Raw genomic sequence first — 144,179 nt, forward strand, 5'->3', positions numbered from 1 at the left:
AAGATGCCAAGAGTGAAAGAGTACACCCAGGAAGAGAACAATGCATGCAAAACCCCACATGTGGCAATGGTGTTAGTCCAAGGTCAAAGCCAGGAAGACAAAAGGGGGACTTGGGCAGTGAAACGTGAGGCGAGAAGAGGAAGAAAGAGGCCAGCTAGCTAGTAAGGATAGGGCAGCAGAAGGGCCTTTCATGTGATCAGTAAACACATATGAGCATTTTATATCAAAGATGTGGGTGAATCACAAATACACATGCCCTTAGTGAGCAGGTTGGTCCATTCAAGGCATAAAAAGAATGTTGGCTGCCTGCAGTGCCATGAGCCAGAAGGGGAAGGAATGGTATACGGTGCGACCAGAATTATAAGCAGGTCTGGATAATATAGTCCCTTTAGGCCATAATAAGAATATTTCCAGAAGATTTGCATACACACATACGGTTTTTTAATTTTATGTGCATATATGATGTACCACACGCATACCCTTAGAAGTTAGGAGAGGAGTCAGATTCCCTGGAACTAGATGGTTGTGAGCCAAGTTCTAGAATTCAAACCTGAGTCCTCTGAAAGCAACAAGCGCTCTAAACTGCTGAGCCATCTCTTCAGCCTGTATTTACATTTTTAAAAGGCAGTTATGGCCAGGCATGGGGGCACCTGCTTGCTGTAATCAATCCATCACTCAGGAACAGAGGCAGGAACCTCACTGTAAAGTTGAGATCAGCCTGGGCTACACAGCAAATCCTGGGACATCCAGGGATACAGCATGAGGCTGTGTTTCAGGGAAACAAAGCAAAACAAAACATTAGTTCTGGAGAATTAATTTTAGACAAGAAGCAGTAGTTAAATAAATTATGGGTTGTGTCAGTAGGCCAAAGGAGCTTGAACCGGCATTGTAACCATTTTACAAGTAGAACTGAATTACTGCTTTAGGACATAATATGAGATGTGAAAGGGCGCTTCCTTCTTCCGTGCCTGAGCAAATGGCTGCTATGTGTGGAGATAGAAGTAAAGAGCAAGAAAAAGAACAGCAAGCTTGGATTGTAAAATTAATTTTGAGAGGCCTATTAGATCTCCACGTAGAGATTCTCATCAGGCAGTTGTATGGAAGTTATGCTAAGTAGAAAGACAAGTGAAAAGACGTTAATCTGACAATCTTTGTTCGTGCATTGTAGTTAAAGCCCAGGGTGAAGATAAGCTATCCAAGTCGGTAAACAGAAGAAGCAATGAAGGGGCTGGGGTTGTGGCTCAGCGGTAGACTGCATCCTTAGCATGTGCAGGCATTAAGGTTGATGCCCTGCGAAGAAGCCCGAGAATTTAGGAGTGATAGTAGGAGAGTTAACGCAGAAATAATGAAAGGCCAAAGAGGTTGAGACTGGGCAAGCCGATGAAGCAAACAGGAAACCCAGAAAGAGACATCACAGAAGATAAGGGAAGAGAGGACTCCAAATCCGCACTCATTGACTCCCGAGTGGTTCCATCACACAAGCCCAGCTATAACCACGGTTCCGAGGAAGAAGGGTCTTTTCAGTAGCACTTTGAATGAACGTATGAAACAGAATTTGAGTGTCAAATAAATCATAAAAAATTAGAAAATGTAAGTAGCAATTCTTTAAAGGTGTGTGTGTGTGTGTGTGTGTGTGTGTGTGTGTGTGTGTGTGTGAGTGATACATTTTTGGTGTTTCACTATTTGTAGCTAATCATCTTAAGAAACTGCTTCCCATTCAGTACAGAAAACTTGAAGGGTTCAGAAAGTCCAAGTTCCATTAGGGTTCTTGGAATTAACTATTGCTTCCAATAGCAAGAAAAGCTCTATTGTACTGACAGGTCTAGATGGTTTGGGGGTTGCTGCTTTCAGGAGACACTTTCCGTAACAATGGGACAGCAGCCTTCAGTGACTGGGACAGTAAGAGAGTGGGTATTATTAGCTCTTTCCTTTGTGTGTTATAGTTGCCCCTTGACCTTCTGTTCTTGAAATGGCCAAATTCATACACTTGCTAAGTGCTGACTCAAGGGAAATTTTATTGTTTACTTTTATACGTCATGGCAGTAATCGTCACGGGAAATACTCTGAATTGAAAAGGAGAGTTGGTCGTTTTCAGGTAGGATACCTTTGTCTGAATAACTGTTGTGGAAATGTCGTGCAAGTGAAATTAATTCCTTAGGGTGAGACATTTTAAGCATAGCACAATGTTACCATAAATTAAAAGTTTTAAACTGCTGAGTTTTGAACTTAATTTATGTCAAGAATTTCCACAAAGTTGAAAAGCAAATGAAAGACAGGGAAAAAAGATCTATTGCATACATATGTTCACAAATGTACAAAGATCTACCTGCTGCAACCCCAAAGCAATGAATGGTCCCTAGGCAACACTTTCTCCTTTCTCCTTCGATAGACACCAAGGAATATTGTGGTCCCTGAATCAACAGTATGTATGGGACGGGGGATGTCGTTTGAGACATTAACTCATATGGGATTGTTAACATCTAAATATAATTGTGTTTGCTAAAGAAACCCAAGGGCAGAAGGCTGTCCAGCCCTCAGCGCGTGCTGAACATCACCTCAGCTGCAGCGGGCCAAGGGCTGGATGGTGTGTATGGAGGGACCCGGATGTTTCTGAGCTCCCATTTCATCTACGCATCCATGTCCGTCGCAGTGAATCAACGCTTACTCTTGAGGCTGTTCACTTGCCGTGTCACACCGTAGGCTGGAAGTTGCTTTGTAAACCGTCAACTGACGCTGTTTTAGCTTCTTCTCTTGATAATGCAAGCAACGAAGGCTTGCAGTTGACCATTAATGAACTAGGGCTATGGACACTGTCTGTCTGAGCACATTCCGTGAGCGTGTCTTCTGTGCTCGAGACTGGGGACTGGACCTCAGTGTGTGTCCAGCCTGTCATTTCACTTACTCCTCCCAGCCAACCTATGAGTTTAGTGTCCTGATCTAACTAATGCTGGGTCTATTAGCTAGTCAGAGGCTGCTACGGAAAGCTCAAGGCAATGGCGTTGGCTAAGATGCAGAACCAAGTGTCAGAATTGCGGTTTCCCTCCAAAGCTTGTGCCACTGTCGGACGCTGTTTCCCCCAGTGAAAACTGGGCACTCCAGGAAAGAGGAAAATCATAAAAACTGAGGGAAAGTGAGCTTTCCACCGAAGGGAAATGTCTAAAATAGCTGTCTGGCTTACCGGAAATGATTAGTTTGAAAACACACTGGGCAGGGTGTTATTAAGTTCCACACTTTAAGAACAATAGAAGCCACCTAAGGATAAGCAGAGGTGTGTTGGGCATGCGGGGAAACTGAAAAGGCAAAAAGATCCCAAGAAAAATCTAGGAATGAGAGAGCCTACCTCAAACCACAGTGGGAAACCTGGCAGGGGAAATGTAGTGACCGGAACCCTGGTTCCTATTTGTAGTTTCCATCTTTATAAGTGGCTTTTCTTTCCTGCAAGTTCTCAAATCCTAAAACTATCACACAAATGGAAAAAGCAGGATAATTAGGGATAAAGGTTATTTTTGCTACTTTTTATTTTTCCATCCTCAGCTTTTCTCCATTTCTACCTATTATCTATCTATCTATCTATCTATCTATTTTGAGATCATGATTTAATTGTAACATCTTGCAAGTAAAGAAACAAGGACTCAAGTCATATAACAATCTATATTCAAACTGTTTTCAATATAATACTGAAAAGATATATATTTAAATGTGGGAACTACCAAGTTTCATGTTTGCTTTACTTTATTTGATTCACGGCTAGTACTGGCATTAACTCTCTGTGTTCTGGGCTGGAGCAATGCATGATTGAACTTAAATTTTGTACCCTAAGATGACACAGCAGCAGGCAGAATGGACTATGTCATTCACGAATGAATGCATGATTTCATAAAGAAAGCAAAATATGCTGGGTGTGGTGGCCTAAGCCTTTAATCCTAGCACTTGGGAGGCCGAGGCAGATGGATCGTTGTGAGTTCAAGGCCAGCCTGGTCTACAAAGTGAGTCCAGGACAGCCAAGGCTAACACAGAGAGACTCTGTCTCAAAAAACAAACAAAAACAAACAAACAAAAACCCTCAAAAAAACAAAAGAAAGTAAAATATTTTAAAATAGTTGTGCCAGGTATTTATTGCAATGAGAATTTTTAGAATAATTTTCTTTCTTTGACCAAGATTTAAGAGATATTAATCTGATGACTTTCTTGACAGTGGACATATTGTAGTGTGACAAAACGCATACAAGATTATGATTTACAGCTTTACCTACATAATGGAAGTATTAGTAGCAAAATGAAAGTAACTGAAATAAATCTAATCTCTGAATATGTTTTCAAAAGGGAAGAATTTAGGGTAATTCTATAATTATTTTCTATATACTAAGCTGGTATAATTGTTTTTTCTGGTTTTGTAGTTTGAGCATGTTACTGGCTTCTAGGGAATTCCCTCTGAGCATCAAATGGTTGACTAAGTAAAGTATGAACAAGATTTTATTGTTTAAAAATGGAAGAAAAAAAAACCAGTTATGCCATTGTGCTGAATTAGTATATTCAATATTCTAAGTATCTGAACTCTTGTCAAATCTGTATGTTTAATCTATATATTTAATGAAATGTCAAGCATAGGAAAAGAGCTGCTATAAATTGTCAGGATGATTACAAAGCTTTTCTGGGATGATGGGCAATAAGCCTATTTGTATAGTGACTAACAAAGTCTCCAAAAAGATGTGGAAAGGAAGAAGAGTAAGGAGAATTGTCTGTAAGGTCAGATTTGCCTTAGAGATGTGTGAGGTAAAACCATTTAGTGCCTGTGTGGTGACAGAACAAAGCAATAGGGTAGAAGGACCGAAGCTGCTGCAAATGCGATGCATCAGCCAAGGACGTGTAGGTCTAGAGACAGTTTAGACACCTCCGCAATCCCCGAGGAGGAGAGGAATGGAGTCAGCTGGGGTCCCTCCTCACATTGCACACTAAAATTAATTCTGGATCTATTGGAAAGGAACAACAGAATAAAGGAAATGGGAATTGCAAGTTATCTAATCTTTTAGACAGACATTTTAAAATGTAACACCTTCTTACCATAAACTAAGAGTTTTTAAATTCTGAGGTTTTGGATTTAATTTATGTCAAGAATTTTCATAAGCAAAATGGAACAGCAAATGAAAGAAAACAGGAAAAAAACTTATTACACACATGCATGTGTGTACATACCTATGCACACACATGTACAAAGGCCCTCTCCAAACCCAAAACAATGAATATTTCCCAAGGCAATACAAACTGCCAAAAACTTGATTGCAAATGATAACAAATAAATAGATATATAAATCTGATCCATCCATATACATATGTGAAAAGGTTCAATCCCACACCCAGTTATAGGAACACATCCTGAAAGAGAAAATGGCTCCCTTCCAAAAGAAGCAAAAATATGCTAGCATATCATTCCATAAATGTTTCTGAAAAAATCTTCATACATCAATGTGTGTGCATGTAATTGGTATATATTTGGGGGGAGTAATTTGACAACACAGACAAATGGACAATAGTCTTATACTTATCAGTTTCACTACCATAATAGCACAAAAGCATAAAGGTTAACACATAAGACATCCTACCGTGCAGCTCTTATTACCCAAAAATGGAAGTCAAGTGTGCAGATTGAGCCTGTATGTTATGGTGAAGGCACACAATAAACATCACACAGACACTGATGCCCAGCCCCTCTTCAAACTATGGCTTTCTCTAACAATATCCTGCTACAGCAAGCCAGGCCCATGGTCCAGTTTCACATTACACTCTTTCGCTAAAAACCTGAAATGGTATTCAATTGTCTCAAAAATAAATACGGAAAGCCTTTAGTCCCAGCACTCGGGAAGCAGAGGCAGGCAGATCTCTGTGAGTTCAAGGCCAGTCTGGTCTACAAAGAGAATCCAGGACAGCCAGGGCTCTCTCTGTGTAACAGAGAAACTCCATCTCGAAAAACACCAAACTTACTAAATAAATAAATAAATGTGAAATTCCTTAGTCATTTCTTAAGACATTGTAATTTGATTTAAGTTTCTGTTTTCAGGGGAATTAACCCAACAAGGCTCAGGTGATGCCAGCCCCAACCGGATCCCCTTAGTCCTTCAGTCTTGCCCTGTCAAACCACATTCCTTGCAAAAGTACCTGCAGGACCATTTCCTTTCACCTCCAGTTGGCAGCTGCTACAGCTCAAGGGCAGTGTCGGAGGAGACTCCCCTAAACAGCCAGCTGTGAGCTTTTGCTCCAAAACCCTCAAAACATGAGTCTGTTGTTTGCTATGTTGATAAAGTGCATTTTAGCCTTTGCTACTTACCCGGTAAGATTTGACTGGCATTGGTCAGAAAAAGCGTGTTCAATATTCTTCTGTCAGCCTTGCCCATAGGGACAGAAGCAGTTTGGTAAGTATGCTTGAAGTGTTAATCAATGCTTGGAAATACTCAAAAGTCCACAGAGAGCAGGTATTATGTCTGTTCTCATCAACAATCAAAACCAAGGAAACAGCAACTCTCTCGTACAGGAAAGCACAAAAGTTTGAATAGTGGTATAAAAAAATCCCTCCAGCAGGAGCCAAATGGCTTATCGTCTTGGTGCAAGTCAGAAAATGGCAAAAAGATGGGAAGCACTAATGAGTGGAAATTTGATGGAGAAGGACTTCTTAGGATGGGCTACCAGGACCGAATCACATTTTAAACTCTGTTAGAAGTGCCATACATGCTGGACGCGGTGGTGCGCGCCTTTAATCCCAGCACTTGGAAGGCAAAAGCAGGCAAATCTCTGAGTTCGAGGCCAGTCTACAAAGTGAGTTCCTGGATGATTAAGGCTACACAGAGAAACCCTGCATAAAAACAAACAAAACAAAAAGAAAGTACGTAAGTTGGTGTTGTTTGTTTGTTCATTTTTTTGTTTAGTTGATTGGTTTAGTTTGTTTGGTCGTTATTTTTTGTTATTTTTTTATATTATATTTTATTATTAGTATCGTTGTGGCTGCTGTTGCTGTTGCTGTTGCTGTTGCTGTTGTTATTTGCCTTGAGCAATGCACACAATGTGAGGATCCCAAGTGTTAAGACCACAGATTTGATGGTTTAAAGTTTATTCTTGAGATAACTGCCATAGAAAGCTTTTGGGTAAAATAGTAAATTTTTAAAATGACCTTTTCCTCAGGTATTTCACATTCCCCAACAGTCTCTCATTAAAAGCCTGCTTTGGAGAAGCCACAATACCAAGTAATTAAGTCCTTACCAAAATGTTCCTCAGAAAGTCTTCCACCATGTCTCTACTTGTATAACTGCTTTATGACAACATCAGGAGCCCCTTTCTGTGGATGTGTTCTTGTAGTCCCCGGGTTTTATAAAGACAACCATAGAGGTGGAGTATTATGAGATTGTACTAAACTTATGGTGCATCTTATACCATGGCAGACAAATGAGCCGTTATCATCTTTCATATGTTTTAGACTTTAAAATGCACAAGTGTATGGGCTTGGTATTTTCTTCCTGAATTATAATGAAATGCCCTGTATACTCACTTTGGAGGTTATAGTCTTTGAAAATGGGAAGCTGTTAAACATTTTAATCAGGAAAGAGGTGAGATGTTATTGACATTAGGAACACTGTTATCTTTGATATGGGTTACATGACTGACACTAGGGTGATCGGGGGCAATCCTTGATTAGAGAGAGATAAACAAAGGAAGCAATTGACTAAATATTGGCAGCAGCGGTGTCTAAAATGTTGTTGTAGTCAAATATGGAAACAAAAAGGAAGCATGAATTACAAATAAAGATTTTAAAGGATAGATGTCTATGAAATCTCTTATATTTTTGGTTGTGAGCCTAGCCTTTCATGGCTGAGCCATCCCTCCAGCCCTAAAATCTCAATAACTATGAAATGAATTGGGTAAAATGAATCCACATAGTGTAAAGAGGAAAGTGACTCCTATAAGTTTTTCTCTGACAGCCACACAGTGCCATAGTAGAATAAACAAACAAACAAACAAACAAAGTACTAAGCTGAGATAGATTGTTTAAAAAATAATAATAATAAACACCAAGGCTTAAAAGGCCTGTTCCTGGGGCTGGAGAGATGGCTCAGAGGTTTGGAGCACTGGCTGCTCTTCCAGAGGTCCTGAGTTCAATCCACAGCAACCACATGGTGGCTCACAACCATCTATAATGTGATCTGGTGCCCTCTTCTGGCCTGCTGGCTCACATACAGGCCAACTATTGTATAATAAATAAATAAATCTTTAAAAACAAACAAACAAAACAAAACAAAACAAAATGGCCTGCTCCCTCTGGTGCCCCTAGATAGGCCTGCTCTTTCTGCCTCCACTGGCTCGTCACGACCCTCTGGCACTTCCTTCTCCCATTCCTCCAGCTAGATCAGATCCTTCTCACAGTTAGGGCCACCCAGGCCCTCGGAGGCTCCCTACCCACAACCCCTGAGCGGCCAGCTGGGACTACTTCCTCCAAACCCAAAGGCTTGCCTGAGCTCACCTTAGCTCTTCCACCAGGGAGGCCTGCTTCTTATTTCCATAAACCCCACCAGATTCCGTTGGGATTTCCTTCCCCTGTGACACCAGAGCTATTCTTCTCCAAATGCTGTCTTACTCCTGCAGCTCTCCCTTTCCCCTGAACCACCCACTTGGTCCTCTGATTCCTATCCGAAAGGTCCACCTAATAATTAGGATTATCCTTGCCTGAACCTCCAGTTAGGCCTTCTCCTCCATAACCCTTAGGCCACCCTCTCCCTGCTTGTCTGGGACATCACTCCCTAAATATCAGCTAGGCTCTGCGCTTTGCCACCTGATAGTCAATCCTCTGTGATCTCTTTTCCCTGAGAGGATGCTAGGCATCTCCTGCCCCACACACTACATCTCCTGGCTCCTCCAGGATCTCCCAGCCTGTACCCCAGATTGGTACCATTCCTTTCCACCCTATAGCTTTTGAGAAGTCTCATTCACAAATATCTCAAAATATTTTGCCTCAAAGATATCTTGGAATAAAGTTAACAAAGGAAGCAAAAGACCAGTGCAACAAATATTGGATTGTAAGTAAAAGGCTATACAAGCTCCCAGGCAGGTAGAGCCCGAGGACCGGAACTTCATTTCACCTCACGACCGAAATGGAGACCTAAAAACAAAATGGCTTCTGTTGTGCTAAAGATGAAAGCAGATGTTAACAGAGGAGCTACAGTTTTAAGCAGGTTACAACAATTAAACACTCAGTGAACTAATGAATTAACATGTTCCAGAGGTCAGCACTTCTTCTGCCAGCCAGTCTCTCAATACCTGACCCCTACCCCTGTATCAGTCCGATGAACAGCCAGGCATAAGAACAACCGTTATCTCTAAGATGTCTGCTCGCCCTTGTCTTTTTTAATAATAATAAAAAACATTGCCATTATTTGCTAGTCGCCCTTTTCATGTTAGTCGTTTGTTTGCATCAGGAAATTAGTCATCTTCTCTAATGAAATAAAAGTCTCTGACCTTTGGGGTTGGCAGTGGGATAACGGAAGCCGTAGTTGAGAAAGGAAGAAAGGTATCCACCTAAAATTCCAAGTACGAGATTGAAGAAACCTGTCTTCGGCCTCTGGTTCCTCCCAAAGCAGCCTAGGCTTGATAGAGGCACCTGGCCCCTCACTACTAAACATGGTTTCTGGAAATCCTGAGTCAAATGCAAAAGGGAACGATATCCCCCGCTTTGTAATCAGCTTTCCAGTGTCTTCTGTTTCTGTACAAAAAAAAAAAAATCTACTCACATAGCCATGCCCAAATGATTGACACTGGGCATTGTCTTCCCTTCCCCCTCAAATTTCCTTTCCCCACATGCTGTCGCATGATTTCGCTCTTCAGCTCAACGTGACGGCGCGATCAGAAACGTGCAGAGTATTTTAGTTATGCTTCTTACTGCTGTGACATAACAAGAGGCAAAAGTAACTTAAGGGGGCTGGGGGTGGTTATTTTGGAGCACAGTTTGAGAAGGTTCTGTGCGTCCTGTTGTGGGGAGTATGATGGCGAAGGGGTCTCTAGCGGGGTGGCTGCAACATAAGAAAGCTACTCATATTACACCCAAGCCAGGGAGCAGAAAGATGAGTGGGGACAATCAGTTCTTTTTCTTTTTCTTTCTTCAGTCCAGAACCCCAGCCCATGGGATGGTTCGGCTCACAACCAGTTCTTCCCTCTGGAGCTAATCCTCTTTAGCTGGAATCCTTGCCCACATCCCCAGAAGTGTGTGTCTCAGGTGGGATCTAAATCTAGCCAAGTTGCTCAAAGAGCTCAAATGTTGCATATGATATATGAAACATCCCCTTTAGGTTTCATGGCTGTGATGCCATATCCGACCTAGATATGGATTTGTGTTTCTATCCCAGCTTCAAGCTCCGTGTCTGATACATGGTAAGTTGATACTTAGTAGGTGACTTTTTCTTTAAAAAATTCATGTCTCATTACACACACACACACACACACACACACACACACACACACACACACACAGTACTATGACCGCCACAAGTTTGAGCTAAACTTCCAGAGGATTCCCAGTATATACTTTTACTTTTCAGCCCTGCAAGTCAAGTGCTCCATCAACTGAGCTCTGCCCCCAGCCCGCAGTGCGCTCTTAGAGGGTGACAGAATGTACAACTAGTTGGGACAGCCTAATCTGGGCCTGTCTTGGGCCAACTGGAATGTTGTTCCACTTGGTGGTTCTAGGCATAGAAGTCTAGTTGTATAGGACCATAACCCAAAACTCCCACTGAGATGCTATGCAAGGGGGGCAGCAAGAGTGGACAGTCTGAAGTGCTTCTTAAAGAGGTCTTTCTAAGCCCCTCACTCGATTGTCTCTCCTTGGCAATCTCTTTCATTGGCAATCCCAACCTACTTCTTGTTTAGAGGTTGGACTCTTATGTGAATTCCAGACAACCTCTTGGTTCCGTGATTACTAACTTTTCTACCTTGGGTGAAGCCCAGTATTTACCAGTATTTCCTGCTAGTCTACTCCGTTCATTGTTTGTTTTAAGACAGGGTCTCCTTATTCAGCTCTGGCTGACAACCTGGAGCTCACCACATAGACCAGGCTGGCCTGGAACTCAAAAGTGCTGGGATTAACCACCATGACTGACCCCACTGTAAATTTTAATTAATACAACCCACACCTGTCTCTCTCATCCTCCATCTCTCTCCTTTCCCTTCTGAGTTTCTTTGGTCTTTGGCTCTTTGTGTATCTCTCCTCTTCTGGGGAAGCTGGAGTCCGAAGCTGCCAGGTATCTACTGTTCTGTCTCCCCTTGTTGAGTACGTGGCCCTTATAAAATGGACAGAGCCCCTTGATTAACAAAGGAAATGCACATCTCACAGTAGAACACGACACTCAGAGCACAGATACGACTGAGGGAATGTCTGTTCATTATCCCGCTTTCGGAAAAGGACCAGGAGAAATGCGACAGAGCCGGAAGTGTGCTGACTTAGTATACAACATGACAGCAATCACCTCTTATAAGAAACAAACATCACTGGCCAACATCACTGAGAACGGACACTGTTGGCTCTAAGTACAGGCAGCGCTCACTGAGTTCTCGATAGAATGAGTGTGCATAGATGTCAGAAGCAGCTAGAACCGTTTGGTTACAAAGGGAATAGTACCCAGACCACGTGGCTCCTAGGGTTGAGGGAACTGAACTCTAAAATACTCAAGAAAAATGTAAGCATTATTTAGGTTAGCATATCAGGCCCATTCAGGAACAATTATGAGGAAAAGTATTTAGATTTAGCTTCTTGCATTTGCCTCGTTGTTTAACTTAATGCAACAGACTAAAATTGCTACATGATACTCATAAATGATAGCAAACAAAGTAAAAGAGACAAAACGGTCTAATGATTTTAGATCAGATCCAGTTTCCTCTTTATGTGGAACTACTTTAGGAGTCAGGATAACATTCTGAAGTTTGAGGCAGGGAGGTAATAGAATACGCTATCATCTCCCTTTTAGGGAAAATGAAAAGCAGCTAAGAATGTGGTCATTTTAATGCTTAATACACAACCCCCGGATGCATTTCCTGTTAAAGGAACCGGAATGGAGTTACTTAATAAAACATCTGCACCGCCCTTCCTAGAAAAGTATCCCTCTGTGTTTTCCGGGCCTCAGAAAAATTGTTCTCACTGTGAAAAGCCTGGAGGAGTTTGAGTTTGGCAAAGCAAACAGGAAATAAAGTTCAGTATATGGAAAGCCCAGGAAACAAAAGCGAACTACTGCGTAATGTGTCTCCTGCTGAAGATGCTCAGATAACGGGAATGCCATGTGCCAGTGAGCCAAATGGACTTCTAGATGTGTATAGTATCTGCTCCCCCGCCCCCCAAGTGCTATAGGCTTTTATTCTATGTAAAACAGATCCAAAATCAGTTCATGTGGATTTCTAGAAGCAGAATTCTTTTAGAATGTAGGACCACTTCTCCTCTGAGCTGACTCATCATGGCCCAAGTTATAATGGCAATGCATGTGTTTTTACCCAGGCCTCAAGCCCACAAATACACAGATGCTTTAACAGTTTGAGGTCTGGATATTCTGGGAAAGTATTGGTTTCAGTGTCACACTTCTTTCAGGTGCCTAATAAGCACCTGAATGAAACACTTTAGAAATTACCACAAAGCAAAGACATGCTTGTTCCTCTCCAAGCTCACTCTCTGGTGTAGCAGGTCCTCAGCTGTTCCACTGCCCACAGCACCTGTTGTTACTTAACCAGCACGTGTATTATCAGTTACCCTGGTAAGTGCTGTGATGCCAATGTCCGTCAAAAGCATCTTACGATGATTTACTCTGGTCCATGTTTAAGAGGGAATAATTCACCACTGCAGTGAAAGCATGAGTTCATGGCCATGGCTGTATATGGCTAGGACTCCTTCCATCTTGACAGGGTAGGAAGCAGAGTGCAGAACACTGGCACTCTCCAAGGCACCTTCTCCTTCCTCATCCAGTCTGGGACCACAATGCATGAGGGTAGTTCGCCCAGCCACACTCAAGGTGAGTGCTCCCTTGGTTAATGCTCTCTGGAAATGTTCTCACAGACACCCCTGTGTTTCCTGGGGGTGGGGCAGGTCCCAAATGCAGTTGACAATGAAGATTAAACAGCCGGGACATAGGAAGACATAGCTCTTGGTGAGCACAGAGACAATCCCCAATGCGTGGCTTTTGAATCCCTCACCAAAAGCCATCTAAGCCATCTGGCTTTGGAATGGGTTCATAGAAGAAATGAAGAAGTGACAAAACCACACGTGGGACACATAGTTTAGAAACACACTCATGAGATGCACTCTCCTTTACCTTTAGCCATCCACAACACCAAGTTTCTGAAAAAGAAGTCCTAGGACTGAGGAGGTGAAGAGTAAAGATGGGAACACAACGGATGTGTGATGGGAGAGACTGCTCAGCCTGTGTATAGTCAGTTGATTGCTGGCTTGTGCTACACAGCAAGGTCCTCCCCCCGCCCCTATAAATACAGCATTATGATTTAGGGTTAAAAGTTTGATTAGGACAATTTAATTTTCTGGGTCCCAACTTACCTCTAAAGTAAAGGTAGTTATTATAACCTAATCTATGGTGTTATAAATATTAAATATTATGTAACTCTTATCAGCCATGCATATAATAAGTGCTGCAAAGTGTTAGCTTTTGGAACCGGGTATGACAAATCACTACTAAACACAGGATGACATATAGGATTACAATTATTAAGTAAAACACTATACAAACATGGCACCTAGTTGTCACGGTCCCAATAACTATCACATTAAGTCCGAGGTATAGTCTGATTTAAGGTTCCCTCAAGAAAGAAAAAAGTTTAGGTATCAAGGTAGATCTCAATTTTGGAAGTGATGTGAAAACATTTGTACCAGACTAAACCCCCCCCCCTTTTTTTTCTCTCTCTCTCTCTCTTGAGCTCGTAGCCCAGAATGTGAAGTTTCCCTTCCCTACTTTTCCTACCTAGGTCCTAGGGTCTCAGACTTGGCTTACCGGGGTAAGAGTTAACTTGGAGTATAGATCCTTCCATTACCACCTGAACACTTTTTGTTGTAGTTGAGTGTCTGGGATGGAACCTAGTGTCTCCTGCACACTAGCAAGTGCTCTACCAGAAAGCTGCACCCCCAGCTCCTTCTTACACACTACTCTGTGTCAGATTCTTATCTGTCCGTCTTCAGGCAAATTCAGCTGCTCAGCATCATTCCCGTGCTTTTCTGGAGCGCAAATCAACGAACAAGTCTTCCAAGTCACATAGGCATTCAACCAAATACCGGAGTTCAACAGTACTGAGGGATGCAAGGAGTCCTCCCTGCCGGGCACTTCATGGGAACAAGGAACTGACAAAGACTGCAGAGGGATTCCCAAGCTGGGTAAGAAATGGGCGTATTCTCAGAGGACACAGCATAAAGAGATCGTAGAAAGGTCAAACAGAATGAAGATGGAGAAAGGATTTCCATACAAAGTGATTCAAGAGCTTAACAAATTCTCAGGGAAACTCAAATTTCAAGGCTGATACCATACTTGGCTTATGATTTCGATAAGCAAAAGTCATTCAAACACCATAATTTCAGAAAAAAAAAATAACAGTGAAAAAGAAATGAAATAGTCACAAGTTCTGCGTTAATTCTGTTTATTAACTGGGGTGCTTAAAAGTCATTTCAATTACAAACCTCTTGAGACCTTCATCAATTATGTCAAGTGTTCTAGTCTCAAATACATCCCTTTCTTCTACAAACTTCTGAAAGAGATGAACGCCACCACCAACACCAAAATAATGCGCTTTGCTTGCCAGAAGCACCCGGCCCTTCCTACTCAACAGCCTGAGAAATGTTTCATGCAAAGTGCTGTAATAATCAGGATTATAAATGGTTTCTGAAGTGAGAATGAGGTCGTATTTCACAAACAGTTTTTCACTTAATACAAGCTTACAAAACTCAGACCACTCCCCAGAAAACAACCGGCATTTACATATTTCCCCGGCTATTTTTGACTCACTTTGCCTTTTCACATCTGGCTCATTTGCATCACTGTTGGCATCTTGCAAAGGGAAGTTAGCAACTACGTTAGGTAAGGTCACTTCAACAATCACCAAACTGTTATAATCCTGAAAATGAACTTCCCTAGCTCCACCTTTGCATGCGGTTATTCCAAGCAATCCAGACCCGCAGCCAAGATCCAACACTTTTTGCCCAGCGAATTTCACGTTGGCCTTGGTGAAATAAGTCAGGAGATCAAAGGTGCATTCCCAGATTTTTAAGCCTCCTTCGTACACACCTGGAATCAGATCAGATTGAGAAGAAAAGCTTTTCGAAACTATGTTTTCTCCGGGGAATTTCTCGGCCAACGAGATAGTTTTCACTACTGCTGTGTTCACATGCTGGGGACCTGGCAACATTTCCAGAACCTTATTTTCTAAGGCTTGATTAAAATCTTCAGGCATAGCATGTTCTTGAGCAGCTCTCAAAGAGGGTGGTTTTTCACATGTTTCCGGGTCACCTGACCTGTCAGTTGTACTGCCCGGGCTCTCAGTGTCTTCAGAGGAAGCTGCATTTCCCGCTGAGGAGCACTCCCACAAGGTGTCAGCAGGCAAGTCGGCCAGTCCTGCAGAACGCTTTCTGTCCTGCTTGCTCTTTTGACTTTTTGAGACAGAAGGTTCTTTTGACAAATCCAGGGTCAAAGCTCCACCGTCATCAAGGGGTGTTAATTTCCTTTCCAGGTCTTCTTCTACACTGAAATTGAACTGAAAGGCCATCCTCTTTTATGTGCACACAATCTTTGTCAAAGGATGACGCTTCAACTTCTAGATAGAATTTAATGGCATAACTGATCACACAGCCAATTAGTTCTGCTGGGCTCAGTGTCTGTTAGCTGCTTGTACACCACTGGAAATATTTAGAGGGTCTTCCAAAGACTTTTCAGAGGCCTTTGTTCCTCTTTCAATTCAGCCCTGGAAGAGGAGGGAAAAAAAAAAAGAAAATGATTAAAAAAAAAAAAGCTCTGTATGTGTGTGTGAGTTAGGAAAATATACAGATGCCTCAAGTATTCAAAAGTAGAAGAGAAACATATAAACAACAGAGTAACAGCTATAACAGCAACCATCTTCACCACAATATAAGGCCCAAGATTTTTAGGCAGGACAGCCTACCTGCTTGGTGTCTTTTAACTGTCTTGTGCCCAGGTATATTCGCCCCCTAACTTTCCAACACATCTTCATCTCTGCCTGTTAACCTGCCTCTCAGGACAGTTTAAGGTCTTATTTGGGTAAGTAAGGCATCTATTTCCAAACACGCACAGGTGTGATCTGGTGTGTGCACTCGTAACGGCAAATTTATCTGTAGTTCTAAACGTTGTGGGTTTTTTTTTTTTTTTTTTTTGAGGAATGGGTAAAGATTAGGACTGTAGAAAGTATAATCAATTGTATAGAATCATTTTCGCAATGTGCAAGATGCTTTATAACATCTGCTCTAATTTGCACATTTCTGGAAGGTGGGATCTTTGATCACTTAGCAGGAGCTGTACAGAGGGCAGCTCTCTCGCCAGTAAAATTATTCCTGCTTTCAATAGCACCACACAGTGGGGCTGAGAGTCATTTCCGGCTACAGGTCCAGGTCACCTGGGGTCCTACGCGTAGTCTCAAAGACCCCTGGGACTGAGGGTAACAAACCTGAGGACTTCTGGTCTCAGCACTCTAATGTTCGGTATCAGGGTGAACGAAATCCGCCACGTCCGGAACGCGTGGAGCACACAGTGCACACCAGCGAGATGAGTCCTCCAACGACTAGAGAAGGCTCCGGCCCTGGGGAGGAGGGGCCTCCGCTCTATGGTTTGGTGTGGGCGGAGCACTCTCAAAGCCTGCTGGGACCTCCGTTCTAACTGGTGGCGGGAGTCGTGCGGATTCGTTCGTCTGTGTAGGCGAAAAGAATGTCGCAGGACGATAGGGAGGTCGCGAGCGGAGTCACGCTGGAGGAACTCCGCGGCTGGCCGGAGGAGAAGTGCCGTCGGCAGCTGCCCTCGGTGCTGCCCCAGCTTATCATATCCTTGGGAGGGCGCCTGGGGGGCGTGTCGCGAGCCTTCCGGGGATGCTCCACTGGCGCGGGCGGCCTGTGGCTGCGGTGGAGGGAGCGATGAGGACCGTGGGTTCAGAGCCCGGGCGCGCCTGGCGCCGTGGGGTGATTGCGGGTGGAGCTTTTGAAGATGACTGGTGGCCTCATGCCTTAGTTTGCTTCTCTCAAAGTTTTCCCATAGGCCGCCGCCCTTGCCTAAGTGTGTGTGTGTGGGGGGGGGGGATGCCAGGCCTGAGCTCCGCGGCCACCGCTACTGCTTAGTGTCGGATGAAGTGGGACACCTGAAGGATGAGGCTGTTGTTGGTCGGTGGTGCCGTAACTTCGAAGGGTGGTCTGTAAACAAACGTGCTTCTCCCTTTCGAACCTCCGTTTCCTTTTTAGATAGAAAGCGTTGCTTCGGGTAGTGGCTTTCATCGAGTTGGAATTGGGTGTTGTCAGGTGCAAAAGATAATGAGCTTTTGTGTTTGTAATGGGAAGTCGACCCCCTCCATTTTAAAAGGTGATTTTAATTTTATGTCTTTGATCCCACCTTCTATTCACACACACAACACCCAAGACCATTACTTTCGCGAGAGTTCAAATCCCGTACGAATGTTTCACTGTCAGTATAACTTAAGTTTTTTTTAAAAATCACATTGAAGTCATTCCTTAGACCATAGCAAACTCCAACGTGTCTTTATAGTGATTTTTATACTCCTTGTGTGGATATGGAATTATTTTGCGTCTAAGGTAGGGTCTTGCTATGCAGCCAGGGCTGGCCTGATACTAACTACACAAAGCAGGCCAGTCTTGAGTGTCCAGCGCTGTACTTTTATGAGTGCCACCTGAAAGGGCTGTCTTTATGGAATTTCCTCCTGAAAACAGCTGTTTACCTACTCAGAGATGTTTGTTTATGTAATGTGTGCCTAGTGTAATGCTAGGCTTAGAGGGAAGATACACTTTTTTTTCCCCTCCCTTCCATCTTACAGGCACCTTTACTACGTTCAGAGCACCATCACTACCTCCGGATATAATGAGAAAAGAATCTTATTTTCAGTAATGGGGGCTGCACTACAGACTAGCCAGTAGGCAAATCTTACGGAGACATTTTCTCAATTGAGAATCCCGTCTTCCAAATGATACTAGCTTATGTCAATTTGACATAAACTGGCCAGCATGCTGCCCTATTACATTTTTGGTGGTGCTTACAGTTTTGTTTTTCTTTCTCCTCAGCCCCCTACCCCAGACAGAGTTTCTCTGTGTAGCCTTGACTGTCTAGACTCACTTTATAGACCAGGATGTCTACAAACTCACGGACATCCGCCTGCCTCTCCTCCCTGAGTGCTGGGATTAAAGGTGTTTGCCACCATGCCTGACGTTTAGTGTTTTTTGAAGATGATTTTATTTTATTTTTTTAAAGATGTATTTATATAATGTGTATACATCGTATTGCCTCTATGTACACCTCCCTGCCACAAGAGGGCACCAGATCTCATTATAGGTGGTTGTGAGCCACAATGTGGTTGCTGAGAATTAAACTCAGAACCTTTGGAAGACTAGTCAGTGCTCTTAACCTCTGAGCCATCTCTCCAGCTCAGCCGTTTGATTCTTAAAATAATTTACTTGTCCTCCCCCATTTTTCCTCCCTACATTGTCAAGTACAGAGGCAGGAGTTTGGTTTTGATCACTGTTTTATCCTCACCACTGAGAATAGTAACTGGCACATACGTGTTCCATAAAAATGCCCCAGATGTCTCAAGTAAGTAGCTCTTCAGCATGTTAGTATTTACTTTCATTCCGCACAAATGGAAGTAAAGTGCAGTAGATCACAATCTTACCACTTACCACAACTAGTTTCATATTTTTTTATTTCATATATTGTCCAGTCATTACCTGAATATTTGCATGCTCATAACTTAATATTAATTGTGGAGTAGCAAGCTTTCTAAGTTTAAGCTGGAATGTTCCAGTTGACATAATCTACCCTCCTGAACTGAAAATATTTGGGTTACCTTATTTTGTGATTGTAGTTATAAAGTATACAAAGCAAAAATTCAGACAGAAGAGAGTTTTTTTTTTTGTTTTGTTTTTGTGATAGGTACAGGTACCCACTTTCTTGACATTGTACAGATGTTCTTTTTGGGGGGGAGTCGAGATAGAGTTTCCCTGTGTAGCCTTGGCTGTCCTGGACTCACTGTGTAGACCAGGCTGGCCCAGAACTCACAGTGATCCGCTTGCCTCTGCCTCCTGAGTGCTGGGATGAAAGGAGTGCGCCACCGCACCCAGTGCTGTACAAGTGTTCTTAACTGATTTTACAATAAAATATTAATAACAATTCTTAGTGATATACAAGTATAGTTTATCCTATTTATTATTAACTCTTGTATTGAACATGTAATTTAGTTATATGCAGAAGCTTTTCAATCTGGTAAGGTTGGTCAGATAGGTATGTAGGTAGCATGCAGAGTGAAGGCAGAGAGAAATAGAGTTTAGAAATCCTAAGGAGTGTTTTTTAAACTGGAACTCTGGATTATTGCAGTACTGTCTTCCACTGAGCGTGAAAGTTCCCTATCTTTAAGTAATTTTGAAACTCCTTCTTTAAAATATTTTCACAAAACTTTTGCTCTCTTGATAAATGTTACGTTTTCAAAGGTAAAAGGAAGCCAGGAGTTTGGGTATAATTTCAGTCTCTGGGATTATCAGTAAATTTTAAGCACCCCTTTTGAATTTAGTCCTTAATTATATTTTACGCTATGTATCAGCGTTCTGAAAGATGGATTGAACATATCCGTAAGTAAAATTATTTTGTCTATATGATTTGTATATGTATGTGGGTAGACAAGACTGCAGATTTATGTCACCTTCCGCTTTAATCTTTTCTTCATTGTAACTTAGTAACTTCCTGTTACATAAAATGAGCCAGTTCCTTCCAATCATAGTGTTTTTAAGCTTTAAATTCCATTTTTGATGATGTATAAGCACACTAAAAACTTCAATGTTATGCTGTGATAGGACCAAGATAAAATACCACTTTACTCTGTTACGCCTTTCAGCCTCAAGATTGTTAGTGTCATTTAGAAAATACTCTTGAGTTAGAAGAAGTTCATTGTGTGGAACCTAGATGATAAAGTTGTCACCTAAATGTTTTTACTCCTCTTCATCAGTTTTCATAAGACTTCCTTATAAGAGATCTAAGGTTATTTTTCCTGATGTCCATGCACACAGTGTCACATGTATGCATACAAGCATGTACACAGACAAAATAAATTTTTGAGAAAAGTTATGATGGCAAGTATGTCATTTCATTCCTTATATTTCTGTCAGCCCATCTATGAGCCATTGTTTATACCTGTTTATATAATTGTTAAAATTGAAATTATTACCACTTTGGAATCTTACTTTTTTTAAAAAACAGGTTTAATTCACTTTATTTTCTTGTATAAAAACCCCTACGTGGTTACCACAGCTAGAGCCTAGGTCTGAACAGAGCCTCTAGTGTGGGTTTTTACAAGTTGGTCAGTGATTTCCTGATAAGGAGACTTGGTGAACACAGTTTCTTTCCAGAGGTCAGGTATTAGGTAGCAGTAGGTCGTGAAGATGACATCAAAGGCGACCTCGGCAAAGTTGCTCAGGGTGTCAGTGGAGCCATCAGTACTTGCTATTATCACTAGCTTCTTGGGCACAGGAACAGACTATACCCGTGCCTCTGTTGGCAGTGATGAGATGCACAAAAACAGAGCCACAGCGGCCGGTCACCTTGCATAGAACAGTGTGTGACTTGCCAATCTTGTTCCCCCAGTAGCCTTTCCTCCATACAGGGACATTGGAAAGCTTGGCCATGATGATGACCCCTCGGATGGCAGTGGCTACCTCCTTGGAGCACTTAACACCAGGACCAACGTAGCCATTGTAGTCCCCAATAGCAACAAAAGGCTTGGACCTGGTCAGCTGGCCAGCCCATGTCTGTTTCTGCACTGGCTTGATCTTTGGAACCTCATCCTTTAGGAATGCGCCCAGGAAAAAGTAAAAAAAATCTCAGATTCTTTAATGGGCAGGGAGAACAGATCCTTCAAGGACTTGATCTTCATGTCCTTAACCAGGCAGCCCAGCTTGGTGATGGACAGCTACTCCTTGTCTTCAGCTTTACCTCCAGGAGTTCCTTGGCCTCCACCCAGCCACAGTCTCAGCCACAACCTTGGCCCCTAAGGTGGCGGCTGCTGACTCCTGTTCCTAATCCTGGGCCCCAGGCCTCCCACTGCTGCCCTGGCAGTCACCCACCATTGGGCGGTTTCCGGAGGAAGAAGCAAAAGTTCATTTTTAAAAAATGTATTTTAATGGTGGTAGATCCTGTTGAGTAGGTGCACTCATACCCATCTCACTTATTTAACTTGTCTTTAGTTGCTGTTTTTGTTTCTTTTTTTCCCGATTATACTTTTTTACAATGAAATACATAGTAGTTTTTTGGTGGAATATGGCATTGAAGCCTTCAAAATTTTAGTTTGACATTACTTACATATTCTCATATTTAATAAAGGGCAGTAACTTATTGACTGACATGGTCTGTATGGTGTTTTTACAAAATATTATTTTGCTTTGTAGGAATTTTGAAAATCATTGTTGAAATGTTTTTGCCTCATATGAAACACCTGACATTGGAACAGTCTTTGTTTTCCCAAGTTCTCCCAAAGGTACAGTTTTAATGTTAATTTACATACCGTAGAAGTTATTAACACCTGGCCTCAACTTTATACAATCTATCCCTAATTTTCTTAATTCTCTTATTTTTCTAATATATCAAACATCATACTTGAGTGCAATGAATAGTAAAAATAGTTCACCTTTTTAGACTAAATTGAGATATCCTTCATAGACTAGGGTTCTAATACAACTAAGTTTTTGTATATGAAGCTGTTCTTTAGGATAGTAGTACATTGGGGAGTTTTAGACTGGATAATTGAGTAGTTACATAAATCTAGATGCATGATGTTTTTATGTGTGGGTTCACATAAAACTAGTTAAAATATAAATGAGTATAGCCTGGCAAGGTGGTACACACCTTCATTCCCAGCATTTGGAAGGCAGAGGTAGGCAGTTCTCTGAGTTTGAGGCTAGCCTGGTCTACATAGAGTTTCAGGGCAGCCAAGACTACATAGAGAGACCCTGTCTCAAAAACAAAACCAAATGTATGAATGAGTATTAAATGAAAGATTCAGTATGCCGATAGCCGCTACCAAGAAATGCCCTTGTAAATGCCACAGGAGTGCTGGGGACCAAAGCCTTTCGTTGTACAGAATGGGCCTTGCGGCTGCTACCCCACATTCTTTTTCTTTTTACATTATTAAATACATTCGATACCACAGAAATGAAAAGCAAAGCAAGGCTCAAGGTGTTGTTTAGGGACTCTGTTGTGGAAATACTTTTTATGTGCATTTTAAGTTAGGAGCAGTGAGTGACTGTGGCTAGGCGTTACTAATGAATATTTAGATCATTCTGCCATCTTTATTCTTCTAGTGATTTCTGTGATTCCTGTTTATAAGCTGATTTGTTTTCACAGACCATAAAATTATTTGATGACATGATACATGAGTTAACCAATGAAGCCAAAGAACTCTCAAGCCAAAATTTAGAAATCCAGGTCACCCTACGGAATATTTTACAAGTAAGTGTATTAGAGAGAATGGCGCTAAGTGTCGTGACACGCGTAAAGTAGGAGAAGCTGGAGTTCAAAAGCAGGCTGGGCTATCTCATGAGGCCCTATCTCAAAAAAAAGAAAAGGTGAATATTTTTTCCTGTTTTGTAGCAGGGAATGTTGTATTTGGAGGCTGGAGCTGAAAGATTACTATGATTATTATTTTCTAACCCAGTCAGGGTCAGAAAGTGAAATCTTGCTTTAAGAAAGAAGACAAACCATTTATTCTTGATGAAATAGCATAACGCTGGAATTAACTTATGGGCTTAAATAAATATAGAAAGAAATTCTGAATTTTTTATTTTCCTAGACAGTTTCTGTATGTAGCCCTGCTGTCCTGCACTTGGCTTTGTAGACCAGGCTGGCCTTGAACTCACAGAGATCCACCTGCCTCTCCCTCTCAGTGCTGGGATTACAGGCGTGTGCTACTGAACTTGACACTGAATTTTTAAATATAATTTTGTTTTGTTTTGTTTTTTGAAACAGGGTTTCTCTGTGTAGCCTTTGCTGTTTTCAACTCACTTTGTAGACCAGGCTGGCCTCGAACTCATAGAGATGTGCTTGCCTCTGCCTCCTGAGTGCTGGGATTACAGGTGTGCGCCGCCACCACCCAGCTCTTAAGTACAATTTTATGTTAAGTATCTTAGAAGACATGAAGATGGTGCCCTGAACTGAGTCATGACCCTAAGTGGTGTTCTGATAGAGTGAAGCTCACTGGAGAGAGAGAGCCGCAGAGTGTTTTCTCACTGCTGTAGGTCCAGCACTCAGAGTGCTGTCTGATTGCTTTGCTGCATATACAGATATGTATCTTCAGTAAACCTTCCCTTATTTCCAGACAATGGTGCATATACTAGGAGGCCTTACAGGATGTGTTCATCATGTCTGTGCCACACAGGACTCCGTCATTCTAGAAAATATTCATAGTCTTCCCTCATCCGTCCTGCATGTAATTAAAAGTACATTTGTACACTGTAAGGTGAGTAATGGGTCTGTGCAGAATTTAAATATCCTAGAATCAGAAATCAGTAGGTGAAAGGGGTGAATAAGTATATCTACATAACATTTTAGTTGATGCTACTGGGATGGGGTTTTCTGTGGAGAGAAGACACACAATTGTTTCACAAGTACCAGAAAGTGGCTTTTTGAATTGTATTTCTCCTTCTTAAAGAAAAAAAAATGGTAAAGATTTGTGTAACCATAGGAATCCTGAAATTGTTCTATTAGATTGCAGAGGGAGTTGCTTAACTCAGTTCATCTTAACAGTCCTGAGGCAGCTGTAAAGCATAAAAGATGGCTTAGAATTTGTAGGGCACAGGCAGTTTTGTTATCAGTGTTTTGTTGGGTAAAGGACAAATTGTTCATTAATTTATGCATGGTGATGTGTGCTTTATACATTCTTGCATCTATCAAAGTGCATTTGATAAGTATGATTCTGTCAAAACCTTACATTTTTAACTCAGTCTCTGACAATATGGGTTAAAGCAAACTTGAATTCTGAGCTCTCTGTGATGTACCTGTTTCTCTTTTTGTTGTGATCAGAATAGCGAATCTGTGTATTCTGGGTGCTTACACCTAGTGTCAGACCTTCTCCAGACTGTTTTCAAGGAGGCCTATTCTCTCCAGAAGCAGCTGATGGAACTGCTGGACGTGGTTTGCCTGGGCCCTCCAGTAGATGAGAATAACACTTTGCTGATGGTGGAAGGTGAGCAAAGAATTGTTGATTAGAATAGGATGCAAAATGGCTATAGTTCATTAATCAGTTAAATCATCAAACTAATGTTTTTGTTGAAGCATGCTCTCTTGCTTATGTATAAAAATAATACAAATTGGCTGGGCATGGCGGCGCACATCTGTAATCCCAACACTCGGGAGGCAGAGACAGGCAGATCTCTGTGAGTTTGAGGCCAGCCTGGTCTACAAAGTGAGTCCAGGACAGCCAAGGCTACACAGAGAAACCCTGTCTCGGAAAAAAAAAAATCCAAATCTTCCTAGTAAAATTTCAGGGTTTTTGTTTGTTTGTTTTTTTGTTTTGTTTTTTAAGACCAGGTTTCTCTGTAGCCCTGGGTGCCCTGGACTTGTTTTTGTAGACTAGGTTGGCCTTGAACGCAGAAAGATCCACCTGCCTCTGCCTCCCCGAGTGCTGGGATTCCAGGTGTGCACCACACTGTTCCTGGTGACACTCCCTTTAGATTTTATTCCTTAACCCATAGCAAAAAAGGGGCAGGGGTGTTTAAACTGCTTTCTAGAATTTTATGTGTCTGTGTATGGGCTTATGAATGTGTACATGTACACCCAGACCCATTTATTATAGTGAATACCCATTTTACATGGTTTCTATTATTTTTTGACCACCCCCCCCCCCCGTCCCCATTCCCTGGGACTTAAGCTCAAGGTCTTGCACATACTGCTTCATTGTATAGATTTGTTAATTTAATTATTAGCGAGGTGTGATGGCACAGGCCTGCTCTGTACCTGGGAAGCTGAAGCAGGAGGGAATCAAAATTCTAGGTGAACCTTGAGCCACATAGTAAAGCCCTGTCTCACAAGCACAACACAAGAACTGATTCTAACCAGGGTTGTTGATTTCATCACTCACTAATGCATTATGATCTAGGATTTAAAAAATAATACGCTAACATAGGAAAGCAAAGATTTTATTAACTTACGTGTAAAGAGAATAGCTTTATTTCTGTACACTTATTAAGTACTTTTTGCTCTGCAAGTAACCAACCTAAAAAATCTGCTGGTTTAAAATAATTTTTATTTATATTCACAGTTCCATGTGCTTGCATCTTAGGCTGGCTGTAGTAATTGTCTGTGCTATTGGCACATTCTTGCATTTGCAACTAAGAGGTTCACTCACTGCTGGCTATTTACAGAGCCAGAATGGTGAGAAAGTCATGTGATTTTAGCCCAGGCACAGTCACCATTATGGCATTAGGGTTTCGAAGAATAGCAAGGGAGGGCAAGCCCAAGCACTCCAGATTGGCTGGCTTGCGTTGCCTTGATTATTGTTCCTTTATCACATTAGTTATAGATGTATGCCTGGAGACAGTGTGGCTACAGGAGGGGCATTTGGGGCCATTTTTATAACTTATCTAGCACAACCCAAATAAAAAACTTACATGAATGCAAGTTAGTGTAAATTGATTGCAGTTCTTGTTAGGTTTTCTTAGCAGTATCATTTTTAAAAATTAGAATTGTGTCTATAAAATATTTGAACTATAATAGGACTTAACTTTTATTTCACCGAACATTTTATAATGGGATATAACTTTGATTCCACTGAGCTTTTTTGGCTTTAATTGTCATTGGGTAGCTATAAACTGCAAATTCAATATTTCATTTTATTTGAAACCTCAGAAGTATGTCATTTATTTTCAGTAATTATTTAACCCAGTTATTTTTAAACTAGTACATAATGTTAATTCAGTCAAGTATTGAGATGTTCTCTTGATCCATTTAAATATAAGAGAATGTCATCTCATATAGCATTTAATTATCCTGAGAGTTGTTTTATTCTTCTTTGTAGTTATTCATTCATTATTGGATATCTGCTCTGTTATCTCCAGTATGGACCGAGCATTTCATGCCAATACTTGGAAGTTTATAATTAAGTAAGTTGGTTAGATTTTCTTTTTCATACTGTATTTTCTATATCCCCAATTCTAAATAGTTAGTGGATTTTAGATTACCTTTGAAAACTTATATTGTTGTATAGACTATCATTGACTGTGCTGCACAGTAATCGAGATACTGTACATGTAGCTTCCAAACCAAACTGAGCTCCTCTTTTTTGGTTTTTTGAGACAAGGTTTCATTGTGGAGCCCTTGGCTGTCTTGGACTCACTTTGTGTAGACCAAGCTGGCCTCGAGCTCACAGCGATCCGTCTATCTCAGCCTCCCGAGTGCTGGGATTAAAGGCGTGCACTACCATGCGTGGCCGGTTTGCTTTTTTATATGTAACTTACGCATTTATTTTTATGCGCATTGCTGTTTTGACTGCATATGTTTGTGTGAGGGTGTCAGATCCCCTGGAGCAGAAGTTATAGAAAGCTGCCGTGTGGGTGCTGGGAATTGGACACGGGTCCTCTGGAAGAGCAGCCAGTGCTCTTAACTGCTGAGCCATCTCTGCAGCCCCCTGTACAGTTATCTCTTAAAATCAGACAACCAATCCTGCCATAGAGTTGTAGCTAATTAGCTGGTAGTTCTGAAATAATGGACTATGAGCCAGAGTATGCCTTAATGGTGCTCCCGCTGCTACTGTTGTTAGCTGATTACTGATATCAAATATGGCATTTCTATGCTCAGAATTAGTAACTGTTTGGAGCTAGGATTAATCTCTTTGTTATATACAGTTAAGTTGTTCAACTCAAATTTTATTTATCAAATAATTTGAACTTAAGTTGAAGCATTCTCAGGGTTAATAGGGAGAGTACCTATTCTAGTTATTAGATGCTGAGGAGAGTGAGGATTCCTGACTGTAGGAATAATTAAGAAGCTATTTTGTTAATCATGTGTAATGGACACAAAGTCTGTACCCATTCAAGTTTTAGGTACTTTTCTTACTCCCTCAGGATGTTAGCTTGCAAAGTAATACAGTATCATTTGAGAGCCATTAAGTATACCCGAGTGCTTGGAATCACTCTTCCTAAGGTTTCGGACACTTTGGTTAGTGTTTTTGAACAAAATAGGATAATGATAGTACTGTCTTGATATTGTTGCACTGAACATTGAGTTCACCATTGTGAGCTGCTGAAACTTTACATGAGCCTGGAATGGCCAATGCTCAGTGAATTAGCCACGTGGCCACCCTCACCCCACTAAACCAGTATTGTTGTCATACAGCCCCCACTCCTGCCTCTTTCCAGGTACTCTGTGTTCACAGTGATATATTTAAAACTTAGGTTGGATCATATGACTCAAGTTTTTAAGAGCTCTTCCTATAGAGAGTAACAACTTAAGCCTTTCTGGACGCTTCTTCCTTCACCAGCCCTTCTGTAGCTACTTGCTTTCTGCTCTCAGTTCCTCAAATGCAGGAAGGTCCCTGGTTCCACAGCCTGTCCCTCTGCAAAGGCTGTTTCTCTCCCCCGCTTTACACTGTAAGCTCCTGCTTATCCTTAGCTCCAAGATGCAGCATTAATAGTCTTGTAACATTTTTTCATAGTACATAGGATTTTTCTCAGCATTTATCACAACTAATTATTCTGTTCTTACAGTTATTTAACATTCTTATATTAGACCATATATTCCTTATAGACAGGAAAAAAATTATGTTCATTTGATTTTTTTTTTTTATCTTCAAGACCTAGCATATTGCTTGCCAAATAGAGAAGACCAATTAATATTTTACAAAGACAAAAATTTAGCCACTAACTTCAAAGGTAAAGTTGACACATCTTAATTGTACCATGTCTAATATAACATTATGTTGTTGAAAATGTTTTATAAAGTTCTATGGGCCTGAGTTGATTAATCTGCTCACTCGTCATTTCTGGTGATTTTATTCATCTGCTTTTATTCGTTTAGGCAGAGCCTCAAACACCAGTCGGTCATAAAGAAACAGTTGAAGCACAAAGAGATAATTTCCAGCTTGTGTGAAGACATTCTTTTCTCCTTTCATTCTTGTTTGCAGTTAGCTGAGCAGATGACACAGCCAGTTGCACAGGTAAAATGTAGTCCTAACGACACTGCAAAGGGGAATTTTTATTATTTTGACAGTTAATTGAATCTTATTTGAGTATATAAAGTAAAGTTTAGGGTTTTAATTATTTTCTTTTTAAAAATCTGTAGAATTATTTACAGCTCAGATTCTGTAACCAGAACACAGTATTATAATATTAAGTCCTTTCATTTACTATGGCATTTACCTACCTATCACCTCCACATTCTTAGTTGGCCAGAGCATTCTCCTCAGAATCTTTTGTTCTTTTCTTCCCTAGAACAGTTACTGTTCTGTGTTTTACATTTATTTAAGGTCTTCCTAATGCATACATTGTCAGCCTTTCTGTCACCAATGTATTACAACTTCTGGCAGTATGTATGTGTGTGCTTATTTTAAAATTGGTAGATACATTTCTGGTGATTTCAATAAATTACAGTGGATGTGGTGTCTTTATGAATTCGTATGTTCTAAACATGTAGAGCAGGGTTGTTGGAACTTACAGCTCATCTTCCTATAAACACATTATGCACAGTGACTTTTAGACTAACAAAATTTATTTGAATATCCCTGAGTTACATGGTCAGTAGACCCAGGAACTATTATAGGAAGTGAGTTGATCATTTCTTCCCAGGCGGCAGTATTACAGCTCCTTCTCCTGTAGACCTACAGCTGACAGAAGAGTTCTTGCGTGTGTGTGCTTCCCCATCCCAGCCTTGGGGATAAAGGGTAGAGTTTAGTTCAAGTTCCCAGACTAGTGGCAACTGCTGCTAGAACAGGGATCATCTGGAAGTGCAGATTAGCGCAGTGTAGAACATTGGAAAGGAGTTCTGAGACACACAAAGGGAAGGAGAGTTGTAAGAAGAGGGTCACATTTTGTTTTGTTTTGTTTTGTTGTTTATCTTCTGTTTTTCTTTCTCCTTTTAGATGCCTTTGTTCCTCCTTTTTGTTTTCACACTTCCTGGTTCCCTTTCTGCTTCCCAGGACCTTGGTGATAGGAGAGATTACTTGTTGAATATCTGCATTAATGCCAGAGAACTTGTCGTCCCCCCGCCTTGCACCTTAGCATATAGACCAGTGTTTCTCAACCTGTGGGTTAAACAACCCTTTCACAGAGGTCACCTAAGACCACTGGAAAACAGATATTTACATTTCGATTCATAACAGTAGCAAAATCACAGTTATAAAGTAGCATCAAAGTATATTTTTATGGTTGGGGTCACTTTGCAGCAGGAGGAACTGTATTAAAGGATCTCTGTGTTAGGAAGGTTGAGAATCACTGATGCACACCAATCTTCAGTCTCAGACTTTGCAGCTTCCTTTTTGCTTGATGCCACAGACTCACTAACTGGTAGTTCAGGAGTAAAATTAGGTTCCTGGTCAGGGGACAGGAAGAACCCAAAGATTAGTATAGCCTGTAGTATTAGCAAGCTGAAAGAAAGTCTGGTTCCTAGCTGGAGTAGCTATTTGCTTGTATGAAAATGAGGGCATTAAATAGAAAGTTTCTCAACCAAATTCTCATGTTGTGACTTAGCTGTGCAAATTTTAGGCTAATATTGTGACCAGCTCCATTCACTAACTAAATGAAAGGGAGTTGTGCGATAGTTTGTATGTCTCCAGTGTTTCACTCTCTACAGTCTGCAGTGCCCTCTGCTGTTCACTATTGATATTTAGGAGGTTTTCCTTCTGCAACAGAATACCTAGAACATAGTCATTTGGAGATAACAACAATCCATTTCTCACAGTTCTCAACTCGGAAGTCCAAGATCAAATCATACGCAGATGTATGGTGAGGATCTGTTCTCAGCTCAAAAGATATTACCTTGTTGCATTCTCATGTGGTAAAAGAGCTAAGACCTCCCCCCCCCACCGCAACCACCCCTCCCACTCCTTCTCCTTCCCCCTCCAGCCTCTATTTATAAGGACACTCAGCTCAGTTAGGAGGTAACCACTTCCTCAAAGGCCCAAGCTCTTAATACTAGGTATGTACTGAGCATGCAGTTCCAGCATAGGTTGGCCTGGCACCAACGTTTAGACCAGTACCTTGCTTTCTGAAGTGTTGCAGTAAAGCCAGTGAATTTAATTCTTAAGTGTAGGATGCAGATATATTAGTCTCTGTTTTCCTGGGCCTGCTATTAACAAACCAAACCAAACCGAGTAGCTTAAAACAGCAGAAAATTAATCTCTTCACAATATTAAGGTCGAGTGGCAATAGGGACATGTTCTATCCAGGGAAAATCTATACTGTGCCTTTCTCTTAGCTTCTGGTGTTGCTGGCAAACTTGGCATTCCTCAGTGTACATATCTAGATTCCAGTCTCTGTACTGCCTTCATATGATATTCTTCTCCATGTCTCCCCACCTAAGTCACCAGTCTCAAAAAGCCAAAAGAAAAATACACCAATTATATGACAGTGGTAAGGGTGGCCCTAGGTCTGGTGTGGATTAGATTTACCTAATTATGCCTAAAAGGACCCTATCTCCAAAAGACTGAAGTTCATTTTAAAAGTTACAAAAATTGGAATACACATAAAAGTGGAAGAGAGAATTAACCCCTCCTGGTTGTGCTCCGACCTCCTCACACTCACTGTGCATTATGCATACCCCACTACTCCCCCAGAGTAAATTTTTTTAAAGAACAGATAAAAGATGAATCTACACTAATGTCAACTTTTATCAGCAGTACATATTTTCTTAGCAACTTGGCACCACCAAGAAAGCTGGGTAAAGTGCTTGCTTTACCCAGTCTCCATGATTTTTCTTGTACTCACAGATAAGCACTAGGGGGACTTGGAATATTAAACACATGAGTGGTTCCTTAAACAAAGGGATGAATAACCTGCTACCTGCCCAGAAGGCTGGGAGGGCACTTGGCTGGGTTAATAGCCTGGTGACCTTTGTGCTATCTATGTGGTCCAGATCCTCCCCCAGACCCTTATAAGCTTGCTTTTCTTGGCCAATCTCTAGAACCCACCTTTATAGAAGGTGTCACATGAACTTTACAAAGAGATTTAATGTGGTCACATGGATCTTTATTTAGCTTACTTTGTTCCTCAAGGAGATTTGTATAAGTTTTGTGTAAGTCTCATTGTACACACAGTATTGAGTTAAGTATCACCAGGAACAATTCCCCCAAATTGTGCTGTGCTTAAATGTCCCTAAAATAAATTACTTAGGAGACTCCCAATGTTTGAATATATACACGTTATTTAGCTGTGTTGACTGAACTACCATTTTGCCTCCTGCAGTTTCAGAAACCCCCCCCCCCCCCCGGAGAAAACAGTCTGTGTGTGTTCTATTTCCCTCTTCTTGATGATGCCAAGTTGCTAAGGGAATCTGTACTGATGCTAAAAGCTGACATTAGTGTATATCATCTTTAATCTCTGTCCTTTAAAAAAACAAAACAAAACACTCTCCTAGAATATGGCCTGTAATAAAATCCTATCTCCTACTTCCCTTGGGGACCTTTCAGTGAGAATTATCCTCAAATCCTTCTCCTTTCCTTATGATCTCTACTGCTTACCCATATTGCCAGGAGCATTTATTTGTTTATTATGTATCTTTATTCTTCTCCCATACAATATACTGACTGTAGTTTTGCCTCCTTCCCTTTCTCCCAGTCCCTTCCCCTCCCCAGACCCACTCCTCTTCTATTTCCCTTCAAAATATTTTTGAGGATTAAAAGGATCTCTCTCCTCAAGAGGGTAGACACGATCAAATCATAGAAATATCACTCAGAAATCTATGAATATAAATAAAATATTGATAACTTAAACATGAGCAAAACAGATTAGATACATAGGTGACTAATAAGCATAGGAAAAGATTCACAACACTATAAATTAATCTATAGCTCCACTTTATCAAGATTCCAAGAACTTTAAAAATAGTATTCAAGCACCTAGGGAGATGGTAAAGAGTTAGCCATGCAAGCATTAGGACCTGTGGCTGAATCCTTGGGCTCCACATTAAAAGCAATCAGGAACAGAAATTATCTCTGTTCTTTAAAAAAAAAATTACTCTGGGGAGAGTAGTGGGCATGCATCAAGCAAAGCATGTGTGTGGAGGTCAGAGGATCTCTCAGACTCAGAACTCAGGGTTGTGTGGCCAGTACCTCTATCTGCTGAGTCTCTTCAGTCTTATTCTCTGTGTTTACTTTCAAAGCACCGTGTAACAAAGTTCATGCTCGTAGTATAAAAGAAAGGTGAGCTTCTTTACACAGATTCCACTACAGAAAACTGTTTCCATTAATGGATAGCTTATATTTTGATTAGATTAAATTAGGATTTAGCCATATTAGGAAAAGAACCAAACATAGTGAGTTAACATTAACGTTAAAGTAGGTTATTATCATGTGAAATAATTCTCAACATTAAAGATAATTTGCTTGACTGTACTACAGAGCAACAGTAATTAAAACAGCATGGTACTGGCACAGCAATAGGCTGGTGGATCAGTGGAATCAAATTGAAGCCCCTGAGATGAATCCATACACATTTGGTCACTTGAATTTTCATAAAGAAGCCAAATCTATTCAGTGGAAAAATGATAGCATCTTCAACAAATGGTGCTGGTCTAACTGGATATCTACATGTAGAAAAATGCTATAGACCCATATTTGTCACCTTGCACAAAACTCAAGTCCAAATGGATTAAAGACCTCAACATAAAACCAGAGACATTAAATCGGTTAGAGGAAATAGTGGGGAAGAGCTTGGAACACATTGGCACAGGAGACAACTTCCTGAACAGAATACCAACAGCCCAGGCCTTAAGGTCAACAATTAATAAATGGGACCTCATGAGGCTGAGAAGCTTCTGTAAAGCAGGAGACACAGTCAACAGAACAAAACGACAGCCTACAGACTGGGAAAAGACTTTCACCAACCCTTCATCTGACAAAAGGTCTAATATCCAAAATATACAAAGAACTCAAGAAATTAAACACCACCAAACCAAATAACCCAATTAAGAAATGGGGCTCAGAACTAAACAGAGAATTCTCAACAGAGGAATATCAAATGGCTGAGAAACATTGAAAGAAATGCTCAATGTCTTTAGTTATCAGAGAAATGCAAATCAAAACGACTCTGAGATTCCATCTTACACCCATCAGAATGGCTAAAATCAAAAACTCAAATGACACCACATGTTGGCGAGGATGTGGAGAGAGAGGAACACTCCTTCACTGCTGGTGGGAATGCAAACTGGTACAACCACTTTGGAAAGCAATCTGACGTTTTCTCAGAAAAATGGGAATAGGACTTCCTCAAGACCCAGCTATCCCACTCCTTGGAATATACCCAGAAAATGCCCTAACACACAACAGGGACATATGCTCAACCATGTTCATAGCTGCTTTATACATAATAGCCAGAGCATGGAAACAGCCTAAGTGTCCCTCAGTAGAAGAATGGACTAAGAAACTGTGGTACATTTACACTGTGGAGTACTACTCAGCTATTAAAAACAAGGAATTCCTGAAATTTGTGGACAAATGGATTGACCTAGAAATTATCATAATGAGTGAGTTCACCCAGAAGCAAAAAGAGACAAACGGTATATACTCACTTATATCAAAACACTAGTCCAAGGGATACGTCCCATGAAAAACTTTACTTACCAAGAAAGTGGGTCAGAGGAGAGAACATCCTATTGAGACTTTAGGCGAGAGTAGCATGGAAGAATGGGGAAATAGTAGGACCCACAGGGTGCTGGAAACCTACAAGAAGAACTTTATGACAGGCAGATCTGGGTCCTGGGGTCCTCCTCAAACTAAGGCACCAGCCAAGGAGAAATAGGCAGTAAACTTCGAACTCCTACCAAGACCTAGCCGACGAACACGATATTCTCCACCGTTGAGTGGAGAGTGAGATCTGACTCTAACATGAACTCTAGTGCCCCTTTTCTGACCACGTCCCCTGGGTGGGGAGGCCTGGTGGCACTCAGAGGAAGGATAGCAAGTTACCAAGAAGAGACTCGATAATCTTAGAGCATATATAGGAGGTGGAAGTCTCCCTCAATCACAGACATAGGGGAGGGGAGAAGGGGGGAAGTGGGAGGGAGGGAAGAATGGGAGGAAACAGGGGAAGGGCTAACAATCAAGATGTAATATGAATAAATTAATAAAAAAATGGTAAAAAAAAAAAAAAAAGAAAGGAAAAAAAAGATAATTTGCTTGATTTAACTTAATGGTGCTAAATTAAAACTATCCATGCTTGAGATTTTTTGTGTCACAGTATATTTGCCCTGTTCTTCATACTTATGGGATTACAGTATATTAATATGCCATTAATATTTTTAATCACTGCGTGATGGATGCTTGGCTCACTTCAGTTCAAAACCATTGCATAGTGTGTAGATCTAGAAAAAAGTTGCTAGCCAAAGAATTTTTAACAGCGTAACTCCTGAGATAAAAAGAACAGTATTTTATGCTTCCATCAGCCATTAGAGAAAGTACTTATTAACCCACTTTCCCCCCAGCTCACGAATACTGTATATCATGTCCCTTTAAGCTTTGCTAGTCAAATAGCCATCAATCCTTCTCTTTCCCAAGATACATAACTAGGTTGTAGTTTCTCAGTGTTATTCATTGGCTGTTTGCATCCTCTTTTCTCCCTGTTGCTTCTTCTTTTACCTTTTACATATCAGTCACTTTCTTCTTGTGATTAATTTGATCTCTGTATAGCAAGGAACTATAATAAATTAGTTACATTTCACTTTCAAATCAATACGATTATAAGAATGCAGAATATAATTTATAAAATATCACTTGTTAACTGGTAGGAACAAAACAATACAAAGAGTAATATGTTTTCATGAAAAATTCTATAATCACTTTGTTTTTTAAGTTGTTTTAGAAAATTTGTCTCATTTACAGGTTCAACTAATTTTACATTATTATACTATTTCTTTGTGGAACAGGATAATGCTGACTACAGATTATTTCTGAAAACACTCAAAGTGTGTCGTTTCTTTGCTAACTCCCTTTTACGCTACACTAAGGTAAGGCTCTTTTAAAAAAATACTTAAATGCAGAACAAACATAAATTTTAAATTGTCCTTCTGTGTATGGGTAGGTGGGCTTGGATGTATGTGTATACGTGAGGCCAGTGGTGTGTCTTCTGTTTCTCTCCACACTGTTTAATGAAGCAAGGTCTCTCATGGAATCTGTAGCTCACCATTTTTGGTATACTTGCCAGTGAGCTTCTGGAATTTGCTTAGCTATACCTCCCAGTGCTGGGGATACAGTATGGTGTGCTGTAACTGGCTTTTATGTGGGTGCTATACGTTCAAACTTGTCCCTTTGCTTTCATAGCAAGTACTTTTACCCACTGAGCCATCTCCCTGTTTGGCTTGCGAATTTTCATCATGCATGCCCAGACCAGTTCATTTGAATATATTTCTGAAGTTCATTTAGAAGATCTTATGGTTTAATACTATGTATTGTTTCTGTTATATTATTTGTATTGTTATGTCATTATTGGTATGTTCCTTTACTTTTCTGAAAATTATTTCCATAAATTAAATAATTTTTATAAGCATAATTCAATTTGAAGAAAATAACTTAGTTTGTGTTTAAATCTATTTACAAGTTATTTCTACCACATTTCTTATTTGCTTCAACTTTAAATGTTCAAATCCTTCACATTCAACACACACACACACACACACACACACACACACACACTTATAATTGGTATTTTCAGAATAACTTATATTTGAAATTATAAGAATAGGATAAATAAGTTATCAAAGATTGGAAAGATGGACAGTGAAAGGGACATTTATTAATAGATATTAATGATTTTTTAAAAAACTATTACCTATTAAAAATTTTAATTCAGCTCACTTTCACTCTGCAGTAATTTTTCCTATCCTCCTCCCACTTTTGTGGAACTTCTTCCCAAGTCCCTTATGACTTTGACGTCTTTCATTTTGTCTTTGTTTTTAAACAGAGCCTTTTTTAGGTTTTGAAATTTTGTTTTGTTTTGTTTTTTGTTTTTTTCTTCTACCATCTCCCTCTTCCCAGGTCCTCTTACCTCCCTGGCCACCCAACTTTGTTTATTCTCTCTCTTAACAACAAATAAACAAAACCAAACCAACCTCCTCCCCAAAAATCAAACAAACAAGTGAAAGATCAGTAATACAAAAAAATAACAAAACTAGACAGAAGAGTGGTCCTCAGTAAGTGACAGGTGCTAATTGTGGGTGATGGGTAGCTCTAACAGTTAGAAGCTTGGATGCTTAGCTCCTACTCTACTCCCATGTAAGCTTTCTTTTTGTATTTGATTATGGCAGGTCCAAGTTTTATTCTGTATGTTATGGGAGGGGGTGAATAGAAAGTCATGTCACATACAAAGAATAAATAGAATTTCTTTATTTTTAGGAATTTTTTCATTTCCTGCCTGATTCTTGCTATGTTTTGCACCAGCTTTATCTTCAGATACACAGGTAAAAGGAGTACCTTATGGTTAGTAAAATGTGATGGTTCTACTTCTTTCAGATAAATATAAATGTTTATCTTAATGTTCAGTAAAGTTTTACCTACTTGCTTAAAATGCTGGCAGATAGAAGCTTTTGAAGGATACAGTCCATGTTAGCTTTACTTAGTTAACTCATTCCTTACAATGACCAATAAATAATTGATACAGTGATAAATACCAAAGCACTTATTTGTATATAGTTGTGTTATTATATATTATATATAACAGGTGTAATAGATATACATATACAAATTATTATATATATAAAATGTGTGTTTGCTTTGTTTTTATTTTTTGTATAGGTTAATGCCATGAAATGAAATGACTTTGTGTGTGTGTGCGCGCATGTAGTGTATTTCAGTAATGAGTAAGACTCGTGCTAAGATGTGGTATTTTAAACTTTATCCTCTAATGTTTTACTAGGAACATCCCTAAGGAAGAAGTACAAAAGCAGATAGACATTGATAGGTGAAAAAAAAAAGTGCTGAGATTCAGGAAGGTTTACTAGGACACGGGATAGTAGAAGAGCCTGTCCTTGTGATATTTAAGTTAATTTTATGTGCTTGTGTGTGGTATGTACATGCCATGGTGTGTGTGTGTGTGTGTGTGTGTGTGTGTGTGTGTGTGTGTGTGTGTGTGTGTGTGTTAGGGTTCAGAGTGTAACTTTCAGAGGAGTTGTCTCTTCCACCATATGGTCTTAGGGATCAAATTCAAGTACTTGGGCTCAGCTTCAGGTGCCCTTATCCACTGAGCCATATTGCTGGCCATAAAATTTTATTTTTGCTTCAGTATAAAAGTAAGCATAATTCTGTATGTGCTGAAGAAATTTTTCAGCTGTCAGTTTTCTCATCTGGAAATTGAGATAATAGTAGCACCTGCTTCAGGGGCTTTGTTTTGATTATGGTAACTTGTATAGAGTGCCTGATGAGCTACACTTACTTTCTTGCCTCTCTGGCAAGAGCTAAATTTAATACCAAAGCCTGACATCTGTCAGTTCATTGTCCAACAGTCCTAAGCTTCTGTCCCCAACACTTTTTTGTTCCCTGATGTTAATTAATAATTCTTTTTGTCACCAAGAAAAATGTAAGCAGTTAGAAGAGAGCCTATATATACTCTCCGCATACATGTATTTAGGCCCTTAGTAATTCCCTTACTGCATGAATTAATTCTGCATGTGCTCTGGATGTTGTTTTATATGCTAAGGCAACTCCTGAAGGTAGTCTCTTTCTCTTTTGTAACATCAGCCTGCCCTCTCTATTGGATCAATTTCATGTGTATGTACCACATGGTACTATTTTCCCCATTTCAGTACAGAGCAATCTCTGGATTCTACATCCTTTTCCAGATATGCTCTCACTTCTCATTACGTTCCAATCCTCACATGACTTCAGTGAACTTCCTGTTCATTTTCCTTGATTATTTTTTCTTTATAGCACTTAATTAACATCTGTTATAGTAGACCCTACAATTCATGAGGAATATATTTAAAGACATACAGTTGTTACTGGAAAGATAAGAAGTATTAAATTGTCTACTATGTTTTCTTATACATACATATGTAAATACATACCTTAATACAGTTTGTATGTAATAAGAAAAGAGAACCACTCTAATAATGTATTGTAAGAATTGTGTGAATTGATCTGTCTCTCCCAAAATATTTTACTTTACTATATATAGTTACCCTTTTGATATGAGATGACTGAATGTCTTGTATATTAGTGAATTGAGGTGAATGACAGAATCATTGTGGTATGGTATTCGGTTACTGTGTAAAAGTTACTTGAAAACTAGTACTGCCATACATCAGCAGTGGAGTTGATGATGGAGAAGCTGCCAAGTAAACCAAGGATGGCTAATGTGTGCAGCAAAGCCACACTGGACAAGGGGGTGCTGCATCACAGGCGGTGGGAGCAGGGTGGTACGAAATCTCGTGTCTCTAAGAACCGCACACAACTAAGGAATTTTTTCTCTGCATTTTAGTGTTTTTATGTAGTTGGAATCAGGAAATTAAAATCTTAGTAAGACTGCTGTACAAGTTTACTTTTTGCTTCACTGCCCCCTCTCATTAAACAGTAAACTACGTAAAGGACAGTGTTTCTATATTCTGTTTCGTACTACAAAAGTACCTTCTCCTCAGACAATGCATCCTGATACATAGACTTGTGAAATCATATATAAATACGTCGTGTGATTTAAAAAGAAAATATTTAACCCAGCAGTTGTTGTGGAGTTCCATTATACCTGTATTTTATTTTATTCATCTTAACGATCACACATCTTGTTACTCAAGGAGAGTCAGATAAATGAACAATATGACACCGATAACTGGCTGTATGTGAAATAGTGCTTTTCTTTGTCACACTAGGTATTTCTTAGATGCATTCTCTTAAATGTTATGTGTTAGGCAGTTTGCTTGTAATTGTTACACTTACCATAATTAAATATCAAGTAACTGCTAAACTGTTGAGTACACATTTTATTTTATATAGGTTTTAATTGAAGTTTAAACTCCATTACTGAGACATTTCTATGAAAGTCTTTTTAACACCCTTTAGTGTTTCTATATTGTTTATTTCTTTAAAAGCTTTAGTTTCTAGGAAACATTAGCTTGTAGTAATTCAGCATTTACCTATCTTTCTTTGTTCTTATTGTTGGTTTTTGGTTTTTTCAAAACAGGGTTTCTCTGTGTAGCCTTGGCTCTCCTGGACTCACTTTGTAGACCAGGCTGGCCTCAAACTCACAGAGATTTACCTGCTTCTGCCTCTCTTAAGTGATGGGATTAAAGGTATATGCCACCATGCCTGGCTCAGACCTGTCTTTTAGCGTAGTTTTTACTAGTTGATTTAATATTTATATGCTTATATATATATACTTAAGGACACCACCACAAGAAGGTATTGAAATACCTCAAAGTAGTACTATATTTCTCTAGAAATATTTTATCTATAGAATTATAGCTGTGTTATTTACTTTATAAATCTTCATATATGTCTGCTGTCAATTCAGTACTTTGAGCTTTTTTCCTATAACATATGTCCTTCACTTTATGCTTTTTCACTGTGACATGAGCTTGTAATACATATATATCTATCTAAATCTACAAAGTGGCTATTTAATGAATGAGGTTTTTCACCTTTGCAGCGAGTTTCTTTCAAGCCTATATGCTGCTAGGATTCCCGAAGCACAGCAGGAGGAAATAGCAAGTGCTTTCCTTGTGATACTGGATGCACTCATCAGTCAGCTGCTCAAATCCCAGCCTTTTGTGCAGGCAGTTTTGGCTAGTAAACTCGGTAAGCTTCGAAACATCTAAACCATCTACTTTATTATGGCATGTCAGATAGGATTGTTTGCCTTTTAGCAATCACTATTTTGTGTTAAAAGTTTTTATTTATAATTTATTGTACTTTATTGAGATATTATCTATTAAGTCATAACTCTACTTCCTTTGTATAAAATTATCAAGTTCTTGCTGAACACACTGGATATGTTGTTTACCAATTGTTTTAACTTAATGTATGACTTTATTACTGAAAAGACCTGCCCAGTGAACTGCAGCTCCCACAAGTCCTGCTTCTGGTTGTCATCATGGATAAGCTGCCCTCCCAGCCTGAGGATGTACAGACCCTGTGGTGCACAAAAGATACAACTAGGTGACATTTTGTTTATATCTAATCATATTGCCAGTGGCTTAGGTGTCCCTATTATTTGAAATGGCCTCCCATTTATCAAGCAGCCTTGGCCTATCAAGTTGCAGTAAGACTAGGCGCATCGTCTTTTGAGGCTAGATGAGGCATCCCAGTAGGAAGAAACGTCCCAAAGGCAGGCAACGGCCCCTGCCACCATTGTTGTGAGTCCCACATGAAGACCAAACTTCACAGCTGTTAGATATGTGCAGAGTGCCTAAGTCAGTCCCATGCATGCTACCTGTTTGGAGGTTCAGTCACTGAGCTCCTGTGGGCCCAGGTTAGTTGATTCTGTAGGTTTTCTTGTGGTATCCTTGACCTACAGTCCTTCCTCCTTCTCTTCTGCAGGATCCCCCAAGCTCTGCCTAATATTTGGCTGTGAGTCTCTGCATCTGTTTCATCAGTTGCTTAATGAAGCCTCTCTGATGACACTTATGCTAGGCTCCTCTCTGCACATATAACACAGTATCATTAATAGTGTCAGGGTGAGCTCCTTTTCATGGCATGGGTCTCAGGCTGGCCTAGTCACTGCTCTATCTTTACCCCTGTACATCTTGTAGGCAGGACAAATAGTAGGTTGAAGGTTTTGTGGCTGGGTTGGTAGCCTAGTCCCTTCATTGAAAGTCTTGCCTGGTTAGAGAGAATGGCTGGTTCAGTCTCCATTTTCCCCGTTGCTAGGAGTTTTAGCTAGGATCTCCCTCATAGATTCCTGGGAGTTTCCCTTGTCCTAGGTTTCTAGCTTGTCCCAAAGATTTGCCCCCTGTCCCCTACCCGCTACTTCCTGTTCCAATCCCTACACTCACCCTCACCCTCACAGTCTCATTCTCCTGGCCACCCAGAGTGTCTGTTCTATTTCTCTTACTTAGTAAGATTCACACATTCCCTCCTTGAGGCCACCTCCTTTCTTCTTTGGGTATATAAACTGTAGCATGGTTTTCCTTTATAGTTAATATCCACTTATAAGTGAGTACATACCATGTTTATCATTCTGGGTCAGAGTTATCTCAGTCAGGATGATCTTTTCTAGTTCCATCCACTTGTCTGCAAATTTCATGATGTCAGTTATTTTTAATAGTTGAGTAAAATAGAATTTTAATTCAGAACATGGGTGCTCTGGAAAGAGATCACATCCAAAGACCTTCTAGGTCTGTGTGATCCAGCTAGAATATAAACACACCTTTAATCCAGGAGACAGAGGCAAGCAGATCTGCGTTCAAGGCCAGCCTGGTATAGAGCAAGTTTCAGGTAAAGAAAAGCTTAGATCCAGGCATGGTGGTACATGCCTTTAATCCCAAACTATGAGAGTAAAGTTAGTTTGTAGAAGGAAGCACTCATGTTTGAAAGTGATGTCTAATTGAGTGGCAGAAAAAGTGACAAAATCAGAGAAAGATTTGACAGAACAGGATACGCCCAACTCTCATGAGAAGAGAGAGGGAAGGGAAGCTACTTCAGGGGCAGTGCAGAGGGAGGAGGCAGTTTTGCCAGGACAGCAATCGAGAGAGGGGTTGCAGAGAGAGAGAACTCAGGCGCAGACCGAATGAGCCAGAGAATGAGAAGGATTGCAACAGTTATCTTGAGGCCAGGCAGAGCAATTCAGGGGCCTGAGAGAGAAGCCAGATTGAATAAGTCACCTGGGAGAGGAGTTTGAGCCAGAACAGCTGAGTTGAACCCCCCCAGCTTAGAGCTAAGTAAGAACAAGAAAGGGTGAGCTCATTAAGCAGTAAGTCTCAGAGGCTGAATACATTCTAGGCTTAGGTTAGCAGACAGAGGCAGTAAGCCTCCAAGACAACAGTTGAAACAAATGAGTAAAAATTCCTTTTACACTCCATTATATAATCTTTATCCATTCTTCAGTTGAGGGACATCTAGGTTGCTTCCAGCTTCTGGCTATTACGAATAAAGCTTCTATGAATATAGTTGAGCAAGATGGTGGAGCATCCTTTGGGTATATATATGCCCAGGAGTGGTATAACTGGCTCTTGAAGTAGATTTATTCCCAATTTTTTGAGAAACCACCAAATTGATTTCCTAAGTTCCTTACAAATCTTCACTCCCACCAGCAATAGAGGAATGTTCATCCTGGTTCACATCCTTTACAGCATAAGCTTTCACTTGAATTTTTGATTTTAGCCATTGTGATGGGTGTAAAATGGAATCTCGGAGTTGTTTTGATTTGCATTTCCCTGATGGCTAAGGATGTTGAGCATTTCTGTAAGTGGTTCTCAGCCGTTAGAGATTCTTCTATTGAAAATTTTCTATTTAGCTCTGTATCCCAATTTTTAATTGGGTTATTTGGTTTGTTGATGTCTAGTTTCTTCAGTTCTTTAGTTCTGTGTATATTTGGATATCAGCCTTCTGTCGGTGGGGTTGGTAAAGATTTTTCCCATTCTGCATCCGCTGCTTTGTCCTTTTGATGGTATCCTTTGCCTTACTGAAGCTTTTCAGTTTGATGAGGTTCCATTTATTAATTGTTGATCTTAGTGTCTGAGCTATTGGTGTTCTTCTGTTCAGGAAGTGTCTTATGTTGAGGTCTTTGATCCACTCAGACTTGGAAAGGTGATCTATATGGGTCTATTTGTATTCTTCTACATGTAGATATCTAGTTAGACTAGCACCATTTGTTGAAGATGCTTTCTTTTTTCCATTGTATGGTTTTGGCGTCTCTGTCAAAAATCAAGTATCATAGGTGTGTGGGTTTATTTCTGGGTCTTCAATTCTCTTTCTTCCTCAGATTATATGCACATTTTGAAAAAATTTTGTTCAGGAATAGTTTTTTTAAGTTTTTTTTGACAGTAAGTATATTTTATTTTTTATGTCTATTGATATACATTTCAGATACTGGTTTTTATCTTTTGACATTTTGATTGTCTAAAGTAGCCCTGTACATGATATTATTCTAAGTGCTGTTTGTTATCTTCCATTAATGCTGGGCTCAATGTTTTTTATTTTCCTGCAGGATGTCCCTGCTCCAAGCCATTTTCTACAATTTTGGGCGTTGTTCTGGTGAACTCTCTGTGCCTGTTCATTCACAGGGAGTAAAGAGTAAAGGACAAGCTGAGGTGCCTGTCACTTTGTATCAGCACGTGTGTGTTCATGTTTGTGCACTCGTTGCTTCTTTTCATCCCTCACTGTTTCCTGAGCTGGTAAGTGCACTATAAACGTGATACAGTGGAGTTGACACTTTGCTTTCTTTTCACTGAAATTATATTTCATATGTAGAAGAATGTATGAGAATTAATGACAATTGTAAACCCCAATCACCTCAACCTCAAGTTGCACATCTTATTTTTTTCTCATTTGTGTCTTAAGATACAGTAGTTCTTGATACATATAATACTAGATATACTTTTTAGCTAAAATATTTGATAAAACATTTTGCATTGTGCTCAGGGAAGTCTTAAAAAATCCTGTGAGAAGTGGAAAACATGAGAAAGGAATGCTTTATAATGTACTAGTTATGTTTTTGTTGCTAAGATAAAAAAGCAGCTTAAGAAAAGAAGAATTTGTTTTGGTTTAAAGTCCACAAAGGGAGCCCACACAATGGTGCCAGGCATCAGGTGGTGAGAGCAGGCAGCTGAGAGGCCACATCTCAACACAGGAAGCCAAGGTCTTTGGAAGTAGAGCAAGTCTGTATTCCCCCAATGTCTGCCCCAGTGATGGGCTTTCGCCAGCAAGGCCTAAAAGTGTTATAACATCCCTTGACAGTGTTGCCAGCTGGGGACAAATACTTGAACCTGTGGGGGGACATTTTTCATTCAAACCACTATACTTTTTCATAAAAAGTAAATAGTAATACATAATGTTTGGTCCATTATAGATGGTTTTATTTTTAATGTCATTAGATTGGTAAAAAGGTTGAAAATATTTTAGGAAATATTGCCATGTTGCTTGAAAGCTTTTAGAGATGGTGGCTTGCAGGGATTGAGTTAGCACACATAAAATTGGTTTCTCTTCCCCTCGACTCAACACAATGAGTGCATATAGTAGGTGCTCAAGAGAAAGGAATGGCACTGTAGTTCTTTTACATACTAGCATGTAGAGGTTTCCCACTGAGGATCTCTTATTTTGGTTTTTAGTGCTTCTGATTTAGTGTGAGAAATGTAATGTTTGTATTCATGAGCATCTGCCTGGTAATAAATGGAACTTTATGTTTTTCATTAGGATGCTGTTCTGTTGAACGCTGTGCTTAGTACTCATATGACTACCTCATTGTTAGCGATGGATGTGTGGTGCTTCCTTGCTCGGTAAAAAGTGCCATTTCTGTGTTTGGATTGGGTTGCAGTAGTGACCAACAGCAAATAATTTTAAGTTTATAGGAAAGTTCTGTTTCTATAGTCTTTTAACAACACTTCAAAAATGCTTAGATTTCATGTCATTACTCTTAAGCTTGAAAACAAGTATCCTCATTTTTTTTTTTAAATATACAAAGTGAATGTTGAGGCAGTCTATGATGTTCCTTGGTGATGGGTGAAGGTATATTATCTTTAACTTATATGTATATTCAATTATGAAAGATAATTGTGTTTAATGTTTAGATTTGGGCCCATCTCTAAGTCTTATTACATATATGCAAACATTCTAAATTCTGATGAAAATCTAAAGCTTAAAACACTTTTGGTATAAGACATTGGATAAAGGATGCTCAGCTTGTACTAGTTCACATGTCCTCTGCCTAATTGGAAACTAAGTGCCTTTTTTAATATCACAGATATGGGACTGCTGAACTAGGTGCACACCATGTCACCTTAGTGGCTCATCTGGTAAGTACATTCAATAACCTAAAACATCTACTTTCTGTTTTCTTTGAATATGTGTTGTTTTTTGTATGTTAATAAAAATTGAAGAATAATAGCTAAATTTCATGCTATTTATTATCAATAGTTAATTTAATGCTGGTATAAAAAACTAGTAAAACATCCAGTGTATAAAGTGGAGAAATGCTCTCGTTTTGAGAATTTTAGAGTTCCACTGTTTGTTGTGGTGAAAGAAAAGTCTAGGTCAATTGAGAGTGTGTTTAAAATGGAATGGAAGGTGAAAGTGAAAATGTTGTGATATTGGTCTCTAAGTGCTCATCTCTAATATACCTTTAGGTCTCCTATGATTTTGTTATGTTTTAATCAGGATGGTGTGAAAGGGCTTCATTGATTGTGATCTCTGTTCTTAGGGAATGATTTGTCATTGAGTACAAGCATACATGGATTTAATGGTTTCTTTAATGGTGATTTTTTTTTTTAAATATGAGATGTGTTCTATATGAAGCACTTTTGACATTTTTGTCACTGCCTTTATCCCTAGCCTTTGACATGATCATATCTGAGCCCGGTCACCCTTGGCTTCTTAGTGGTTACTGTGTACTATATCTCTGCCTTTTCTTTAATGGCTGTATACTCCAATGAAGAGTAGCATACCCTAAACAGCCGGCATCATACCTCTGTAGCTCACAGCCTGGCACTTACTGTTGGAGAGAGTGATCCCTTACATGTCTTCACTCTTTGTTACTTATTTTTTTAAATAAAAAAATTCATCATTTTTGAATAATAAAAACTTTTTTTTTTTTTAAGATTATATGTGCCTGTGTGTATATGGGCAGGTAAATGCAGATTTCCACAGAGGCCAGGTGTCACAGGTGTCAGATCCATGGGAGCTGGATTACAGGCAGTTTATTAGTGGCTTGATCTGGGTGCTGGAAACCAAATTCAGGCTCTCTCCAAGTTTGTACTTCAGGGCTCTCTCTCCAGTTCCTCTTAGTTTGTAGTTTTTTAAAACAAGCTATCTTATTTAGTCTAGGCTGGCTTTTAACTCAAGGTGTTCTTGCCTCAGCCTTCTGAGGGTTAGGGTTCTCTTAAAATGCTAACTCAATCTTCAGTGTACATTACTGTGCTTACATTTTTTTAAAATGACATAAATTATTTTGAGTAGTAACATTAACATACATAGTTACCAGAGTGGTAATTACAGTGTTTTTAAATGTAGCCTAAGAGTTCCTTCTCATTATCAAAGCAACCAAGTTTCTTTGAAGCAAAGAAATTTACAATAGCTTTGAATTAAAAATTAATGATAGCTACAGTCTTGTGTCTCAGAAAGTCTCATTAGTATTTTTGGCATATAATTATGTCTTACAATCTGACTGGTTTTAAATCTTTCTCTTCTCTCCTGTCTTCCAGATAAAATCTTGCCCTGGAGAGTGTATCCAGCTTAGCAACCTATCAGCACTGTTGAAGCGTCTCTTTTTCTTCATGGCCCCACTCTATCAGGCAAGGGTATCTTCTGTGTCAGTGTCTTTAATGGAACTCAGATCTCCTCCCCTTTATTCTGTATTTAAGTGTAGTATAACTGAAACACAAATGAACATTGATGTTTTGGCAGTTGGTTTTAGGTCTGTAGATTTTGATATCCTGTTTCAGGTTACAGATGATCTGACTTAGTCTTCCTGAGCTACCCTTCTCTCTCTCTCTCTCTCTCTCTCTCTCTCTCTCTCTCTCTCTCCCTCCCTCCCTCCCTCCCTCTCTCTCTCTCTCTCTCTCTCTTTTTCTGTACCTTTAAGATACTGTGGGCTATGAGCTAGCTTTGTGTCTTTGTATTCCATTTATTAATTTTATTATGCTTTGAATGATACATCTTAGTTTTTCAGAGTAAATAAAATTGACTTTTACGGGAAAATTCCAAGTATGACAGCCTCAGTTGCCCACTGTTGTGAAGTCACCCAGCTTTGTCATGATTGAGATTCCTATCTCATGGGCCTGTGTAGTCTTCTGCAGTCTGCGAGATTGGAACTGAACTTTCACTATGGCAACTCCAGTAGCAGGGTGTTTGTTTGCTTGTGTTTTGGACTCTGACCAAATGCAGTGGTGGGTGTGAATAAGGCTCAGCAGTTTGCTTGTATTATTAAGCACTTAACATGACCCACTAGGTTCAGGAAAGAAATTTGCCTGTAAAGCCCTTTGGCCTTGGCTTGGATCCCTGACTTACATCAGTGATACAGCATTGACCCACATCGGATTGGATATGTTTTACTACAGCTGACACATGTTTCTGTTTCCATGGGGAGAATAACAGAATACTGAGCTATAATACATATTCAACTTATTTTAGTTGTTAACCTGGTTGAGGGAAAAGTAATGTACCTTATTTAAACATAATAACAATTGTGTTTTACTTCTGTTGCTATGATAAGACACTGACAAAAAAGCAACTTTACGGAAGAGAATTGATTTGGCTGAAAATCCAGGTGTAAGTTCGTCATTGCAGGGCGGTCAAGGCAGGAAATTGAGTCAGTCATTTCACATCTGAAGTTAAGATGGGAGAGAAATGAGTGCATACATGCTAGCTTGTGCTGAGCTCAGTTTTCCACTCTCCTCACCGGTCAGGACTCCCTGCCTAGGGAATGGTAACTTCCACAGCAGGCTGGATCTAAAGGAGCAATCTTAGTTTTCTACATAATGTTTTCTTGTACTTCACTCTTCTTGTTTGAACTGTCAGTCCCAGCAGTTTAAAGTATTTAAAGTGATGTTTCAACCTCAGCATAGAGTCATGAACTTTTTTGTTGTTTTGTTTTTCCAAGATAGCGTTTCTTTGTGTAGCTCTGATTGTCCTGGACCGAGCTCTGTAGACCAGGCTGGCCTGCCTTTGCCTCTGGGATTAAAATGTGCCCCACCACTGCCCATCAGTCTTGAAGTCTTAAGTGATCAGTCTTGGTAACACCTTTTTAAAAACAATTTTATTGTGTAGGACATTGTATGTCATTTGTTTTTTAAAAGGGAACTTATTCATTGATTGATTTGACTGTATTCTAAGGAAGAATGGTTCTTGAGCTGATTTTCCCAGTCAACCAAATCATGGCTTTCTTGATGCAGTTCAACTATTTACTGCTAAAGTTATTATAATTGACACTTGGCTCCTGAAGGATCCATTTTTCCACCTGTAGCCTCTGTCACAGATGACCACACAATCTCTTGCTTGTCATCTTGTCAGCTAAATATTTTCTGCAAATAAAATAGAATTCATATGTAATATATAATACAAAGGTCCAACTACCGAGTTTAATGTATTGCTTTGGTCTTAGAAGGGATTTTGTTCATTTTTGTTGAGATTTTGTTTCGTTAGTGAAGTATAGAAACTTTAAATTGAATTCTTAATTTTTGTAAATACACTAGTGTACTTCTTAATTAGGTTCTACAGATTTAGCAATTAAATAGACTATCATTTATTTTTTCAACCAAAATCTAATTAACATTTGTATTACTGTTTTGAACTTTCAGTTCCTATATTTATTAAGTCTTCTTGACATTTGCATTTTAACGACTAGTATTGTTTTTCTGTTAACATGGTAAGCATTTTGGATTGTATTTTAATGGAAGGACAGATTTACTAATCACAATCATTTTTGTTGAGGTTGTTGTTTGTTTTGTTTTGTAACTTCCTTTTGGAAAACTAATTTAGTATGTCCTTTAAGGCATAGCATAGCCACCTAGTCCATTTGAAAACTGGACCTATGATCTTTGGCTTAATATTCTCAAATGCAGTAAAATAAGATAAAAGCCAGGAGAGGGGTGAATTAATTTTGTCATCTGGAATATTAGTTTGAGCCAGTTATATAAAGTGATAAGTACTTGTAAGATGCAGATCTAATGGGTAGAAAGAAGATAAAATATCTGGTATGAATAATAATGAAGTAAACATTATTTAATACTCCTTAGTGCATTTTGTATCATGCTTTATAAGTGTGATTTTTTTTCATTTTGGAAACAAATACAGCAGCAATAAAAATAATCATTCTGGTTTATGTCATGTTGGTCTGATACTCAGTGATCTTACTGTGCATTTAAAAAGCAGATAGATTAAAGAAAATTGTTTGTTAACACAGGATCTGAATATGTGGCCCTGGCTGCCCTGGAATACACTATGTTGACTAGAGCTATCTTAAACTTGTAGAGATCCTTATGCCTCTGCCTCCTGAATGCTGAGTTGTGGCATGTACCACCATACCTGGCATAAGTGTTGAAATAAACCTTAGTTCTTATGTATCCAGTCATCCATTAGTCTGAAGTTTCTCATTTCATTGTCAACTTATTTCAGGTGGAATTTATCCAGAGATTTCCTCCAAAAGAAGTAGACAACTTGCCTCTGTGGCAGCATATCTCCTTCCAGGCATTATCTGCTGATCTCAGGAAACGAGCTGCATATGAAGTGTTCAGAGTATGCACAGCACAGTGCAGGAAGTGGTTGAGCAGTGATCACACTTTGGCAGAACTTGGCTTTCTGGTGAGATGTTTAGTAAGCACTGTTTTAGGTAATAGGTACTCTCTGTGCATGTGCTCTCCTTCAAAACCTAGCAATATTTTTAGATCTGTATATTATAAAAGGATCTTTGAGAAAATTACATTGATCAATGTAAATTGTCTTGTTGAGCAGGAAGGGTTCTGTTGGTTCAGACACATTTGGAAAGCATGGCAACACCTCATTCACTATTTTTACCAGCACTTGACTGGATGAAGCAGATATGATTCCCTTCTCCCTTACCACGCTGCCCTGGATAGCTTTGAACTCATAACTTTAACTTAGCTACCTTAGTGCTTGGTGATCGGTGTGTGCCGTTATGACCAGCTTAAACATGATTCTTTTATACATTTTATAGAAACCTGTTCTGAGCCTTTATGTTACTTACTTGCTTCCTCATAAAACAAGAGATTCACCTATAAGTAGAAAATACATGCATTTAAAAATGACCAGATACAGTACATGCAGTTGACTGTCCCTCTTCAGTCTTCATTTGCTTATTCATTTGTTCAACAAGTGTACTTTGAGTGCTCTTATGAAGCAAATTTTGTTTTAGCCATTGGGCAATAGATATCACAGGAAACAATTAGAACCCTATCCTTTCAGATATATATTCTTGAAAAGCAGTACACAATATAAATGCCTCTTCATGGTAAGTATGCAAAGCTTAGCAGGGATAAAGTATACATTCAGTGACTTGAAGACTCTTTTAGTTTTTAGTTAGAAGTTGCTCAGGGCATACATTTTCACACTGAGTTGTCCTTCTGTTCTGTTGTAAAATGGCAGTTGACCATAATTATTAAGGTAGTTTAAAACGTTTACATAAAACCAAAGAAAATTTTTATCATAGCCAGTCATGAGTAGGTTAATGTGTCATTTATATTTAATGTGTACTAGTTTCTAATTGTTCAGCAGTCAGTCAGACTCTCAATATGCATTATACTTTTATAATAAAAAATATTTTGGTTATATTAGGTAAAAGCCTTAATCTTCTAAAATTGTGTGATTTTAAAAACTCATACTAAAATGTATTCATTTGTAAAAGGAAATAGATTAATGTTGAATGAGATGTTATAGAGCAATTCCAACGTGAGTGTGGGTATTGAAGTACGGCCTTCACCACCCCCAGACCTTAGTACAAGCCAGAAAGAAATCTGAGTAGTTATATGTAGATGCAAAACTCAATCCAGAAGGGTTTTTTGTTGGTTTGTTTTCTTGAGACAAGATTTCTTTGTGTGCCCTTGGCTGTCCTGGACTTGCTTGTAGACCAGGATGGCCTTGAACTCACAGCAGTCCACCAGCCTCTGCCTCCCTGAGTACTGGGAGACAGTGTGTTTTTTAAGTGCAGTATTTGCTTATAAAATGGGGTGTTTCTGTAGCATCTCATGGTAAAACACCAGAACTCATAAAAATCTAGTAACCTACACAGATTGCTGGGTGCACAGTGTTTGTGTGTGTATATATATAATTTTTTTAGTGATGGGTATTTTAAAGTAGGCTACCCTTGCTCACTGTGTTTTAGGTTTTTATTACCATGACAAACGCAATGACCATAAGCAACTCAGGAGGAAAGAGGTTATTTCAGCTTAGAGTCCCCATTATCAAGGGACAGCGGGGCAGGCACTCAAGGCAGGAACTGAAGCAGAATTCTGGAGGAATCCCACTTCTGAGCTCTCTCCCCATCACATTCTCAGCCTGCTCTTGTCGACAGTTAGAACCTGCTTATGGCGGGGGAGGGGGCAGGTGGCACAACCTTCCACACCAATCAATAACCAATCAAGAAAATGCCCTACACACTTGCTTACAGATACTTTGATGGAGGTATATTTTTAACTGAGGTTCCTCTTCCCAGATAATTCTAGCTTATGTCAAGTTGTGAAAAACAAAACATAAACAAACAAACCGAGCCAACCAACCAGAGTAACAACAGAAAGTCACAGCATCATATGCACAAAACATAGTAAAATTCAATACTATTGCTATTTTAAATGAAAATTTCAAAATGTCTATGTGAATTTTTATAAAAAGTAATGAGTAATTCATACAGTGTTTGTCATTGGGCCTCTGGTCCTTTAGACTAGATTTATCTATCAACTCAGACTTCCCTTTCCTCTCCTTTTAGAACACAGCACTCTCTGCATTGTTTACTGTATGTAATTCTGCTGGCGACACTTTGGATACTAGACAACTAACTGTGGTCACTGAAGTTGTGGGTCAGCTGTGGGCTTCTCTAAACACTGAACAAGTAAGGAAAACTACTCATTTCTGTAAAAACTACAGAATATTGACAAGAGGATATTGGAGTTCCCCTGTAGATTAAAATTTCTAATTTCTTGAGGGGATGGATAAAAGTTATGATTAGAATTCACTGAACTGTGTTTTCTCCCAGGCAGTTGTTGCATATGCGTGTATGGGTGAAGGAGTGTTGTCATGTGTTCTGTGCATATGTGGAGGCCAGAGGCTAACACTGGGTGTCTTCTTGACTGTGCTTGACCTTAGTTTTTGAGCTAGCATCTCTCATTGAACCTGGAGCTGCAGGGATCTGATTGTGTGTGCTGCCCTTCTTCCCATCACTGTGGGCACAGATGAGCCGTGCTCACATTCAGCTTGTGTGGGGGTTCTGGGACTCAGGAACTTGGGTCCTCATACGTGTACATTAGGCACTTCACTATAGCCAACCTCCTTAGGCCCTTTCAGGCAGGGTTTTTTGTTTTTGTTTTTGTTTTTTAAATGTGATAAAAGATTAATCTTAGACCCTACCAAACTGGCAGTCACAGCCCATCTACCTATGTTTATGAACTTGTTGGACCCTTTTTAAAGGTAAGTTTTATTTTTTTCCCTGTGTTGGATTAATATCTACTTGTCATTTTGAGGTTTTTTAATAAAACAATTTAGATGACAACAGTGAGTTAACTTAAAAGTGAAAGGGACTAGTAATTTGTATTACTAGCTAATTTGTATTCCTCTTCCCAGCAAAGCTAGGAAGTCAAGTGATTATTAGGCTAAAGTTAGAACATATGCCCTACATACTGTTGTAAACTTATATTTCTTATTTTAAAGATCAAAATCCAACGTTTGTTTTCTCTGACTGAACAAGTGACCTCTGGCAACCAGAGGAACCTAAGAGCAAAACCCAAACTTTGGGAAAGTATTAGAAATTATTTTGCAGATAATGGCTTGGGGGGGGAAAGTATTAGAAATTATTTTGCAGATAATGGCTTGGGGGAGGGCAGGGATTTGGGTTTCCTAGAGATCAAATTTAGGGTATCATGTATGCTCTACTACTGAGCTACACCCTAAGCCCTGCAGAAAGACCAGGTTTTATGATCCATTTTTATGGTCACGTTACCACCTGCAGTGGTGTCCCTTCAGCAAGAGGCTGCTACTGATAATTATATGTCACACAGCCATTCAGCATACCTGTGCTGGGATGTGGCATCACAGCAGTGTGACATATCACTAACTGTGACAAGAGTAATTAGACCCCCTTTAAATCACCTGGATTTGAATGATGGCTCTCCATTTCCTAGCCACGTGATTCCTCAGTTTGTTAATACTAAGGTGGGGATGCTATTATCTACCACTCATAGCTGACATAAAGCATATATATAGGTGAGGTCAATTCTAAACCACATGTATTGACTGGTATATAATGAATGCTTGGTAAAATCCTGCTATTGTAGCTATTATTGTGTGTGTCTTAGTTAGGCTTTCTGTTTTGATGCAATACCATGACCAAAAGCAACTCGAAGAGGAAAGATTTCATTTTACATCTTATAACCCTCCACCCAGGAAAGTCAAGGCAGGAGCCCAGTGATAGAACAAGTGCAGATGCTTGGAGGAGTGATGTTTACTGACTCGCTCCTTATGACTTGCCCTATCTGCTTTCTTACAGCACTCAGGACCACCTGCCCAGGGGTGGCACCACCCACAGAGACTCTACAGTTTATCTACAAGCAGTCTATTGGAGGAATTCTCATAATTGAGGTTCTTCCCTAATAACTGGCTTGTGTAGTTGAGGAAAAACTCTTACATCATGTAGTTCTAAATTCTCACAAAAATTATTTTTGTTTCTTGTTCAAGGTAATCAGCCAACCTTACGTTCAACAGACATGTAGCCTTTTACTTCAGCTACTGGCATTCTGCATCCAAACTGTAGATCTGCAGCTGATAAGTCAGGTAATAAGAAAGGTCAAGTTGGCTCTTGCCTTATTGTTTGTGAACTGCAATGATCTTTAGCCCATTCTCCCTTTTCTCCTTTGTCTCCGCCCTCCCCCTTAAGTTTTATGGAGCCCAGACTGGCCTCAAGCTCATTAGGTAGCAGAGAATGAATGCCTTTGAACTTCGTTTCCTCCTGCCTTTATCGCTAGAATAAATTTTTATGCAGTGCTGGGAAACTGAATCTAGGGCTTGGCGCATACTAGGCAAGCATTCTACCATCTGAGCTACATCTCCAGCCCCTGTAAATGTTTCCTCATAAACTGAATGTATCATTTTACTTGTTTTCATCAAGATTGTTACCTAATGTCTTTCTTCCTTCTATTCGTGTTCTTGCCACTTGGCTATATACTGGGTTCTTTTCTGACTGGTTTAGTAGCAAAGCACACATGAGTTGGAGGCAAGAGACTGTGGTGGGAAGCTACATTAACAACTCTGATCTGATGTTAGTTCTTACTCAGTTTCCACAATTGAGGCTTGTAGACCAGCCATTGGCTGTTCTGGATTTTGTCTCTTCCCCTACAAGCACACCTTGACAGTAAGGAGCGCGCGCGCACACACACACACACACACACACACACGCCTTTTAACTGCTCTTTGTTTTCACCTCTTTAGGTTGTAACTGTACTGACCCCGCTAATTAAACTAGAGCTTCCCGACCACGTCTCTTTAGCAGTGCTGGATTTTATATCTTCTCTGGGCAAACTTTTTATACCTAAAGATATCCAGGTAATACACTTTTAACAAAAATACAAAATGTCTATAATGACTAGGGGAATTTTAAGCTTTTGATTGCTTTGTTTGGTTTTGAGACAGGGCCTCATGTTGTAGCCTAGCCTGACCTAGAACCTGAGGCAGTTGTATTGCTTCGGCCTTCTTAAGTGCTGGGCTGTGGTGTGAGCCACACTGGGTATAGGTTTTTGATTTCTAAAGATGTGTAAGTTTACTAGCCAAAAGTTGTGGAAAAGATACTTTCAAATAAGGGTAGTTGTCAAAATGGAGCACATTTTAAGTTATTCTTTTAAAAAATATGAATTGGCATACAAAATTGATCAAGTTACCTAGTTTTTGAGGACTTTTAATCCAGCAGCATGGCTGTTCAAGACCTTGTAGGTCTATGTAATCTGGCTGAGGCAGACATGCCCTGGATTACAGTATGATACAGTTGGACTACCGATACACTCTTAGTAAACACCTTTAATCCCAAACAATAAAAGTAAGATTAGTTTATAGCTGAAGCATCGATGTTTGAAGTGATGTCTAATTGAGGGGCAGACAAAGTGATGGATCAGAGAAAGATTTGACAGAATGAGTCAGAGATAGGATATGCTCAGCTCTCAAGTGAGCATGACAGGAAAGAGGCTTCTTAAGAGCAGTGCAAGGAGAAGGAGTCAGAGGGTTTTTTTAACGGAGTTTTACTGGACAGTTTTACAGGGAAAGGTTGCAGAGAAAACATGCTTAGACACAGGTGAAGACAGAATGAGCCAGAGAATGAGAAGGAGCCAGAAGATTAAAAGCATACTGCTAGAGTTAGTTTGAGGCCAAGCAGAGCAATTCAGTCAGAAGCCAAGAGAAGCCAGTTTGAATCAATCATCTTGGAGAGGAGTTTGGCCCAGAACAGCTGAATTGAACCAGCCAGTGGGAGTTCAGAAAGGATGAATTTATTCAGTAGTAACTCTCAAGAGGATGAACATTCTAGGCCTAGGTTAGAGGCTGGAAGCTGAAATGTTCAAGGTTCAGGTTTACAAAAGATTAGATTGTACAGAGATTAGAAACTTCTAGGCCTAAGCCTAGGAATATATAGGAATGCTCTGTGCTCAGCCTAAGCGGTGTATTCGTACAGCTTGGGTACAACTCTCAACGCATCCCATCATCTGAGGAAGTAATACTTAGAGCACTCTGAGATAGTCTGTTCCAAGAATCTAAAGAAGACACGTGTCTTACAGGCAATGTCCTAGGAGGAAATTCAGTGAGCACAGCTACTGTGTTGGTAAATTCAAGAAACAGCATTTATTTTTAGAGACAGTTCTTTAAGGATATTATAAAATATAAGTAGCTCACAAATATGTATTTTACTTCCAAAATTATATTCTAGAGGCCTAGGGAAAGACTCCTGCCAAATTTTAAGACCTTACTATTAGATTCTCTTAAACTGGGAGCTTTGTCTTACTGTTCTAATAAAGTCTCAGTATTTCTAGATTCTTGGCTTTGCTTTACCTTCAAAGGGGGACTATAAAAAGCTCTGATAAGAACCTTTTCTATAATCAGAAAGTATGAAATACAGTATTTTAGTATGTAGTGATAAAAATCCTTGAATGTCAAAAGGTTCCTTTTACTTGTTCACAAGAAAATGACATCAAATCATCCGTTTCCATCATGTAAACTTGTGGTTCATTAGATAAACATAGATGGTGGCAGCTTTCTTTTCCTTTCTTTTCTTTTCCTTTTAGACAGAAATACCAACTTGCATTTGAGTTGTCATCCTTCTTTTGGGAAAGGGTCTCAACATGTAGCCTATGCTGGTTTCAAATTTACATTCCTATTTCAGCCTTCAGAGTACTTGGCTTGCAGACGTGTGTTCTTTATTATAAAATAACTATTCTAGAGCGCTGTTTTGTTCCTGCAGAGTTATAGATGATACATGGCTGCAGAACCCATGTGACAAATGCTTTGTCATCAGAAATAGCAGTGCCTTACAGATTTGGCCAGGGTAAGGGCAAGTCTTGAAAAAATAGTTGAGATTCATGAGCATTTGCCACACTCAAAGCCATAAGACAGGTCAAATAAGTACCTTCTGTAGGTGCTGGTTTACCTCTTGGTGGTGTAATGACCTAAACTCCCAGTCTTAGCCCCATGAAGCAGCTGACACGTCATAGTAAGTGGTGGTGAGTGCTATGGAAAAATAAAGCAGAGGAGGGGGAAGATGAGGAGATAATTCCAAATGGGGTAAAATCAAGGGAGCCCTTACTAGAGCAGTAGGGGGGTAAAATCAAGGGAAGGGGAAGAAAGCCATGCAGTCTCTGCAAGTGTTCTGAACAGGGGATAGATAAACAGTGGAAAGCCTCGGAGACAGGAGCATGCCTGACTACTCGGTATCTAGTATAGCAATGGTGGTGATGCTTTACAGCTCATTGTAAACCTCTGGTTATACCCTGAAGGGAACTGGAAATTATTAGAAGGATTTGAGCAAGGACATAGGGACAGTGTGTCCCAAAAGTTGACAATATCCTGCAGTTGTTTTTTTCTCCAGCAAGGTTTGGTTCTCTTCATAGGACAAGGTGCTGCCCAACCTGTCTTCTGTTCTTGCTTTATTGATGGCCAACAAGAATTGGCTACTAGAGCAACATACTTTGGAGGCATTTACTCAGTTTGCTGAGGTAAGACTAGCTTATAATATTAACCTTATTTTTAACATTCTAAAACATTTAAAAATGCTGAGATCCTTATGTAACTCAGTTGTGAAATTTCCTGCTGAGGAGATATTAATAATATGCTTATGAGGAGCAATGAAGTGATTTTCCCAATGTTCTCTGATCAGAGAGGATCAAGTATCCTGCCTGACTTGGATCCTGGCTTAGGCAGCACTAGGGATTAGTTCTTGAAGTGAAGCTCTTACTTAGCACATTCCTAGAGAGGAGAGCTCCCTTTGTTGTGAGATGAATGCTTCTGCTCTGACCCATTAGTGTGCAGTCATGTGTTTGGTTTAAGAGTGACTCAAGTAATCAAACCTTGCAGCACTGTGTGTACAGAAGCCAGAATTACACTGTATCTCAAGGCTCTGTAGAACTCTGATTGTACTGCCTTTGAGAAGTCTTGGTTACTACTTTCTTTTAAAATGAGTTTTCAGTTAAGATAGTGTTTTGTTGTTTCGTTTTTGTTTTTTGTTTTTTTGTTTTGTTTTTTTCGAGACAGGGTTTCTCTGTGTAGCCTTGGCTGTCCTGGACTTGCTTTGTAGACCAGGCTGGCCCTGAACTCACAGCAATCTGCCTGCTTTTGCCTCCTGTGTGCTGGGATTAAAGGCGTGTGCCACCACATCTGGCAAGGTAGTTTTTAAAACTAGCAAAATTTTAAAATATACTAAGTTGCTGAACTATAATTGACCTGTCTTGTTTACTGTTTTTTAATAGGGAACAAATCATGAGGAGATAGTTCCACAGTGTCTTGGTTCTGAGGAAATCAAGAACAAAGTTGTAGCCTTTTTGGAAAAGGTATTTATTATTTATATATAAGGTCCATGTTTTATTTTTTATCATATATTTTTAAATTATATATTTCTAAGCACCTTAGCTTAAACATTTTCTTCTTGGTACTTGGGGTTTGAACCAGGGCTTTGCATATGATAGTAAATGCTTTGCTACTAAGCTATCACCCCAGCCTAAACAAACTATAGGGTGTTTCTGCACAGTGCTAATACAGATAGGCTAAACATCTCTAAGCCAAAGTACTCCAAAATCTGACATTGGTGAGCCACCAATGTGAGGAAAAAATAGAAAATACTTTGCAGTGAAATCTTATTTCATGCATAAAATTACTAAAAACAGTGTATAAGATTACCTCGGGGATGGTGTGTGAATTTCATGCTCATACTTGGGTCCTGATTGTCTGTAAAAGAAATCTGAGGCATTTTGTATAAACGTAAAGGGAAAAACAACTTGTATGACTCAGTTAAGAGCATGCATCAGAGAAGTAAATCACTTTAAGTCACTGTACCTGTAAGACTGAGATATAATAACATTGATAACCTGGGCAATAAGATGAAAACATATGCTAATCCTAATTGACTCCAATGTACAAGGCCTATGATTATGGTTTCTACTATACTTTAGTATGATTTTCTAAAACACAGAGTCAGATTTTGTTTTTGTAGATTGGGTCTCCTGGGTGCTGAAATTAAGGTGTACTATCATACCCAGCTCAAGTGGTGCTTCTACAGTTGTTCAGTAAAATCAAAAATTTCAAGTATAGAGATATCATATGTACTCTGAAAATTTAGACATACTAGTATTATGATAGAGAGGCAACTGAAAAACTAATATGCAGACCTGTCAAACCTAGTGACTTAATACCAGGAAAATTACACATAAGCATGTACTTAACTGGGTTCTGTGTATACAACTTACATATATGCATTGTCACTAAACATGTATGTATATGTATTATATTTAAGAGTACTTTATAACAGTAGTAAAAGTACAATTATGAAGTTGAAATTTTATGGTTGGTGTGAGCACAACACAAATTGTATTAAGGGGTTGCAGCATTAGGAGGGTTGAGAACCACTGCATTCAGGGGGACTGTATTCAAGTTACACTAAGAGGAGTCTGTCTAACCTATGACCAGGAAAATTCTAGGTTAAACAAGGATGGTTTTCACAAACTCTCAGCACTTACATTCACATAAACTAGTCAGTCCTTTCATCTTCTGTGTCTCATACCACTTGGTATCTAGTAGACAACACTGGTGTGTCAGTGGGTTTTGGTGATCTTTGACAGACAGGACTTGCAGATGAAACTGAGACTGCCAGCATGGACAGCGTGCAGCAGGAGAAAGGCGCTGACTGGGAGCCCGTTGCTAAGGTGACTGTCGAAGAAGCAAAGGGGTCGGCTTTACAGGTACAGGCTGCTTTTTAGCAGTATGGTTATCAGCCAAACAAGAAATCCTCATGTTGGATTTCAAGGAAAATCTAGGCACGTAAAATTCTCATTTTATGAAAGTTGCACATCAAAAACAAAAAACAAAACTATATACTTTTCCTGAAATGTTACCAACACAGACAAGAACTACAAAAAATAGTTGTAATCATTATACCAAATATACTTTTTATTATTGGTGGTTACATATTGTACCGATGACGACATGATTGTTTCTGACCCACAGATGCCAGTCAGCATGTCCAGCTCACCTCATCTCAAGCCAGCCTCATAAGCACATTTTCTAAACATCACATGTACCTATTGGTAGAAATTTGACACTGTTATGTCCATTCAGAATTGTGTTTTGAACATAGGTAATATAATTTGGAATTGTAGGGCTATAAGAAAACAATGTTCTATACTTATAGTGCAGTAATAATTTTTTTTAGATGTAGCTGCAGGCCTGAATAATATAAATCAGTTATGTTCATAAGTCCTGTGAATTTAAATTGTGACTCCCCTTTAGGAAACCAACTATTAGATCTGGGTCTCCTATCAGTCCCTCTTCCCCTCCCTGTGCAAGATGTCTTGGCTCCAAAAGCATGTTGAAAACTATAGTTTTCATCATTTACAAACTTAGTATTAGGAAATTCACATTTTGTTTTCCGTAATGGTATTTTAAAAGAATACTCATTGATGGTTGTTGGGCAAGACAGCGTTTGTCATTGGGGACCCTAGCACAGGATGTTTCTCGTTCTCCTCTGCCACACACAAATGAGGACACAGAGTAGAAGCACACTTAGGTGTTTTATAACTGGGAAAGGTGCCCTTCTCTGTGATCCTCTACCTACATAACTGTTAAATTATCTTTAGAATGAGTATTGCTGCATTACTTGTTTCATGTTTTCATCATTCTCCAGCCTTGCACTAAGAGAGCACGTCATGAGCTCCCCGGGGAAGAAGAGTACAGGTCAGCATTTCAAGCAGCAGCAGGGGCTTTAGAGACAACTGAGCTGTTACTGGAACACTCTCCTGCTCCAGCCTGGCTGCTAGGGGAGCTGGAGGTACTGCAGGAAAGAATTGAGAAGCTAAAATGCTGTGTGCTTGAGGGCAAAATATAAAATATGGATGTACTATGTCAGATGGAACTAGATTTGATTCTTCAAATGCCTTGTCTGGATGTTTTGTAAATGAAGTAAGTGTAAATTGTGTTTGTATATTTTCATATCATATATAAAAGCTTTGTGTAAATGAAAATAATCTTTATTCGACATAGAGAACAAAATGGGAGGATATTCTCATTGAGAACTTTGGTACAGTGTAATACAGGTGGAACAGTAACTGCCCAGGTCCAAAGAAGAGGGAGGGACCTTTCTTTTAACTCAGATGATAAACTGTAAACAAATAAATAAACTGCCTAAGTAATCTTAGCAGTTCGGAGTTATAATTTTTACAGCTAGATTTTTTTTTTCAGTAAGTTATTTTTCACAATAGAGTTTACTCTTAAAGAAATGGCACAAAGTTAAGCTTACCAGCTTCAATTTTTTTATTTTCTTTACTTCCAGAATTATCCTGGAAGAAAGCACTTCTGTAGCTATTTGCTTTGCATGGAAACTGGCCTCAGTCAGGGGCACACAGGCTCTCTCCTAGAATGCGGGCCGAGAGCCTTCTGCCACCCAGGGCTTAGCCAGCACTCTGAGGGTGGGCTCTGCTTGAATTGGCACAGACTGCAGAAGGAGCTCCTGCTACAGGGAACACAGGCTGCTTTGGGGTTTTACATCCATGCAGCTTGCTTTGAGGTATTCTTTGAGAATTCTTCCTGAAGTTTAAGCTCCTCCTCATCGTCACCAGTTGTTATCTTCCCAGGTTAGCTCTTCTCCTTCTTCCCAGCCTTCTGCCTCTCCCTGCAACAGAACAAACCAACACCTGAAGCACCTATTGTCATTGAGAAAACTACTTGTTTATTGTTAGCTAGGATCTCTGAGAGAAACCCTGACATTAGCACATTTAATGCAAAGAAGGAACTCACCTCAGTCATTTCTGTTGCAGCAAATTTTGAGGAAAACTGCATTACTGGTGTGATGTTATCCTTGTCAGGGACCATCACTTCTGTCCTCAGTTCAGGTAAAATAAGAAAAGTGCCTGAAGGCTTAATTTCTGGGATCATATCAGCAAACCAATCCAACTCGGGATCTTGTACTGGCTTCTTTTTCACTTGTATGGTAAACTCTTCTCCTAAACCGAGTTCTGACCGAACCTTAAGGGGTCTGTCTTGTGACACTTCCAGTGGTTTGACTTCCCCATGCTGTCTATGGTTGGTCTTTGAGGAGGGACTGCATTTCAAAGCCTTTGACTCTTCAGTGAGAGGAAGCAAAGCTGCAGCGGGCATCTGTTCCCCCGAGGTAAGAGGCATGGCAGCAGAGGCTCCAGCTGCTGTGTTTCCTTCGGTACCAAAGCTGGACTCACAGTCATCCCAGGACTCCTCTGTGTTCAGATCCGTGTGCTGGGACTCTGCTACAACACACGGTTCTTGGGGCCATATCTGAACATTGGCAGTTTTGTGCTCAGACTCCTCAGGCTCACTCCAATCAGGCCACTCCTCGGGCCTATTAGAACTTGCTGGAAAGTTTCCATTGTCCTCTGAAGTGTTTTTCACATCTGAGATTCCATTCATAGGGAATTTAATAGCATGAGAAAACTGATCACCTATGGGTATATGTAAGAATTAGTCTCACAAAACGTTAAGAGCAAGCAAATAAGTATAGGTCTAATTACTTGGAAATACCCATGTATACTAGCTAGTCAGAACATAGCAAAGATGCCACTTAAGTTCTCCAATGCACATGGCATTTTAAGGCGTACCATGTCTGTCACAATTAACTGATCTTTAAATCTTTGAGTAAATATCCAAATACCTGTTGGCATAAGTCTCTGTAAATAAATACAGATGCAGTCTTACCCTTGGTAGTAATTTTATCTAAAAATGTGTGCTCAAGTAAGTTTGCTTTTTTTTTTTTTTAATTGCTCACTGTGTGGGAAAGTATGGGGACATGCATGCCGCAGTGCAGGCAAAGGACAGCTGCATAGCTGGTTCTACTCTATATGGGTTCCAGACATTGAACTTGGGTTATTAGCCTTTTGCCACAAGTGCTTTTACCTCCTGAGCCGTCTCCCCAGCCCACGCTATTTTTCAGAAATTCATTTTTAACTATGTTTATCTCCGTATGGGTACGCACATGTGATTACTGTGCTTACGGAAGCTAGAAGCATTGGGTACTCTGGAGCTGCAGTTAGAACCTTGTGTCCCCCGTAAGAGTAATTTGTTCTTTGAACTGCTGAACCATCTTTCTGGCCCCCAAAAACGTTTGAAACAGATTTTCTCAAATGTCATCAGGTGCTAATAGATCTAGGCTTACTCTGCTAGCACTTTCTCAACTTATTTACATAACATTTTTCAGTACACATCTTTATTAACATATTTCGCACTCTACATTTTTAGTACATTATGATGCAGAAGTCAAAATATCTGATATAAAAATGAGCACAAGTAATGTTAATTCCCTGCGTGGAAAACTCAGGTAAATAGCCAACAGTTTGGATAGGTAAGACCAAACAGAGGAATTCCAAGGTGCATGTGAATTTTCAAAACTTAATATCCTCAGGAATAGGTTGAAGCAATGGGAAAAACAGTTAAAAATTCTTACCTGTCTGTAAAAGAGTATTGTAATATTCTTCCTGTCTGTGTTCACTGCTGCTGGGCACATTGCCAGAAAAGAGCCATTTAGGGAGTACGTTAGAGGAGGGGTTCTCCAAAAGGTGTGCGGTCTGACTCTGCCTGCTGCAGACAACATGCATGGGAGAACCTGACCACAGTGAAGAAGAGGGCTGTGCTTACTGATCTGTCACACGGCTGTTGAGCAGCAGTCAAGGCAAGTGGGCACAGGAGCACAGACAGAGGAACATCACTAAACAGTTGACTAGAAACCATTATTAAATGGGTTGCCTGTAACAAGCGGTTAGAGACAGGTTATGTCTACCGGTCCTGTCCACATGGTAGTGATGGGACGGAAGGAAACCTTGGTATGTTACATTCCTTAAAATTGTTTTGGTAGCAATGTAAGATTGTGATTCTAATTTCCTTTTAAGAATAAAAGGCTAGTAAGAGTAGCTTAACAGGTCATGCAGAAGTAGCAAAAAGATGACTGCACTTTTGGTACAAAATTCTTGTGCTACCTCCCACATAGAATACATTGGGAACAAACCAAAATGAAAGATTTCCAGAAGTACTCAAAATATCTTTTACCCAATAATCCATCTAGTGTTAAAAGGAACAAGTCTTTAATAGTCCCTACTAAAACTGAAATATATCCTCTGACCTACTAAGTGACTATTCTATGGCAGTGGAGCCCCACATAATAAAGATGCACATGTATTTATAGTACTACTATTTATACACTGATCTGAGATCTATAGTAGATACAACATCCATCGCTATAAATCATTGGATTGGATTCAGTGAAATATTAGGCAGGTGTAAAAGTGAGGTAGGCTTTTATGTATTGAGCTGGAAACACATCTTTAATATGTAATACCTGAAAATAAGGTATAGACTATTAAGAATAATCCTATAAAAACCACATATATCTCAAATATATATAAAATCATTTGTGTTCCTTTGTGGGCTTGCAAAAAAGGATTCTCACTAAGCCACTAAAGGTTACTTTGTATCCATTACGAGTTTGAAAAGGGAAATATAACTTTCCTCGGGCTTCTTGACCATTAACCTCAACACAAACCTGTATTATGTAATACTAAAAAGCTAGTAAGCTCATTTTTAATCTTACCTTCAGGGGAAAGGTCACTAGTTTTGGTAAAACTTGGAGCAGTGCGCTTAAAGATCTTAGTTCTTTCTCCTCCCACAACCACTTCTGGTCCAAGTAGAGACACCAGCACTGCCAGGCTACGAAGAGTAATTGCCACGATGGAATTGCTGGTATCACGAAGGCCCAGTAATACCTAGGAGCAAAATCGGGAATGAGTGTAGACAACCACTATCTTTCCTGGAAAGGAAATCATGCTTCTTCAAATGAACGACACTTTCCTAAATGCTTCTAACCTGGTGGCTCTCCAATGATCTAAGGGAAAGAAACAATATTTTGCCCTCCCAATCTATGATAGATTGCTGCTTAGGAACACAAAATGTGAGTGTGGTAGGACACTCTCCCCGAGAGTTCAGTGACAAAATACTTGAGTATCCCCAAGTCTCTACTAAGTCTAGCCTAGCAGCCATCCTTTCCAAGGTATCAGGAAGTCTGTTTAGATGCCAGCCCTGGTGAGGCTCTGAGGGCTGAAGCTTTAGCTAACACCCCGTGACATGTAGGAATCCTTGACCCTAGTCAATACGAAGACTCATGAAAGTTAAGGAAATGCTTGACACCCTAAGGCATCACCTAAAGGAAATACCTGCTTGAATTTACATGTACAAGCTGCTTGAATACAAGGGAAGTATTAATCTCACAGAAAGTAAACTGAAGGATACCATGTGGCTAGTAGCTTTTAAAACACTTTTTAATAAGACCACCTTTAGAGGAGGTTATCCTGGGTTAGATGAGCCCTAACATTAATGATGGGTGTCTTGTGCCAAGTCAGACATGGTAACACCTGAAAATCCCACAGTATACAGTAAGGCCACCATCTCGTTCCACTGCTCCAACTCCCCAAAGCCAAATTATGAGGCAGCCCTGAGCCAAGGCTCCATGGTGATGGGAGGCTGCCTCATGAGACACAGCACAGAGCACAGAGCAGCGAGGCCTACAGCATGCAGGCCTGCTTCAGGTCTTCAGATACATGTCTCCTGTTTTGACTTATGCCACTGTAATAACTTTATAGCATAAAAAGTGATTGCAAGTGTAAAACTCCTAGGAGAGTGAATACTACCATCCCTGATGGTAGATAAACAGGTTGGAAATCACTGATAACAAAAATCTCTCCATGGCCGTTACCATAATGTAATTATGGACAATCGTATTTCATATTCATAAAACATTCCACAGATGCTGGTGAGGAGCCATGGGCCTGCTTAGGCCTGCTTAGGCCTGCTTTCGGTCTTCTCATGCATTTACCTCCAAGAATTAGCAAACAGAAGCCTAACTGCTCACCTTAAATTAAGGCTAAACATGTTAATTACTTTGCCAAGAAGACTGGGCTGAAAATACAATTTCAGCCCTTTTATATTCTAATAACGTTTAAATTTAGCTGCTGCCTCAAGTCCTTGTGAGCTGCTATCTGAAAACCCTCTCCCTCCTTTCACTCCCTGAAGTGGCAGCACCCTTCGCCTCTTCTCATCACCCCGCTTTAGATCTGACACAACCCCACTGCCAACTTGGTCCTGACCTGCGGCAAGATGACCTTCTTCAGCTGTTCCTGAGTAAAGTGCTCCACGTAGGCCTCGATGTGGGACAGCAGCACCATCCGCACATGCTCCTCGTGGACCTCGAACAGCTGCAGAAGCACAGGGATCACTCGTGACTGGAACAGTGCTGGCGAGAGCAAGCAAGGAGTTTCTCCCGGTGTATTCTCTACCCCAAATCAGAGGGTACAGACAGAGCAGCCGTTCAGTGAAAAGAGGAAAGAACATAACTCATCAACTGAGTCCAGAACTTCACATGTATTTTACGTATGTGTCTAAACCTTAAGCCGCAATCTAAAGATATTTCTTATGAGGATTCAGAATGACTTAAAGGCTTTACTGTCTCAAGTGCTATCTGCATCCTGTTCTTCTATTCTTGGTTAGTGGCTGTGGCACAAGGCTCATCTTTAATGAGCACTGAGGTGACTCAAGGGCTCTCCTCTAAAGTCCACTGTGAGAGGACGGAAAGCTACAAGGAAAATTCATGACTGAAGTAAAAACACTCAATCCAGAGACAAAATGCAATTTGAAACTGAAATAACTACCCATACATTTGCTGAAGTGACATCACTTAAGACAGTGAACTCTGGTGGAGGCAGGAGATGGCTCACTGGTTACAGTACTGTGCAGACTACAGACGACCCTGGTTGGGGTCCCAGTATTGCTTACACCATCCCTAACTCCAGTCCCAGGAGATCCAGTGCCCTCTTGAGACCTCCATGGGGAAAAGGCATACATGTAAGGCAAATTCATAAGAGGGGGAAAACATTCACACGCATAAAACGGAATCTTTTTAAAGTTTTCATAATTAAGAAAAAAATGATTTCTCAGTACAGGATCCAACCTAACTCTGAATTCCTTAGTATATTAATAATACATTCTCTAATCTGATGTGTTGCCATGTAAAGACTATAATCTTATAAAGTTTTAAAGCAACCATTTTACAGTCAAGAAAAAACAAAAGGCAACATATAGTTAGTTCCAAGACATAAAGTGATCTTGGAGAAGTTCAACCTTCCTACTAAGAACAATGTGGGTTGCTTTCAGTAACTTAGGAAGCACAGGCCTAAGGATTCACTGAAAAGATAACATGAAGGTGTATGCATTAACCTAGCAAAAGCTCATGTATGCACCACACTGCATCTGTGGGGTCTGTCTCTCCTCTCTCCCCTCCTACCCCCCCCCCCCTCTCTCTCTCTCTCTCTCTCTCTCTCTCTCTCTCTCTCTCTCTGTGATAGATATATAACCACTTACTGCAGGAAATAGGGCTCTCCAGGAAGATGGAAGATGTCCTTATTTATCTGTGGGTTTTGGTACCTGAGTTAAGCTACCATATCAGGGAAGAATAACTGTTCTGTGCCTTTAGAGCCAAACAAACTTTAGAAAACTAATATTACCCCACTCAAAAAATAGAGTAATAATCGCCAAACTCCTTAATAAGCAGTACACTGGAAAAAAAAATTCACCTTTTTTTGGGCCAAGTAGATAGGGAAGAAAACTTTTAACAGCTACTGGCTCAGCAAACACCAGCTGGTTAAGCAGAAGAGGCACCAATCTTGAAGCTATTAATTCTTCTGACAGACAGCTCACTCGATCCAGCAGAAATCTAAGGACAAATGAGGAAAAGATGCCACTAGCCTCCGATTTGGTGATGCTACCCATTAGCTTTCTCAATCGGTGTGTGGTAGATGTGGTAGGCACCTGATGTGATGGTGGTCTGCTGTCCATCTGCTGCTTGTCTGCTACTTGCTATTGCTCTTTTCCTTTTGCTTGCTACATGCTTACTGTTAATACACAGCCTTTCCCAGCCACTGCTCTGACATTCTCTCTCGCCTATTTGCACAGGCTCCAGCCTTACTGCAACTCCAAGTCTGCCTCCCTCTCCTACTGGCTCTTTCCCCCAGCCTTTAATGCCCCCCACCTCCGCCATTTATATCTTTCTTATCTCAGTGTCTCTGTCACTGGTCCACCATCACTCTTACATCACCCTCTTTCTTATCTGGTGACTACTATATACTAACCAATCGAAGCCTCAAGTGATCTAAGTCTGCCTCCATTAACAGCAGAATGACCATAAAGACAGGGCTAGCCACTTCACAGTTACAGTCATGCTCTCAATGGCTTCAAGGCAAGAAGTCCATTATCTACAAATGCCATCAGTGCTCTGCCTTGTCACACAAGACCACTCTTACCTGCCCTTGCTTTGAGAAATGCCTACCAGCAAGATTCACACTTGCTACACAAATCACAGTAGGGCTTATCTTGCTGTGTTCACTCCTGTCATTTCTATCCAGAAGTGCTTTTTTCTGTTCATCTCCCTCCCAGCAAAGCAAGACTTGTACCCATCTCTGCATTTAAAAGTTACTAGCGAAGGCACATCTGTGTTACTAGGACAGTTGATCCCGGGGCACAGTAGAAAATGTGACATGGAGGAAAGCTCAATGGCCACAGTCAAGTCAGAAGTCTGGCTCTTCCCTAGATCACTACATGATTACATAGGTTTAATTCAAGGTAGTGAATTTAAGGGTTTTTTTCTGGACTTACTTGAAAAACTCAGTCTTTTCATCTTCACTCTTTAATGTCAAACTTTTCAAGAAATTTACAACTTCTAGGAAATCATTTCTAAATGTAAAAAAAGAAAAAGAGCAAGACAACAGATTAAAGGCATGTTAAGTACCGAAGCCATCATCACAAACTATACCAAGCCTTTTTTTGGGCTTCTGTATTCCTGGCTGTCCTGGGCTCACTTGGTAGATCAGGCTGGCCTCCAGCCTCTCCTGTGCTGGGATTACCGGTGTGCGCCACGGGGCCTGGCCCTAGAACAAGACTTAGTGAAGAAGTGTGCATTATGCCATATGAAAGACTGAAAGTACTTTATGAGATGAATACAAGAGAGCAAACATAGAAAAGCCTACTGTTTAAAATTCCTATACCTTCTGCAAGGTACAGAAGTGTGCATGTTTGCATACTTTAGGCCTCAGGAGTGACGATACTTTTCCAAATTTTTCACTGTAACAGGACACTGGTAAATAAATGGGCACTGGGAGAAATGGCATTACCATTTCAAAGAAGCTGCTGATTTCCAAGTCTCCTTTGGTGAAGCAAAAACATTAAAGAGGACCTAGGAAGTGGAATTTCTATAACAGTCACAGGTATTTTCTCATCTGACTGACTTTTGCACCTAAGCAAGGCTATTTTCTGAAGAGTCCAGACAGACCCAAACCTGTAAACTGCTGTGTTCAAGAGCATGGCTCCCATCCTACCACATGAGGTACTGCCTGGCAGTTGAGCACACACGCTTGTGGCCTGCAGAGCATGCACAGATTCTACTTTGGTTCCCTTGTTAATGCCTACGTGTGATGTTTGGACACCTCATCATTAGGGCACTGACTTCCATGACTTTCTCCACATAAAAATTCACAGTACTTTTAACTTTTCCAAAACTTAAATTTCCTTTAACCTGGTGTTGACAGCAGCTTCACTGAAAGCAGTCTATTAACACTTTTCTATGGTCGATGAAATAAAACACAGTGGAAAATACACAGAAACTCAAGAAATGACTTTGTACTGCATTGGCCACTTTTCTGCTTCTGTGGAGAAGATTCCTATCACATGCTGTTTCAGGATGATCCCTGCAGTGCTGCAGCATGCCAGCAATACATGCACCAATGAATCATTTGCAATTATGGTTTAATACTACATCTTTATATCTAGATACCTATGTCCGTTTATCTAAATATACATATATGCTTACATTTCTCACTGCAAATGATAGCATATATGGTCTGTAAATGTATGTGTTCAAAAACTTCAACCTCTTAAGAGACAAGTTGTGTATATTTCATGGTCCTAAATGATAAATAGATCTCCTACATTTATTTTATGTGCCCATCACACATCTTTTTCTTCCTTTGATATTTCTAGGCTATAAAATTTGTCTCAGACTTTCAATTTTGTAAATATAAAACAAAGCCAAAAACTTTATAAAGATTCATGTCAAATCTAAGTAGTGCATTCCAAAACTATGTCATTCAAGAGTCAGCAGTATCTCCCTATTCTCCTGCAGCTGAGCTAATGCACAGAGGGAGGCTGGCCTTCTTCATCCTGCTGCCTCTGGTGTTTCGTCTGCATGCCACAGTGGGCTGTCTGAGGTGTCTCTGTTTTTTTTTTCTTCCCTCTATACCCAAACATATTTCTTAAATAACCTGCATTATACGCAGTGATAATGATTTACTATATGAATTGTCTTTGTAAAAACTATTACATAATGAAAAATAAATTATTTATAAAAGTCATATACAAATAGAAGAAAATACATGATAATAGTAACAACACTGATAATTGTTGAAAGACTTATAAACATACACAATTGTGTTTGTCGATTTAAGAAATATATTGGGGGGGGGCTGCTACACTGGGAAAAGTTCAAAACATTTTCTCAGAGGCATAAATGACAACTCTATCCTGGTGACACAGGCACCTCTCTAAAGATGGCCATCTTTCTTAGGGGTGTCAGTAGCCTTCCTTTTTGCTCTGATTCCTTCCAAGCTCCCTAAGTAGAAACACATAAAGGTATTTGTTTTTAAAACATCAGGTTAACTTTGCTAATAAAATCCACAAATATGGAACTAACCTGGGTACTAGGTCTGTGGTTATAGAAATGAAAAACAATAAAACTAACCTCGAAGGTTCACAACCGTCTGTGAACTAAGGAAATATTTACACTGTGCCCTCCCTCTGACCAACATCTACATCCTATGAAAAAGAACAGCCTACTGCCAAGACAAACACAAGTCTGCCCTGTTCTAACAACATTCAGAGAACACAGAGCCATAATGCAGTGGGGGCAGAAAGGTGAGGCCATGTTTATCTGCTTTCTTACAACTGGAGACTGCTCGACACAGACTCGCTCCTTTATCATCAAAACTCCTAATGAATCTGGATATAATTCCTTCATGACAGCTAAGAATTTTTAAAACTTTGAGAATCCAGAGAGGCACCAATCTCTCTCTGTCTCTCCCTCCTTACCTCTCCCTCCCTTCCACCCTCTTCTCTCTAACATGTCACATGGTGCCCTCACCTGAAGAAATCATGGGACAGTAAGGTGCTGAGTGCTGGCCGACAGTTGGGCATGGGATTCAGCAGAGCTGAGTGCAAAGTCTGTAGAAAGCTGGAGAGAACGTCCGCTGAAACTGAAATCCAGAGCTACAGTTAGTTCCAGTGCCTTCTCCCTCTTTTCGGACCTCTCTAGCTGGAGACCGATGAGAGCAAAAACCAACCTGTAAAAGCCCAAGCAAACAGAGCCCTGGCTGATGCTACATGACTTCTGCTCGTTTAGGCCAGATGCTTTGGCAGGTATACAAAGTTGTCCTGCCAGTTCACACAGCCCACACTACCCCAGGTTCCTCCCCTACATCCTCCCATTTCCTGATTGGTAACCTACCTCTGATCCAAAAAATGGTTCAAAAGGGAACACATTTGAAGGTTCTGTTTGGGTAGGCTTTTCTCAACAGAGCGGACTGAATAGCTATGTTTTCAATTCTTCTACACATTTCCCACCATTATAGGTGCATGGGAGAGTAGTTACTTTAAACAAAGCCAGCAATGCTTTAGGGTCTTGGTGTTTAATTCTCAAACATTTAGGAGGGACAACTCAAGTTGACAGCCAAAAGGTACTCCTTAACACCAGAACACGGAACATCCTGGCACCACACAGTGTCAGCAGGATGAGACAGGCCACTGCAGGACCAAACATGGACACACCTCAGTAACTGTCACACGTGAGGAACTAATGTCCTGGAGTCCATCCCAAGATATTGATACAGGCTGCCCAGCATGCAATTAGAGAACACTGAAGGGACCAGAGACCTATCTTTAAGTAGCCTGGGCATTAAGAGGACATGTAAGAAAAAAAAAAACCCACTAAATTATAACAAAAAAAATTAGTGGTATTGAAAGAATAAAGAAAATAAAAACTTGATTTTGAGATTGATTTAACAGAAACACTTGAGTCTTACTCTACTATTCAGGCTACTTATTACATTTCAGTCACTAAGGGCATTTTTCACCTCAAGACAACTCAATAATGAAGTCAGAAGACAGTCACAAATAATGGGCAGCCACTGTTCCAAATGCTGTCTACTTAAAATTTATTATTCATACTTCTAGAATCCCAAGCTTCTCCCCTTCCTGCTGCTGCTGTTTGTCTAAACTGTGGTAAGCAGCAGGTTCCCCACTATACTGAAAACTGCAGTCCTTGGGTCTCCATGCAGGGTGGCTCAGGGATGCCTTACTCTGTGAATGCGCAGTGCAGCTCCAACTCACCCTGCTCATTCAAGATGGGGAGCAAGCTGTCCACCAAAGTGCCAAAGGAATAGGCATCCCGGGCGTGCCCATGGGACTCCGGCAGAGCTGCGAATTCTGGAGACTAAATGCAGTAAAGACTATTAGAACCAGAGTTCCTGCTTTCCACGCTTTCCTCAGCATTCCCCCATGGCTGAAATTATTATAGTTACGTCTAACGTCACAGAACCATATGCCACAGGCTTAAGAATTGTTAGTTCACAGTATATGACAAATAAGTGCAATTGTATGTCAACTAACATAGCAGATATCTCTCAAAAATAGAAAAACTCTGAACTATTAGTTGAAGGAGGCTTATCTAAGATTTTAAAATGTTATATATGAACAAAAAGAAAAATAGGAATATAATGCACATAATGTATATACGCACACAATGAAAAAATTTCATAAAACAATGTTTTTCCTTATAATATGACATGCCCAGTGATATTTTTCTCTTTTTTTCAACTTTTTCAAAATGCTGATCAACTGTCTTTAAATCCATAAATCATCAGTTTTAAAGATCCCTAGTCTATGTATATGAAACATATTTGGCTAAACCTGAGACTCAAATCTTAAGTTTCTAGTTGGGCTTGCATTTCCTATGGCACGCTAAGATCGTCTCTGGAGGCTGGTGCTCATGGCATTAACCACCGTAATACATGTCATGGAAGCCCAGCTGGAAGCTAGCTAGGAAGAACAGTGGCTGGAGGATGAAAAGGAAAAGACAAGGTCACCGCTTCTCCATTAATCACAGCCTCCAGGACAGGAATGATGGCTTATCATGAAATAACCACCATCTCTCACCACACTGGGCAGCCCTAAGCTGGTTCCCTAGCTGTGACAGTAAAATTAATCTCAGGCATTTTCAAGGTCAGAGGCATCTATAATTTGCTAAGGAATGGGCAGAGGAAATGGTGATGGTTCTGCTCCTCTTTAAGTTTTACACTCTGTTGCACAACAGAGTCTGACCTGCAGTTGCACTAAGGGTCCTTTACTCACCATCTCCTCAGGAGGAATAGATGCTGGGTCTCTTACTGACTGGATACTCCTGAGAAACTAGAGAAAGAGAGAAAACAACTCATATACATAGTTGGGAAATTAGTCTCTTAGCTGAATTTACAAAAGCAATAAGCAGTGAAAGCCAAGGCCATAAATGAAACCTTTAAATCATTGCCACACATTCAATACATAATACCTTAATTCAATACATGTAAAACCTTCCTAACTCACTGTGAATTCAGCACAGCACAAGACCTAGGAATAAAATAAAGGCCGGCTCCACCAGTTGGTCTAAGAGACACCCTTGATTGTCCGAGGCCCTGGAACGATCTATTTTCTTGCACATGTGTTAATGACTACTAGGTGTTCTGGTCAGATGTGGCGTGCACCTGTAGTGCCCACTGGTCAGATGTGGCGTGCGCCTGTAGTGCCCACTGGTCAGATGTGGCGTGCGCCTGTAGTGCCCACTGGTCAGATGTGGCGTGCGCCAGTAGTGCCCACTGGCAAGGAAACTGAAGCAGGACAGCTATGTGAGCCTGTAAATTCAAAACCAGCCTGGAGGACACAGTGAGAGCCTATTTTTTAAAAAGGGCAAGCAAACTAACTGTTCAGCACAGAACAAACATTTATCACACATCTTACTACTAAATCATCATGAGTTTTGCTGTCACAAGACATAAAAGTAAGGCTCCTGTGGGCTGCACACATACACCAACACCATGGAATAGGCACACCTATTCACCTCTTCAAATATTATTTCTGAAAAGCTAACATGAACAAAATGCCATTTAGGGCACCAGGAATACAATGTGATAGATGTCCTGTCTCCAAGCAGTGTTCATCACTAACAACTCTAATAAATGGGCTGAGTGCCACGGAGGCCGTGAGTAGTGATTGATGCTTTCAGAAAGCGAAGTACTCAGAGATGGAACTGAGCCCTGACCTTCCACAAGTTTCCATTTTTTAGGGGCAACGAAAGGAAGCAGAGCATCCAGCAGCAGAACCACATCAGAGAGCAGAGGGGAGCACAGAGATGCTCATGTAAGCAACCGCTCAGGGGCTGTGGAGCTAAACAAAGCTGAGGCAGACTCATGCTATGGACTACATACTAACTAGATCTGAGGAGAGCTAGAGGAGAAAGTGTGCAACACAGACAGAAATGAGAGAATATTTACAAAACTGGCAGCACTGGTTTGGAGTACCAGCTCATGAAGGTGTCTGTTACCAAGCCTGAGGGTATAAAGAGCCCAAGAAGACAGATCGAGCCCATACATCAAGGCGAGTGCAGTTACGAGGGCTTCCTGATCTTCCAGAGACCCCAAGTTTAGCTCCCAGCACCCATGCAAGATGACTCACAACTGCCTACAACGCCAGGTGCAGGGGATCTGACATCCTCTTCCTACCTCCCTGAGCACCTGCCAGATGTGCTTTCTCCTCTCTCTCTCTCTCTCTCTCTCTCTCTCTCTCTCTCTCTCTCTCTCTCTCTCTCTCTCTCTCTCTCTAAAGACAGAGAGCCAATACTTTCATTGAGACATTATAAGGGGAGTGGTTTTTTAACTTCTTTTAGAAAAAGTGCAAATGGTGAAAAGAAACAAACTAGAAAATAGAGCAGCGTGTCTACTAGGAGCAAAGATGTATACACTTGTCAGACAAGATTCTAAGACATTCCACAGCAGCAACAACTCGGCCCACAATTCCACAGCATACAGTGTACTGACACTGGAGCACCTTAGACACTGCTCAGAAAATGCTTCTGGCCTTATAACAGACAGTGCTGTTCCAGGAAGAGATATAAAAACAAGGCACTCAACTGCTGGGACACAGGAGACACGTAAGGCTGACCTCAGGATTAAGCACCAGTCCATGGAGGCACAAGGACTTATGAGGACCTGAGAGGCAGGCAACTGGTTTAAGTGTCTGGATAAACCGTTTACCTCTCTGTCTTAGGCTCCTTACCTACTAAATGAGAAGGGATACTTCTTTGAGGAATAAACATTACTATTTTCTGATTTTGAGCATTAACAAAAAGTTCAATTCTTCAACTCTAAAATCATAGTAACTGTGAAGGAAAGTGCCTAGGGAAGACCCCCATCTCAAGTCACCATCATGTCCTCCACGAGGAAGAAGGCTGCCGCCCGGCTCACCTCTGCTGTGGCCTGAGGAACTTTGCAAACTGTCTCCATGCCTCCAAGTTTCCAGTGCCCATCTTCACTCACAAAAATGGATGATAAGCAGACATTGTTGTGTGTCAGATGCCCCTAAGGGGAAGAAACAAAATCAGAATCCAATATTTGAAGGGTTGGAAACAATTAAATACTAGGTACCATAAACAGATCCATGTGATCCCTGACACCTTTGGCAAAACTAGCGGAGCTGTGCTTAAAGAGCAAGCCAGATGTGGGCAAGCCACAGCTAGTGTTTGTTCAGAGAAAGGCTTGGCAGCAGTGTTGCTCCTGTTTGTCTTCAGAAGTTCTGCTCCATTTTAGATTTCAAAGAAAGACATAACCACTGTAGCTATAGTTAGATGAAGGGTTGCCTAAAACAAGAGGAAGAGGACAGTAAACTGAAATAGAAGTGTATAAAGAACTGCTCAGGGACAGAGAACTAGTTGCTGATTTCGCAAACGCTCTGTGCCATCTCTTGTTGCCTCTGACTTCTCAGTTTCTCTGTATCAGTTTTATCTAAGCACCACCACCCAGATAGTCACTTCAGTCCCCATCCATGCCTGTGAGGGAGACTGTCAACTCACTTACTCTGTCATGAAGGAAGACAAGAGCCAGCAATATGTCATAGATTCCAGCACAGACTTCTGCAGGAGATAGGGTTTCCAAGGCCACTTCCAGAGGCTGCACTCTCTCAGTGACAAGATGAATGCCATCTGCTTCCACAGTACAAGATAAAAATCTTAGCAAGCAAGGGTGACGAAGTGTCTTTAAGTGCTTTAAAATACAAATAGAAGAGTTGATGAAGTTAATGACTCCAATCAGATTAATAACAGTTTCATACACATTGTAAAAAGTCATGCTTTCACTGAAGGTTTTTTCCCCTCCCTATGTTCCCCCAGATTTCAAGGAGGACAAAAAGGAATCTACAACTTGTTGTGACTTTATTCAACGTACTAATATTTAAGTAATTCTACAGACATTTCTTATTCCCTTATCGGCTCCTGAGATCTCAGGCTTTCCAGCTATCACTGCCAAAAAAATCAATGTCAGAAAAGATCTGAGAATTCCCCAAAGCACATAGATTATGGAGCAGGTCAAGTAGCTGTGAGAACGAAGCTCAGTTTTCTCTTCGTATAACTGCACATTAACAGCAGGTCTCAGCTGTGAAGCAACACAGCAAGGGTGCTAAAACGGCACCAAGAATCTCATTATCTTTCTGGCCAGAATCAGAAAAGAACCCAGGAAGGGCAGAGTATGAGGACATTATCCCAGAGGGTAGAGAGTTGGGGAAGGGAAGGATCTAATTTTCTGCAAAGCCACAAATCCTCAAACTCTGGAATCAGCAGGCAGCCACAGCAGGGACCTAAACCAGGACGGCAAAGGTTTAAGAAAGCAATGGAAATGTGAACTGCCTTTCATGGAAATCTGCAGTCCGAACCTATGGAAGGCTAACTGCCTACTACATCAAGCTCATAAAGATCCTTTCGAGCAACAGTTCTCAACCTGTGGGTCGTATCTCCTTTTATGGTCAAATGACCCTTTAACAGGGGTCACCTAAGACCATTAGAAAACACAGATATTGGGCTGGAGAGATGGCTCAGAGGTTAAGAGCACTGAGAGCTCTTCCAGAGTTTCTGAGTTCAATTCCCAGCAACCACATGGTGACTCACAACTATCTATAATGTAATCTGATGCCCTCTTCTGGCCTGCAGGTGTACATGCAGATAGAGCACTCATACAAATAAATAAATATTTTTTAAAAAAGAAAAAGAAAACAGATATTTACATTACATATTCATTATACATTATGATTCATAACAGCAACAAAATTACAGTTATGAAGTATAAATGAAAATAATTTTATGACTGGGGGGTCACCAGAACATGACGAACTGTTAAAAAGGTCACAAGCATGAGGAAGGTTGAGAACCACTTCTTTAAAGATTATAGCATAATCAATAATCTCTGCCACATGGCATTCAAAGTATCCGAAATGGACTTCAAAATTTGTATTCAGCCTAAAAATGTGATCCTTTTTTATTGGAAAATTACTGGAAATTTTTAAAAATCAAGGTATGAATTCATTAACTGTATGAGTATGACATGGTATAGCCAGGAAATCTTGGTTATTAACCAATCCAAGGAATAGAATGATCAAAGCACCCTTTAATGATCAGAGGACCCTGTGTGACAATAACAAAAGTTAGAAAGCCGGGCATGGTGGCGCACGCCTTTAATCCCAGCACTCGGGAGGCAGAGGCAGGCGGATCGCTGTGAGTTCGAGGCCAGCCTGGACTACAAAGCGAGTCTAGGACAGCCAAGACTACACAGGGAAACCTTGTCTCGAAAAACCAAAAAAAAAAAAAAAAAAGTTAGAGTGCAGGCAATAAAGTTGCCAAAATAGAGGAAAATAGGCGCAAAAAGAAAATGTAATTACTGAAAACATAAACTGGGCCCAAATCTCCAACTCACAAATTTAAGAACTTCAGTTAACACAGGGCGAGATAAACATTTTAGGTTTAAGGACCATGGCTCCTGGAGCCAAATGCAAAAGTCCTTTTTAAAAACATAAACACAAAAAACTTCCTTAGCTCATCCTGGACTGAACTTTGCTGACCCTGTTACTGGTATATATTCATTCTTATTCATCTTTATTTTATTTTCTTAACTTCTACCTAGTTATCAAATATTTAATCTCTTAAAATATTTTAGGATTTTAAAAACTTCTCTTATCTAAAACATGATTGTCATGCTTTTTTTGGTTCCACATCTCACCAGCAAAAATGCCTTATATGTTATATGTATGCCTACATTTAACACACAGAATATTTGAAAAATCCAGGCATGGTGGCATGTGCCTTTCATCAGCACTCAAGAGGCCAAGTGAGACAGATGGTTGTGAGTTTGAGGCCAGTCTGGTCTATACAGTGAATCCCAGGACAGGCAGGGCTACATGGTAAACACCAAAATATTAAAAGGTAAGAGTGAGTTTAAATAGCTATACTACTTTTTTTTTTAAAGATTTATTTATCATATATACACAGTATTTTGCCTGCATATTCACCAGAAGAGGGCACTAGATCTCATTATAGATGGTTGTGAGGCACCATGTGGTTGCTGGGAACTGAACTCAGAACCTTTGGAAGAGCAGGCAGCGCTCTTAACCGCTGAGCCACCTCTCCAGCCCGAGCTATACCACTTTTTTATCCCCCTCAAACTACAGTGAATTATGATGCATATGCCCCTGAATACAAATAATTCAGGTTTAGAAACCCCTAATATAACATATCCCCCTCTATCAATGTTAATGTTCTTAGCATACAAACAATATACACAAATGGAGGACAAGTACGAGCCTGTTTGGGTTGAATACACAGGTTAAAATTACAGCAGTTCTTCCCTTTCTGGTTTTGAAAAATAAACTGAGATTGTAACTAGCAGCTGGAAACCTGATATCCGATTAGGGGGTTATGTCAGAACCACTAGGGCTGGCTCTGCTGCAGCCTTACCAGCTCTGGATTCCCAGTGCATGCTTCATAGTGTACACTGCATTTGAATCTACTGGCTAAGTGTGGTAGCACGCCCACACCCCTGCGGTGGCCGACGGGAGGCTCAGCGCAAGTTCTGCAGAGTGACTTCCATGCCAGACTCTGCCTCAATAAAACAAACTAAAATAAACAAAAGCCCAAAACAACAAAAAGGGAAGCTAATTACTCTAAACAACAACAACAAAGTGAAGAAAATTTTATTTAACTAGTAAGTATAAACTATTATTGGGACTGAAAACAATTCATGCCAAGAAAACACAGCAAAGACCCCAAGGAGCCAAAACCTCTGCCAGCAGGTTGGTCAGAGTTTGGTTAATTGGAGAGAATTTCTTACAAATATGCTTTAAACTACAGTTTCTGTAGAATTATGTGTCCTTCTTCATACTTCCATTTTAAAAAATATTTCAAATAATTTTCAAACTGAACATCAAATATTTCGCTTGTCTTTTCAAGAAAAATTCTTCATTCCACTTTTGTGTGTTAGGGCTGTAATTAATTACCTCTCATCTTTAATTTTTCTGAACATTTATTTATATACCTGTAATGTGCAGGCCATGGTATGGACGGAGTCAGAGGACAACTTACAGGAGTGGATCCTCTCCTGCAAGCATCTGGGTCCTGAGTATTGAACTTAGCCATGGCAGCGAACACTGTTACCTACTAAGCCGCACGGCCAACCCTCTGGTACTTGTGTACTGTTTCTCACTCTCTTACTACTTAGGAAAACACCTAGTTCAATGCTGGCAGGAAATTACAAAGTCAGTAAGTAGTCACCTGATTAAGATAAATTTCAGTTTTGTGCCACCCACCCCTACCTACACACACACATTTCTGACAGAAGACCGCACCTTTAAGCTGTGACAGAAATATAATAAAATAACCAAGATGGCCTATTTCTTCCTCCTTAAAGGTGTGAGTCTAGGACAAAGATGCAGATATGCTGCTTTTAGATATTGATGGCTTAAGAATTGGATCACAGGGCTGGGGAGATGGCTCAGAGATTAAAGGCACTGACTGCTCTTCCACAGGTTCTGAGTTCAATTCCCAGCAACCACATGGTGGCTCACAACCATCTGTAATGAGATCTGGTGCCCTCTTCTGGTGTGCATGAAGACAGAGCACTCATATACATACAATAAATAAATAAATCTTAGAAAAAAGAATTAAGGGGAAAAAAAAAGAATTGGATCACAAACTAGGAGAAAAACAGCAGAAAAGGAATGAAGACGCCTTTGCTGACTACCAATGGCACCCAGGCTCACGTAATGGACTGGCAGGTGGAAATGCAGGTCAGAGTGCAGACATGAGTCTGGGCAGATAGTAAGTGCAGGATATGCTCCCCCATAAGAACAATTATGGTCTATCTGCGAGGTCTCAGCCAGAACTGAACAGGTGCCTCAGAATGCACCCCCCCAAAAAAGCAGTTAAGAGTAGCTTTGCAGCTAAGCTGAGTCCAGGAGCCTCTGGGAATCCTTCCCATAAGCTTGTGATTACTAAAGCCTGCCTGCATTTGGACTGTAGCAAATTACAGTAACCAAGCCCATTTTTAGACTGTGTCATTTCTTACAGGCTAGAGACAAGAACTGAACTTGAGTCCCAGGGAGAAGATAACGCTCTTAGTCACAGTTGGTGGCTTTAAGATAAATGTGACCTGAGAGGCCCGCTACTTTTTATATCATTCTACGGCAAACCACATAGCTGCCTTTCTTCTTTCAGGGGCCCACAGTGTTGTACAACTGCTGTTTTTATAAGTAGAGGAAGAGTATGACTGTTTCCTAGTAATGACTGAAACTCTCAGAGGTCCAAGAACCACACTGTAGAGACAGAGGCTGCTAACGACAGCTACTTTAGTACTTACACAAATAGGACATTACATCCCTCAAGGCAGCAAGTTTTATACATACCACAACCAGTTCTTGAGACTCACAGACAACCTGAGAACAGCATTTGTTGTCACTGCAGGTTTCTTATGTAATGTCTGAGGATTTCAAAGGTCAGTATGGCTGAAGAGACAAGTATAGGTTATCTGCAAGGTCTTAGCCAGGACTTCACAGGGCGTTTATGGATCTGAATGTGGGAGAATTCTTTAGTCTTAAGCTTTAAAATTCTTACAGTTCAAAAATCCTCATCGCAAACAGCACATCTTTGGGATTGTTTTCCTTAAAAAAAATTTTTTTTGAGCTGGGTTATTTTTACTTCTGCATTTATTGACTTTTAAAAAGGAACTCACAGTGATACAGAAGATGGTTCAAATGCAGCAGCTATCAGTTCCAGATGAAAACCTCCCGCTCCCACTGCAGTAAACAGTTCATGAAGAATTAATTCATGAACAGAACTATACTTTTCTCTCTAGAAACTTTTTGAAGATGATGTAAATTAGAAAATATGAAAAGTTGGTTACTCGAGAAACTACCAGCACAGGACTCTGTTTTCTTTAAGAAAACTGGCTATTTTATGGAATACTATTCTAAGATATGATCTTTTTTTTTTCTTTTCAGTGGTAGTTTTCCTTTTCTCTTTTTTTTCTCTTTCTTTCTCTCTCTCTCTCTCTTTTTTTTTTTTTTTTTGGATGTGTGTAGGCTGAGGATCGATCATGTGTTAACCATGTATGTTGAGTACTATATAACTGAGCTCTCTCGCCAGCCCAAGAGTCATTTTCTTTTAAGCCGTCGTCAACATGCTGTGACATCGAATCAGACAGGAGACTGACCACACTGATATGTTCAGCGAAGGGCAGCAGTGACCAAGACCCAAGAAGAACTTTGGTCCTGGGGTCAAACTAAAAACCTCCAGAAGTGAATGATCCTGTAGTGTCTCTCAGCAAGAACCAGAGGCAGGCTAAACATCCCTTCTGTGGCATCCACCCTAACATGCAAATTAAAATGTTGGGACACGGGCTGGAGGGAAAGATGGCTCAGCAGCTAAGAGTCCTGGCTGCTCCTGCAGAGGACCCAGGTATGACTCCCAGCACCCACATGGCAGCTCACAAGCACCTGTAACTCCAGTCCCAAGGATCTGGTGCCCTCTCTGACCCTGGGCACCAAGTGAATGGGCAATGCACATAGACATGCATGCAGGCAAAGCATTTATACATAAAAAACAAGAATTAAAAATTTTTTAAATGCTATGACATACAATGTTTCAGGCAAGAAAGATAATATAAAATTCATACAATACTTTATTTTCAAGCATATCAACACACTAAAGTATCAACACTAAGCAGCATTTCTGTTAAACTATGTTAATCCCATCTCTTAGATTAGCCACATGAAGTCACCTGTCTACCTCTCTCATCGAAAGCACTGTGATTAAAGTCATCACAGTGGGTTTTGTGGTGAAGGCTACAGCTGTTAGAGACAGGACAACTGTTTTTAAGGAATATCAAGTCATAAACCACTACTGCCTGTGACCACATCTCCTCTGACCTTTATGAAGATTGTTCCAGAGGAAACCAGGTGACTGAAGTCCTACTAAGCCATCCCCTACCACAGTACCTTGGCAGCTTTGTTAACCTTGTCTTCGTTTTCTCTCTTATAGACAAACACTGAAGCACATTTCCCATCCTGCAGTACGGCGGGATAAACAGCAAGTCCAGAGGGTAAGGTGAAGGGCGATTCTCTCAGTGTGTAGCTCTTTAAAGCACTGTTCTCCGATCCCATCCCTTTTGTATTGAGGCAGTTCTGCAGTTCCTCCTCACAGCCAAAGAGATCTAAAAACAAAGCAGAAACATTCAATCTCTTCTTGCCACAGAAGCCAGGGGCGCTAATCCAAGTTACCGCAAGAGAGCATTCAAATTCACTCCTGCAGTGCTCACAATTGCATCTGATAACACAAACTGTCAAAGAACAGCAAGTTACAGAAATGCCTGGTAATTAGCAACTAACAACTCCATGGAAAATATGTTACCAAACAGTCACACGTAGTTCCTTCCACAATCCCATCACACACAAATTTCTATAAAGGCTTGTGAAATGTTTCAGTTAAAATAACTAGTCTGTGGGTCGAAACAAATCCAGTAATCATGACAAATTTCTCAAGTTGGATTTTCCTTCCACTTGAATGAAGAACACAGAATAATTTAGCTATGTAATGCTGCTGAAATACATATCTATCGTTGGATTTAAAGTATGCACAGATGCATACATGTTATTATGCAAGGAAGGAAGTATAAGGGTGAAAAGCTATAGAAAATTAGTTTTTCAAACTCTAAGAATATATGCAGGTAAGAATTTTACTCTTCAGCTAACACAGTGAACTCAATTTCTCTTTCTTACGAGTAACTGTGACAGAGTCAAATGCAGAGAACATGGACCTGTGCAGTGCCCAGGCCCAATCCATACATCTGCAACACACACTCTGCACCTAAGGCTCAGAGATCAGGAAGGAAGTCTGCTGTGAAACTGTATGTCCTACAAAGTCACAGAGACTGTACTCATGACAGTCCCATAAATGTGGCTGCCTGAATAAGACCCAAACTCCGAGGACACCAATGAACATGCTAACACAAGTGGGTGAGATCTCATACAACCTTGACTACCCCCCCACCCCACCCCACCCCACCCCCGCCAAGAACCACAGGCTCCTGGGGAATGCAGAGAGGCAGAGATGTGGTCTTCCAAAGGGAAGTGCTCCCAGTTGGTTTTCTAACACCAAGTGGGCAGCCCTGAGATCACATACAAACAGGTAACATTTTACAGACTGAGCAGGTATGTATTTAAGTTATTATGTTACACACACACACACACACACACACACACACACACGAAGGAAAAGAGATCATGAATTTGAGAGAGCAAGAGGGAGGGAGGTGCATATAAGTGTAATTTCAAAAGTTAAAAGAAATATATAAAAATGAAGTGGCATTAAGAACAATACCAAAAACTCCAACAGCCCCAGTTATTAGAAACACCTACTTTTTACTGGAACAACAGATAAAAGCAGTTCATGCAGGGTAACAGAGAGGAGCAACTCTGCCCATCGGGGACGCAGTGCTGCCTGCTCATGGGGGCCTTCCGCCTGCTTCCTGGCCACAGAGCAGTCAACTCACACACTACCAATCTTCAGAACCCATCGATGAAAGGAAGGGACACACTGATCAGATCACTGTCTCCTTCACGAATCTCAACTGGACAAAGTTTGTCTCTGATACATCTGAAGCCAGGGACACCACGAAGTGGAGCCGGGGCTACGGCAAAGGGAGCAAAACCTTGGCAGGCACCAAGAAAGTGACTGGTGGACGGGATAATGACACACACAGTCGGGGGGTGGGGTGGGGGGGGGGAAGACGGCTCTTTTCTAGAAGCACACCTCCCTCTCAGACCTGTCTCAAGCCTGTAGGATGAGCAGCTAGTTTCAAATCCAGTTTCCCCACTGCCTCACTGACTAACCCTCTTAGCGTCTGCAGCCTACACTCTGTGAAACCAACTGGCATTTCTAGTCTAACCCCTGTGTGAAAAACCAGTGAGGCCACAGGCATGCGTTGGGGAAGGGTTGCTTTGAAAAGCATGTGAAGCTAGTCTGCAATCTTGGTTCACTACAAAATAAAAATTTTCAAAAATAACAAACAATAAAGGAAACACAGAACAAGGATCTACAAACACATGAGTATCTTCTTGGCTGAAAATCATACTAGTTAGCATCATCGTTAGCCCAGGAGAGATATTGTGGTCACTGAGGCAGAGGCAACGGACATTTTATTTACTTATTTCCAATAGTAGGCCATGTCCTTGTTGAAGTATTAGGCCTTAGAGTATCTACTAGCCTTTAATACAGTGTTGTAAGTACAAACAACAGATATTAATAACTTTAGATTTACAAAAATATTAGAAAGGTATTAAAACCAGTCATTTTTCACGGCAGTGTACTGCCTATGGCCCTAAGAAAAATCACTTGAAAACAGGCAATGACTCAATTTCTACTTTAGCGGATGGAATGCCTTGTGCAGAGTTCTATGCCCAATGCGGCAAGAAAAGGGTGCTGATGAGTGAATCTGAGAACAACCCACAGCAGTCACCGATTCTTCCCACAACTGCACCTGAGACGCAGGAATGCTGCTGACGTGAACAGGGCTTTAAAACTTAGACCTGAGCCGAACAGAATTCACTGAAACGCAAGACATAAGCAACACGCAGAGCTCCAAATACTCTCCCTTGGTTTGGGGAGTAAGGAGGAAAATATGACATAGTGCCAGGTAGCTTTGAAAGCCACACGGAAGGTAGAAATATTGTAAAATAGCACTGACATTTTAAAGAATACACCACTTACAATTTCTATAATGAAACGTACAGTCGACAGTCCCAGATGTGAACCTACACCACAGCTGTCTTTACAAAGGAAATTATTTACCTATTTTCCTCCATCTTTTTTCTTCTTTGGCTTCAGGTGAGGCTTCTGAAGGGATCCCCCCCCCCCTTTTCCCTGGGTTCTCAACCATAAACCCCGTGTCCTCTTGAGAGAAATAAGCCCTCCCCCTCCAGTTCTTCTCCCCACAATTAGTTAAGAGATTCTCTTGGCTCTAATTCTCTTAGCCTCAAAGTGCCAACGCTTAAGACGTACCCCGAGAGTCCTAAGGACATTTATTCCTTGGCACTTAGCTATTGGGTGACAAACCTTACTAGCATCCCTTTGCTTCGATCTGTTTCAGCCGGGTATGTTCCCTGTCAAGAGCTCAACCGCACTTGCTGACAGGCAAAACATGTAGTTTCTGTGGACTCAAAGTACTCCGTCTGACCTCAACTCAGGATACACACCAGTCCCTAAAACCAGCCGTAACTGCGATCCCAAAATTCAGCAGAAACGACCTTGGGAGATATGCTATCTTTATTCTACACATGAAGCCCCGGGGGTGCTGGCGCCGGCTGGGACCCGGCACCGCGCGGCCTTCCCGCTGGACTCCAGGCCCGGGCATCTTCGCCCTCCACTGGGCTCGGCCGCGGCCGGCGGGGGTCACCCGAGACGCCAAGTGGAGGTGCACCCCGAACAAGCCGGGGCTGCACTGAACGGGCTGCCCCGGGCTGTCCCCGCGCCCGCTCCCTCCCTGCCCCGCCACCCAGGCCGCACGGCTCCGGGTTACCTGCGGGCGGCGGGAGGAGGCTGGCGGCTCCGCTCCCTCTTCGCCCGCGGCTGGCTCCGACGCCCACAGTCTCCCAGGACCCGGCTCAGACCGCACAGGAAGGGCCCGGAAACGGGTCGACGGACCGGCCTTCCGTTCTTCCGACGCCACCACCGAGGCGCGCGAACCCGGAACCAAGCTAGAGCGGCCGTGCAGGGGGATGCTTCGGCCTGTGCCGCCTTTAGGCGTGGGCGCCGGGGAAGCCTGCGCCTCGCGCCGGCTCCCAGCCGCCTACTCCGGCTGCAAGGAAACCTCTCTGCGTGTGCCTGCCGCTTGACAACACAGGTGTCCCAACTTTAATGTTTGGGTTTTTAACCGGCCAGTTTGGAGTTCATTTCCGCCCGAATCCAAAATGGCCACCTCTGGCTTCAGCCAACTACTCAGTCAAGTAAGGGGGCGGGGCAAAAGGCGAAGTCAGGGAGGGGGGCGGCGGGGGGGGGGCGATGCGGGGGGGGGGGGCGAGGAGGAGCCAGAACTTTTCAGGTAGTGGCTCCTCTCCCCGTTTAGATCATCCTGTTTGGCTGCGCCACCTGGGGAGGTTTTGGTTTTTTCTTTTTTGTTTTTCAAACTACTGGTGAAGTCAGAAATCATGGTGATTCACGCTTAAAACTTCATTAAGGCTTAAGGTTTCAGTTGGAAAACCTGAAATCATAATTCAGCGGAAAAGCAAAATTAGAGGGAATATCACTCCTCAAGACCAAGAAGGAGGGGAAGAAAGAGAAGGGGAGAAAGGAGGAAGGGAGGGAAGGAGAGGAGGGAGAAAGGGAGAGAAGAGAGGAGTTGAGGAAGAGGAGGAAAGACGAGGAAAATACACATGTTATGGGAGTACCAGCTTCAGTGTCCGCTGACCTCTCCTCGCTTGTTCACTTCAGTGTAATAGCCTAAGACCAAAAGCTCACCCCCATTTGCTTGTGGGTGGTCGTAGGTTCTGGCCAGTGAGGGGACAGCAAAGTTGTGTAGGGGTTAAGTAGGTCAGTGCGTCACAGAAAACCTCTGCCTTCCTGGTATAAAGAGTGTGGACGCGAATGAAGTAATAGCGGCTACCACGTATGTACGTGCGTAAGGCAAGTCAGCAGGAGAACAGGGTTCTCTTCATCGGTTTGTTTTGTTCCTTTTTCCTGAAGGAGTAGAACTGAGTCACTTCAACCAGCACATGGAATCTGCCGCAAACACGGTTACCTTCCCGACGCTGCGGTGCCCTTGGCCCCGAGTGCTTGCCGGCCTTCGCGTCCGTTCTCTGATCACTAGTCCAAGTCCACATGTAGATGGGATCGTGGGATGTTTTCCCAAACATGATGCTCACCTACTCCTCTAAAATTAACAGTAAAAGAAAGTTTCCTGCTAACCGAGTGAGTGGATTGGTAGAGACACACACTCCAGATAGTTTGAGGCCGTAGGCTTGTGTGTACACTTCCCCCTAAAAGGGATGCCAACCATTCTGTTCTGTGGACATTTGATTCTGTAAGAAAAGGGGACAGTATTGTCCTGGCACATAGAGATCCAGCTATCCTAACTGGAGTTAGGTGACAAAGCTTTGTTAGTGTGTTGAGGACAGAGGCAGGTGATATTCCTCAGGTGGCCCATGGACGTGTTCTGGAGTCAGGCTCTTTCACTGGCCTGTAACTCACTGGTAAAGACCGGCTTCCTGTCTGCAGGAGCCTCAACAATCCACCTGCCTTTGCTTCCCCAGTGCTGGGATTCTGAGTTCCTGCCAAGGCTGCAGTTAAAAACTCAGGTTCTCGGGTCCCAAGCTCTTTACTGATGCCCTCTCCCCACCCAAATTACAGATTGTTTGCATGTGAGCCTGGATTGAAATCCTAAAACTGCGTGTAGATTTTGGGCTCACTAGAGTCTTATACTCGAAACAGAAGGCTGGTAACTAACTGACAACCTTTCAGCCTATTTGACCGATCTTGAAGTTACTCATTTTGGCAACATCCTTTTTAACCTCCTTAAATGCACTGTCAGTCTACATTAGACATGCTTGTCGTAGCTATCTCTGTAGTATAGATTTCTGACTTAAATCCTTCTGATGCCAGTCCCAAACGTGAAATGCTTTTTAGCCTCCAGGTGCACCTGAATCATCTCAGACTCTTGTTTAAGTGAAGAGAAAGATTAGGGAAACTAAAAGATGCCCTTGAGGTTTCTAGGTCTTATAACAGGGCCCGAGACCTTAGCACAACTGACTCCATGATTGAAAGACCATCCAGGCTGTAAAACTCAGCACGTAGACAGCCACTACATGACAAAACTAAAACAAAAGTATAATCCATCAAAGTCTGCAGTTCTGGGGAAATCTGAAAATCTACTGACCTTGCTTTTTAGCTTCTGTAGTTATGCTTATGGCTGACTATTCTTATTAACTGAAGTATACGTCAACTCAAAACATGGTTTTTCTGCTGAAAATCCTACATTGAGGCCAGAGTGAGCCCAATCGGACCGCTGCTCTTCAGCTCATGGTGTTAAAATCCCAGTATCAGCCCGTAAGCCCCACTCAGGGATTTGAGATGGAACAGCACTCAAGGGGGAATGAGAAGACAGGGCATTGCTGAAAGGCTCCCCACATAAGGCTATGTGTCACTAGCACTGGCCCACCTCCACAGACACTGGCCATTCCCAGTCAGAGTCAGAGTCCGAATCAGGATTACCCTAGAAGCCTTTAAAGGAGCCTGCAAGCTCCTCCTCAGGGGTCCCTGCCATTTTGTATGGATGGTTGACCCCTGCATGCAGGCTGTTTCTGCAGAATAAACCTTTGTTTTTATATGCTATTTGACTCTGGGGCTTTCCTTCAGTGATTTTCGTACCCTCACATTGAGAAAGGCTACACTAGGGTCCATTTCTATAGGCCTCAGGAGATCCCAGAGACCACACCTTGAGATATGGGGGTGTCTCAGAGCCCCTTGGACCAAGGATGAATGTGGTCAGTGGTCAAGGGACTCCTCCGTGGTCTGCAACCTGAGGTGTTCCAGGTCTCAGGATCATTTACTGTCTAACTCTGTTTGTGGGGGTTGGGGGTGGGAATCTGACACCTCCACCCCAAAAGGAAACAAACTAGAAAGTCACCTGGTCTGTCACCTCCGGAGGTATGTCTGGTTAAGGTGCCTGATATCTGGACACATAAGAGAGCTCAGACATGGCTGCTGATCCAATATCCTGAATCCAAGTAAGCCATCACTCGATGTGTGGTGACCACCTCAAGCTGTCTCCTTCTCCCTCCCTCTCTCTTTGGTGTGTGTGTGTGTGTGTGTGTGTGTGTGTGTGTGTGTGTGTGTGTGTGTTTCTGAGCAGTGGCTTTCTCTGGTGTGAGAACCCCCTGGCTTAAGATCTGTGCTCCATCCCATTGGGGACCCAAATCCTTTTAGCTCTGCCAGGTCACCCAGAGAAACCAAAGGGGAAAAAGTCCACATGTCCTGGTCGAGAAGCAGGGGCTCACGCCTGTTTTGTTGCTAAGCTCCTGCTCTTGGTCAGGGTTGGCCCCTGTCTGGAGCTGGGGAGAGGCCAGGCCTCACATCCAGGGTGCCCTATTCTCTAAGCAGAATGCAAACAGGGAGGGGGAAATAGTTCTCCCAGGTGAGCATTCCCTCTGTGCCAGCCACTCCGGGCCTACTCTAAGCAGCCCCAGGGAAGGGGGAAAGTGTCCCCCCACCCCCCACCCCAGGCTGAGCCAGAAGGAAAAGAGAAAGCTCCACTGCTTATGTTGCCTTTTTAATCAGTGATCCATAAAATGCACCATCCTCGGTGGGGGTGGGTGGGGGGAGGTAGCAAACTGCCCTGGGCAGGGGAATCACTGCCAGACAACACAGCCTGGACAAAATGGATTTTCTCTTCTGCTCAACACTGACCAAGAACACGTTAAGCAATTCTCACTAGATAAAGACAGCTGCTAATAAGATTTCCTTTGTCACCCAGTTGGCCCTAGATATCAGAAAAAAAGTTTAAAATTAGAAAAAAAAAATGTAAAGTATTAGCAGGTCCCAGTTGTTGTAGGTAGCTCAAAGGGTGTTTAACAACAGAGAACTGATTGGGATGAGCCCTTGTGCATAAACTGAAAACCACTGTCACCTTCTCTCATGACGAGACACAGTAGACTTGCAGATACCCAGCAAAATTTTGGTTTCTTGCCCTCTGTCAGAAGAAACCAACACACCAGGACTGGCCTGACACCAAGCTCCTATAATTGTTCAACTAACCAGTTCAGCTACCTCCGTCCAGATTAAACAATACCCTATGACCTGGAAACAAAAGGGGAAATTTATAGTCCATATTGCTTGGCTTGAAGAGACAGGCATCCTGGTGCCCTGCCAGTCACCCTGGAATATACATACCTCTCCTGCCTGGGAAGAAACCTGGGACCTCTGATTCTCAGGAGTCTGGTTCTTCCAGAGAAACAGGCACACACTGTCTTGGTCCTGAAAGATGTGTTCTTCTGCCTCCCATTGGCAAAGATGAGTCAATCCATCTTTTCTTTTAAATGGTCAGAGCAGAGCGAGTAGGAAATACACCCAAACCAAGTTGCCCCAGGATTTAAAGACACTAAATGCAGACTTCCTGCTTTGCCATCAGAGGTTTCCTCGGAAATAGATGATTAAAGGGCCACTGAGGGACTGCTGCAAGAGTTACACGTCCTGATAGCCGGGCGTGGTGGCACACGCCTTTAATCCCAGCACTCGGGAGGCAGAGGTGGGCGGATCGCTGTGAGTTCGAGGCCAGCCTGGTCTACAAAGTGAGTCCAGGACAGCCAAGGCTAACACAGACCCTGTCTCGAAAAAACAAAACAACAACAAAAAAAAAGAGTTACATGTCCTGGGCTACAAAATGCTGGCTAAAAAAGCCCAGCTTTGTAGAAGATCACCTATCTTGGCCACAAGCTGAGGGGAGACAAAAGGAGCCTGTCTCAGAGTAGGATTGCTGCGATCCTTCAGCTCTCAGACCAAACACTAAGGACAGGTCTGAGAGTTTGAGATTCGAGAGACAGGTGCTGCAGGATATCGCAGCCTCTGAATACCAGAGTCTGTGGAAACAGCCTCTACACACCAGCAAAAGAGCACTAGGCCCTTAATCTGGACTGAGACCAAACAAAACACAAAAGGGGGGGGGGAGGTTAAACCAAAACTTTGGGGTTATGTGTCATAGGCCCTGTGACATACCTGGTTAAATGATTGGATCCTGTGGCCACAGGATGGCACACCTATGAGCTGTGGCAGCTACCGGTAGTTTAAGAAAAGAAAGCAAAGAAGTCAACTCTAGGCCAAGATCTTAAACTCACAGCACCTTATGCCATTGTTGAGGCTCTTCTCTGAGATGCACCCAAATGCTGGCTGTGTGATGACTGTGTGACCCAGTACCATGCCCTACTCCTGGCTCACCCTCAATTCAAGTGTGAGAAACCACCACCATTAGTCCTGCTACTCTCTTGTCAGGTGATGAGCCACAGGTGCACATCAGAGATAAAAGATGAGACTAGGTATGTGGGAGCTACAGTAGGTTAACTTCAATGAAAATGGTTTGTGCTTAAACCAGGTACAGCAGGCCTGGAAAGCACAAGTGATTGATTTGATTCAGGCTCTCAGATGGGGAAAGAAAAGTCCACTACCATATACACAGACCATCTGTCGGTATGATTTTACTACCTGGCATGTTCATGACATGGTCTATAAAAGAAGAGGGCTTCTCTTTTTCTTTCTTTCTGCCGTTCTTTCTGTCTTTTTTTCTTTTTAAAAGAGGACTTCTTATCTCTGGAAAAAATATTAAAATGATATTTAAAAATTTTAGTCCTCCTAGAGACTATTTGGCTTCCCCTATAAGTTGTTGTCCCCCACTGCTGGGCTTGATCTGGCTGCCCAACAAACAGCCCTAAGACCCCATGGGACTTATTGATATTCTGATGGCATACCCTGGTGTCCCCTGAGACTCCATGATAAAAAAAAAAATGGACACCTCAAACCCACAGGTTGAAGAAGGACATCAGAGGGAAGGCTCATCCTCCCAGACTCTGGGACTCTGATAACTAACCTCCACTGGCCACAAAAATCTTCTGAGTTGCTTAGACCAAGGCATGTTATACCTAGACTGGACAGCCTGAGTGCGTTATCTGAGCCAGATGCCAGCTTTATGCTTAAGTGAATCCAAAACAGAGAGCTCTTACCCAGGAAGGGATCCAAATGGGAGAACAACACCCCCTGCCCCAAACCCTGGGGGAAAAAACTGACTTCACCAAGATCCAGCCTGCTGTGGGAGGATAAAAGTACTTGCTAGATTTTGAATATACCTTTTCCTAGTGGGTAGAAGCATTCCCCACCTAGACTGAAACTGCTCAAATAGTAGTTAAAGAGCTTCTCCAGAAACTGGTCCCCTGATTTGGCCTCCTCCTAGCACTGGGGTCCAACAGTGACCTAGCTTTCATAGCTAAAAACCTCTCAATTACTAGCTAAAGCTTTAGACATAGATTGAAAAAATGATTGTGTATATAGACCTCAGAGTTCTGGCTAGGTTAAAAAAATAATAAACAATATATTAAAAGAAACTAACAAAAGTCTCATTAGAGTCCAGTAAAAGATAGTTAGGCTTTTGTCCTCTGCTTTGCTTCAGCCCATAGGATTTACCCCCTATGAGATTATGTTTGCAAGTCCTCCCGCACTGCTTCCCAGGCTCAGAGACCAGCAATTGGCAGAACTCTCTAACCATTACTTTCTCAAGTCACTACAGGCATCACACCATGGACCCACCACACCCAGGTCAAGAAAGTGGAAGTCACAGAGGCTGCCCCCAAATGAACTATCTCCAGACTATGGTCCCATTGAAGTTAAGGTCTTACTGGGCCCCTTCCACTCCCTGACCCATCTTTGGTATGAGTACAAGGTTATGGTCCAACCCCCATGGGCCTCAGGTCTGGATTTGGGAACTGAAGAAGACAGATGCAGGGAAGGTAGTAGATAATACGACTACAAACCAGCAACCCACATCCCACCTTGACCTTTACTTGCTGCCCACTTTAATGTCTGATTGTACTGTAAAAAGGAAAGATATAGGGGTTTATCTTTTTAGGTAAGAATACAGAGTTTACAGTTCTGTGAATGCCCTGTGTCTGGGCCTCCTAATTGCCAGGGAGTTTCCACTGCAAAAATTGGATTTGTAAGACCAAGGCTCCTAAAAAATTCCTTTAAAAAGATTCTGGCCTTTGGGAAAAAGGAAAAACCCAGGAATCAGACTCTATGGCACAGGAAGGGTCCCTGGGGACCAAGTTAATCATTCCCAGCCCAAAACTCAGCCAGGATCACTGGTTGTGCTTAGACACTTAGCCCCTACATAAGGACGGGAGATAATCAAACTGTCAGCCCAGTGAGTGACAAAACTCAGTGTGACTGGGTGCAGCCCAAAGTCACATTAGAGGACGTGCAAGGGCTAAAACTTGTCTAATATCCAAAACCTTTAACCTAGTCACTTCCCTGTTGTTATCAAGAAAGAAAATCCCAAACATTCGAGTTTACACAGGAGCCAGATGCTGGGCTGAAAACCCTCTAGGTCAGAGAGGCAGAGAAAACACTCAGCTGACCTTCCTACTCAGCTCACACCCCAGAGGAAAACCCAAAAAGCCCAAAGCCCAAGGCTTGCTAGCTCAGCTGACAATCCAGGAGGAAAAGCCAAAAAACTAAAAGCCAAAGAGCTTGCTAGTTCAAAAGCCCCTTCTTCTCCTTCTCCTTCTTCTTTTTAAGATTTATTTATTTATTATTTTATATACAATGCTCTGGCTACATGGACACCTGCAGGCCAGAGGAGGACATCAGATCATGTTATAGATGGTTGTGTGTGAACCACCATGTGGTTGCTGGGAATTGAACCAGGACTGCTGAAAGAGCTCTTAACCTCTGAGCCGTCCCTTCAGCCCCAAGTCCCATCTTTTTTTATCTACATCGTCTTAAATGCCTCTCAACTCAATGTCCCTCCTACTCTTCAACCCCTGTCAGCTGGTTTCTTCTTCTGTCTCTTGACCTATGGTTAACTTTATTAAATCCTGTGTACAGATAGCACTTGGATTAAAGGTGTGTGCTGGGGCTAGCTGAACCACACCATAACCACCTGTTTACAATAAACAGAAAGTTCTCAGATTAAAGGTGTGTGTTAGGGATCAACCACACTAAACAAGAAACAGGGTTTTACAGGTCACAACAGGTCTTATAGGTTAAGGCATATAGATAACAACAATACTACTGGGCCTCTGAGACTACCTTGTGGCTATGTATTAATGGTTTGACTACAGATGCTTTCTAAACTAAGTAAATAGGTTGATCAGGACCTAGAGTTATCAAACGTTTCAATTTCTAGATTCAGCTTAGAGCCTCTGCTGTCTATTCTGTATTTGCCTGATTCACCTGGGTCATAGCCACCAGAGCCAGCAGAGGTGAGCTTTATGCTTTCCAACTCCCCATCACCCGTCATCCCAAGGATGCCTGTGGGGAGCCCCAGCAACATTCAGTGTAGACCTCCTCTCTGCTACCCTTTACCAGCCAGATCCACCTGGGGCACAGCTAGCAGAGCAGAGGCCTGCAGGACCCCAGGATCACTCAGGTCCACCGGGGGTACAGCTACCAGAGGGGAGCAGCAGGCTCTTCCCTTACCTCCACTGTCAGACCCAAGGCTCTGCCTGAATCCCTGAGGAATCCTTCCTGCATTGGGAACATTTGGTCAACACCAAAGACAGCCATATGGCTAAAGGCAAACCGATGACTGGCCCAATTTGAGATCCACCCCATGGGAGAGAGCCAACCCCTGTCACTATTAATGATACTCTGCTATGCTTGCAGACAGGAGCCTAGCATAACTGTCTTCTGAGAAGCTTCATCCAGCAGCTGATGGAGACAGATGCAAAGACCCACAGCCAAAGAGTAGGCTGAGCTCTGGGAGCTCTGTGGAAGAGTGGGAAGAAGGATAGAGGCAGCCGGAAAAACCAAGGAGTCCACAAGAAGACTTACATAGTCAGCTAACCTGGGCCCAGGGGGCCTCAAAGAGACTGAACGGCCAACCAAAGAGTGTGCATGGGCTGGACCTAGACCCCTTACACATATGTTGTCGATGTGCAGCCTGGTCAACATGTGTGTCCCCTAACAATGGGAGTAGAGGCTGTCTCTGACTCTGTTGACTGCCATTGGATCCCTTCTCCCTAGCTGAGCTGCCCTGTCAGGCCCCAGCGGCCGAGGATAGGCTTTAGTCCTGCTCTGACTTGAGGTGCCTGGGTGGGTTGATACTCTTTGGGGGTTTCCCCTTCTCTGAGAAAAAAGGAGAGGAGGGGATGGGGTGAGGGGAGCCTGAGGGCAGGGCCGGGAGGTGAGAAGGGAGGGTGCTGGGATCAGGCTGTAAAGAGATTAAAGTAAATAAATGGGAAAAACATTTCAATTTCTGAGTTAAAAGAACAGATTTCATTATAGAAACGGTCCTACAAAACTGAAAAGGCTTAGATAAAACTATGTATGGCTTTGGGAAAAAGCCTGTTGTTTCTATGCTAGTTGATCAGGAGCCAATTGGGAAAAAAAAAAAAATCTTGCCATGGTACCAGTCTCTGTTTTCTTGATCCCCTTGGCTAACTGCTCTGCTATGGGCACTGGCTGGGCCTTTAATTCTCATTCTGATTGGATTAACAGTGAGGCCCTACATCTTAAACTAAAACAAAATAAGTCGATGATTTGACTCATTCACTAACACCAGCGGGGAATGAACACTGAAGAAAGAACTCCATATGCTGATTTTGATGTGTTCCTTATGGATGGTTAGTGCTTCACCTGGAAGCATGCTAAAGTTGCAAAGACTGGGACCCTGAAGCTGGAGACACCGCTCAAAGTTTAAGAGCGCTTGCTGGTTGTGCATAGGACCCAGGTCCATTTCCCAGCACCTATGTCAGGTAGCTTACCTGTAACTCCAATTCCAGGAAATCTGATGTCCTCTTTTGGCCTCCAAGAACAATAGCACATGTGTGAGTTAGCACTTCCTTGTTTGACTTCATCATCTTTTTTTTTTTTTTTTTTTAGTTTTTTTGAGACAGGGTCCCTCTGTGTACCCTTGGCTGTCCTGGACTCATTTTGTAGACCAGGCTGGCCTTGAACTCACATCGATCCACCAGCCTCTGCCTCCCAAGTGCTGGGATTAAAGGCATGCGCCACCACGCCCGGCTGACTTCATCTTTTTTGTGTCCTTCACTCACTTAACCTGTCCACTCACACCATACTCCTTGGTGTCCCTCCAACTCAGATGGACATTTATTTGTCTCAGGACTTTTGTTCTAGCTCTTCCTTCAGTCTGCCATCCCCCACCCCGACCTCATGTCCGCCTACTATATCTCTGTTCAAATTACCCTGCTCAGTGTATGCTGTCTAATATCACAGCCTTTTCTTTCTTTCTTTTTTTTGTGTTTTTTTTTTATTAATTTATTCTTGTTACATCTCATTGGTTATCCCATCCCTTGTATCCTCCCATTCTTCCCTCCCTCCCATTTTCCCCTTATTCCCCTCCCCTATGACTGTTCCTGAGGGGGATTACCTCCCCCTGTATATGCTCATAGGGTATCAAGTCTCTTCTTCATAACCTGCTGTCCTTCCTCTGAGTGCCACCAGGTCTCCCCCTCCAGGGGACATGGTCAAAGGTGAGGCACCAGAGTATGAATCACAGCATTTTCTGTTCGTCAATAGCATTACCAAAATTTCTTAAAATGTTTACTTTTACATTTTTCTTTAAAAAATTTTAAGTATGTTTCTTTTTAATGTATACATTTATATTATTAAACATGAATAAAATAAACTACATACAGCAGGAAGAACCATGAGACAATTAGGAGTTATATAAATGTTACATTCAGAGTGATTTGCCTATTTGTATTTAGCAGCTTTGAAGCAAACATCTTTCCTATCTTGTTGGCTCTAAATTTCTAGATGAAGATCAATATCTATCATATCTCATCTCTATTAACTTAAAATATCTTGATATAAAAACATCTTAACCCCTAACCTACTAAGCTTAATTGAAAGAATAAACTATCTGGTCTTCAACCCCATCAGAGATTTGAGAAGGAATAAAACTTAAATATCTGAGTGAACCAGAAAGGCAAGTTAGCAGCCTCCAAAATGAAAAAATGACTGAGACAGTTTCTGCCTGAACAGTCACCCACCACTCTCTATAATGCTGGAGCATCATCTTCAGCCTTCAGGCCCAATATATCTGACAGACTTATTTGCATTTTTCTACTGCCTCCAACTTCTAACATCTATGTCTCATGAAGTGTAAAAACTACAGGTTTTCTTAATGTTCCTAGAATTTGGAAGCATTTTACCACAAATAGCATCTCATAGTTTAAACATTAATATTTTTTTCTTAGTGTTATCATTGTATTGATGGTCCTTGTGTGTGACTGCTTCATAGACTGATCAAGCACAGGAATTTCTAGCGACTATGACTCTTGCTCATTTCTGGGGGCAAAGGTTAACTTTAGAGTTTTTATTCAACAGATAAGATCCAGACCTAACTAATAATGCTAATGGTTACTTGTATCCTGACCTGTAGGATATTGACCCAGCATTGGTCAGCAAACATGGGAAAACAAGAAAATCCCAAAGGTTCTAGAGGTTTCTTAATTTTGCTCTCAGTTTTGGCAGTTAAGATTATTTTCAACTATTTTCTTAAAAGATGTTGAAAATCCTTTCACTTCTTTTCCCCAACTTTGTCACCTTCTCCCCCTGAATGGTATGTAGGCCATTATGCAAAGAACTCACCCATCCAGTGAACTGCTACGTGTTGGTGTGCATAGCCAAACATCAAGAGTCACCTGTATCAGAAAAACAGGCACGCTGGCTTGGATTTGGTCAGGAAGAAAGGTAGAAGAAGCCCTTGCTTGCTTTTCTTGTCTTCTCCAAGAAACAGAAAACTAAAGAACTACAGGAATGCAGTGGGAACGTGCTCAAGGCACTGTACCCATCCATCAAATACACAAATGGCATCTTAGCAACAGGATGTCAGACCAAAATGGGTCATGTGGAGGAAATGCAGGAGCTTTAGCAAAAACAAATGTAAGCAAGCTCAGTGTGGTGGCCTGTGCTCATAGGTCAGGCATGCGAAGGCTGAGGCAGGGGCATCATTGTACATCTGAGGCCAGCCTGGATGACATGGTGAGACCCTGTCTCAAGACCCAATAAAACACAAAATAAACATTAAAAATGTTGAGTGGTTTGGAAGGGAGGGTTCTTAAATGATGCCTGAAAGAAAACAGAAACATTCTCAGAGGTCACTGCAATCCTATATAAAAATGTGTCTTCAAGGACATCTGCCCAGCAACGGACCCTTCAACCTTGGGATGCATGTCTCTCTCTCTCTCTCTCTCTCTCTCTCTCTCTCTCTCTCTCTCTCTCTCTCTCTCACTGTTTTTCAAGACACGATTTCTTTGTGTAGCCTTGGCTGTCCCAGACTCACTTTGTAGACCAGGCTGGCCTCTCACTCACATCTCTGTCTCTGCCTCTTGAGTGCTGGGATTAAAGGCGTGAGCCACTGTGCCTGGCACATCTCTTATTTATCATTGTGACCAAGGATTATTGTTCCTAAGAGTATATGATGATCCTTCTCATGTTTGTCTTTGAAAACGGTTCCTTGCTCCATCATGTTGAATATGCCCATGGTTTAATCTGACATGCACATCCCTCTTACAATGCTATGCTGTTTCCAAATAAACATTCTATTGGTTTTTATTTAGGTTCAAGGTAATTAGGAATTACGTGATAATTTGATTCTATCAATGGAGTTTTTCAGAAGGAATCACCAGGAAGGAATAGCAAACCACTGAGAAGTAAAGTCAGTTAAGTTTCAGAAGGGAGCTGGGCTTGCTGGTGGCTCCCCTGCTCCCTCTGGTGGCAAATGTACCATGTCACCCACTTCTCTGGGTAGGTAAGGCCATTTGGAACCAGGTTGGCTTGCAGCCTGGAGGCTGACATTCTTTGTGAGCTGTCTTAACTTTGAGAACTTTTACGGCTGCCTAAAAAAGTGGTTACTTACAAGAAAAACATGGGACACACAATAGAATATTACTCCACTGTAGGAAGCGACAAAGTCTTCATGCAGTTTGCAATACAGATGAACTATGAGAACAATTGCGCACCTGCTCCTGACATAATCACACTATGTCACATTTAAGGATGACCGGCCCCTCCTCTGGAAGCCTGGTGCTATTAAGGCATCAGACTCTGGCTGCTAGCGCACAATCTTGTCATCAAAATCATATCACGAGTGAGGCTGCTTTGGCGGGGTCTCTTCTAGTGTGGCTTCTCTGGATCCAAATACCCGGCAGCTTCAAGAAATTATCCGTCCACACTCCTCACCCCTGTTTAACAATCACTAGTGAGAACTAGACCAGATAACCACAAAGGGCACTCCTGTTCACAAGAGATGTCAAACACATCCACTCCTCTGTACTTGTGTCAAGCTGCATTCCCTAATCAGAGCCCTGGAAGGGAATGGCTTCCTGTTCAATTTCCAACAGCTAGCCGAGCTGGCCTATAGCAACTTCAAAACAAAGAAAACCTGGCTCTTTGTAGACTCCACCAGTCCAAGCTGTAAGAGCTGATCCTATAACAAACTGCACATACTGTACGTACAGTGGTTCTGGTTTTGATACAGTTCTGACTGATACAAGATCAATTGAAAATAGCTGACCTCATAACCACACAACATAAACAGTTTGTCTCACTGGAGTTTGGAACTTACAGTTGTGGTGATCCCCATTGGGTAAGGATAGGTACAGCAGCCAGCTCTGAGGTTTTGATGCGAGCAATTCCAAGGGGTCACAGACAAGTTTATACCCTTAGAAAACCACACTTTTCTATCTGCTGGGGTGCTCTAATTTGGAAAGTCTCAGAGGCGTGGTGCTTGTCACCACAACAACGAAGCTCCTGGTGCACATGAGAACAGATTAATGTTTGAACAGTCCAGAGACTAGCCCAGGTGCTGATGCAATTAAAACAGTAGTTGTATTGGAAAGAGCCGAGGTATTCAACTCACAGTGACACAACAAAACAAACACTGCTCCTCCAGGACTCTAAGAGATGGTTATGCCAACTCAGATCAAAGGGAAGCCTTTGCTCACAGGAAACAAGTCTGATATGATTTTCAGTGGGAACACAAAAGGCCTACTGTGGGTCAAGGGTAGCAATGACACAATTACCTGAAAATGAGGTTAAATATTAGGCTCTACCTTGCCCTATAATCATTTAGAGAAGGAACAAGCTACTTGATATAATGTGCTTAGGTATGGATTTCACTGAAGACGGTACAAGAAGCCAAGTGATTGGTGGGTGGTGGCAAATTTACTGACTATACTATGGTCAAGTAGATGGAAACGAAGTGGTGAGAAAAATTAACCCTCAGCTAGATGGGAAAAGTCATCAAAGCATTGGCACACAGGATGATGCCAAGCTGATGGGTGATATGATGTGTGCTCTAACTTGAACCAAAATACTATATAAAGGAGCATCATCTTCAGCCTTCTGGCCCAGTATATCTGACAGACATATTTGCGAGGCAGGAACTATTGAGGACTTGCTTACCCTGTCTTGGCAGAGTTTGGCCATCAACTCTGCCTGCATCAACGCTTGCTTGTTTTTAGGCAGAATTCTCTCTGTGGCCAAAAACGAGGACATTTTGCCCAGTGGCTGGTTTGCCACATTTGAGCCATCTCCATAAGATTATTTGATGCTCATCATCTTCTTTGAGGTAGTATGGATGTTGCCAGGAGTTGACCTGTCTTATTGTCAAATAATCTTTTAAAAATAATAAAAACATCTTAAAATGCCATATTCTGTAGGTCTCTGAGGTTTTTGAAGACCTTATTTAACTATTTTACCTTATCTATCTATAGAAACATACCTGTATGTTAAACCTTGGATGTAGCTCCAACATTATAGAGAGTTTTGGGTGACTGTTCAGGCAGTAAACTGTCTCTAATTTTTTTCATCTTGGAAGCTACTAACCTGCAGTTCCTGTTTACTCAGATAATTAATTTTATTCCTTCTCAAGTCTCTGATGGGGCTGAAGACCAGATAGTTTAGTTTTACAATTAAGCTTAGTTGTTTAGGGGTTAAGATGTTTTTAAGTCTAGATAGATGTTTTAAGTTGATAGAGATGAGATATGATAGATATTGATGTACATTCAGAATTTTAGGCTCACCAAGACAGAAAAGATGTTTTCTTCAAGGTTGCCAAATACAAACAGCCAAAACATTATGAATGTAATGTTAATATAATTCCTGATTGTTTTGTGGTTCTTTTTGTTGTATGTAGTTTATTGTATATATGTGTAATAATATAAATGTATATTTAAAAAAGAAAAAAATGAATTAAAAAGAGAAAAAAAGACTATTAAAGGAAGGTCAAGATGGTGGGAGTGAGTCATCACATAATGCTTGCCTTCAAGTGTTATTTAGGTCAGCTTGTGCATCACCTTCAGTGTTGAGCACTCTGCATTTGTAGCTGATATGTCTGTTCAGTTTTACTATGTCAAAATGATATTTTTAACCTTCATATTTCAAAGATATTTCTCTGGCCCTATCTGTCAGTGATCTCTGGAGAAACACAATATAGTTCCCCATGGGAGCTTCCCATGAGAATCTGCTTATGAGACTATGTAGATCATGAAGCCACAGGACACACTACTTGCCAGATGCACAACCGGGAAAGCTGGCCATGTAATTCAGTGTGAGTCCTAAGTTCTAAGGAGCATGGGAATCAGTGCAGTAAGCCCAGTTTGAGCTGAAAGGCCAGAGGCTTGGGAAGGTGGGGGCAGGGGAGCCAGTGGTGTAACACCCAGTGTTCAGAGGCCCAGGAATTGGAAGCAGCAAGGCGCTGGCTGTAGAAAGAAAAGAGAAAATTCATGTTGCTTTTGCTTGTTCACGTGAGGTATCTGCACATTGGAAGATGGTGCCCACGTTGGTGAGGGTGGATCTTCTGTATTCAGTCTATTCATTCACATGCCAACCTCTTCCAGAAACACACCACAGACTCCTCCAGAAAAAAAAAATACTATTTTATCAGATACATGTGCGTTTTTTTTTTTTTAAGGGCAAACAGATACATGAAAAAACTACTACGCTAGTATAAAATTCTAGGCTGACAGTTTATTCTTTTTCTGTTTCTTATAAGACACTTACCTTTATTTTGTCCTCTGTATATGACAAAGTTTTTTAAAAAAGTTTTTTAGTTCTTGAGAATTGCATACAATGTATTTTGATCATGTTCTCCAGCCATCCCCAATCAAATCCGCCTTCTTCCCCACACACCCAACTCTGTCCTTTGGTTTTATGTCTCTTGGAAACTCAGAAAAACCAATTTGTGTTATTCCACTAGTATCTTAGAGTCCTTGAGATATTAAGGATTTGTATGAACAGATAAGTAAACTTATCTCCATACTACTATATACATTGTTGTAGATTGAATTATGTCTCCCAAATTTATGTTGAAGTCTTACACCAGAGTACCTCCAAAGATGACCTCATTTGGAAATGGTCTTTACAAAGGCAATCAAGTTAAGGAGGTCAGTAGAGTGGGCCTAAGCCATTGACTGTGGTCCTGGTGATGACACAGTTGGATATAGAGCCAGGCAGGGAGGAGAAGCAGAAGCCAGCCACAGTGTAGGAGTACCCCATCTATCAAACAGGGATGCTGGTGACTGTCAGCAAACACTGGAAGCTACAAACCTTCCAAAAGTCCGAGGAAACACGGCACTGCTGGCATTATGATTTTGGACTGATAGTTTACACAGATGTAGAACAGTCTATTTCTAATGTCTGACACCACCCAGCTTTTTAATGCACGTTTACTGCAGCCCTAGGAAACTGACATGCTCCACACAAGTGGCTGATCTGGAGCATTAGCCAATCCCTACTTTTACCCTCCCCTCCATTAAAGCCGGGATTTCTGGCTCACATCTGCAATTACAGCACTCAAGAATTTAAGGCAGGAAGATCCTTGTTTGAAGAAAGCCTGTTACCTAGTAAATTCCAGGTTAGCCTGTACTACAGTGTGAAATTTTATTTCAGTATCATAGTATAGTAATGATAACAATGATGATAATTATAATGATGGTAACATAACTCCACACCAGCAGCACAGAATTTCAGGTCTAAGGCCCTCTTGGCCTCTGGTGCAATGTCTGGTCCAATTGATAGCATGCTACAGAGACCACTGGAAAATGGTGGCTGCTGCCATGGGAACAAGCAAATTGGGCCAAATAGCCACTGTTTCAAAGTTTATTACAAAAGATAGGAAAGTAAAAGTCAACAGACCAGCCTAATAATGGTCTTACCTTTTATATATTAGAATATTAAATCTGCTTTTTTTAAAAAAGAAAAAACTAGGGTGCTTTTGGTATTTATGCAGTTATAGTTTGACATTTTTTTCTGTCAATTCACTGGTTATATTCTATTGGTTAATTGCATTCATCACTGTTGAGATGGTTCATACAGTTTTTATGTTTGCTAGCTATTTGTATTTCTTCTTTTGAAAACTGCTTATTTTGACACTGTATTTTTAAGAACCAACCAAAATACATCAGAGAAAATTAATTGATACTATACGTACTTAGACTATGTATTGTCAGTGGTGGGGTGACCGTGCCTGGGGCTTGGATGCTTCCTGTGGGCACAGGCACAAAGTACTGAGAGGTCCTGGCCCTTGGTGGTTGTCTGTGCTCTGGCCAGTGTAGAAGAGGGAAACTTGCTGCTCTGGCTCCAGTGGGTCACATTGATGTGATGTACAAGGCCCTGGGACTCCTCTTGAATCTTAGGACTACAGCCTGCACTCTCTGGCAGAGAGGTTAGAACAAAGTCGCTGGACAAAAAAAAAAAAAAAAAAAAGGGCTAGACCTGCGGGCCATGACCCTTTTGTGGGGTCAAACAAACCTTTCACAGGATCAGATAACAGATATCCTATGTATCAGATATTTACATTTCATAACAGTAAAATTACAGTTATGAAGTAGCAATGAAAATGGCTTTAAGGTCAGTGGTTACCGTAACATGAGGACCTGTGTTACAGTCACAGTGTTAGGAAGGTTGAGAGCTACTGGGCTAGGGCTATGGTTAGGGCTCGGGCTTGGGCTCGACTCTGATGCTCCCTGGCCACTCAGGAGTGATTCTCACCTATGATGCTTCTGGCCAGCTACTCCCAGGGGAAAGGAGACTTCAGTAAAGCCTTTCACAGAGTTCCACAGTCACTGCAAGCCAAAGAGCTTTGCTGAGGACAAGTTGAGATGCAAGCCGTGTTCCTTCCTATAGCAGCTATGATAAATCTATGAACCTTCCTTAGGTTAATCTAGCCACTTCAGCTTTAATCAAGTTGGCACTGTGAATAATCTCACTGTAGTGTGGTAGAATTGACAGGAGCGGGAGTTAAACCTTTTAAAGCTGAGAGAGTGGGGGATGGGGGAGAAAAGACAAACACATCTACAAAGGAAGGGAATGTCTGATACAGGGAACACACAGCACGTAATACTAGGATATAAAAGCACAAGGCCACAACACACCAGAAAGCAATGGCCAGAAAAGCATGCTTTAAGCCATTAGGCTCTCTCTATAAAGACAGTGCAAATACTGTACATCTGAACTCTAAATTCATATGTAAGATAAAAGGATATTCAGTGTTGCATCTGACTTCTCAAGGGAGGTGTTCCCATTTTTACTAAAAATCCAGGTTGCGTGGATGCCTCTAAAACGTCACAAGAAGCATTATCTCTTCAGTTACTTGTAAACTGTTAAAACTATGTCACCCCTCAGTGAGTTAGTTTCCCATGCATTTAATTTGCATTTGGCTTTGTAGTTAGTATTTATACCTGCCAACCAGCTCTCAAAGTCTATCAAATCACTTTGTGGCTTCTTCTTCCTGAAGCTAACTTTTCATTATTTAAAAAGTGACACTTTTGTTATGAAAGTGAATGGGCCCAGTCAGAAGACGGATCAATGCTTTATCCAGTCATCATCAGAGAGGCTTCCTCCTGCAGCAGATACAGGGCCACAGACCCACAGCCAGACGTTACATGGAGAGTCTAAATGGAATGTCTCCATCAGATCCCTCCCTGCAGAGCTCAGGAAACCCCACAGAAGAGACGGTGGTGGGAGAGTAAGAGCCGGAGGGGATGGAGGACACCAGGAGAACAAGGCCCTCTGGATCAACTCCATATGAACTCATGACTGCAGCAGCAAGTGCAGGGCCCCACAGGTCTGCACAAGGTCCTCTGCATGTATTAGTTTTCAGTTTAGTGTTTTAATGGGACTCCTGAGTGTATGAATGAGCAGGTATCTGATTCCTGTGCCTGCTCTTAGGATTCTTTTCCTTCTGTTGGCCTGAAGGCATTTTGTTCTTTGAAGTATTTTATGTTTTTCTTTCAAGCTAATTTAAAATGTAATTAAGTTTTTAAAAAAGATTTATTTATTTATTATGTATATAGTATTCTGACTGCTTATATGTCTTCAGGCCAGAAGAGGGCACCAGATCTCATTATAGATGGTTGTGAGCCACCAGGTGGTTGCTGGGAATTGAATCAGGACCTCTGGAAGAGCAGGTCTTAACTTGCTCTTAACCTCTGATCCATCTCTCCAGCTCCCATAATTAAGTTTTTTAAATTTGAGGTGCTGGGGATACAGCCTAGGTGCATATATACTAAGCAAATGCTGAACCACTCAGGTATAGGCCCAGCTCAACTTTCCAAGATGCTTGTGGAATTTTAATTTTTATACGCTAAGAAAATGTCTAGAATATGTCATTAAATTAAATGTGACTTTAATTTGTAAGCAACATTTAGTGTGGCCAAGATATGACTTACATTATGAATGGCATTTCTAGAAGTACCAAGTGCCAACCCTTTTTGTTCTCTCTCTCTCTCTCATACACACACACACACGAATTTAGATATTCTTCATTATTAATCACATTGGCAAACTTCCATAAATTCAAGCCTGAGTAGGAAGCTTACAGTTTCTAAATATGTGAAGTCCTAGAACCATGTAAACATGTCAGATTCAGCAATGCGGCGAGTTTCAGGAATGCTCTTCTGAGTCAGGGTGCAAGCATTACCGTTTTTCTAGTAACAACACCTTTGTATCCTTAACAGCCTGCGCATGTGACAGGCAACAGGGAAGCATTTGCACACAGACTGCGATACTGAAAACAAAAAGATAGGTGATACCACTGACTAAATACAGAAACACGAGTAAGTCATTCAATCTCAAGTTTTAAAAGAAATACATGTTTTATACTTATTTGTGAATGGTGCACACACACATATCATGGTGTAAAAGGTGGAGGTGAAGGTCAGAGGACACACTTGCAGGAACTGTCTCTGTCCTTCAAACACGTGGCTCCAGGCACTTGAACTCAGGTCTTCTTCAGGCTTGACAAGCAAGTGACTTTACTTACTCCGCCATCTCACTGGCTTTCACCTCAGATATTTTTCTTTTTAATTGTAAAAATGAGAGTTGGACAGTACTGATTCAAACCCTTCTGGCTTTAATATTTTGTGGGCAAAAGGGAAATAAGGACAATAATCACATGCTTTCAGAAAGATCAATCAGGTTGTGAATTCAGAAACAAACAACACCCCAGATCACACACTATCACACACGTACCAGGTAAGAACATATGTTGGTTATGTTTACACTTTTAAGTGTGTGGTTTCTTAGGCAGATGGACTGAACTGTTAAAGGGCCCTCCCAGCTCTAGCACTCTGTGCTAACTGCGGGAATTAAAGTGAGCAGCATGGTCAGGGGCTGAGGCAGAAAGCTCACCCTGTTATTTCCTCTAGCAGGAGGTAATCAAAACAATCTATGCTTATATTTATTTCACTTGCTTGGTTTCTCAAGTAAAATGTCAATGTTTTAAAATCAATGAATTACTTTCAAAACTCATAATTAATCACTGTGTTCCTCTCCAGTTCCGATTGTCCACTTAAGTGAGCAAAGAGAGAAAGAGTCCTTTCCTTAATTTTCTCAGGTAAGGCAAGGAATAACTAGCTTGTTCACACCTCCTACTGTACATTTCAGGAAGAATGGAGCTTAGAAGGCCAGTGGTGCCCCTGCTCCATTTACGGAGGTTGCCCCAGGATTCTGCTACAGTTAACAGGGCACGAGCCTGAGCTACTCAGTAGACTATACTAACATATAACATCACGTACAGTGTATGTTCACTGTTAGTTAAAAAACTCATACAGTTACTAACTTTGTGAAAGAAGCTTCCAGAAACAGTATGGAATAAAAGGATGGGGTTCATTTAAAATAAAATTTACAGTTAGCAAAACTCACATGAAACATTAAGGGGTTTATAAGTAGAAAGAAAAAGAAAAAAAGAGTATGCATATCCCATGTATGTGAGTGGTTCCTATGAAATACAGTAAATATGAACACATGAGTTTGGCTCATTACTTTGTATGTATGCCACTTTTTAATAGAAATTAGTCACTTAATGTACATAATGTAATATTTTTTTTTCCAGACTAGTAGTTTCACAACAGTCTCATGGGAAATGTTATTCACCTTAAGATGTGGCCGGATGAGTGAACACTAGAGCATCAATTGTATTTAACAGATGTGAGGGTTAGAGTCACCCTAGAGCAAGAACATGGAGAAATAAGCAACACAGCCCCACAGGAGTACAACATGCATTATTGAGTCAAGATTCAAAGTTAACACGCAGCACACAGATTTCTCCTAAGCTGAGTGTACACATGGAAGGGCTCTAGACCCAAAGCTGTAGTAGTAAGGTTCGTCAGGGCGGAATCCATATGCGGTAGCAGGACGTCCAAGGATTCCTACTGGTTGTCCAAAGCCATCCATTCCAAGGCTGGAAAGAGAAAGGCAGGTGATGAGCTGTTCTGTTTTAACCACACACCCACAGCACAAGTCACTGTCAGGGCCCCAGAATGTCCCACTTCAAAGATTCCCTGACAGTAATATGATTGTCAGAGACATTCTTATCCTTTTCTGTTCTCATTGAAATGGAGGTAAGAAGATATCTTTCTCTGACAATCTATGTCCAAAATGAGAAACCTGTCAGGAGGGTCTATTCCAAATAATGTTGAAGACTCACCTGAAATAGTTGCATTTAACAAATTATCCACATATATGGCTCTAATGAAATAATTTGAACAAATTCACATTCTAGTAATGGTCAACACTACTCCAGTGGGAAAGGATAACACTGGCAAGAGTCGGCTGACTATTACAAGGTCTCTTTGTCTTGTGGAGATAGAGATTAGCCTCCTATTAACAGGATCTGCAATCTGAGTGTTAGCAGTGAACTCCCAACACATGTAAGTCATGTGTGCCTGAAGAACAGGAGAGAACTTCACATGCCTGCAAACCAGCCAAATTGTGTATCTTTTTTTTTTTTTTTTTTTTTTTTTAGTAAAAGAAGACATTTGTAAGAGCTGACTTATTCTATGCAAACAGAATCCCAAGAGTTGCAAAGATAGCCTACAGCATAGATAAAGATTACTATAAATTTGTATTCTTCTTTTGTCTAGGAATAAACTCTATTAGAAGAAAACTGTTTTGCAAAGCATTTTAGCAAAGAATTATTCAACACTGGAGAAAAGGATAAAATGTTAATTTGCCAGGCAGATATAGCAGCTCAACATGCTCATGCTTAGCTCATGCAGAGAATGCTAGTGAGCTCAATTTAAAGCAGAAAGAAATCATTTATAATGTGGAAATTAAGCTCTGAAAATAAAATGTACATTTAAATGACAAGGTTGAGATTCTACGAAGCAGAAGGAAAGTTTCACCACAAAATGTCAGTCTGATTAAAAACACACTCACATTTGCATAACTTCCTCTCACAAGGTGAGAAGGATTATATTGAAGTGCACTAGTAAGCATCAAGTGCTGAGAGCATGTTCATTCAAGTGAGTGCACATGTTTCAGATTGTATCTAAAGAGTTAAGTGCCAAGATACTAAGGATTGCATATATGACGTATACTTCAAGTGACTCTACCTCTTGGGGAAATACAATTTGTATGCCTTTCAGGCTAAAGTTTATACTGAGTGATCCTGGGCAAGTAAAACTTCTTCATGAAAAACCTTGGATCAATAATTTTTCAAAGCTAGCTGCAAATTTTAAGTTTGTATTTTATTTTGAAATGGTAAAAATATAAATACCCCTTTGTATTTTGCCCCATGGAAGACACTAAACTTTGAGATGAAGGGAAAATATTTTAGAGGCAGCTTCAGAGAGGGTGAGGATTGAGAGTAATCAGAATATATTATATACATATATGAAATTGTCAGGAATTTAATTAATAAAAAGATGTTTAGAAATTTGTGATTCAACACACTTCTAGCTTTTCACAGGATCCGGCTGTTCAACACTAAGGAGCAGTTGGCCTATGGTGACTGCTAAGCACTGGCTCGCCCTCACCATGTAAGGGCACTAACAGCTTACCGACATCTGCCTGCCCCTCCAGACATCCCTCAGCCCTCTTCATTTTGTTGTCATTTCTCAGTCTCAAACCTTTGAGATTTGTAAGTCAAAGGCTTGTAACAGATCATTGAGCAAATAGAAGGGACCTTCAAAATCCACTGTCTCATTAGAGGGGTTTTGGGAAATTCTCCATGAAAGCTGATGGGCAGGGAGTTTGTGAGGCTGGCAGGAACAGGGACGTTCTCACCACCATGTGGGTAGCAGAAGCCTATGCAGTTCACTTGCTGTCACTAGCCTGGACTAACACCACGAGCATCTGACCTTTGCACGCCAGTGGTCCTCAGGGAGGGAGGGACTTAGCAGGTTCTCAGAGGCTGAGACTACTACATTCAAGCTGGATGACTCCTTTTCTGTATTTCTATGATGGACAGTTAAACTCCTCACCACTGTTTTCCGATGTGACTTGTCAACTTAATAAATATATTTAATGTGCCTATCTACTACACTTCTCACCATAAATGACAAATTCTCACTTTCTCCTTTTCTGTCTACACCAATTACACTATCTATAAGATTCTATATCCCCAGGTAAGTGAAGGTAAGATGTACCCTACTCTTAGGCATGGAATCTTTTAGTCTCCCTGTGTTTAGGGCATTGTGGCAGGTTCTGTGTCTGCAGCCAACAGTTGTGGCACTATGAGTATATGCTACAATGTGTAGGGCAGTACTTGGGCTTCTTGATATGTATGCATGTATGTGTGTGTGTGTATGTATGTATGTATGTATGTATGTATGTGTATGTATGCGTGTGTGTGTGTGTATATATGTATGTATGTATGTATGCATCCCTCCCCAAGGAAGAAAACTTGAAACTAACTCGTAGAAAGCAGTTCTTTTTGATTTATCGTTCATATACCATGGATTGCACATTTAAAGGCTGTAAATATCCTAACTAGCTTGGAGAATAGTGTGATTCTGTACATCCTTTCGTAGCTATGGCTGTCTTTTAGAAGTAAGTAGTTGTGAAGCTATAGTTTTACTCTTTTACTTGGGTTGCTCTGACGCAGTGGAGCACAGGGCTTTCCATGACGTTAGAGCCTGGAGACCGGTACCTTTGGGTCACATGGACATTAATTCTACTGTTTTCTTGACATGAAGATATAGCACTATTATGTGGAGCCTGGCTTAAAGCTAGGAGACTCTAACCACTGGTACCACTTTATATTGCTTTGAATGGGAGGAGACAGATATTTGGGTAAATTCTAGAAGGGACAGAAACCACAAATACAAAGGTATAGTGATGCAGAAAAACTCATGCCTTGTAGACCCAGGAAGACCTGACTTAGCATTAGCAGGATCAGGGACACTTGTGTGCCCTTACCAGGGACCTAGAAACCCAACGAAAAGGCTGAGATGTGCGGCATCTGTTCTAGCTTTGTGTGGTCACCACTTTAGATAATATTTTGTAACTTGTGGTTATACACATTGGTATTCAGCCATATCCTGCTTAGTGTGCCTGTCTATACAAATTCACTTTCTGCTTCCTTGAACCTATGTAAAAGCCATAAATCCTACATTAGTGCATGCAGCCACCATACTACTTTTTCTTCACATGACTGTTGAGTGATATTTAACTTTTGAATTTAGTGTTCAGATACAATATTTTAAATCCTTGAACTACCTAAACACAGTATATTTTCTAGATGATAGATAATTCTAGGTCAATGAAAAAGGCTCTCTCTGGTAAAAAGATAACAAAGGATGGAAATCTTCTATTAAGTTTTATACCCAGGAACAATGACCTTTGTGATTTCTGGAGAAGATGGAATAAAAAATCCTTTAAAGTAAAAAAACTTATAATTCAACAATATATAATATTAAAACATTCAGAATGTTTTTTATAAGCCAACAGATTTAATGGACACAGGACTTGAAACAAGTCCTCAAGAAACATTCACTAAGATTTTAAGCTGGTGATGATTAGAGGGAAACAGAAATCTGAAAATGACAGGTGACGCTTTACATGCAGCACATTGCAGGGAAATGGCAGTCAGCAGGGAGCCTTGGCACAGTGGCTCTGACATTCTGGAGGGAGGGAGGAGGCACCTACCTCGGCTGCTTGTGAGGCTTAACTAGTGCACATTTGTAAAGCACTTTGAGATCCTTGGGTGGAAAGTGCTGCGTAAGTGAAAAGCATCATCGTTATTTTACTATAATTAGAGCAAAGCAACCCTGTCTTTTCTTCTCTTATATTACTAAGTCAGCAATATGAGCATGTAGTAAATTTATTAGTGGATGTTACCATGAAAGAGAGAATACTTTTGATGCATTTTTCTTTCATAAGCTCATAGCACCTAGAATCTGGAAAAAATGGAAACAATCTTGTTTGTATTTCAATTCACAATATTTTTCACAGAGCTCATCTTGTCAGAACTCCTAGCAACGGGGTACTGGGACTCTGAGAAGGCAGTTTGCATTCATGCATATGTCAGACTGCTAGAAAGTTCTTTATTACAGTCTTCAGAAACTCTCCCCAAGCAACCATACAGAGTCTACTTCTTTATAGTGCACTGTCTCACCACCTTGTGCGGAGTCTACTTCATAGTGCACTGTCTCACCACCCTGTGCGGAGTCTACTTCATAGTGTACTGCCTCACCACCCTGTGCGGAGTCTACTTCATAGTGCACTGTCTCACCACCCTGTGCGGAGTCTACTTCATAGTGCACTGCCTCACCACCTTGTGCGGAGTCTACTTCATAGTGCACTGTCTCACCACCCTGTGTGGAGTCTACTTCATAGTGCACTGCCTCACCACCCTGTGCGGAGTCTACTTCATAGTGCACTGCCTCAGTCATCAGGACAGAATCTCCAGTCTCTGCTTATTTGTTTTCCAAAATAACTTTGATTTTCATTTTTTACCTCAAAATGAAGATTCTGAAGATTCAATATTATGATGTGGTCTGAAATCACTACATCAGCCGGAGCCACACCACCTCCAATGTGCCCAGTCTCACCTGATCCAAGTACAATACAGTGGGAACCTATCTCTGACATTATTAATGTAATTTAAACTCCACTCTTAAAAAAATTTAAGGAGCCATTATGACGAAGCACTATAAGCCTAAGTATATAAGTTTATGTATATGTACACACACTATAAGCCTAAGTATATAAGTATATAAGTATATAAGTATATAAGTATATAGGCACTATAAGCCTAAGTATATAAGTTTATGTACATGTACACACACTGAGTTCTCACCTGCTACTAAATTGGATTTTTTTTTCTAGTCTGAGATTGTCTTTAGGTATTCTACACTTCCATTTCATAGAATCTTCTGTATCAATATACTTATAATCAGGGAATAGTGACTTTTGTAATCACTCATTAAAGGCTTGAGTTAATTTGTGACTGTTAAGTAAAAGGACTTAAACAGGAATTTCCTGACTCCATGGAACTGTATGACATGGTCTGTTAACCTTCTGGAATATTTCATTTTTATCAATTAATTTAATATCAATTGATCACTGACTAAAGAAATCAGCATTTTATATTTTTTAATTAAGCAATATACTGACCATCAAAAATTTTGACTTAACTCTGATTTGTTTTGGTAATTCCAATCTTGGTAACTGTGATTCTTTGTACAAACATCTGTTCATTCACACAGGACACACCTGCTGAGCTCCTACCGTGTGTAAAGCACAGCTTTGGAGCTAGCACATAAGGAAATACATGGACCTGGAAGACAACAATCACACATGGTCTTAGCTTGTACGCTGCAGAGGCAGGGAAGACTGGGAAAATAGCTTGTACTGCATGGCGGTGCTCTAAGGCATGGACAGTAGGACACTAAGTGTCTAATATGCATGCGTGCACTTGTAATGCATGGTGCTGCCCTAAAGCATGGACAGTAGGACACTAAGTGTCTAATATGCATGCGTGCACTTGTAATGCATGGCGCTGCTCTAAAGCATGGACAGTAGGACACACTAAGTGTCTAATATGCATGCGTGCACTTGTAATGCATGGCGCTGCTCTAAAGCATGGACAGTAGGACACACTAAGTGTCTAATATGCATGTGTGCACTTGTAATGCATGGCGCTGCTCTAAAGCATGGACAGTAGGACACTAAGAGTCTAATATGCATGTGTGCACTTGTAATGCATGGCGCTGTTCTAAGGCATGGACAGTAGGACACTAAGAGTCTAATATGCATGCGTGCACTTGTAATGCATGGCGCTGCTCTAAGGCCTGGACAGTAGGACACTAAGAGTCTAATATGCATGCGTGCACTTGTAATGCATGGCGCTGCTCTAAGGCATGGACAGTAGGACACTAAGTGTCTAATATGCATGCGTGCACTTGTAATGCATGGTGCTGCTCTAAAGCATGGACAGTAGGACACTAAGAGTCTAATATGCATGCATGCACTTGTAATGCATGGCGCTGCTCTAAGGCATGGACAGTAGGACACTAAGTGTCTAATATGCATGCGTGCACTTGTAATGCATGGCGCTGCTCTAAGGCATGGACAGTAGGACACTAAGTGTCTAATATGCATGTGTGCACCTATAATGCATGGCGCTGCTCTAAGGCATGGACAGTAGGACACTAAGTGTCTAATATGCATGCGTGCACTTGTAATGCATGGCGCTGCTCTAAGGCATGGACAGTAGGACACTAAGTGTCTAATATGCATGTGTGCACTTGTAATGCATGGCGCTGCTCTAAGGCATGGACAGTAGGACACTAAGAGTCTAATATGCATGCGTGCACTTGTAATGCATGGCGCTGCTCTAAAGCATGGACAGTAGGACACACTAAGTGTCTAATATGCATGCGTGCACTTGTAATGCATGGCGCTGCTCTAAGGCATGGACAGTAGGACACTAAGTGTCTAATATGCATGCGTGCACTTGTAATGCATGGCGCTGCTCTAAGGCCTGGACAGTAGGACACTAAGTGTCTAATATGCATGCGTGCACCTATAATGCATGGTGCTGTACAGCTTTAACACCTGTCTATCAGGACACTAAGTAATACAATGTGAGTGTGTCAGAGATAGTGCAATTTCCACAGCTGATTCATTCAGGCTGGAAGGTCCAACTTTAAGGCATTTGCTGTTATATTTCTGGCCTTATATATTTTGGTTTCTTGATTAGAATGTGAGTACTAGGGAAGACTAAGGTTGCAATACTCTTTGATGTGTATGAAGCATCCAGCATAGACTCTGACATGGAATGGAGGAGTATCAATGTATGAATGGATGAGTCTGGAGAGACAGGGAGGTTGCACAGGTTAAAAGAGAGATGCAGATAGCAGGGAGGTCTGAGCAAGACACAGTAGCAGCTAAGGAGGAGCAAGCAGTGTGCTCTGTCAAAGTCTTAAATGTGTGACATGATCAAGCAGCAGGAGCGCAGGTTAAAGTGTGAATAGGACTAGATAGCAGCACTCTTCATACGCCATACTAAGAGCTGCATGGATTTGGAGAACTCAAGAGTTTTAGACTTACAGTCTAACAGTGTTGTAGAAAGTTGTCTGTGGTAGGAAAAGGTGTCGGCTGAGCACAAAGAAGTGGAAAACATTTAGGATGTAGTACAGCTGTCCTACCTGAGGAAGAGCCTTTATGCCAGCACCCTTGTAAACAACAGTGAGCAGATTGTTAAGAGTTCACAACCAAGGTGTGTGTGTGTGTGTGTGTGTGTGTTCGCGTGCACACATGCACATGCACACCCACACGTGTGGAGGTCAGAAAACTACTTGTGGGACTGGTTCAGCTCTCTCCTTCCATCTGTGGTCCTGAGACTGAGCACAGGTTGTTAGGGTTGGCAGTAAGTGCCTTTAGTCACGGAGGCATCTTGTTGGCCGATCTTTTCTATTCTGAAATGGACTTTTAGCTACAAAACTTATCTAGATTAAAATTTAGAGCTAAGGGGGTGAATTGAAAAAAACTGGCTGAAAACTTTAATAACTACAGATAATCAGAATGATGCAATCTTGTCCCATTAGTTGGAAATGCTTGATGACATAGCTAAAAGGTTGCAGTCTTCCATGTGATGAAGTTGAACAGTTTAGGAAGCCAGTTAGTTTAACAGCAAGAAAATGCCATGTTTGTGAAATTACTGTTGTAGGAAGAGAAATGTGGGACAAGTAAATAGCACCCTAACAAAGTGATTTCTTACAACTGGAATCTGAATGTAATTTACAAACTCATCACTAGATGGCGAGCTTGTCTAACCACTGTACTCTGAATGTGCCACTAAGTTTTAAAAGCAAAGCTAATCGAATTTAAACTGTATTTAACACTGATGGAGTGCGGTTTTGTTTCCTCAGATAATTAATGTCTTAATTTTATAATGGTGAAATAATCTAGCTCACACAAAATAGGAAACACCTGTTGTTGAATGTAAAATTTGGGCCTAAAACCTAAGTTATAAGAACTGAAGTCAATTGTCTTTGGCACTGAAGTTTTTTCCCTCCTTCGAGACAGACTCTCACTATGTAGCTCTGGCTGTCCTGGGGATCCACTATGTAGATCAGGCTGGTCTTGAACTCACAGAGATACACCTTTCTCTGCCTCCCAAGTGCTAGAATTACAGGGGTGAGCCACTATGACCAACTGGCACTGGTAATTTAACCTGCATATTAAAGTGCTGCTACTTTTACAACATAGTTTGAAAAAATGTCATGAAAAGAACAGTAAAAACACATTTTTTAAAGTTTACCTATAATACACATATATTTTAGATTTCCCTAAGGTATTAAGTATTATTTTGATATTGAATCATTGAGAAAATAAAATCCAAGAGCATAATTATGTAGTCTTTTAATGAGTCTGGCATATGTATACACACACACACACATACACACAAACACACTCCCAAAGTTTAGCTGTAATTTTACATTTACTTTTGTGTGTTGTGTGTAGGTGTGTATATATATATATATATATATATATATATATATATATATATATATATATATATATATATATAATATTTGTTACTAATAAAATAAAGCATTATAGATAATACTTGCAGGATTTCATTGTTTTCTTTATGAGTGTGTCTGAATGTTTCGTGTATGTGAAAGTACCTTCAGTGACCAGAAGAAGGTGTTGCATTCCCTGGCGCTAGAGTTAAATGCAACTGTGAGCTGCTTGACATGGGTGCTGGGAACTGAACTTGGGTCCTTTGGAAGAGCAGACATTGGTCTTAATCACTTAGCCCGCTCTCCAGCCCTGTAAATAATATTTTAAAAAGAAATCTCATTAAAAAAAATAAAGGGCAAATTATGTAAATATTAGGAAGCTGTATTTAAATCATTCATGTGGGATTCATTAAAACTTTTGTTATTGACATCTGTCATTTGAAAGAGGAAAAACACTGTGGGGACAGATTCAGTCAGTTTAGTGACTGCGGATGCTTCAGATAAAAACTAATTTGTACTAATAATGGAAGGGGAATATGTAAAAATTGTCTATTGGTAATGACATTCCACTTCTCTGATTTGCCTCTAATCTCAATTAATACTTGTCTTCATACACATCTCAAGTTGCTGTTTCATTTTGCAGTATCTTGACCAGGTTTATAAGGACGATAAAGAATAGCTCAATGACCCATCAGCAACACACCCACTTCTGGGAATACTGACTGCACACCACACAGCGAGGGAGGGAGAGATGAAGGAACTTAGAGACTTTTCTTTTTATCATCAACTGAGAGAAAATTAGATGCTTTTGTTTTACTAGCCCAGGGTAATGGCTACCACTTGTCTGGGTAAAACTGGACAGTCAATCATGAAGAAAGTCACAAGCATTCCATCCATGGAAGTGGTTTTGAATTTCAACCTTTTTTTTTCCTCTACATGGGAAGAGCCCTTCCTCACTGGCCTCCTGTCTACCATCTTACCAGAAATTCTATTCTTGCTTTATCTATTCTGCACATTCAAGGAAAATATTTATAATATTTTTTTTTCTTGTAACTTAAGACTGGCTGTCCAAAGAGAACAATAGCTTGAGATAAAAGACCTGCAGCTATTAAATAGTACTTTGCTTCTTATTTGCAGTGTTGGTGCCTAATACAACTTGTCAAATATGATTATCAAGCTGAAGTAAGAATTAATTTAAGTCTGTAATGGTCTCTGACTTCTAGAGCAGTCTTTAAGTTAGGGTCTACCATCTAACTACATGTCTTAAATTAAGCATGCGAACTGCCTGAAACTAGCAGGTTCTATCATGGCAAGCGATGGCTCGAATCCCCACACTTATGGAGTGGCTTAAGTAACCTCTGCGTCTATAAGCTGAGTCATTAGCACCTCTCTTAAGTAACTGTCCATCTGTTACTGATTCCAAGTGTATACAGTCTGTCCTAATGCCTTTGTTCTTTTTAAGGTACAAAAATGACTGTTCTAGGTTTCAGGTAGAGAGCAATGTTTTCTCCCTGACAGATTAACCATGCTGTCTGGTACTGAGTGAGTTAAATGTGAACACCCAAACTAATTACAATGTAATGCTAACCTTAGTTGCTGGTTCATTTTGAGACTCTTTAAAATATGAACTGTGTATTTTACCCCTATGCACTCTCTTAATGATTTGTTTTTTTAGACTGAAATCACTTCCAGCCATCAGTTATACCCTTGGTCTCTACATATGCACTTTTCCAAGCACAAATATTTCTTTTTCCTATTGGTCTGCCAGCCCTGTCAGAGCAAATTTCACTTTAAACTAAATGCTATGATACTTAAACCCTCTTGGATTACGTGGGCTGCTAGTGTGATCTATGACCTTCCAAGAATGACAGCTGAACTTTCCAATCTGCTTATACCGCTTGGGGAGCTAAGGCACATGCCAGAAAGGAAACCGTTTCTGATGTTGAGCAGAGAGGAGAGTTCTTGTCGGAGGTGGGGGAAGGAGACTATTAGGTACTGAAAAATACTAATAAGAAATGAAAAGAAACTAAACACGCTGTGAAGTCAAATATCTCAAACATAATTCCAAAGCTAACAGGATAGCACCACATTCTCTAGCTGGACTAACTGGTTAAGATGTAAACCACCATCTTAGTTCCTGTAATTTAAGCACCAAGCAGACTCCTAGTTAGCCTCCACTATGGTAAGACTAAGTACTAGAGATGGAAAAGGATAGAAAATCTTCCTGGTTGTTAAAAAACATTTCTCCCTTTTCTTTATAAGATAGAAATTTGTCATCTGAAAACATTCAGAAGCAATACACCCGTCTAACATGCTGCTGTCCCTACAGAAATACCACCGGAGTTTCTCTCAAGTGAAAAACATTGTTAACTGTCTGTGAAAACTCTTGTGTCCAAAGTCCTTACAGTAATCAATATAGTTTGGGAAAAATTTCAATATAGTTTAAAACTTTCCCCAGGCAAATAAGGTGCAGACAAGAAATGTGTAAGCACAGGATTCCAGCAACTGTCGTTCTGACCGACACCCTGTGACGGTCCTCAAGTTATCCTCAAGGGCTTATGGAGACACTGCAGACCTTTTTCTTTTACCAGCGGTGCACACGGTATTTTCTTTAGTTAAGGACTGGTAATTGAATTTATTGAGTTCAGCAAAACTAAATTACAAATGAGCTGACAATCCCTTAGCTTTATTAAAGCTAGTGAGGGATAGGAACTTCAAAGCAAGAGTGTCTGGGTGGGATTTCTGCCTTTTTTTTTTTTTTGACAAATTTGTTTTAGTTTTTTCTGTAACTTTGTAATTTCTTTCTTTGCAGAATAATAACTATCACTTTTATTCAGATTGCAACATTTTCAAGTCTCTTCCAAGTATAATCCATTCTTAAGTATATATTTAGTACTGTTTATAACTAGATTTTGTCATATGAAATGATGAAGATGCTCTCAAAAATGCTTTGGAATTGTGGCTTCTACATACAATGTAGTAACAGCAAAGAGATACTCCATCACATGTGACATGCCTCTTGTTTGCCTTTACAAGGCTTCTACATAAGTCATGGAGATTTATGCCTATGCAGAGGTATGCTAATTATTGTTGCAGTAAAATAATGTCATGGCCAATCAGACTTCCTTTTGCCATAGTGAGAGTGGACTGTTTGTATAAACTGGGTAATTCAACCAAACACTCAGATTCTCTGTCGTGATAAATGCAAATGCAGAAGACCTTTAGGAAAGTGAGGGCAATGTCCTACTTTATATCCCATGGGCTCATGTTAAAGGAGCAAATCAAGGGAAGGGGTTTTAAAGCTATTTTATGCAAATTACTCCCCACACTGTATACCTACTTGTGCTGGTAGTCTCTTTATTCAGGAGCACAGGATATGAAAAATGCTTAGGGTATGGTATTTTTATTTTGTGTATTTAAAGTCTTTGAGGTTGTAGAAAAGACTGACAATCTGGTACTTACATGTAAGTTGGGAAAATGAGAATTTCTCAGGGTGATGGGAATGTTCTCTATAGCTCTGTACTGTTGTTCAGGTTACAGTCAGTGTCTCAATTGCACATGTCTACATTGACATTAGTTGTTCCAAGTCTCAGGGCCCAAAACAGAGTGATTGCATTTAAAATAACTCAGGTCCCTCCTTGCTGGTGATAAACAGTGCTTCATGTTCTCAAATGTTGGAAGAAAAAAGCAAACAGTGATAGTTTCTTTTTCTCCATACAGAGACTGGGGTAAATGTATAATTGCATACTATTTGTGAAAGCCCTGAAATCTAGAAACACACACACTCCTGAAAACATGGGATATGCCAATTTTACATACAATTTCTTGCAAATCTAAACAAAGAAACTGTGTGATTATCATTCCTTATTTAAGATAGAATATGGAATATGCTCACAAAATTATTGATATGCTTCTACTTAAGAGTACTGAAATCTTAAAAACTATTTAAGATATTTAAACTTAGAGTATAAGAAAGCATTTGTTATGTCTTATAGTCTGAAATAAAACCACACACACAAAACTTTTATTTATTTAAAACTCAGCATATGCATGTATATATATTCATAATTAGCTTTAATGGAAGCATGTTTAGAAATTTGCTAAATTACTCACCTCAAGCAAAACCACAATGCAGTATTTGTAATACTATTAGTATGCCAAATCTGTCCCTCTGAAGCAGTTCTGAATTCTACCCTACTCATGGATGCCCAGAGCATGCTACTACCTACTGCTCCTCCTGCTAAACTGCACAAGGATGTTGACGTCAGTTCATCCTTCTAACTGCAGACATCCTCATCTTAAATGAACAACCACTATAGTGTATTCCGATGCTTTAAAAAAATGAGACTGACATATTTCACAAATCCTTTGTAATCTAAAATTCTCTAAATGAAAAGTTTAAAGTAAATAATAGTTTCAAAAGATGTTCAACTTTCTAACTGGGCATGACATCCCAGGAGGCAGGAGGCTGCAGGACAAGGGCCAGCGAAGCAGGAGATCAGCCATCCTGTCTGCTGAATTCCATTCAAGCCATCCAGGACTATACAGTGAGACTTTTTCTCTCTGCAAACAATTTTTTTTTGTCATTTGTTTCCTTGGGAATGAAATCATATGTGTGTGTGTGTGTGTGTGTGTGTGTGTGTGTGTGTGTGTCTACCTATCTAAAGTAAAAAGTAGGCTTCTATTGACTAAACCTTTGCCCATGAGATGGGAGGCATTAAAATCAGCTTTTACATTAATCTCCTTGATACCTTGATAGAATAGCTTTCCCTAAACCTCATCATTTTCCAAATTACACTAAGACATTGATGTGTTCTTAAAGAAGGAAGTATCTCTATTACAAAACCACAGGCTGAAATATGGTCAGATCTTTTTTTGTTGTAAGAAACCATCTAAAAACCATGAATTATTAGAACATAAAAGTATAAGGTTTTCTTAAGCCTATAAAATTTAGGAGACTCGACTTGAAAAAGAATAAGAATCTTTGCCAAATATTGCACTTGCACTTCTTATTCATATTAGGTAACTGATTCCTTTTCCATGAGAGAATACTAAGCTGTTACTTCTGTAATAGAAGTTAAAAGAAAAGGCGACACTGCAATAACATGCTTTTCAAAAGGAGGAGGAGCCTCATGATTTCTCAGATGACCTAGCCTTCTTTTCCAGACAACTCTAATTCTATTTCTAAGAAAATACAGTGAAATTTAAAACATTCAATGTGTTTATTCTACTAGATATATGCACACATACATACTTTACTCAAGAGATGAGAGTAAGAGTGGGAGGGAACAGGTAAAAATTGATATCCAAATCCATATTTTTAATACTAATTCCTTTCCTTATTTATCTATTTATTATCTTTCCTTTTTCTTTATTCTCTCATTCAGTACATCCTGACTGCAGCCTCCCCTTCCCAGCTCACTCCTTACCACTCCCCTCCCCCAGAGCCACTGCTCCTCTGCTTTCTTTCAGAAAAGAGCAGGTTCCTCAGTGATACCAACTGAACACGGCATAACAAGACACAGTAAGACTAGGCACAAGCCCTCATACCACGGCTGGAGGAGGCAACCCAATAGGAGGAAGGGGGTCCTAGGAGCAGACAAAAGAGTCCAAGACAGCTTCACTCCTACTTAAGAGTCAACAAAAGCCTCAAGCTAAAGAAGCACAGCGTGCACATGGAGGGCCTAGGACAAAGCCAGGCAGGCTCCGTGGTTGCCACTTCAGTCCTTTTTTAGGCCTGATACTACTACTACCCTCTTAAAAACACACGCCATAAGAAAGTTAAAGAAAAGAGTAACAAGCAGGGTGCTCAAAAACATGATCAGTTTTGTATTATACTGATACAAAATATCCTACCCAAATGCTTATCAGTTAAACAGACCACGCGTAAAAACTTAATGTTAAAGCACTGAATACTTATCTTCACTCTGATTGTATATTTATGTTGTGGTCTTTTAACTTTGAATGCCATTACAGAAACAAGGTTGGAAGCACCTTAGGAACCAGAAACAGTGACAACAGGGGTCTGCAGGACTGTGAGGCTTCCAGTGCACTAGTCTTCCACTGTACTGGTTGCTATCAGGAAAGGGTGGAAGAAGGGAGATGGGTAGAACTGGCTGCTGAAGAACGTCTGCTCTTTGGCACTGGAAACTAATGTATGCTTTCACAGCATCCTCAGCTATACCACCAATTCCTAGAAATCCAACTTTAAATACACGCTGCTGTGTCAGTGTGTTCACACACACCTTGAACAGATATTAAGGATAAGGCTCTAAGACTTGCTTACAGATGAAATTTATGTGAGGCTTAAACATATTGTATTTATCTCCTGCATGAAAAATTATCTTCCTAATAAATGTTAACTCCACAAAAATATCTATATATTTCAGCAGGATCTCTTGCAGTGTAGGCTGGCTCCCAATTTACTATGTAGTCCAGGAAGACCCTGAACTTCTGATTCTCCTGCTTCTACCACTAAAGCCCTGGACATGCTGAAGATCAAACCCAGGGCATCTCGCCAGAACTCTACCTCCTTGGCACCTCTGTAATTCTAAAAAGTTGGCTATTACATTACAAGATATTTAGTGCTAACACTATTTCTTCTACTGTTATGGTGAAGCTATAATGTTTCTTTAGGGTAGATGAAATCAAATGAACTACTGATATGCTTTTATAGACTCTTATTGTAATTTTGGAATATTCTGAATTTCTTTTGGAAATAAAAATATAGGACATTATGTTTACATTTAGCATAGATGAATACTTCTTAGTATACATTTAATTTGATATGTAGATGTATAATAGAAGTATATAAGAATGTTAACTATGTCTTAAACATAGCAGCAAGTATCTTTATCTATATAAAATAATTGAAAGAGCTTATACTTTATCTGTATTATTAAAATATTTTTCCATATTGCAAAGTTGTCTGCCAACAATTTAAAAACAGAAGCACATAATGCTATTTGCAGGATATATATAAGACAATATATCATGACAACATGTATTTAATACATGTTTTGCATTATACACTTGAAAGGATGACACAGAAACAGTAAAGGTTAAGTATAAAAGTAAGAATTTATTGTGAAAAGTCAGCTCACACAGAAAGTAAAATACAGCATGGGATGTGGAATGTGTTCATCTGTGTTTAGACACAGGCCCTGCCTGGGAATCTAGTGTGTGCCAGGTATGCAGGCACAGCTTGGAGTAAGACTGTCGAAGCTCTTGTCCTTCTAGAGTCTGCACTGTTGAGGAAAAGAGACAGACTAACAAGGACATGGCCACTTAGAGCAGGGTGGTGGCGGTGGCGGCGTGAAGGAGTTGCTTATGAGGAAATAGTATTTGAGTTGAGACTTGAAAGACAGAAGCTAGATATTTAGAAAGTCTGGTGACTACTCAAGCTAAGCACGAAGGTGACAAGGTAGGAAGCACTTGTTCCTGAAGGAAAAGACACAAATGGGACATTTGTAGATGAAGCTGAAGGAGAAGTGCCAGACCATGAAGAGCTACCTGGTGCATGCTGAGGAATCTGTCTTTTCTTAAAGGTGCATGTGAGGCAGGGGTTGACTTCAGGAGACTGTGATCACTGACTCCTGTGAAGAATGTGCAGGTGAGGCAGCTGCAGAACCAGGGTAATTAGTTGGAGGCTTCTGAGGAGCATAGTGATTCTGGTCACAGCAGTTTGGATTAGCGTGTGCACAGTATAAATTGCAGGACAAGTCCAAATAGGAGACACCGCCCCAAGTGAGAACAGGGCTGCCCGATGGGCTGGCTGCTGGAGAGGGGACTAGTGGGGAAAATGAAGGTCAAAGATGATTCCGAAGTTCATGACAATCTCACAAGCACTCAATTAGCTATGCTAAAGAAGAAGAGGGAAAAGGGTGGTGTTCAAATTAGCCCTGGTAAAAAATGTAAGATGACAGATAGTATTCAAACCAATAGGATTGTCCTGTAAGTAGTGGGAGTGAAAAGCTACTCTTACGTAAGGGTCTGGTTGAAGCAATCAGTACTTACAGGTGGAGAGCAGAGGAATTATCTGTCAGAAACACTGGAAAGGAATGAAGAAGGGCTGACGAGAAAGATGAGAAAGGTGGTATGATTTGAAATAAGGAAGCTTTACAGAGCAGGGGTTGACAGCTGTGTTAAGCACAGAATAGTTACAAATGAGAAGAGTCTATTGTTTCAGTAATACAAAACCTGCTGGCATTTTTGACAAGAAAACTAAAGAAGTTCAAAATAAAATTCAAAGTTAAAAAATTTTTTTTTAGAATTTAGGTATTATTATTATTATTATTATTATTATTATTATTATTATTATTATTATTATTATTATTGTTAGTGTGTGTGTGTGTGTGTGTGTGTGTGTGTGTGTGTGTGTGTGTGTATTTTGTTTGAATGTATGTATACCTACAGCGTGTGGTCATAAGAGGGTGCCAAACCTCCACTGCAGTTACAGAGGGTTGTGACCCATCATGAGGATGCTGGGCTAATTCCAACATCTCTACAAAAGCAGCAAGTGCTCTTAACTGCTGATCCATCTCTCCAGCCTCAGACCTGAAGATTTTGGAGAAGTTTTGTGTGTGAGGAAGTGAAGATGAGCAGAAGTTGGGATGTAATGTGAGGCCAAGTGGAGTTTATGGTAACAGGATGAGCCAGTAGAGGGAAAAGGGTGGGACAAAAACCAAACCAAACCAAACCAAAACAAAAACAAACAACAACAATAAAAACATTTTCAGGAAGGCAGGGATAGGGTACAGAGAGTAGGGTAAAATGTTTGACCAAAGGTCACTTCCATTATTGTAACAAGGGTGAAGAAAGAATGATGGATAAAAATATGAGTCTCTGGATTGGCTGGATTGGGTAACCAGCTTTAGACTGAATGCATTTTACACATGATGTCTGCTTTCAGTTTTGAACATTAAATTAATAAAGGCAATGATCAACAGAAATCGGCATACTGCTTCCCAAGCCTTCACTGCATGTATGCTAGTTAGTGCTAACCACCACTGCTAACAAACACGTCAGCTAACAGACGAACTGGAAGCTCAAAAAAGACCACAGCAGCCAGGCGTCCACACCAGCATGGTTCCTAGTGCTTTGCAGTAATGCCATTTGAACCTGTCCTGAACTGTTCAAGTTAAACATGAACTGGTTTGAGCAATTTCATTTGTTTAAGATGAATTTTTCTTTTTTTTAAAGAGCTACAAAAATATAAAAAAATGTTTACTTTGTGTAGAAATGTTCTGTGGACTTTCAAAACCAGAATTATGTATGGACCTAAAGCTACAAAAAGACAACGTCAAGACAAATTCTAGACCTGTTTAAGAGAACCTTGGGCCTGTTCCAAACAGGCAATACTTATAAGAGTACAGTGATGGCTGCAAACTTCAACATTTCTCTCTCTCACCTTCTACAGAGGCCACAGACAGTAAGTACTGTATTTCTTTCTTAGAATTTCAATCACTCTTCCTCTATAGTCTCTTTTCATGTGTGTGTGTGTGTGTGTGTGTGTGTGTGTGTGTGTGTGTGTGTGTGTGTGTGTGTGTGTGTATGTGTGTGTGTAAATGTGCATGCGTATGCCATGGCATGAAAGTGGAGGACATTTGGGGGAGTTCTCTCCTGCTACGATGCGGGTGTCAGAGCCTCAGCTTCGGTTATCAGCCTTGGTGGCTCCTGCCTTTACCCACTGAGCCACTTTGCTGGCCAACTATCCTCTTTTTGAAATGCAGCAACCAACAATTAGCAGTGTCTAAAAAGTGGATCCTCTATTTCCAAGAAATCTGATTGGATGATCTTTAATTCAGAAGTGTTCTCCTCAGTTCCCGGCCTGTTCTTACACATCGCTTTTACGATTAGCTGCATCAGTGACTGAGCACTGCACATCACTGACTTGTTCCAATACTCTGATTTTTATGAGAAATGTCATCCTATGGAATACAATTATTATAACACTAACTGTGACTTAAGTGGTGAGAAATGACAAATTGATTTATGTTTTTTATTTTACTTAATAATATTCATATGAACACATAATAAAATGTATTTATTTTGGCTATCATTCAAAATTGTCATCTGAAGGTAAATTTCATGATACAGACAACTTGCTAAATCCTAACTGCCAATCATAACACAGCAACAGAAGAAATTAAAGACAAGTGAACAATAAACTTTATATATAGTATATATAATAATTGAATTTATCATAAAAAGAATCATTTGTACCTCCCTATGAAAATGTACATCTCGAGTGAGCTAACCAGAAGCAGAGAGACTCAAATGGTATATACTCACTTATAACTGGACACTAGCCCAAGGGGCAGGTCCCATGAAAGTCTTCACCTAGCAGGAAAGTGGGATAGAGGTGAGGACATCCTATTGAGACTCTAGGTGAGAAAAATATAGGGGATAGGAAGTAGGTGGATCCAGAGGGTCCTAGAAACCTACAAGAGGAACATTATGATGGGTGGATCTGAGCCCAGGGGTTCTGCTTGATCTAAGGCACCAACCAAGGACAATACGTGCAGTCATCATCAAACCCCTACCCAGATCTAGGCAAGGGACAGAACATTCTCCACCGTTAAGTGGAGACTGGGGACTGACTTTATTCGATCTCTGGTGCCCCATATTTGGCCATGTTCCTTTGTTGGGGAGGCCTAATGTCACTCGGAGGAAGGATAGCAGACTACCAAGAAGAGACTTGATGCCCTAGCACCATATTCATGGGGAGGAGGTCCCCCACAGCCACCGTCATAGGGAAGGGGGATTGGGGTGAAAGTGGGAGGGAGGGAGGAATGGGAGGATGCATGGGATGGGATAGAAAATGAGATGTAATAGGAATAATTTTATTTTTCAATAAAAATGTGTTAAAAAAAAAGAAAATGTACTTCTCTTTTTTTTTTTCCAGAGCTGAGGACCAAACCCAGGGCCTTGCACTTGCTAGGCAAGCGCTCTACCACTGAGCTAAATCTCCAACCCCGAAGATGTACTTCTTAATACAGAAAATTCAGTTACTTAAAGGTGATTTTGGAAATCTGTAGATTTACTGAATAATTGTAGTATTTATTCTATTGTACAGAGGTAAAATTTTATCACTTGATAAAATGGCTGAGTGGATTAAGAGTGTTATTTTTGTTTTAAGAGTAGCTCTTAGAATGTGGAAATGAAGATTTCCGAAAGGCTCAACATTCTCTTGGTACAATGGGATCATTTCTGTACCTGAAGTAAAAAATAATGCTGAGCTAATTAAGTCTAAGTTTATGTTCACACTAAATACAGAGGAGACAGAACGGTCTGGCTGCTTAAAAGCCTTCTAGTGGACCAACTTTAATCTTAATGGCAGCAAGTAAACCCCCTCTCTGCCCCACCCCATGAACACCTCATAGAATTATTCACTTTCTAAAACTTTCTTTCAGTTTTGGTCTTGCAACCATGTGTCTTGATAAAAAGTGGGTCACTTGAAAAGGAGGAAAGACCAATAAAATGAATTACAAAGACAACAAGATTAAACTGATTGCACTGTTTTCATACACCCTCGCTGAAACTATACAAATAGGCAGTTGGCTGTGGTTTGGCATTTAGCGGCATGCGATCAGTAAGAAGGAGGAAATTTTATTCTCATTAACTGTTGCAGATTTACTGCAGCGAAAAGGGGCTATGTAACCCGAGATGTGACAGTACAGAAAGATCAAAGCCGTGGACTGGAAACTAAATAAACCCTCTGGCTACTTCCTGCAAGGAAAATTCACTTTGGCAATGTAAAACAGAGCCCAGTTAAAAACTACTCTCAGTTTTATGAGCTGTCACAGCAGCTCAAGTGGTTTGGGCTGGCTGAGTTTAGAACATTCTATTTCCTTGTTTTTGTCTTAGATTCTTCTATAAGAAGGTTTATAGACTAACTCCCCACCCCAACATAGCAACAACAAGAAACTTCTTGTAGTTGAAACTGAGTGCAGTCACTAAGTGCACTACAGCAGGTCTTCCTGGTACATTCATTGCAACTTAGTACTTTATTCTTAGACTTAACTTGGGAATGTGAATTTACTTTATGACTCACATATAACTTGTACAATTCCTATTCAAACTACATGCAAATCAGCCTCACAGCCCACATGGCTTGTACCTGATTAGTAAGCTATTTGTGCAGCACATCTGAAATGCTTATGGCAACGTGAAGAGTAAGGCAAGGCAAGTCATTAAAATTACACTTAAAGGCCTGCAGCCCAGCACTGAGTTTCAGCTGTTTGAATAAAAAACGATCTGTTCCATGTCTTTAATATAAGAAAACTTAAAACCTGTTCATAGCAGTTAGGCCACATCAAATAATACAGGGCTATGATGAGTAAGCTGACCTTGAAGTACACAGTACTTTCCAGTTAAGGAGTAAGTTTAATACCCACAGACTCAAGGCATAGAGGAATTGCTTTATTTCTCTCATTTTAAAGGAAATATTGCTTGTAGTATTTTATTCAAAATATGAATAAAGCAGCATTTGAAATGGTAATTTTCATTGTAGTAAAATCTATTTTTTAAAAAGATTTATTGATTTATTATTTATATTCTGCCTGCATGAATGCCTACAAGCCAGAAGAGGGCATCAGATCACATTATAGATGGTTGTGTGGTTTCTGGGAATTGAATTCAGGACCCCAAGAAGAGCAGACAGTGTTCTTAACCACTGAGCCATCTCTCCAGCCCCCCCTTCCTATTTTTTTTTTCCAAATGTGAGGCTTGTCTAGGCCAAACATCTTCTATGAGCACTTGCCTATGCTTAAAGACTTTTGACTTTCTTTCAACTTATATTTGCAATTCTTTTATTTTGAAACAAGGCCTCATGGTCACCTAGGTAGGCCTGTTTTGAGAGCCTCCTGCCTCAGCTTCTTGAACTCTGGGCCTACCGATATGCACCCACACACCCTTACTAAACTCAATCTCAATTGCTGTTCCCATAGAGCCAACAAAAATGTAACTAATACACTTGAAAAAATGCATGAGCTTGAACACTAAACACTTAAATTGTGGTGATGTGTTCAATTTCCCAGCCATGCCAGAGTTATCACCCATGCCATGTCTTTGAACGTAAGTTCACACACAGTTGATGTGTTAACATTTTTATAGGATTCAGTTCTATTATTTTACTTATAGATTTAGTTATCCCATTTTTCCTCCTAAACAAAAGTCTTAATAAAGTGTCAATAATGTAGTTTCCTTTGGGAAAATCTTTGGGCTTTATACACAGCTAATGTGTATCCCTCAAACCTTTGCTCTGACCACCTGATAGAAACGGCGCTCCATCGATGTGAGTATGTCCACTGCTCTCTGGCATCAAACTTTGTAAAGGAAAGCAAATACCCAGAATGCCTTTCCAACTGAGCACTGCAGCCTTCCTAGGGAAGACATCTTCGCCAGGTGCCAGAGATTTCTGGCTTGTGTTTCTATTTGCAGTAAAGTTTATAGTTTGCTAATGCTGATGTGTGATAATCTAATAAAATCTAGCCTTAAAGGTTACAGGCCCAATTTGCTAATAAAATCTAATCCAATTTTCCACAGGAAATGCAAATAATTAGTGTCCAAACAGTGGAAGGAGGCTCTTTCATTGCTAGGAAGGAACTATCTCTGTGAAAAGTCTAAATAAATATGACAAGTAAGACAAATACAGAAAATTCATTGGGATGTACTTAACAGGCACAAAAACAAGCACCACATAGAGAAAACTTTAGACTGCTTAGTTAGTGAGCAAATGACTTGCACTAAAATAATCTTATTCATTTCACTCCCATTTTAATAAAATTGGATCTAATCTTTAGAGAGAATTTAAGGTAATGAACTGATTACTTAATATGACAAGTAAGACAAATACAGATAATTCAGTTTGCAAGAAAACATGTCAAATGTTTTAAAGCAAAATAGCTTTATGACTTGTCCTGCTGCGAAATGAATACTACATCTCCCCTTTAAAAACATTTTCTCTAAACCTCCCCAAACAGAGGTCACTGGTGATTAATGGATGCAGTGACTATGTGGAACAAAGGCTGCAGCCTCTTTCTGAGCTTGAGGGCTTCGGTGTTTATTACCACCCAGAACCAGTGGCTTCCCTGAAACTCTCTGAACCTCAATTCCTATTTTCACTCTTTGCTCTCTTTACCTCATATACACGATTTTGATCCAATGTGATTCATGAAGTATGAAGTTTGGAGAAATTCAAAGCTCTTAGCCGTTGTGTATTTAGATTAAAAAAAAAAGTCTGAAACACTTTATTTTTTGAAAAAATTAAAGGTTCCTAGGAATACGTTATCTTGAAAAATACAATTGGTAATATCCAGAAAGAAAAATAAAGATTTTCATAAGAATTATTTGCATTATTTGCATTATTCAATGCATTGTCATGCTGTCACTGCTGTTCATGCGCAGCAGTTTTCATCATCCCACGGTTCAAAAGTACAATGGCCACTTCACTATCTCGGGCATAACCTCCTTTGTTATGTATCTTATACATGCTTATTTTTATTTTTTTAAATTTTGGTTTTTATTACTATTATTTTGGCTTTTTGAGATAGAGTTTCTCTGTATAGCCTTGACTGTCCTGGATTCACTTTATAGTCCAGGCTGGCCTTCAACTCACAGAAATCTGCTTGCATCTGCCTCCCTGAGTGCTGGGACTACAAGCATGCACCACTATGCCCAGCAATTAATTTTTTTTATTAATTTCAAGAAAATTTCTGATATATTTCTACTTCATTAATTCTCACAAACCTAGAAAGAGCTTAACATTATTTATCTGATTTAGGCCTGGACAGCATTTATTACTGGGTTTGAAACTTTTTTATATGTTATGTTAAAAGTGTCATCTGGATAATCGAATATTCATAATTTATAACATATTATAAAAGTTTGCATAGATTTGTATATTTTCAGATAGAAACATGTCTAAAACAGAGCAATTTTTAAAGTAAATGGGATAAGATCCTACTACTCAACCTTGCTGTTATATTTTTAATGTGTGTGTATTTATAAATAGTTGCTTTTTAAAAATTTTTCCTCATTTGTATGTACGGGTGTTCTTTTGGGTCTGTGTATGCCACATGCATGTCTGGTGCTCATGGGGCCAGAAAAGGGCATCAAATCCTTTAGAACTAGAGTTACAGATGTTTGTTAGGCAACACGTGGGTGTTGGGAATTGAATCTTGAATCCTCTGAATGTGCAGCTGGTGATCTTAACTGCTGAGCCATTTCTCCAGCCCATCTTCTTCATTTCTTTTAATCAAAGCTTTAGAAACTATCTAAATCTACAAGCAGTCCTTTTAGACAACCCTGCAAACATTCAGAACTAGGAAGTTACTAGGGACCTATGCATGCAGCCATGTCAAGAACTCAGGGTATGTAAGGGATTTAGCAATTCACTGAATATATAGGACTTTTTAAAGATTATATATTGCTTCATAATGGCCTTGTCTTAAACCTAGTAAGCTATGTTTCTGATGGAGGACAGTAAGAGTAGCCTTATAGTGAAAGAAGTGAATCTGATTTGTATAGAGTCCTAATCTTAGGAAAAACAACGCCTGAAACATCAAGGGCTGGTAAGGTGGCTCAGTATAAGGCTGCTCCTTGGCAAGCCTGGCAGCCTGAGTTCGAAACCTGGAGAACAGAATGAAAGGAGAGAACCGAGTCCTGCAACTCTCCCTCTGATTTCCACATCCATACCATGACAGGTACAATACATATATATGTAATTTATATTTAAAATTAGTATAAAGAATTATTTTATTTAGAAGATCTTGCAACTAACATTTCAGCTGTGATTAAATGGTTCACAAAATAAAGAGACTACCATGAAAGGCATACATGTATAATATATGTTTAAGCACAAAACAAATAACAGTAAAATGCTTTAAGAAAGAAAACTAAAGATTATAACTCACACACAGAGAAAATGAAGACATTCAAAGCAGAGAACAGGTCACATATGAGTCCAGTGCCCTTTGACCTCAGCGAGATGGTCAGCGACTGACATCACTCTACCAACCACAAAGAATGCCGGGCTCTCTGAAAAATATTTTTCAAAGCCCCAAGGAAACCTAAGCAGACTCTGCAGTTTTTTTCCAGTTTATGAAAATTGGATTCCTATAAAAGGAAAATGGACCATTTTTACTGCAACAAAAACTGATTTGTAAAAGCTGGAAGCAGTTTAAGAATACTCTCAACATGAGGTTCTTGTTAGTCTTGAAAAGTAAGAGTTATAATAAAAAAAAAAGGGTCCAAAAATATGGCATGAATACGTAGTACATAACAGGGGAAAAAACCCCACCTCGCCTTGCTCCCATTATTTTTAATTAGCTTCAATACCAAGCTGCACTTTACCCTCAACACCAGTGTAGACTTGGGGAGATTTGCATCTTACGCTGTGATTGGCAAGCTATGGCTAATGCCTTGGAGCCTAATGCATTTTGCATTAGCTCGAAACGTCGGGAAATCCTGGCGCCATGAGATTCAAACCAATAGTGACAGATGTCTAAAGCCAAGGATTTGCTGTCCAACTGCCAGTATCTATTTTATCAAACGTCCAGTCTCTCTTGTAGAATGAGATAGATGAGTTTACCAGCTTTCACTGTTTCCAATTAAACTGCCTCACCATATTACAGACGTGCAGGCCCTCAGACTAGGAAGCACCTTTGACTTGGGCGTTAGGAAAAACAACAATATAGATTAGGCTTTAACACTTCTTTCAGTTTGGTTTAGTTTCTCAGATTTTAATACGTGTATCTTTTACTTACTAAACAGTGAGGAAGAATATAAGAGTCTTGAACAATTAAAAAAAAAAACCAGATGTCATGCAAATTAGTAATTTATTCTTTACCCAGCACGTACTTGGGGTCAACTACTTTACAGGAACCTACTCAAGTTGAAATGTCCCCATAATAAAGCCTGAAATGTCATGGAGGCTGACTGGCGGGTGGCACTTCCCACTGCTAGGACTGGCATGCACCGCCCACATGCCACTGCCAGTCATGAAAAACAATGTTGATGATACATCCTTACCTTTTCACGTTCATCTTTTATTATTCTTTCCCCAGATAACTTTCCTATGCTTATTTATCAAATAGTGATGAGGAAGTAAGGAAGCAAGTATAGGTCACCTAGGTATTTCCAGACTTAGGGGAGGCTCCTCAGAGGCAGCACTTCTCCCCTTCAAAGGGATTTAGAGAACTAGGCTTGCCAGAGTTTAACTCCAGTGAGAAAACTGTTTGTTCACAGCCTAACTTCTTCATGTTTCAAGCCCAGGAGGGGTGAGTATCAGAAGACAACTATTTCAGGTTAATGAATGGAACATTTATGGAAACTATTCTTATATTATTTAAAGTCAGTTAATAAAATGGAAATGTTCATTATCAGCATTTCGAGTTGATGTTCTTTAATGAGTCTTATAGTTTACCTGCCGGATATCAGAAATGGAGAGTTAGCCTCGTTTAAGATTTCAGATCAGGAACATTATACAGCCCAATCACCATTCCAAAATGTGCGAATAATTACAGCAATTTAATATGTTTAAATATTTCCAGAACTAAAATAAATCTGCCTAACTGAAGATCTATGGTTTGCTATTATCAAAGGAGAACACAGCTATTTTCAAAATAGACTCCCACTTCAGAAGAGTTGTATGAAGTGTGTGTGTCTGTGTAAATACAATCAAAACATAATTTATGTGTCTATGAATTTCTCAAAGAATAAATAAAAATCACCATTTTAAAAAAGAGAATTTTAAGTAACTAAAAATATTTGACTATGTGAAAAAATAAATTATTTTAGAATAAAATTTATTTAAGATTTATTGCAGAATAATAATTCCAACAGAATGTACAAAAGGCTGTTAAAAATCATTTGCTCTGCTGGATACTGTATTTCCACCGATACACTTGAGCATCCCTTTACATTTGATTTATTAGCTACAAAAATCTTCAAGGAAATTAGCAGTAAATTATTTATTCTGCAAATAAAAAAGATACGCTTGTAGAATTTAAAGCTTATAAAGCTAAACAGATGATATTTTTCAGGGAAAGTTGTGTTTTTAAAGGATAAAGAATTCTCAAATCAAGATAATTACACTAAGTATATTACTCTTTTGATTTTAAAGGAGCTTTCAGTTCCTTCTCAGGGGTAAAAATATTTAGGTAGCTTCTTTACTTCATCAAAGAATATATCACAGTAGTTTTCAATAAAGAAGTCCTGTATGGATTTTCCCAGTTATTAGAATATAACAGAAATGAGAAGCAAATTGTTGAAATATGTAAATATTAGACATACTAAATGCATCTATGTTGTTTTATTAAACTATCATTAAAAATGATGAACTTTTGTTGAATTGGTTTCAAGATTTAGTAACTTGTATATTCAATTATTTTCATATTGGAAAATTTTGACTGTTTCACCATGTGGCCCTGTCTGGCCTTGGGCCTTCCTCCCTTATGTTCCCAAGGGCTGAGGTATATGAATGTCCTACACTCCTGACTGTATTCAATATTAATTAAAAGGTTTAATTTATTTAAAGTCATATAATTAGATAAAAATGAGAAAAAGTCTTATTTAAGAAACTAAGGTAAACTCTGTAGTAGACTGCTTTTTTCAGATTGGACTATCTATAGGGTGATGTTTATCATGAACTGTAAAGAAAGAATAATTACAATGGCAGAACAATTAGGTTTATAAACGATATAAGCATTTTTTGTGATAAGATCATATGCCTAGCTGGGCATGGTGGCACACGCCTTTAATCCCAGCACTCAGGAGGCAGAGGCAGGCAGGCTACACAGAGAAACGCTGTCTGGAAAAACCAAAAAAAAAAAAAAAAAAAAAGATCATATGCCTAAATCATCTTTCACTATTAACTTTACAGAAAACACTGGTACTGTGAATTGTCACATAATAGGTTACATATAATAATTAAACAAAGACTGTACTTAAATATGTATGACTGGAATGCCAGCCACCTCAGAAGTAATCAAATGTCAGGTTTTTTTTAAAGGCATGGTTATGTCTGGAAGCAAGGGATTTCTTACTATGTCAACCCAACACACTGATAAAATTATTTCTCATGTTATTTGTCACTTGGAGGCCACTATAGAACACCTAACTTCACATTTCATGACTGTATCACTTAGATAAGAGGCAGTAAGTTTAAGCATAATTTTTAAAAAGCTTTGCATTTATGTGATAAAGGTAGTATTTTCATGCAGTGTACTCATGCATATTAGGTCACTTTGTTATTGGCAACTTCAATAAGTGGTGGTTTATCTGTAAAATAGGCATAACTCTTGCTTTAAAAAAACTTAAGAGTGAAATTTCAAAAAGGTAGATATTTGTAAAATAGATGCTACACAATAGATGATCAATAATATTTATATCAACTTTTATACTTATAGTTGTATTAAAAGTTTATTCCAATTCCTTACTGCGGTAACACATTGGTCAGGAAAAGACAGATGAATGTATCACTTAAATAAGACTTAGCCTTTGCTATTGGTTACCTTCCACAACCTCAAAGGAAGATCATTGCCTAAGACACCACGGAAGTCATTGCACATAGAGAAGTTGAGCTGGTGCCCAACTAGACACTTCACTCCTGCTGGCTGGCATTCCTGTACTGGAAAATACTTTGCAGGCTACTTGGGGAGAAAAATAACTATCAGTATTACCTAGCTATAAACACAGCAACATATAAGAGGGCGTGGTGCACAACTTTAATCCCAGCATTCGGGAGGCAGAGGCAGACAGATTTCTGTGAGTTTGAAGCCAGCCTGGTCTACAAAGCAAGTCCAGGACAGCCAAGGCTACACAGAGAAACCCTGTCTTGGAAAAAACAAAACAAAACAACAAAACCCATAGCAAAAAAATGACTCTTAATGATATGTATTGGTACATCGCTCAACCCTTTCAGAGAAACTCCTCCTTGTACTAGATGGCACTGAACACAGAGACTAGTGCATAGAGCACTCAGCCCTGAATGGAAAGTGTTTATCAAACCTGCCTCTCGTGGCTCAGGGATATTCTTGGAAGAGGAGGAAGAGAGACTATAAGAGCCAGAGGTGATGGACAACTCCAAGGAAATAGCATCTTACAGAGAGCAACAGGCTGATAAACATATGAACTCACAAAAACTGTGAGAGCATGGTCAAGACCTGCACAGGTTCAAATCACACAAAATCCCAACATGGAAAAGGAGAAGTAGAAACAAAGTCTCACCCTTAACCAAGAAGCTATTTGCAATGAATACTTGCTATGAAAGGAAAAAATAGTTTTCTCTAATGCAGTGTCAGTGGATACATCAACTGCACTCCAGGGCAGTCCCCGTATTGCCCGTGTGTGTGTGTGTGTGTGTGTGTGTGTGTGTGTGTGTGTGTGTGTGTGTGTGTGTGTGTGTGTGCGCGCGCGCGTGTATGTGAACTTTTTGTTTTGTTTTTGTCTTATTGAGTTTTTGTTTGTTCTTTTGACTTTTGTTCTTTTTTTTTTAGTGAGAACATGAAGTTGGGTAGATATGGAAAATATCAAATATATTGCATGAAAAATATTTTAAAGATTAATAAATGTAGCCCATGTTACTAAAAATATAAAAACAGAAGCTAAATCAAAATTTTAAATGAAAAATAGGGAAATTAAGATTATACCTCTTTAGTTGACTAGCTCAGTGAAATTTCAATAGCCAGCCTGAATGAAAGCACTGCCCTTCTAGCCATGGCATAAAGAGGACATTGTCTATATTTTTTGGCAACAGTTAAAAAATCTGTAAGAATATTAGTAATGAAGCTGGATGCTGCTATAGTGAACTTTATTATAACTATAAAACAATGCTGGTTTATGAGATATTATTTTCCTTATATGTTTTGCTTACAGCCAATCCTATGACTATAAAAGCCTTTTACTAATCAAAACACCAACTTTTCAACAGAGTGGAATATCAACGGTGTTAAACCATAGGCCATGTGCTCTCATATTTTATTTGTTTTGGATACACCAGGAAACAATCTGTGTTCATTAATCTGCAAACTATTGTCTTTTTCAAAGGACAGTATATATTTTCTAAAGCAATAAAGCATTATTTTTTAATAAATCAACTAAAAAAATAAACATTCTCCTGGAGAGAAGGAAGGTTTTTACTGCAGAAAATGGTAGACTGAAGAAAACTCCAGCTTTTCAAAAACGAAGGTGATGCCACATCTAAGTTCTTTCTTGCTTACCTGCCAGGAAAGGCGTGCTGCCCAACCACATCTCCGTTCTGGAGGTGAAAATCATTGAAGAAGTCTGGACTTATTGCTCCTTCAGAGGCAATCAATCCATCTGCAAAGAAACAAATCAGGAATGAGTGGGACATAGTTATAGGGGATGAAATGGAAATTACCTTATTGAATGACACATTAGAAGCCTGTTTATTTAGCCTGGAAAGTACCCCTGCTGGTCTCTCTGGAGTGTGCACAGAAGGCCATATCTACATACGTGGTCACAAGTTTTATCAAATAAAACAGTAGTCACCGAGTACCTACTGTGTGCTAGTATTACCAGTACAGACAGAAATGAGACAGATTGCCCTCAAGGGATTTACAGTTTTGTGGGTAAGAAAAGACAGAAAAAGATAAAGGCATTAGGTGTGGTAGTCAGGGATAAAGGCAGGCTAGTAAGGGTCATGATTAAAGGCAAAGGAAGTGAGGAATACCACAATGCTGCAAGAGCATGTTTCTTATTTATACCCAGATAGTTTCATTTATATAGCACAATTGGGAATATGTCAAAATTAGTTTATTAATACAAACGCTTGACAATTTAAATGGAAAACATTAAAGTACACATACAAACATATTCAATTTTTAAAAATAAAAATGTTTTACATATCCTGTGGTCTTAAATGGGTGAGCTGTATAAAATATAAACAGTTTCTGATGACTTGATTTTCACTAGCTATTAATACAGCTATACCATCAGCTTATCAGGGATTTTTGAGCCCCTGAAGAGCTCTACACTGCTATGCTGTTTGAAAGCTCTGTTTTTGCTTCTAAGTTTGTTAATTTAAAGAAATGATTTAGGAGTTGTGTTACTTTCTCACAGTGGCCCCAAAACTCTGAACAACCTGCTATTTGTAGAGTTATATAGAGGAATAACAATTATCTGACTATAAGAGATCTGTGTTATGGCTTCAGGGTTGGCCCAAGCCTAGAATGAATCTTTACTATATGCCTTGCAATTAACTTTTTGCATGGCTTTGAGGACTTTGAGTTTCCTATGCTGGATTAGTGAATCGGGATAAGAATATTGGCCAGATCACACTGACCAGACAAATAAAAAAATGAAAAACAAACGGCAATTGAGTCACTAAATTTTTTTTTCTCAGTAACACCTGCATAATAATGGTGTGATCAGTCTTGGGAAAAATGTATACAACTGTAACACATTATTTCTTCTGACAGATTTTCTCTTTAGATACAACAAAATTATTTATATATAATACACAATAGTATACACGCACACACACACATATCAGGGGAGTATTAACATAGCAAAATAAAGAGGAATTACTATTTATAGGGGTTAGAATATCCTACTTGGGGAGAGGAGGTATCAAAGGTATAAGTGATTTGAATCTTCAAACATGGGTAGGACTTAAATGACAACACTGGTTTGAGGAGCTAGGGGGATGGCTCTTTGGGTAAAGGCACTTGCTGCCAAGCCTGATATGCTGAGTTTGTTCTGAGGAACACACATGGTGAAAGAAGCAACTTGGGCGAGTGGTTCTTTGGCTTCTAGACATATGACATGACATACAAATAAATATATGTTCCAAAGTTGTTTTAAATAAATGCCTATTAAAAGTTGCTCGAATGGAAAATTTAACTAATATAGCTAGCAAAGAGTTAGAGCAGTGCTTTGTATTTTCATAAAAGTTTATTATTAATCATCTGGAATAGATCACATATTAATGTTTTGGGTTATCATTTAATTGCATTTAATTGTTGATTTATTTTATTTTATTTTATTTTTTAATTTTTTTGAGACAGGGTTTCTCTGTAGCTCTGGCTGTTTTGGACTTGCTTTGTAGACTAGGCTGACCTAGAACTCACAGAGATCCACCTGCCTCTGCCTCCCGAGTGCTGGGATTAAAGGTGTGTGTCTTCCACAGGTCATTGGAAATCCTCTCTGTTTTCTCAACTAACAATGATTTCAATGCAGTACTGTAAATATTGGCGAAAGTGCAAAATATGCAGATGTTTACTACCTTTGTGTCAAACTCATCCCTGGCATCAGTCACACTCACCAGTGTTATGGGAGATAGAACATTGTGTGACCTTGACTATTATCTTAAAAGTATTAGCACAGTGAAGAAGGGAAAACTTCCCAGTAATCACCAAGTACAGTTTAATAGTTCAGAATTAAAACAAAACCACAGTAGCATTGAACTACTTAGATTAAATAAGAAATCAAAATAAAATTAAAAAGTTATATATCTACAAGATACAGAACACAGAACAAGTGCCACATTGTTGACTAGAATTCAGAAATCATGAAGATGTTTAACTTACTCATGCTAGATAGTAGGAAGCTTCTAACAGCCATTAACTGTTCTGGCTACACAGAGATGACGCCAACAGAGATCACACCAAAGACTAACTTGGAAAAACATAATGTTACTAGTTTTTTTTGGTATGTATAGATACCATTAGCTGAAACTGTTAACATAAGACCACTGAGATGTTAAAGAAGTGTGCTGATGGAGTATGGCAGACAAAAATGCCTGCTTAAAGCACACAAAGGAAGCATGTGTTCTGCTTTGGTTGTCACCTTACCTGAGCTGTAGAAGAGGTCAGGCCTTTCAAGAATGTCCCCTTCATGGATGTACGGCTCAATCCGGTCATCGCCATACAAGTACTGCTCGCTCTCGTCCATCTGACGACTTTCTACCATCTCCAACCACTGAGAGTTATGCCAGCGAAACTTCTCACTCTGAATTTTCTTTGCCCATTCTTCATCATATTCCTATCACAAACAAACAGCAAGCGTCACTGTCTAAGTTCACTTGCCTGGTGCTCAGAAATATCTTGCCATGAGAGACTCTTGAGGGCCTTCATTTGGGTCAGAAGGAACATTTAAAGTACCTGTTCAGAATTTTGTCCAGGTGGTATTAGCTAAAGAAATGGCTGAGTGAATTGGTAACTCACTCCTAGATGGCACCAACAAATGCTCCAAGTCTAAAGTTCACAAGCTGACATTAAGTGTTTTATAGCTTGTCAGGACATAGGCGAAGAATCCGACTCTGCTTCACTGTGGCGGTCGTGCCAGGTGACGAGTTCAGATAATACCGTGGGGAGGAAAGCACCACTAACATGCTGTTTTGTTTTGTTTTAATCCCAGACAGGGACTTGCTCTGTAGACCAGGCTGGCTTCAAACTCAAGAGATCTGCCTGCCTCTGCTTCCCCGCGTGCTGAGATTACAGGCATATGCCACTGCGCCAGCTGCTAAAATGCTGTTTTTAACTGATGATATAATTTAATTTTTAAAAAATTGAATTTAATTTCATTCTAAACATGAAATTAATTATAATACTTTAATGTTCACCTTGCTTTGACCATGGATGTCTGAGACATGACTATGTTCTATTCATTGGCAGGCATCTTTAATAGTTGATGCAGAGCAAGTTCCTGGTTAAAGAATATAAGGATGCATTGGCAAATGATTAGAGATTATGGAAGAGCTTTATATCTCTGTTCCTCTCATATTTTGTAGCTATTTCTTTTTAAATGTATTTTCTTACTGAGGTATAAAAACAAAAATTATGTGTATTTCTGGGATAGTATGTGGTATTTTGGTACAGTCATGTATTATATAAATCTTATATGAAGCAACACATAGCTATTTACTCAGACATTTCTCTCTCTATTTTTTGGTTCTGGGTCCAGGAACACACTTGAGTAGGCCAAAGCAGCCTTGAACTTGTGGGAACTCTATATAAACGTCCTGAGTTGAAGGATTACAGATATACACCAACACACGTAACTCACTTATCACTTCTTTATAGCAAAAACGTTTGACATCCTTTCTTTAAGCTTTTTGCAATACACTGTGGTTACAGAGTCATCCTAGCAGCCGATACCACACCAGAACCTCCCGTCCTACCCTAACTCAATACCCCGTGGTCACACCTTTGCTGAATTCTCTACACCCAGTAAACCCTGTACTCCATTTTACTTTTAACTTCTATGAGGTAAACATTTTATGTTCCACATGGGTGCGATCATGCTGTTCTGTGTCTGTTTAACTCATGTATCCCAGCGATATTCAAGTCTTTCCATGTAAATACAAGCAACAGAGTTTTGTTTTCAATACATCTGAATAGCATGTGTGTTACTCGTCAGTTGATGGGTAGTTAGGCTCTCTCCATTGGTTATTATCAGGCAATGCAGATGCCTTAACACACTAACTTCATTTCTTTGGGTATGTCTTGGTAGTGAGACTGTAGGAAACATGGTAAATCTATTTTAGGGGTTTTGAGGCTGTTATTGATGGGCAAATTTATTTGAAAATGGGCAGGAGGAATGATAACAGAGACAGTGCCACAAACAAACAAACAAGTTTTGTCATCTTATCCCTGCAGCCTTTCCTCTGTCTTAGTTTCCAATACATTTGACTAAACCTCATCAAAAAGGAGTCTAGGGTACACTGGCCATGGCACTGTCATATTGGCCACGAGAAGAGATGAGCTAAAGAGACCAAGGTGAGTTTCAAGTACAAAATCACCAGCGCAGAAAGTAAGAATCAATCTGAAAATTTAAAGTAAACATATTACCACAATTTTCTGATTAAAACAAGATTTTAGGCTATGTATCTGTATATACAAATGGGTTGCCTTATGTGTATATATGTAACACATGTGAGCCTGGTGCTCTTGGTGGTCAAAAAAGGGCATTAAATTCCCAGGAACTGGAGTTATAGTCAGTTAGCTACTATGAGGTGCTAGGAATTGAACTCTAGTCCTGGGCAAGAGTGGCCAGTGCTCTTAACCACTGAACCATCTCTCTGGTTCTTTCTTTGCTAATAGATATCCATTAGCAATTCGAATAGAGTCAATTTGTTTCCTATTTGTCATTTATGTAAAACTAAGAGCTAATCACAAACATTAACTATTGTATTTTACTTTTGAAATAAAAAACAATATTCATCTGGCAAAATGTTAATAGTCTTTGAAAGTGATCTTTATTCCCTGTTGTATCTACAATAAAACCAGTACTTAGAAATAAACAATAAGTCCAAATGCTATGCTTTTGCTGGTATTACTGATATTGTCACATTGATTAAAAGTGATAGCAATTTATATACTCATCCAGGCAGTGAATTCCATACACAGATTGTCTGGATAGATGAAATGATACATGAAAAATAGAAACCTTATACTGAGAACACTTGGTACAGGCCAGATTCTTTTGCTAAGTGACTCAAGCAACAGCATTTTGAAAGAGGTACTGTAATTAGTCCCGCTTTACAAATGTAAAATACGAGGCCTAGAGTATTGAGATAACCTGCCTTGGGCTATAGTGGGCGAGGGCTAGGCAGAACTGCAGCCTTCTTGGAGTATAGGGAAACAAACAGGGTACACAGACATTTTCCAGGCCACTGCACAGTACAGTCTATTTTGAAGACCATAGTAAATGACCCCCAGGTGACAACTTTCACCTCTAAGATTTTGTGAATGAATTGAATTGTTGACTAAGTAATGTTAGTCTGGTAAGTACATTAAATCATATTGTATTCTTAATTATTTGCTTTCTGATATCTTTATACTTGAGAGATTATTATATTCTGGTTTCTCTTTAGATTATATAAAAATTTCACCTTTTACTTGAGAGAGTATTGGGGAAGCAGCTTAAAAATAATATACATGGAGAAGTTTTACTGGCTACAGATTTGGGTAGTTCAACTTGTTTTTCTAAAAATTCAACAAACTACTAAGCGATAGGCACTGTGGACAGATTCTATGTAATTTACCCAAAGTACAAAATATAACCTTGAACCTGTTTAAAATGTATATGACTTCAAGAGGAAACTGTTTAGTTCTCTATCAGCTTTCTTTTCTGTGCTGAATTAAACTCATTTGCAAGAAGATAGTATATTCGATGGGACAGTCACTTTATAAGGTCTAATTACATGTCATTAAAGAGAAAAGGGGAACTTGGCTTTTATTTTTTACCCAAAAGACGAGTTAGTTACAAGTCATCCACAGTTCAATAATACACCTTATAACACTAGAAATCCTATCAATCTCACATGAGATGCCAGAACTAAGTGTTTCTGAATATTTATTTTTTATTTATTTTATAAATGAGTGGCATCCCTAAGTAGCTTATTTCACTTGGCAAAAAAGATAAAATTAACTTTTGGTTTTGTCTAGAAAAAGTACAAATTTTCTGAACAAAAGGATATTCAAGGGAAATGCAAGATCTAGTTGTGTTATTACAATTTAACACATATGTTGAGTTGTTGGTATAAAAATAGTAATTAA

General features: G+C 40.3%; 4 protein-coding genes across 14 annotated transcripts in view; 1 reads left to right on the forward strand and 3 right to left on the reverse strand.

Moving 5' to 3' along the window:
* Positions 1-14,632: 14,632 nt before the first annotated feature.
* Positions 14,633-16,811, reverse strand: METTL18 (methyltransferase 18, RPL3 N3(tau)-histidine). The gene is made up of 2 exons (XM_084756018.1): positions 16,684-16,811; positions 14,633-15,966 (listed from the first exon to the last, which is right to left on the reverse strand). Exon 2 carries the CDS (start codon positions 15,769-15,771, stop codon positions 14,653-14,655), a length of 1,119 nt encoding a protein of 372 aa, XP_084612144.1. The 5' UTR covers positions 15,772-15,966; positions 16,684-16,811; the 3' UTR covers positions 14,633-14,652.
* Positions 16,812-16,855: 44 nt separating this feature from the next.
* Positions 16,856-61,136, forward strand: FIRRM (FIGNL1 interacting regulator of recombination and mitosis). Of its 3 annotated transcripts, none has more exons than XM_084753497.1 (24): positions 16,856-17,050; positions 19,812-19,852; positions 21,662-21,750; positions 22,617-22,721; positions 23,587-23,727; positions 24,291-24,453; positions 26,284-26,368; positions 28,281-28,419; positions 35,337-35,417; positions 36,802-36,866; positions 40,043-40,191; positions 40,437-40,551; positions 43,541-43,727; positions 44,746-44,828; positions 45,293-45,344; positions 46,749-46,838; positions 49,660-49,845; positions 51,983-52,105; positions 53,944-54,039; positions 54,694-54,807; positions 57,351-57,455; positions 58,206-58,286; positions 59,571-59,690; positions 60,632-61,136. In XM_084753497.1, the coding sequence occupies exons 1-24, from the start codon at positions 16,941-16,943 to the stop codon at positions 60,830-60,832; spliced, it is 2,721 nt and encodes a 906-aa protein (XP_084609623.1). In that variant the 5' UTR covers positions 16,856-16,940; the 3' UTR covers positions 60,833-61,136. The 3 variants fall into 3 exon arrangements, with proteins under 3 accessions (XP_084609623.1, XP_084609624.1, XP_084609625.1); XM_084753498.1 differs by having other exon boundaries at positions 59,571-59,654; XM_084753499.1 differs by lacking the exon at positions 22,617-22,721.
* Positions 61,137-61,239: 103 nt separating this feature from the next.
* On the reverse strand, positions 61,240-87,243 carry SCYL3 (SCY1 like pseudokinase 3). Of its 5 annotated transcripts, none has more exons than XM_084754242.1 (14): positions 87,188-87,243; positions 82,672-82,886; positions 76,218-76,403; positions 75,609-75,722; positions 73,465-73,521; positions 72,445-72,547; positions 71,201-71,312; positions 68,665-68,742; positions 67,587-67,726; positions 66,105-66,289; positions 64,556-64,727; positions 63,416-63,574; positions 61,741-62,417; positions 61,240-61,615 (listed from the first exon to the last, which is right to left on the reverse strand). In XM_084754242.1, the coding sequence occupies exons 2-14, from the start codon at positions 82,834-82,836 to the stop codon at positions 61,556-61,558; spliced, it is 2,208 nt and encodes a 735-aa protein (XP_084610368.1). In that variant the 5' UTR covers positions 82,837-82,886; positions 87,188-87,243; the 3' UTR covers positions 61,240-61,555. The 5 variants fall into 5 exon arrangements, with proteins under 5 accessions (XP_084610368.1, XP_084610367.1, XP_084610366.1 ...); XM_084754241.1 differs by lacking the exon at positions 87,188-87,243 and adding an exon at positions 87,118-87,137; XM_084754240.1 differs by lacking the exon at positions 87,188-87,243 and adding an exon at positions 86,250-86,638.
* A 19,545-nt stretch (positions 87,244-106,788) lies between these two features.
* Positions 106,789-144,179, reverse strand: part of KIFAP3 (kinesin associated protein 3) — a 135,359-nt gene continuing 97,968 nt past the window's right edge. For 2 of the 5 annotated variants that reach the window (XM_084753799.1, XM_084753801.1), the window contains exons 18-21: positions 140,472-140,661; positions 137,877-137,976; positions 111,827-111,894; positions 107,999-108,137 (exon numbers count right to left, since the gene is read on the reverse strand). In XM_084753799.1, coding sequence (XP_084609925.1) covers positions 111,849-111,894; positions 137,877-137,976; positions 140,472-140,661 — 336 coding nt within the window. In that variant the 3' untranslated portion in view covers positions 107,999-108,137; positions 111,827-111,848. Of the gene's footprint in view, positions 108,138-111,826; positions 111,895-113,328; positions 113,460-137,876; positions 137,977-140,471; positions 140,662-144,179 lie in introns of those variants that run through there. The other 3 variants (XM_084753797.1, XM_084753798.1, XM_084753800.1) reach the window with 2 other exon arrangements.

Source organism: Acomys minous (genome assembly GCF_964271855.1).
Source record: "Acomys minous genome assembly, chromosome: 1".
NCBI lineage: Eukaryota > Metazoa > Chordata > Mammalia > Rodentia > Muridae > Acomys > Acomys minous.

What these genes read in the sequence shown, in the direction of transcription:
- METTL18 (XM_084756018.1), bottom strand. Translation starts at nt 15,771, where the DNA reads ATGGCCTTTCAGTTCAATTTCAGTGTAGAAGAAGACCTGGAAAGGAAA.
- FIRRM (XM_084753497.1), top strand. Translation starts at nt 16,941, where the DNA reads ATGTCGCAGGACGATAGGGAGGTCGCGAGCGGAGTCACGCTGGAGGAA. An exon ending in TCACCTTAGTGGCTCATCTG is followed by an intron (nt 45,345 to 46,748) that starts GTAAGTACATTC and finishes CCTGTCTTCCAG; the next exon opens with ATAAAATCTTGCCCTGGAGA. An exon ending in TGGCAGAACTTGGCTTTCTG is followed by an intron (nt 49,846 to 51,982) that starts GTGAGATGTTTA and finishes CTCTCCTTTTAG; the next exon opens with AACACAGCACTCTCTGCATT.
- SCYL3 (XM_084754242.1), bottom strand. Translation starts at nt 82,836, where the DNA reads ATGGGATCGGAGAACAGTGCTTTAAAGAGCTACACACTGAGAGAATCG. An exon ending in CCCCATCTTGAATGAGCAGG is followed by an intron (nt 71,313 to 72,444) that starts GTGAGTTGGAGC and finishes TCTGGATTTCAG; the next exon opens with TTTCAGCGGACGTTCTCTCC. An exon ending in CAATACTCTTTTACAGACAG is followed by an intron (nt 62,418 to 63,415) that starts GTAAGAATTTTT and finishes ATATACCCATAG; the next exon opens with GTGATCAGTTTTCTCATGCT.